Source organism: Oryctolagus cuniculus, chromosome 16, assembly GCF_964237555.1.
Source record: "Oryctolagus cuniculus chromosome 16, mOryCun1.1, whole genome shotgun sequence".
In the NCBI taxonomy this organism is placed as follows: Eukaryota; Metazoa; Chordata; class Mammalia; order Lagomorpha; family Leporidae; genus Oryctolagus; species Oryctolagus cuniculus.
This window is the reverse complement of record NC_091447.1, coordinates 67,411,138-67,541,119: the sequence shown is the minus strand read 5'-3', so window position 1 is coordinate 67,541,119 and position 129,982 is coordinate 67,411,138. Positions and strand designations below refer to the sequence as shown.

Below are 129,982 nucleotides of genomic sequence, written 5' to 3'. Positions count from 1 at the left end.
TCCACTTAGTTATTTCCCCATTCTTTTTATTAATGTGGACATCAGAAAAAAACTCTAGTAAATTGAGTCTTTGTATTTCCAATGCACTGATCCTTTTTTAAGTTTTCAATATTTTTACTTCTTCAAATATGACTTTGTATTTATTTCTGGGATTAAGTCCATGGCCTCCCATTCGGCATTATAAAATAGCACTGATGCCAGGCATTTTCACTTAGGCAACAAGGGTTTTAAAGTTTTCCTGGTAACTCTGCCTGTCAAAAAAAAAAGATAAAAGTTTCCCTGGTAATCATTTTTGCTGCGGTTTTGGATAGATGGTCTGGGTGAAGTTAAAAAAAAAAAATTACTTTGAATGCCATTACACCAACATATTTTATCAATAATTATTCACGTACATAATGAACTATAGCACATCTTGAAGTGTAAAAAAATTGTAACCTAATAGTATACCCTGTAAACAAGCACTGAGTCTCAGCCAATCACAGCAGTCAAGTTTCAGCGAATTTTGGCTGCCATCTGACTATGTCCCTTGGAGAGTACTTCAAAACACTGTGGGGCCGGAGCTGTGGCATAGCAGGTAAAGCCACCACCTGCAGTGTCGGCATCCCATATGGGTGCCGTTCCAGTCCCAGCTGCCCCACTTCCCTTCCAGCTCCCTGCTATGGCCTGGAAAAGCAGTAGAAGATGGCCCAAGAAGTTAAGTTAATGGGAGAAGGGAGGGGTTTGACATCCAAAATGTTCTTTTGCTGTTATGAAAAATTTTCTAAAATTGTGATTGTTGCATAGCACACCATATTTTTAAAAAAAAATTGAACTGTATAGTTTTAAATGAAGAGATTACAAATTATGAAAACATATTTACATAAAGCTCATCTAAAAAAGAAAAGTGAAAAGTATGGTTTATTTGAAAGGCAGAGTTACACAGAAGCACACACGGGAGGGTGGGGGGCTTCCATCCACTGCTTCACTTCCCAAATGTCTGCAACAGCCAGAGCTGCGCTGATCTGAAGCCAGGAGCCAGGAGATTCTTCCAGGTCTTCCACGTGGGTGCAGGGTCCCAAGCACTTGGGCCATCTTCTACTGCTTTCCCAGGCCGTAGCAGAGAGCTGGATCGTTAGTGGAGCAGCCAGGACTAGAACTGGTGCCCATATGGGATGCTGGCACTGCAGGTGACGGCTTTACCTGCTACACCACAGCGCTGGCCCCCTTAAATCCTTTTTTAAAAAGAAAATCTCTCTCCTTTTTTTTTTTTTTTTTTTTTTTTACAGGCAGAGTGGACAGTGAGAGAGAGAGACAGAGAGAAAGGTCTTCCTTTTGCCGTTGGTTCACCCTCCAATGGCCGCCACAGCCGGCACATCACGCCGATCCGAAGCCAGGAGCCAGGTGCTTCTCCTGGTCTCCCATGTGAGTGCAGGGCCCAAGGACCTGGGCCATCCTCCACTGCACTCCCAGGCCTCAGCAGAGAGCTGGACTGGAAGAGGAGCGACTGGGACAGAATCTGGCGCCCCAACCAGGACTAGAAAACAGTGTGCCAGCGCTGCAGGCAGAGGGTTAACCTATTGAGCCGCGGCACCGGCCTGCAATGCCATCTTATTAAGAAGTTCATATGGGCCGGCACCACAGCTCAATAGGCTAATCCTCCACCTAGCGGTGCCGGCACACCGGGTTCTAGTCCCGGTTGGGGCGCCGGATTCTGTCCCGGTTGCCCCTCTTCCAGACCAGCTCTCTGCTGTGGCCAAGGAGTACAGTGGAGGATGGCCCAAGTGCTTGTGCCCTGCACCCCATGGGAGACCAGAAGAAGCACCTGGCTCCTGGCTTCGGATCAGTGTGTTGCGCCGGCCGCAGCACGCCAGCCGCGCCGGCCATTGGAGGGTGAACCAACAGCAAAGGAAGACCTTTCTCTCTCTCTCTCTCACTGTCCACTCTGCCTGTAAAAAAAAAAAAAAAAAAAAAGTTCATATGGTGTGGCACAGCATGTTAAGCTGCCACCTGCAATGCCAGCATCCCATATGGTCCCTGGGTTGAGTCTCAGTTGCTCCACTTCTGATCCAGCTCCCTGCTTAAGTGCCTGGGAAAGTAGCAGAGGCCAGCCCAAGAGCTTGGGCTCCTGAACCCACATGGGAGACCTGGGTAAAGCTCTTGGCTACTAGCTTTGGCCTGGGACAGCTCTAACCATTGTTGCCATGATTTCTGCCTTTCAAATAAACAAATCTTTAAAAAGTTCATATAAATAACCAAATGCGTTTTAAGCCTCTATCAATACCTATTTTGCCATATTAACTTTTCAACTTTTGGTATACAAAATATTTATTACATAGCACAAGGAATTTATTTTTAAAAATAATTTCTGGGGGAGCTTGCTTTGAGGCACAGTAGGCTAAACTGCCCCCTGTAATACCAGCATCCCATACTGCAGTGCTGGCTTGAGTCCTAGCTACTCTGCTTCCCATCCAGCTTCTTGCTAATGCACCTGGCTAAGCAGCAGCAGATGGACCAAATACTTGTGCCCCTGCCACCCATGTGGGAGACCTGGCTGGAGTTTCAGGCTCCTGGCTCCTATATAAGTACAATAAACAAATAATGCTTTTTTTCTTTTGTTATACACTTAGTATATAAACTATGGATTTCCAATAGGACCCAATGATAGAAATTTCTTCCAAGTTATTTAAAATTTATACAATATTTATATCATTTGCAATAAATTTCATTATGCTATTAAGTTCCCTTATATTTCCTCTCCTGGCACCCAGGAGCTTGCTTTCAGAGCAATAACTAATCTGTAGCTACCATTATCATTCCTCTAACTGGCATTTGGCTTTTTCCTCCCCAATCATATTTCTGAATCATGCTTTTAGCCACCTGAGACCTGGGCCATTGGTTTCAGTTTCTGATTAATAAGAGGGGAGGGGACAGGTGCAAGATGTCTCAATTTCTCTGGGGCGCCTCCATCCATAGGATAACCCATGACTCCAAATCCTCGAGAGCCACAGGGTAATTACCTCATTTTCCCAGAATCCTGGTTGGTAAGCAGTGTCCTAGAGGGCAGTATTGAGACTGGCGGAAGATCTGAACCTTAGGATGAAGACTCTTGGTAACATTTGCAAAAGGCAACATAAAGAGGCCAAACATAAATGCCGAAAAGACAGCCTTCCCCGGCAGAAGAAACAACAGGTACCAAGTTAGAAAGCCAAGGTATCAAAGCGTTTCTCCAAGGGAGTTTGCTCCCCCAGTCTAGAATGGATGTCATCTTCTTGCCAACTGCATAATACATGGGGCAGTATATCCTCTTTCTGGGATCTACCAAGATCACTCCCAAATATGGTCATGGAAATGATATTTGGAGAGGCATATGAAATTAGGGGAATTACACTCATGGGTCTTAGAGGAGGTCGAGTGGCCTGACTAGGGGACCATAATGCAGGAAGCACCAAGCAGCAGGCTCCCTGGGCACGTTGTCATTATAGGGGGTATGGAGGCAGCACAGAAGCGAAAGCTTAGCAATTTCACAGGTGGATTCGAGTTTAATGTTAAGTAGGTCAGTGTGAGAGGAAGGTGACAAAAATGTGTAGCAGAGCCCAGGCCTATCACACTGGCACATCTGGTCACCTGAGCAGGAGCCTTAAGCTTGTTCCATGGGATGTCCACTGGAAGCTTTACATTTTTCACAAGGTAACCAGAGAATGAGTGTGTAAAAACTGGAACAGGAGCATCTAGTTGAACTTGGATGCTCACAACGTCAAGACCAAAGAAAGTCTGAGCCTCCCTTATAAGTAGCTTGCCTTTAGTTTCTGATAAATGTTCTCTATTTGAAAATTCTGGGATAACCACACAGAATTTAGGACAGTTAACTTGGAAGGGAATGCACATTCTCCTAAAAACACACTACAACCATCTGCTCTTGTCTAGTGCAACATTCAGGAACATGCTCATATTTGAAACCCACATATATGAGCAGTCCTCAAAAGATCCACGGTGGGGCCGGCATTGTGGTACAGCGAGTTAAGAGGTCCTGCACAATCCAGCCACAGTGGATTGTGTCCCAGCTGCTCCACTTTCCATCCAACTCCTTGCTAACACGCCTGGTAAAGCAATGGAAGATGGTCCAGGCACTTGGGCCCTTGCCACCCACATGGCAGTCCCAGAAGCTCCTGCATCCTGGCTTCAGCCTGGCCCAGCCCTGGCTGTTGCAGCCGTTTAGGGAGCAAACCAGCAGATGGAAGATTTGACTCTGTAACTCCCCCTTTCAAATAATTTTTTTAAAAAATCATGGAAAAGTGTATTATGAAAAAACTGCTTGAATTTCAAAAATTTTTTGCACCAAAAACTTGTCTTGCAATTCCATTTCCCACAAATGCTTTAAAGTGACCTTGCACACTATGCTACAGAAAAAACTTCACATGATAAAATAACACCAACTCCCATAAGAAAAACAGGGCCCATGTATGAGAATGAATCCTAAGGATTTCAGACCAAGGAGGGTGGAATACAGCCCAACTCCTTGGGTCCCTGCACCCACATGGGAGACCCAGAAGAAGCTCCTGGCTTCAGATCAGCCCAGCTGTAGCCATGTGGCCATTTAGGGAGTGAACCAGCAGAAGGAAGACCCCCCCCCCCAACCTCTCTTTCTCCCTCCATCCCTCTCTATGCCTCTGCATTTCAAATAATTTTTTTTAAATGAAATCTAGGAATGTTTCACAGAATTGATTATCTATAATCTGCACACTCTCTTCCCTAACCTACAAAAGGGCCACCCAGAAGACACTCCACACAAAGAAATAGTTAAGTGAAGAAAAGCTCTGTAGCTACTCTCCTTTTTACATCACTTACGACTGTAGGGGAGATCATTGAAATTAATTCCATTTCAGTCGGGATCATAAGAACCATTAAGAACTCCACTTCTGATCCAGCTCCCTGCTAATGTGCTTGGGAAAGCAGCTGAAGATGGCCCAAGTGCCTGGGCCCCTGACACCCATATGGGAGACCTGGAAGAAGCTCCTGACTCCTAGCTTTGATCTGGCCCAGCCCTGGGCATTGCAGCCAACTGGGGAGTTAATCAGCAGATGGAAGATCCCTGTTATTCTTTCAATTAAATAATTCTTTTTAAAAACTCAGGCTAATAGGTGTCACTGGGGACACCATCTTCAGAACAGATTGTTGTAGTTCTTGCAGGACCTTTTAGTACCCTACAGAGGAAAAGTGTTATAAAATGAGCAAATCTGATCTATGATTCTTGAGGGTTTCCCACTTTGCCATCTTTTTGGATGCACTCCTACCATGATACATCTGCCATGGCACCCTTCCCAGAGGTCAAACTGATGGGTATGTTTGATCTTAGACTTTCAGCCTCCCAAACTGTGTGGTCTAGATAAATTGTTTTTTTTTTTGTTTGTTTGTTTTTGTTACAGCAACAGAAAACAGATCGAGAAAGGCACAGATACCTGTTATGAGCCATAGTTTGCCAACCTGAGTGCTAGAATGTCACTTGATCTATGTAACGAGAAGTCACACATCTGGGGGCCAAAAACCCAACTTAAGTCATCACAGGAGACAATCATGATCTCCTGCCCAATATCCACTTAGGACTGTCAGAGGTCACATTTATCTTGAAGAATTATTGTGGATTCTCATAAGCTTACATGAACTTTCCCATTCTCTACAGAAAACACTTGTGGTCTTGACACTGCACAAAACATCAAAATGGTCTACTACATTATTTTATGGACTGGATCCCATGTGCTAGAAATATGATACTTCAAGACACACACACATTTAAAAAGTAATTCAAGAGCTGCCAACTCAAAATATCTTCTGGAGGTTCAGTGTTCAGTTCATGTCCAGACATCCCCTCCAACTTTCATTGCTAGTTGCCACACCTCACACTACCTGTTCCCAAAAGCAAGGCACAACTCTGTAGATCCCTTAGATTCTTGAACATACATATTTCAATGTGCCTGAACTCCTTTACCGATTTACAAGACTTTCAGCTTCAACTGTCTTACATCAAATTTCTATATCAAATTCAGACTGCAGTACCACCACCTCAAGTACTTAGCTAAAATGAGTAGACACGATGATACTCAGAGTATCCATGGGAAGGAGGATGTCAGAAGCCTCTAGTAAGCACCAATATAAGATCCACAGGACAGGTCTTCAGCGGGTTATGCACTCTTCTGTAGGAAACAACTCCACGTTTAAGAAACATCCTACAGGAGTATTTAGTCAAATGGTTGAAATACCTGCATCCCACAATGGAATGCATCTTGGTTTGATTCCAAGCTCTGGTTCCCAACTCCAACTTTTTCCAGCATAGACCCTGGGAGGCATTAGTGATAGATCAAGTAATTGGATGACTGCCACTCACACGAGACCTAGATCACAGTCCAAGCCCCCAGGCTGACCTAAACCTAGCCTCCACTATTGTGGGCATTTGGAGAGTGAACCAACAAACAGGAGCCCTCTCTCAAGTAAGGTGAAGAAGCAATTTGCAAATAGATTCACAGCAAAGACTGACCAACTACAAGACATCAAGTGACCAAGTGGCATGAGAATCCTACTATGAACTGCACATTAACTGGTACCAATTAAGCCTTAAATTTGGGGACCTGTGGCAGCAAATTATCATAAAATGGAAATTCATATAAGATATTGAGTCCAGGCAGTTCCTGTGAGTACAAGTAAATTGTATGAGCAGGGGCCGGCGCTCTGGCACAGCAGGTTAACGCCCTGGCCTGAAATGCCAGCATCCCATATGGGCACCAGTTCTAGTCCGGGCTGCTCCTCTTCCAATCCAGCTCTCTGCTGTGGCCTGGAAAACCAGAAGATGGCCCAAATCCCTGGGTCCCTGCACCCATGTAGGAGACTTGGAAGAAGCTCCTGGCTCCTGGCTTCAGATTGGCACAACTCCGGCCATTGTGGCCAATTGGGGAGTGAACCAGTGGATGGAAGACCTCTCTGTCTCTCCTCTCTCTGTAACCCTTTCAAATAAACAAAATAAATCTTAAAAAAAAATTTTTTTTGAGCAAATAGCAACGTCTGTTTCAACAGACTGCATGCACACTACTTCCTTTCCCTTCATCTTTGCCTCTGGCTTCATAGGATATTCCCTATCTCTATCTACCTGACAAAGCCTGGTTTACAGATGTGTCTATGTGACATGTGAATACCACCCACTAGAGCAAATAGTCCACTGACCAACAACCCAGAACTACTGTACTAACGGAGACTCTTCCCTGAAGCAAAACCTCAATCTGTATATTTGATGGTCCTTTGGGTCTGGAGTGAAAGATGGACAAAATACATACACTAATTCATGAATACTTGCCAACAGTTTTGCTGGATGGTCAAGGATATAGAAGGTATAAGACTAGTGACAAGGCAGTCCAGGAAGAGGTACCCATAAGGGTCTCAAAGAATGTGAGCTGTGAAGCCATTTTTGTCCCATGTGAATGGTCTCCAAAGATGACCCACTAGAAATCAGAGCACAGATAATCAGGAGGACCCAATGACACACGCAGTTATCAGTTACTTTCCCCAGCCACCCAGCACCAACTACAAGTGTCCAGGAATAAACAACGTTGTGATGAGAGGAATGAGAGCTAGCTGTGGCTCAACATAATGTTCTTACCAAGGCTGAGGCACCAAAAAGTATTACTGTGTGCCCAATCTGCTACAATCAGAAATCAACAGAGGCCAGTGCTGTGGCATAGTGGGTAAGGCTGCTGCCTGCAGTGCCCACATCCCATATGGCTGCTGGTTCTCCCGCGAAGTAGCTCATGGCTCCTGGCATCGGATAGGCACAGTTCCAGCCGTTGTGGCCATTTGGGGAGTAAACCAGTGGATGGAAAGACCCTTTGCTCTCTCTCGAATGAATAAATAAATCTTTAAAAAAAATGTATCACCAAGGCCGGTGCCGTGGCTCACTTAGTTAATCCTCCACCTGTGGCACCGGCATCTGGTCCCAGGTGCTCCTCTTCCAGTCCAGCTCTGCTGTGGCCCGGAAGGCAGTGCAGGATGGCCCAAGTGCTTGGGCCCCTGCACCTGCATGGGAGACCAGGAGGAAGCACCTGGCTCCTGGCTTCGGATCGGCTTAGCTCCGGCCGTAGTGGCCACTTGGGGGGTGAACCAACGGAAGGAAGACCTTTCTCTCTGTCTCTAACTCTGTCAAATAAAAAAAAAAAAAATCACCACTAATTATCCAAACGGCATCAACCTCTTCAGTGTTCAGGGACTCACCTAGTGGCAGGCTGATTATGTTAGACAACACCCATCATTAAGATGGCTAAGACTAATCCTACAAACTCACCTTCAATATCCACTACGAAATAAGCACCAGATTCCCCTAAGCAATGACATTTTACACCGGATATTGGAGCAACAATTCGAATGTACCTTCTTTTGCTGCATCTTGCTGTCACAGGGTAGCTCAAATAATTGGATTTCTGACACCTACATGGGAGTTCCTAGCTCCTGGCTTGAGTCCCAGCCATGTAGGTATCTGCAAAGTAAACGAGCAGATGGAAACTCACCCTAACATAAAAAATGGGCAACACACACTAAGCTCTTAAAGTACTATGGGATTTTACTCTAAAGCTGCCATAACATGGAATGTGATAACCTACTCTACATTTCCTAAATATCAAACATTCCCCTTCTTACTCCATGGTGACATTGCTATGTCTAGCTCAATGCATATTAACCTGTCCCTAGTAGACAGCCTAAACGAAATGGTCATTTTGTGTACTGTCAATATTCTCATAAAAGCAGTAAAGGATATGTAAGGACATACAGAAACAGAAAACATACAAATTAAATAATACTAAAAGAACAAAGTCTACCCACACACAATTCAAAAAATATACAGAATAATAAAATATATTTAAAGATTCTTATGGATCAAATACATATTTTTCTTTCCTAAAAACAAGTGCCTTTCACTTCAAACTAAAATCTCTTCCCCATGTGTCCAGAAAAATTTGTAAATGACCTTACATAAAGTTCACTTAGCAATTGTCAAACTGAACAAGATTACGGAAGGGAATTTACAATGGTCAGCCAAATTAAATATACATATGCTCTTTAACCTGAAGATCAATCTTAAAAGTTTATCTCCAAAAGTGTGAAACTATGTATAATCTGTAGAAAGATGGACTTTAAACATATATTTTAGTGCAAAGTTTTTTGAAGAATACATTTTTTAACTGTATTTTTTTTTAAGATTTATTTATTTGAGAGGTAAACAGTAAAAGGTGTTCCATCTGCTGGTTCACTCCCCAAATGGCCTCAACAGCTGGAGCTGAGTCTATTGAAGCTAGGAGCCAGAAGCTTCTTTCAGGTCTCCCAAATGGGTACACAGGCCAAGCGCTTGGGCCATCTTCCACTGCTTTGCCAACCCATAGCAGAGAGCTGGATTGAAAGAGGAGCAGCCAGGACTAGAATCAGTGCCCATATGGAATGCCGGCACTGCAGGCAGAGGACTAACCTACTGTGCCACAGCGCTGGCCCCAAAGAATACTTTTTCTACGAACTTTTTCAAGACTATTTTCTGAGACTATTTCCAGAAAGAAATATCCTACTTTAATCCTAAGAATTCTCAAACACATTTTCAAGTGTTCATTGTCTGGGCTTATGATGTATGTGGGCAAATTTTTTATGACTTATTTATTATAATTCTATTTGTGCTCCCCTGCTTATCCTTAAGAATGTTATAATGCTTTTGTGAGAATATCATTTAACAATACATAAATGGCCATTGTTTTGATTTAAAATCAAAACCAAACGGGGTATCATCTCACATTAAGATGGCTTTAGAAGGCCGGCGCTGCGGCTCACTAGGCTAATCCTCTGCCTTACGGCGCCGGCACACCGGGTTCGAGTCCCGGTCGGGGACCCGGATTCTGTCCCAGTTGCCCCTCTTCCAGGCCAGCTCTCTGCTGTGGCCCAGGAGTGCAGTGGAGGATGGCCCAAGTGCTTGGGCCCTGCACCCCATGGGAGACCAGGAGAAGTACCTGGCTCCTGCCATCGGATCAGCGCGGTGCACCAGCCGCGGCAGCCATTGGAGGGTGAACCAATGGCAAAGGAAGACCTTTCTCTCTGTCCCTCTCCCTCACTGTCCACTCTGTCAAAAAAAAAAAAAAAAAAAAAAATTTGGCTTTAGAGGGATCCACGCTGTGGCATAGGGGGTAAAGCCACAGCCTACAGTGCCAGCATCCCATATAGTCACTGGTTCAAGTTCCAGCTGCTCCACTTCCAATCCAGCTCTCTGCTACTTAGCCTGGGAAAGCAGAAGATAGCCCAAGTGTTTGGGCCCCTTTACCCACATGGGAGACCCGGAAGAAGCTCCTGATCAGTGCAGCTCCAGCCGTTGCAGTCATCTGGGGAGTGAACCAACGGATGGATGATCTCTCTCTCTAATTCTTTCCATTAAATAAATAAATCTGTCTCTCTGCCTCTACCTCTCTATAACTCTTTCAAATAAATAAACCTTAAAAAAAAAAAAAAAAAAAAAAAAAGAGGTGGCTTTAAAAAAAAGATTAAATGTGGGGCCAGTGTTTTGACACAGTGAGTTAAACAGCCAACTGCAACTCTGGCATCCCATTTCGGAGCATGATTCAAATTCTGACTGCTCCACTTCCAATGCAGCTCCCCTATGCACCTGGGAAAGTAACAGATGGCTCAAGTTCTTGGGTCCCTGCCATTCAACATAGGAGCCCAGATGGAACTCTGGATTCCTGGCTTCAGCCCACCTCAGCCTCAGCCAATTCAGCCATACAAGGAGTGAACCAGCAAATGGCGGATGTTTGTCACTCTGCCTTTCAAATAAAATTAAACATTTTGGCAAGGTTGGTAAACAATCTATGTACACTACTGGTGAGACTATAAATTTGTGCAGTCATTGTGGGGAAAAAATATGGATGCTCCATATAACTTATTAAAAAACTACCATGATCCAGCAAATCCACTCCCAGGCTTATATCTACAGAAATAAGAACACTAATCAAGAAGACATCTACTCTTTGACATTCACTGCAGTAGTATTCATATGGTAATAACTGGGTTTCCCTTGAAAGATGAATTTAGTGTGATTATGTAAAAACTCAACAATGAGCCTTGAATAAAGGAAATGCTGTCAACTGTAACAACATGGTCCAACCTGAGGATTTTAACTGCCATACAATCAGACAGAATGACAAACACGTGGTCTTTTTCAGATGTGTAATCTAAACTCAAAAAACCAAAAATGTAACAGTAGGCACTAGGGACTGGTGGTCAGAGGAAAAAGGGGAGATACTGGTCAAACATAAAAACTTAGTTACAAGATGAATATGTACTTGAGATGTTATCTACACGATGGTGATTTTAGTTAATGCCAACGTATATATAGCAGAAAGGATTTTCATGAAACCACAAATAACTGAGGTAATAAATGTACTATAGGGTTATAATAACCATTTTAGGCTGTTTATTAAGTCAAATCAGACTGTACTCCTTAATTATACAATTTTTCACTCATAATAAAGATTAAAAATAAAGAGCTATAATGGAAATCAGAGATTTAAGTAAAAAAATTTAAAATATCTGTAACATCCAAAATATACAGAACCTTCCATGTAGCCAGATCTATCAGCATGTAAGACTTCAGGACACAGAAAAGCAATTCCCATAATCTGGAAATAGAATTTCTTTGAGGTTGAGAAATAAGGTAAAAAATGAGTTTAACATTTCTCACTTTAATCATGATTTTTCTCTACTATGTAATCACAGGTGAACAGCAAACTATTTGGCAGAACTGTAACTTTTCCACATCTTACATCAACAATGTTGCTCTCCATCACCAACATCTCACATATTGAGATATAAGTAGAAAAAGCTTTGCATAATTCTGACACTATGTAGCTTCAGAGTAAGTTCTTACATGCTAGTGTATGAGAATTAATGATGACTCCATGTCTTCCTTAAACTCATGGTGCATTTTCAGTGTGTACATTCTCTCATGTATCTTAAGTAAACATGAACAGCTCAATGCCTTTACACACTGTTTATGCTCATAGTTTCTTGACATGGTAGATTCAAATGTGGATACTAAGGAATGAAGGACTTCTAAGATTTTCCTCATTCCTTACACTGAAAGGGTTCCTCTCCAGTGTGATTTCTTATGCTCACTAAGATCAGAATAACTAGTGAAAGTTTTCCCACATTCTGTGCAATCATAGGGCTTCTCTCCAGTGTGTGTTCGTAAATGTTTACTAAGGCCTGAACGCTCAGTGAAGGCTTTCCCACACACCTTACATACATAAGGCTTCTCTCCAGTGTGTGTTCGCATGTGAATACGAAGGTAAGAAGAACACAAAAATGCTTTCCCACATAATGTACACTCAAAGGGCTTCTCTCCAGTGTGAATTCGCATGTGAAGGCGAAGGTAAGAGGAACACGTAAATGCTTTCCCACACACTGTACACTCGAAGGGCTTCTCTCCATTGTGAGTTTTCAAATGTGCATTGAAATATGAGGAAGAAGCAAAAGCTTTTCCACACTGGTCACACTGAAAGGGTTTCTCTCCCCTGTGACTTCTCATGTGAGCAATAAGGCTTGAGGACGTAATGAAGGCTTTCCCACATTGCTTGCAATCATAGGAATTCTCCCCAGTGTGACTTCGTAGATGTACAGTAAGGCCTGAACGTGCAGCAAAGTCCTTCCCACATTCCTTACATTCATAGGGTTTCTCACCAGTGTGAATTCGAAAGTGTGTCTGAAGGCATGAGGAATTTCTGAAATACTTTGCACATACCATGCATTGAAAAGGCTTCTCACAAGTGTGAGTTTTTATATGTTCATTAAGTTGAGGAACGGTAGTGAAGGCTTTTGCACACTGCTTACATTCATTAGGCTTCTCTCCAGTATGTGTCCGTAAGTGTTGACTAAGGCCCGAGTGTGCAATAAATGCTTTCCCACAGTCCTTACACACATAAGGTTTCTCTCCAGTGTGAGACCGCATGTGAACACGAAGGTAGGAAGAACTTGTAAATGCTTTCTCACACATGTTACACTCAAAAGGTTTCTCTCCAGTATGAGTTCTCAAATGTGCAACAAGAGATGAAGAATGAGCCATGGCTTTCCCACATTGGTAACATTCAAAGGGTTTCTCTCCCGTGTGAATTCTTACATGTTCAGTAAGGCCTGAGGATGTACGGAAGGTTTTCCCACACTCCTTACATTCATAAGGCTTCTCCCCAGTGTGAGTGAGTACATGCTTCGTGAAGCCTGCACGCCCACTGAAAGCTTTCCCACAGTCCTTACACTGATAGGGTTTTATTCCAGTGTGAATTCGAAAGTGGGTCTTAAGGCATGAGGAGTTTCGGAAAGACTTTGTGCATACGTTACATACAAAGGGCTTCTCACCAGTATGAGTTTTTATATGTTCATTAAGTAAAGCAAAGCTAGTGAAGGCTTTATCACACTCCTTACATTCATAGGGCTTCTCTCCAGTATGCGTTCGTAAATGTATAGTAAGCCATGAGCGCCCAGTAAAGGCTTTCCCACATTCCTGGCATTCGTACGGTTTCTCTCCAGTGTGAGTTCGCATATGAACACGAAGGTAACAAGATCGGGTAAAAGCTTTCCCACATGTTGGACACACAAACGGCTTCTCCCCAGTATGTGTTCTTAAATGTGCAGTAAGATATGAAGAAGAGGCAAAGGCTTTTCCACATTCATAACATCCATAGGGTTTCTCCCCTGTGTGACTCCTTAAGTGCTCACTAAGTCGAGAGGATGTAATGAAGGCTTTCCCACATTCCTTGCACTCATACAACTTCTCCCCTGTGTTACTCTGCACATGTGTCATTACGCCTGAGGGCTCAGGGAAGGCTTTCCCGCATTCCTTCCATTCACTGGATTTCTTCCCAGCATCATTTTGCATGTGATTATTAAGGTAGAAAGGATACATGAACAATTTTCCACATTCCTCATATTCACTGGGTTTTTCTGTAGTCTGTGTTTGAGTAGGTACAGCCTGAGTTGTGGAGTCAGTAAATGCTTTCCCACTCTGCTCCAAATCAGAGGGTTTTTCTTCACTAGGAGTTGGCCCATGAGCCTGCAACTGTGACTGACTGATAAAGGGTTGGTCATAATCACTGCATTCATCAGATCTGTCTTGTATTCTCCTTCTCTGGCAAACATCTGAAGTCAGGCTGAAGGGTTTTTCACATTGAATCAACGTAGAAAGTTTGTCTCCAACAGAGCTCTTCCAGTGCGGAGGAAGGAAGTGTTTTCCATTCCGATTACACTCAGAACTGTTCCCTGTATTTTCGGTTCTCATAGGTATCTGAATGCCTGTGTCTTCACCGGAGACTGTGTCACACTGGTTAGAGTCACAGAGTTGCCCTTCATGGTGACTTCTTGCCTATTGATAAAGAGATGAGTGGTGTTTAAAGGATTTCTCAGACTCAGGGAAATGTGTACTAGTGAGAACACTGAAGCGCCCAAGCTTCCCTTTAGGTATAGGGTTTCTCTCCAGAGACACTGCTCTCTCCTGTATATAAGCTGCATCCCATAAACATCTCATTTGTATCAATTTCTATCATGGAAATCCCAACCATTAAATTCAGAAATTAAGATAAAACTTCATTCATCTTACCAGTTCTATGTCATTTGAGGTATCTGACCCAAAGATAGCAGGCAGATGTGCTGTTCCTTTGGTATTAAATTCCCATTCTGAGGTAAAAGAGAAAAACATACATGAGGGTTTGCCTAACAAAATGACAGACTATATAAGTTAAAAACTTTAAAGGCCATGTGTTACATATGTTATTTTGACTTGGGATCAAAACACAGCGATTTATTAACATTTCATCCAATGACAATTAAATATGATGGTAAAGAGAAATAATATTGTGAGGAACTGAAAGTAAGAAAGATCTAGACAAAGAAAACCATAAACTCAAAGATATCACTGGTGAGTTCATACAAAAATCTTGACAATAGAGTATGAAAAGTTGAAGATATCCCAAAACTGACAGTTTAAGGCCCTCAAGCTTCACGTTCAAAATGCTTTTTAATGGGTTTCTTCATTATACTTCCATACATACTGAACTTATAATAAAGGCTTATTTTTCACACTTACCCTGGAGAACACCTTGTTCCCCTTTTGTCAACTCCAATTCTTCCTCCAACCAAGATATCAGGCTAGGTTTGAATAGCTGACAGCCTGCACAAGGGGAAATATATATTAATGAGCATGGCGTCTGTGAAAAATGACAAACCTTTCCATGACACAGGAATTGTCCTTCTAACTAAGGAATTAAAATTATCTGTAGACAACTCAAATGTAAACATTCACTCTTTGGGTATCCAAAAAGATGAGCTACTTCTGACTCCTGAAATCTATACTCAGGGTTAAACACACACATTTAAAAACCTCAGCCTTTTAAAAGTAGGATAGAAAGTGCAGACAGATCTTCATTCTCACAAGAATGATTTCCATCTTTAGAGTAAATCTGATTCATGAGGAATTATTTGTTAAAACACAACTGAACCAGTACTGTGGCACAGGAGGTCAAGCTGCTTCTTGCAATGCCAGCATCCCATATCAGAGTGCCAATTTGAATCCCAGCTACTCTGCTTTAGACCCAGCTTCCTGCTAATGCACCTGGGAAGGCAGCAGAGGATGCCCCAAGTATTTCGGGCCCCCAGCTACCTCAATGGGAAACCTGGATGGAGTTCCATACTCTTGGCTTCAACATGACCCAGCCCTGGCTGTTGCAGTCATTTGGGAAGTAAACCATTAGATGGAAGACTTCTGTCTTCCTATCCCTCTGTCACTCTGCCTTTCAAAGAATCTTTTTTTTATTGACACAGGCAGAACTCGAGAATTCTGATTCAGTATGTCAAACATGGAGTCTCGTAAAATACATTTCTATGAGACAGGGTGATGCTACTGATTCTAGGACCATAGCTAGCTGACAACCACCACAGAAGACTAAATTCTATTAGGACAGGAATGATCTCTCTTATTTCCCAGTGTACTCAAAGTTGACATCAATCCTGAAACACAGTGAGTACAAAATATTTCTGTTCCCCAAAAGGCTACAAAGTACAAGGGCAGTCTTACCCACTGAGGCCACATTCTTGTAGTTCTCCAGCATTACATCTCTGTAAAGGTATCTCTGAGTTGGTTCCAGTAAAGTCCACTCCTCTTGAGTGAATTCCACAACGACATCGTCAAATGTCAACGAGTCCTAAATCACCAACATACATGCTCTCTTGAGACAAGTAGTATCTCCATCGACATTCATAGAATGAGGATGGGTAACAAATGCCTGTACCAAATTGAGTTCCCTTACTGTGTAGCCCAGGGTACAAAGGTCCTAGTGACTCTTCTCTGCATCCATACCCACTGTGTGGCATTACTGGCATTTCTCAGCCACGAACTTACTACACTACAAGCAGATGTGGAGCTCTTCTCATTCTATGTTTCTCTATTAGTCCTGAGCACAGTGCATACACTTGATAAACTGATGAATAAAGTACTTGACAAAGTTAGGACCGGCACTGCGGCTTACTGGGTAAAGCTGATGCCTGCAGTGCCAGCATCCCATATAGGCTGCTCCACTTCTGATCCAGCTCTCTGCTCTTGCCTAAAAAAACAGTAGAAGATGGCCCAAGTCCTTGGGCCCTTGCACTCGCATGGGAGACCCAAAAGAAGTTCCTGGCTCTTGGCTTCAGATGGGCTCAGCTCCGGCCATTGCAGCCAACTGGAGAGTGAACCAGTGGATGAAAGATCTCTCTCTCACTCTCTGTCTCTCCTTCTCTGTGTAACTCTGACTTTCAAAAAAATAAATAAAACTTAAAAAAAAGAGAGAGAAAGTATTTTTTTCATTTTCCCTATAATTTGTCAGAACACTCAGAAAAATAAGAAACAGTCTTTGGCATCATGTAATTACTAATTACGAAACTGGAATGAGGCTTTAATTAATTTATGAAGCTTTAGTGACAATTCTGCCAAGATGGAAATCCGTCTGCCTTTTAGAAGCAATGATATTAGTGGTGTTCATTCACAGCATGATACATGTGTTTTATACCTGGTAACAATTTCTTAGGCATTCAGCCACAGTCCTTTCTGCCTCTGTCTCTTCTTCATGTGGACAGATTGGGTCCCCAGAAAGTATATTTTCTAGAAAACAACGGCCAGAGAATGCAAAGATGACCATCATCCCACATTAACATGCCTGGAAGTCATCCATCCTACTTCAAAATTCCCATAAAAACCAACACACTCACAGAAACTCATACACACAAACACTAGGAATATACAATGGCAGAGCATTTCTATGTCACCTAGCACCACAGAGAAGGACTGAGTCAGGTACCTCTGAGTCAGGTCAAATCTCAGCTGACAGGAAAGGAAAAGTTAAGTCCTGAGACATGTGACCCAATTCATTTGCCCATGAAGACAGAATTCATGGATGAGCTTATGCAGCATCACTTCCCAATGCAGGCACAGTGGGTAGCTGATGTACAGAAAAGCCCTCCCTGGCTCACTTCAACACTTCAGAAATGTTGACTATTCAGCCCCAGACCTCTGAAATCTATACTGTGCACCAGTGAAGAACTAAAGCAGAATCTCTGAAAAAGAGCAGCAAAAAGGACTCACCATGAGACAAGTTTTTGATTATTTCCATTCTGTAAGGTTGATGGTACAAAATGCCTGAACACCCTCCTCTGGGATTCCAAATACACGTCAAGGTAGTTAATGTATCCAAGTGGACAGCAGCAATATCTATTCCTCTTTATGCAGGTTACTTGGATCCTGTTGGTATCAACCATTATTCAACAAGCATTACTTATCAGTCATGAAAACACCATACATCTGTACTATCTCTGTTAGTGCTAAATGTGAAAGTCACTCAAAACAGTACACTGTAATACATGTATTAGCATCACCAACTGAGGACTGGTACATATTGGAAATTATTCTGGGAACTTATATCTTACATAAACTAACTTAATTATCCTAACAACCCTTCACAGCAGACACCACAATCATTTCATGAAAAAAAGACACAGATTTGTAAAACACAAGTAAGTGACTGTCCAAATATCATCTACTTAGACATGGTAAACCATGACTTGAATGCAGGGAAGTTTGTCTCTACAGTCTTACTTTCTACGGTTGTCATTGCTGCCATTATGAAGGACACTGGAAATTAATACCTGGGGTACTTAAAATGTGATATTCTGGGGCTGGCATTGTGCATAGAGGGTTAAGCTACCACCTGCTAAGTTGGCAATCTCATATGGGTGCTGGTTCCAGTCCCAACTGTTCCACTTCTGATCCAGCTGTCTGCTAACGCAGAGAAAGCAAAGAAGATAGCCCAAGTCCGTGGATCCCTCCCTGTCACCTACATGAAAGACAAGGAAGGAGTTCCAGGTTTCTGGCTTTGACTTGGCCCACCCCTAACTGTTGTAGCCTGAAACATGGATGGAAAAATCTCTCCCCTTGTAATTATGCCTTTGGGAGAAAAATTATTTATTTGAAAGGCAGTGTTAGAGAGGTAGAGGCACAGAGAGAGAAAACCTCCATCTGCTGGTTCATTCCCCAAATGGCCGCAACGGCAGGGGCTGAGCCAATCTGAAGCCAGGAGCCTGGAGCTTCTTCTGGGTCTCCCACACAGTTGTAGGGGCCCAAAGACTTGGGCCATCTTCCACTGCTATAGAAGAGAGCTGGATTGGAAGTGGAACAGCTAGGACTCGAACCAGCAGCCATATGGGATGCCAGTACTGCAGGAGGCCGCTTTATCCACTATGCCACAGGATCGGCCCCTATGTTTTTTAAATAAATAAATATTTATATTTTTAGAAGTTTATTTCTTTTAAATATTTTATTTATTTATTTGAGAGGTAGAATTATAGACAGTGAGAGGAAGAGACAGAGAGAAAGGTCTTCCTTCCATTGGTTCACTCCCCCAGATGGCCGCAACGGCCAGAGCTGTGCCGATCCGAAGCCAGGTGCCAGGTGCTTCCTCTCGGTCTCCCACGTGGGTGCAGGAGTCCAAGGACTTGGGCCATCTTCTACTGCTTTCCCAGGCCATAGCAAAGAGCTGGATCAGAAGATGGGCAGCTGGAACTAGAACCGGCGCCCATATGGGATGCTGGCACCGCAGGCAGAGGGTTAACCTACTGCGCTGCAGCACCAGCCCCATAAATATTTTCTAAAATCAGATTAAAGAACATCAAAGTTAAAGAAAATCTGTGATCTCAAAGAAGGGTATTTGAAAATATATATTCATGGGGGCGTGGGGGGAATGAAAGTATGACCTTATGGCATTTAGGAGTCAGTTTCAAAACTGCAAATACTTGATTTATAAAACTAAGAGAGAAAAGGCTTTCAAAGACTATTAGAATAACAGAAAATTCCCTGTCTGGGAAAAGACATAAATATCCATGTTCCGACAAGTCCAATGTCTTCAATCAGATTCAATTTCAACAGAAATACAACAAGATATTACAATCAGTCAAACATTAAAGATGAAAAGAGGGGGCCGGCCATAAAAATAAAATGTATTTGAGGGGCTGGGGCTGGCACTGTGGTGCAGCAGGTTAATGCCCTGGCCTGAAGCACCAGCATCCCATATGGGCGCCGGTTCAAGTGCTGGCTGCTCCACTTCAGATCCAGCTCTCTGCTATGGCCTGGGAAAGCAGTAGAAGATGGCCCAAGTCCTTGGGCCCCTGCACCCTCGTGGGAGACCCAGTAGAAGCACCTGGCTCCTGGCTTCGGATAGGCGCAGCTCCAGCTGTTGCGGCCATCTGGGGAGTGAAAATAAATCTTTAAAAAAAAAAAAAAAAAAAAAAAAAAAAAGATGAAAAGGGGATCTGAAGGCAGCATAAGAAAAGAAGCAAATCCCATATGAAGGTATCCCAAAAAAAGCTATGAGTAGGGTTTTATTCATCAAAGACCTTACAGACCAGGAAAAAGTGAAAGGACATACACAAACTGTGAAGGGAAGAATCTGCCACATACGAATATCAAACATAGACAAAGGTGTCCTTCAAAAATGAAGGAGACCTACACAGAAAGTTCATCACCATCAGCCCCATCTTACAAAAAATATTAACATGAGTTTTTTAGGCTGAAAGAAAAGGATACAACAGTAACACAAGGACCAGTGCTGTGGCCTTGGGGGTTAAAGCTGCTGGCTGCCAACACCAGCATCTCCAGGCGCCAAGTTCAAGTCCCAGCAGCTCCGCTTCTGATCCAGCTTCCCACTACTACATCTGGGAAAGCAGAAGATGACCCTAGTGTTTGGACTCCTGCACCCACATAGGAAATCTCGATGAAGCTCCAGGCTCCTGGCTTCGACCTGGCCCAGCCCTGGCCACTTCACTCATTTAGAGTAAACCAGTGGATGGAAGATCTCTGTCTCTCCATCCACAGTTCTAGCTTTAACTTTTCTGTGATGGTTCAAGCAGCTGAGTCTCTGCCACCCACGTGAGAAACTGGGACTGAGTTTCCAACTCCTGGCTTTGGCCTGGCTAAGCCTAGCTGTTGTGGGAAACTGAGGACTGAACAAGCAGATAAAAGCTAGTCTGTCTGACTCTCTTTTTCTCTCTCTGCATCTCAAATAAATAAAAATACTTTAAAGGGAAGTTAAAATACACCTTGAGAAAAATAAAAATGGATATACAACATTCTTATAGGATGGAGAAAAAAAGCAGTTGAAAGAGGTAAATGTATAGCAATAAAAGCATACATCAAAAAACAAGACCACAATAAACAACCTAATGTTATACCTTAAGGAATTAGAAAAACATAGTAAGCCCAAGTCAGGAAAAGGAAGAAAACAATGAAGATCAGTGCAGAAATAATAAAACTGAATAGAAACACAGTTACAAAAGAGACTGAAACTAAAAGCCCTGCCTCCCTTTAAACAACAAAAAATCTGGCTAGACTATGATACAAAAGACTCAGAAATAAACTCAGAAATGAGAGAAGTTACAGCTGATACTACAAAACATAAAAGATCATAAGACACTACTACGAATAATCATATGCCAACGAACTAGAAAACCTACATATAAAGGACAAATCCCTGAACCTAGCACATAAACCTACAAGACTAAATTACAAAACAGAAACTCTGAACAGACCAATATTAAGTGAGAAGATTAAATGATGAATACAAATCTCTCACCAAAGAAAAGACCAGGACCTAATGTTTCCATGTCTGCATTCTACAAAACATATAACAATTAACAAATAGGAATCTAATACTTTTCCAAGATGTTGCGGAGTAGGGAATACTTACAAACTCATTTTCAAAGCCTGTTTATCATGCTAAAAAAGCCACACAATGATACTATGAAAAAAACAAAATTACAGGTCAATATCCCTGAAAAACACACAAGCAAAAATTTTCAGCAAAATGGGCCCATTATTGTAGCAAAGCAGGTTATACAGCTACCGGTAGTATATGGTATACCAGTAGTATATAGTACACCAGTATTCCATATGGGCAGCAGTTCGATTCCTGGCTGTTCCATTTCCAATGCTCCCTGCTCATGATCCTGGGAAAGCAGCAGAAAACAGCCCAAGTCCTAAGCCCCTGCACCCATATGGGAGACCCAGATGAAGCTCTTGGCTTTGGCCTGGCCCAGACCTGGCTGTTGCGGCCATTTGGGGAGTGAACCAGCAGATGAAAGACCCCTCTCCTCTGTTTCTAACTCTTCCTGTCAAATAAAATAAACCTTAAAAACAATACTAGCATATAATTCAATGATACATTAAAAAGATCACTATGAACTAGTAAAATTAATTACTGGGCTAGACCACAAAATACCCAGAATAGCCAAAAGCTGAGCAAATATAATAAAGCTAGAAACATCACATCATCTAATTTGGCTATCACAAAGCTATAGGAAGTAGAGCCGGCGCCGTGGCTCAATAGGCTAATCCTCCACCTTGCGGCGCCGGCACACCGGGTTCTAGTCCCGGTTGGGGCGCCGGATTCTGTCCCGGTTGCCCCTCTTCCAGGCCAGCTCTCTGCTATGGCCAGGGAGTGCAGGGGAGGATGGCCCAGGTGCTTGGGCCCTGCACCCCATGGGAGACCAGGAAAAGCACCTGGCTCCTGGCTCCTGCCAGGATCAGCGCGGTGCGCCGGCTGCAGCGGCGGCCATTGGAGGGTGAACCAACGGCAAAGGAAGACCTTTCTCTCTCTGTCTCTCTCTCACTGTCCACTCTGCCTGTCAAAAAAAAAAAAAAAAACAAAGCTATAGGAAGTAAAGTTGCATAGTAGTGGGATACAAACAGTGGAACAGAGAGCCCAAAAAACAAGTTCACGCATTTAAAGTCAACCAATTTGCAAACCATACATCTGATGAGGTATTAAATCCTAAATGAATTAGTACAGCCATTACAGAAAACAGTACCAAGGTCTCTCAGAAATGTAAAAATACAGGGGGATGGGGGCCGGCACTGTGGCGCAGTGGGTTAAACGCCCTGGCCTGAAGCGCCAGCATCCCATATGGGCGCCGGTTCAAGACCCGGCTGCTCCACTTCCTGTCCAGCTCTCTGCTATGGCCCGGGATAGCAGTAGAAGATGGCTCATGTCCTTCGACCCCTGCACCCACGTGGGAGACCAGGAAGAAGCTCCTGGCTCCTGGCTTCGGCTGTTGCGGCCATCTGGGGAGTGACCTCTCTCTCTCTCTCTCTCTGCCTCTCCTCTCTCTGTGTAACTCCTTCAAATAAATAAATAAATCTTTAAATAAAAAAAAAATACAGGGGGATGGCATAGCACAGTGGTATAAGCTATCACATGGGACACCCATCACCATATCAGTGGCTACTCTACTTCCAATGCAAGTCACAGCTGACAGGCCTGGGAAGCAGTGGATGATGGCTCAAATGCTTCAGTTCCTGCCAACATGGGAGGCCCTGATGGGGTCCCTTGCTCCTAGCTTCAGCCAGGCCCAGCCCCAGCTAATGCAGCTATTTGGGGAGTAAAACAGCAGACCAGTGTCACTCTGCCTTTCCAAATAAATAAACAAACCTTGAAAAAAAAAAAAAAAAAACTGCCAAATAATCCAGCAATCGTCCTATTGGGAATATTTTCAAATGATAAAAAATCAGAATGTTGAAGAGACATGTGTACCCCCATCTTCCTTATATTATTCACAACAGACAAGATATTTAAGTAGCTGAAGTGTCCTGAACAGTTCGATGGACAGATGTTGCAGTATACATACAAAGTGATACTATTCAGTTTTAAAAAAGAAAATCCTGCCTTTGATGACATGGACAAAACAGGAGGACATGGTGCTAACTGAAATGAGCTAGGCACAGAAAGACAAACACTGCATTATCTCATCACAAGTAGACTGTTAAAAACATGAATTCATAGGTAAGTTGATAAAGTCACTCATGTTAAATAGTTCATTCATTCCACAATATAAAGATATAACACATCATGCCGTATACCATAAACTAATGCTTACTATTCAACTAAAACAAAATAAACTAAAAACATCAATGAACTACCCAGTCCAAGGGACAATGTGAAATCAGAGTTTACCTAACTCTTTTTTTATCAACCAGGCAGATAGGATCCAAGAGAGGGGAGGGGTCTCTGTGGAGTATACAAGCAAACAGTTTCACCAGTGTGAACCATTACACCCGCAATACAGTCAGGGGAATACAAGGGAAACTTGTGGCAGGGGTCAGCCTTATCACGCTGCTACACCTAGTTACTTGGGCAGGGTGCTCACAACCTGTTTATGGGGATATATCAGGAAAATACAAATTCTTTTTAAGACTTACTGTATTTATTTCAAAGAGTTACAGAGAGGTAGAGACAGAGAGAAAGAGGTCTTCCATCAACTGGTTCACTCCCCAGATGGGCACAACAGCCGAGCTGTGCAGATCAGAAGCCAGGAGCTTTTTCCGGTCTCCCACGTGGGTGCAGGGGCCCAAGGAGATGGGACATCTTCTACTGCTATCTCAGACCATAGCAGAAAGCTGGATGGGGAGAGGAGCAGCTGGGACTCAAACCAGCACCCAGATGGAATGCTGGTGCTTCAGGCCAGGGCTTTAACTTGCAGTACCACAGTGCCAGCCCCCAAAAAATACAAATTTACAAGTCTTATATGATGCCTGAACATCATAAAAATATGAACTGGGAGAGCTGGCATTGTAGCACGGTAGGTAAAGCCACCACCTGTAACGCTGGCATCACACATGGGCATCAGTTTAAGACCCAGCTGCTCCAATTCCAATCCAGTTCCCTACTAATGCACCTGGTAAAGCAGAAGATGGCCCAAATGCTCAGGCCCCTGCACCCATGTTGAATTCTCAGACAAAGCTCCTGGCTCTGGCCTGCAGCCATTTGGGGACTGAACCATCAGATGGATCTCTCTCTCCTAACTTTGCCTTTCAAATAAGTCTTAAAACAAAAACAAAAAACTGGGGTGGACAACACTTGTCACCTGGATTATTTATATTTACTCAGATGTTAGAGTGGGAAAGAATGATGTACCACCACAGGTAAATCCTGATGAAGATAACAGCAAGAGGCCTATTCAGCCTGAGATGAAAGTTTGAACAGTCTGCAACCCAGTGAAGTACTTTGTCAGTAGCAGTTAACACAGCCTTGTCTACACTTAAGGAAACTGTTGGGGGGGGGGGAGGGAGGCCAGTGCTGTGGTGCAGCAGGTAAGGCCATTGCCTGCACTGCGGGCATCCCATAGGGGCACTGGTTCTAGACCCAGCTGCTCCACTTGCTATCCAGCCCTCTGCTGTGGCCTGGGAAGACAGTAGAAGATGGCTCAAGTCCTTGGGCCCAAGGACCCCCTGCACCCGCGTGAAGACCCGAAGAAGCTCCTGGCTCTGGATCAGTGCAGCTCTGGCTGTTGTGGCCAACTGGGGAGTGAACCAGCAGAGGTAAGATTTCTCTCTCTCTCTCTGCCTCTCCTTCTCTCTGTGTGTAACTCTTTCAAAATAAATAAATAAATCCTGGGGCTGGTGCTGTGGCGCAGCGGGTTAACGCCCTGGCCTGAAGCACCGGCATCCCATATGGGCGCTGGTTCTAGTCCCGCCTGCTCCTCTTCCGATCCAGCTCTCTGCTATGGCCTGGGAAAGCAGTGGAGGATGGCCCAGGTCCTTGGGCCCCTGCACCCACATGGGAGACCTGGAAGAAGCTCCTGGCTCCTGGCTTCGGATCAGCGCAGCTCCGGCCTTTGCAGCCATCTGGGGAGTGAACCAGCGGGTGGAACACCTCTCTCTCTGTCTCTACCTTTCTCTGTAACTCTGCCTGTCAAATAATAAATAAATCTTTAAAAAAAAAAAATAAATAAATAAATAAATAAATAAATCCTTAAAAAATATTTGTTTGGAAAATGTTAGTTACGTCAAATGATCTTTTTTCTTTTTTTTTTTTTTTTTTAACAGGCAGAGTGGACAGTGAGAGAGAGAGACAGAGAGAAAGGTCTTCCTTTGCCGTTGGTTCACCCTCCAATGGCCGCCGCGGCCAGTGCACCACGCTGATCCGATGGCAGGAGCCAGGAGCCAGGTGCTTTTCCTGGTCTCCCATGGGGTGCAGGGCCCAAGCACTTGGGCCATCCTCCACTGCACTCCCTGGCCACAGCAGAGAGCTGGCCTGGAAGAGGGGCAACCGGGACAGAATCCGGCGCCCCAACTGGGACTAGAACCCGGTGTGCCGGTGCCACTAGGCGGAGGATTAGCCTAGTGAGCCGCGGCGCCGGCCCACGTCAAATGATCTTTACCTCCTGGGACTATTCCTTATAGTTTGACCTATCTGTTTCTATTTGGCAGAAGGTATCCTAAATAACCCTTCCTTCCCTGGTCAGCATGTAAGCCAAGAGCCAGTCTGTTATCCATTCCACTTTGGAAGGCGATTCTGTGGGTGGTAGCTGAACAGATGTTTCCTACAGCCACCGAGTGTAATTTGAAAGGCTGCTAAATGATTTGACAGAGGTTGCTATCCTACTGCAAAGGCCAGTAGTGCCTAGGTCTATGACAAGTCCTATTAATACAGTAGTAAATGACGTCCATTATGCATGGTGGTAACGGATTGATGGGAAAATGGAAGTCCCAGTGGATAAAGAACTACAAACATCCCAACATATCTACTACACACATATAAGAAAAGGCAAGGAAGAAAATAGAAGGGACCTTCAAAATGTCACTGAAAAATGCTTACTAGGAAAATCCAATGAAGCAATTTCATGATTTTTTTCAAGGCCAGCACTATGGCACAGTGAGTGAAGGTGCCTCCTGCAACACTGGCATCCCATAAAGGCACCAGTTCAATTTCCAGCTGCTCCACTTCCAATCTAGCTCTCTGCTAATGTGCCTGGGAAAGCAGTGGAAGATAATCCAAGTGGTTGGGCCTCTGTACACATGTGGAAGACCCAGATGAAGCTTCTATTTCCTGGCTTCAGTCTGGCCTAGCCATGGCTGTTGCGGCCATTTGGGGAGTAAACCAGTGGATGGACGATCTCTCCTTCTAACTCTGTCTTGCAAATAAAATAAATGAATGTTTTTTAAAAAGATTATTTTCATCAAAATAAACATCTTTTAATTCAATTTTCCATAGCTGTTTTGAAATACCCCTGTATATGGTATTGTCTGTGAGCTTTAAACACAAAAGACCCCATAAAGGAGCCATTTTGCATTGCATGGGGTAGGTGTGGGGACTGTGTATTCTGTTTCATGAAGATGAGAAAAAGTGACTGAGGTTGTCATGGCCAAAGACGCATGACAGTGTGTTGTGATGGAAGACATGACAGGAAATGCTTCAGGAAGTGGGGAGTCCTCTCCTAATGGGCCGAGGTTAACTGATACGTGGAAGGCATCTCCTAGAGTCAGCAGCAGTTTCCATTCCTTTTAGTTCCCTGTGCCCTATTCCTCTTTAAGTATGGAAGTGTAGGGGTACGTATTCTAGCACAAAGCAAGGAGAATACTTCAATTTCAGGCTGAAGATCCATTGAACTCAGGGGGAAAAAAGCAAAGAAGTGCCCCTGTGTCCAACTTTGATTTAGGAAAGGCACTCCTGGGGCACTGCTTGGTGAAGGTTTCAGTCTAAGAAGAAAAGCTGTCTCCACCAGAAGAGAGAACTCATCCCCAACTGAGGTCTTTTTTGCAGCAATGCCATCTCCACTGTTGATATTCTGTGCTAGAAGGTGTCTGAGTGCACAATCTTGTCCAAGCAGATCTGAACCGATGTCAGCTTCCAGCTTATAAGCAATGAAAGCATCCAGACCCGTAATAAGCAGCTGCACATGACAGGGTTTCACTTTTGTGCTTCGGTAACACATATGTTCAAATGAGTTCCAACCCAAATCATCAACTGCCTAGCCTACAAGACAATCTATGGTTAATGAAGTCTCAGGAGAATATATACCTTTGATCTGGCTCCTTGCATTTATGTGATGGCTAAGACAGAAAACATATTAAAGGGGCCAACGCTGTGGTGTAGAAGATTAAACCTCTGTCTGCAGTGTTGACATCCCCCATGGGCGCTGGTTCAAGTCCTGCCTGCTCCGCTTCCAATCCAGCTCCCTGCTAATACTCCAGGTAAAGCAGCAGAGGATGGCCCAAGTCTCTGGGCCCCTGCACCCATGTGGGAGACCTGAAAGAAGCTCCTGGCTCTTGGCTCTGGCCTGGTCCAGTTCCAGCCATTGAAGCTATTGGGGAGTGAACCAGAGGATGAATACACCTCTCTTTTCTCTTCTCTGTATCTCTGCCTTTCAAATAAATAAATAAAAACAAAGAAAGTATATTAAAATATGGCAAGGTCTCACCAAGACCAAGAACTACAAGGGCTGATTTGTTGAAACAAAATTGCAAAGGAGTTGTTTGATGGAAACAGTATGTCTGCCAATTAGACTATTAACCACAGATTATCACAGATGATAAAGGTTCACTGGAACTAATTCCCACTATCAGTATTTATTTTGAAAGGGGAAAAAGCCTATCTTAGGATGCTGGCATCATAGCACAGCATGTTAAGATACTTGAGACACCAGCATTCTACTTGGTCACTGAGTTCAAATCCTGGCTGCTCCACTTCTGATCCAGATCCCTGCTAATGGGCCTGGGAAAGCAGCAGGAAATGGCCCAAGTCCTCAGGCCCCTACAGCCACAGGGGAGACCGATGAAACTCCAGGCTCCTGACTTTGGCCTGGCCCAACCCTGGCCACTAAAGCCATCTGGGGAGTGAACCAACAGATGGACAATCTCTCTCTCTTTCCTTTCCTCTCTCTCCTATCTGCCTTTCAAATAAACAAATCTTAAACTACAAAAACAAAAGAAAGCATTTCTCAGTTATCATCAGTGCACCTATAACCATAAGGAGAAAGGGTACTGCGCAGTCTTTAGAAAGGCACATGATGGGGCTGGTGCTGTGGTGTAGTGGGCAAAGCCACTGCCTACAGTGCTAGCAACCCACATGGGCGCCAGTTTGACACCTGGCTGATCCAGTTTCAATCCAGCTCTCTGCTATGGCCTGGGAAAGCAGTGGAAGACGGCCCAAGAGCCTGGGCCCCTTCACCCATGTGGGAGACCTGGAAGAAGCTCCTGGCTCCTGGTTCCTGGCTTCGGAGCAGCCCAGTTCTGGCCATTGCGGCCATCTGTGCAGTGAAACAGTGGATGGAACATATCTCTCTGTCTCTCTGTAACTATTCTTCCAAATAAACAAATAAATCTTAAAAAAAAGAAATGCACAGGGTGTGTTACGTTTATGTGGGGGGTGGAAGGGAGCACAGCAATGGAAGGCAGAAGATTCCCAGGGACTTTTCTTTTTTCACTTTCTGCCCAGGAGGAAACAATCATAAGCAATGGCTCAACAACTTACAATAATAAGGGAAGCCATGAACACTGGTTGTTCAAGGGACCCAATACTAGGATCACTGCCCGAGGTTTTGCTAACTGTGCTGTTTCTGCAATCTCTTCCTTTTATTAGGGACATATCGCTTAATAATGAAAAACAGCAACACTACACACAGTGTAGTCTGTACACTCCAAAACCTCTCGCTGGTGGTTTCTCAATCCCAAAGGGCTCCTGAAGTAGTCCAAGAGTCTGAGGAATGGGTGACTTTCTCCAGTACCCTAGCGTCTGTCAAAGGACTGAAAACTGGGGAAGCCATTCTTCTCCTGCTGGTGGAATACACTAGAAGCTCAGATTTAGATCTATACTGTCTTAGAAAGGGGCTCAACAGCTGTACCAAGGCAGTGGGGTACTCATGATCCAGAGCACAGGGCAGCTGGATATGGAGAATTTCAGGCTCGACAACTCCGAGACCCTCTGCTTCCAGGACAGCCCAGTAGGTGGCAGGTCATTTTAATTTTAACAATATTTGGCACCAAGTTCACTGGTATTTCTTCTATAAGAATCCTTGGGGCAACTAAAGACTAACGTAAGTGGTCCAGACACCTGAGGATTACAACAGGAAGCTGCTAAGACCATTAAAGTAAAGGAATTTGGGGTCAGCACTATGGCTTAGTGGGTAAAGCTATGTGCTGGTATCCCATCTGGGTAACAGCTCCAGTCCTGGCAGCTCTGCTTCTGATCCAGCTCCCTGCTAATGTGTCTGGGATAGCAGTGGAAGATCTTGGGCTCCTGCACCCACATGGCAGACCCAAAAGAAATTCCTAGCTCCAGCCGTTGCAGTCAGTTAGGGAATGAACTAGTGGGTGAAAGATCTCTCATCTCTCCCTCTAACTCTGCCTTTCAAATAAATAAATATTATTATTTCAAATAAATAATATTATTATCTTTCACCTGCTGATTCTCTCCCCAAATGACTGCAATGGCCAAAGCTGGGCTGATCCAAAGCCAGGAGCCTGGAGCTTCTTCCAAGTCTCCCGCAAGAGTACAGGTGTTCAAGGACTTGGGCCATCCTCTACTGCTTTTCCAAGCCATAGCAGAGAGCTGGATTGGAAGTGGAGCAGCCGGGACTCGAACTGGTGCCCATATGGGATGCCAGCACTGTAGATGACGGCTTTACCAGCTGCACCACAGTGCTGGCCCCAGTAAACAAATCTTTTAAAAAAAATAAAGTGAGGGAATTTTTGAAACCACAGTAAGGACAGATGATATTCACTTGTGACTAAAATTTATAAATAAGAAAAATGTTCCCACCAGGACCCAAAAAGGTTCAAAAATATTTTGACTTATTTGTCACTGATAAGTGTGTCAAATGAATGTTGACACAGGAGGATGTTAGCAAGTTAATGTCATACCTGCTGCTAGCAGTGCAGTAAGGTGCCTACACAAAGGACTGTTGGTGATGGCAAAGTTGAGGTTCCCCAGTGGGTAGCTTGGAAAAGGCGAACTGTGCCCCTTCAGAGGTGGAAGGACACTGGCTGAGAGGCTGCCGAAACAGAAATGAACAGAACATGTCAGGAAATACAGCGCCCAGCTGTCAGGTTGAAGCAGTCAGTAACTGTAATAATGCTGAGTACTGGTGACAGGGACCTTCATGAATGGAATTTATAGCATTAAGGCTGCAGTCATCCACTGTGAGAACTTTGCACTTACTTTCAAATTAAGAACCTCAGAACTGAAATATTAAATAGAAAACCAGTCGGGATAATCACGCTTTATTAGGTTTCAACAAAGTTTAATCCTTGAAGACCCTTGGGGCCAGTATTGTGGCATAATGGGGTGAGGGTGCCAGCTGAAATGCCAGCATCCCACACGGGTATCAGTTTGAGTCCCCATTGTTCCACTTCCAATCCAGCTCCCTGCCAATGGCCTGGAAAAAGCAGCAAAAGATGGCCAAGTGTTTGGGCCCCTGCTGCCCATGTGGGAGACTCAGAAAAAGCTACTGGCTTTGTTGTGGTCATCTGGGGAGTGAATCAGTAGGTGGAAGAGCTCACTCTGTCCCTCTCTTTCAATACATTTTTTAAAAATAATAATCCTTGAAGAGCCTGTATTAGTTTACTTTGGGCCATATTAATTATCAGAATTAGGCACACTTACAAGTATCAAGCCAGTTAACTGTAAAGGAAACAACATAGTACCCATTTAATCACTTTTTACCACCTGTTACCTAGGAGCTTAATATTAAAATGTCAACTAATCTATGGCAACTACATTATCTTTGCTCAACCTGGCATTTTAAAGTTCCTTATTTTCTCCCATTAGCTGGCAGGCTCTTAAAGAGGCAGACTCAGACTTTTCTCCTACTTTTTTATTTGTTAAGCTTCTACTCACCTTCTGCCTAGTTTCTGTCTCTGGCTGATCAGAGGAAGAGGAGAGCAAGGGCCACATGCCTCTTGGTAACTTGTCCCTGGATGGCTCCAGTCCACAGAACAGTCAGCTCCCGACCTCTCAGTTCCATATGTGAAATCTTTTAAAGGGGATTGTGATCAGTAGAAAGCTGACATCTTCCCTCTGTGAATGCTGAACTCCACAGAAGTGGAGAAGTTCCTGGTAGTCCCAAACAGCACAAATCGGCCTCTTTCTCACTCCCTGGTAATTCTCAACAACAAAAGGGCTGGGTTCTATGTCCAGGAGAGGAGTAGTGCCTCAATTTATATTTTTTTATTTAAAAAATTTATTTGAAAGGCAGAGCTACAGAAAGAGAGCATGACCTCGTATCTGCTAGATCACTGCTCAAATGGCCACAACACCAGGGCTGGTCCAAGCCAAAGCCAGGAGCCTGGAGCTTCTTCCAGGTCTCCCACATGGGTTCAGGGGCCCAAGCACCTGGGCCATCTTCACTGCCCTCCCAGTCACAATACCAGGGAGCTGGATCAGAAGCGGAGCAGCCAGGTCCCAAACCATCCCATATGGGGTGCTACACCAAAACACCAGCTCCTCAAATTTTCTTTTAAATTATTTATTTTCTAACAATTTAATCTAAAGCAAGAGATGCTTACTGCAGCACTGGACAGAGACACTTCAAAGAGTCCAAGTATATTAACTGGGAAATCTGTTAACACAGTGCATTGAGAAACATCCTCAGGTGTACAAATGGAAAGGAATCCCCGTGTTCCTTCCTCCCTCCTCCATTTTTTTTTTTTTTTTTTTTTTTAAAAACAATGAAGCATCAGCCAGTCCTCGAGATCAGGGAGTCAAAGAGCAAGAGCAGCAAAATGTAACAGAGAACTGACTGCTTCCAAGATAAATAAAATTCACCGGGAAGCTCCAGGTGGCGTGTTTATTACACTGGACCATTCCCAACATGAGGGTTATTAACAGTTGTCCTCCCTGGAATACTGCCTATTCTGATGACGAGCTGCTTTCTTTGCCAGCGATGCTTCTGCTGCTGCCACCACCATCTGTTCACTCACAAAATGCTTTACCCTTATTCATGACATTCAAACAACACTGTTTCTCTTCAAGGAGCCCTTTTCACTGCAAAGGAAGTGCAACAATGGGAATATGTCCAGGTAATCAATCAAGTCTTATCACAAACTCCACCACTCAGAAGTAGGTGACCGCAGGAAAGGTGTAATGGCTTACTACACACAGCCACACCCAGGAACTCTGAAGAGAAGGGATTCTGTCTCACAGGACAAGGTATCCACTTTGAATCATGGTCCTGCTCCCTCACAGAACAGATGAGTACAGGAACTGACAGGTGAAGGCAAAACTGGCTCTGGTGACAATTTTTTGCTTCAGATTCCAGCAAATTAGATCACTGCACTGTGGAAACCTTAACCCACAGTAAGGAATGCTCCCCAAAGGACACTACTATGTTTCCATCAGAAGATGAATTTGCCAGCAGGCCACTTTGGCCTTCATACACCACTAAACCAAAAGACTAAATAAGAGGTACTACTGGCTGGAGTGATTAATCCCAATTACCAAAGGAAAACTGTGGTGCTATTATAAAACCAGGACATGCAGTCATTTGCAACAAGATTGAGGAATTTGGAAAACATCATGCTGAGTGAATTAAGCCAGTCCCAAAGGGACAAATATCATATGTTCTCCCTGATCGGCAACAACTAACTGAGCACCAAAGGGGAAACTTGTTGAACTGAAATGGACACTATGAGAAACAGTGACTTGATCAGCTCTTGTCCTGACGGTTGATGTACAATGTAATACTTTATCCATTTTAGTATTTTTTTTTTGTTCTAGTACCATTGGTTGAACTCTGTAATTAACACACAATTATTCTTAGGTGTTAAATTTTAACTGAAAAGTGATCCCTGTTAGGAATTTGGAAAACATTATGCTGAGTGAAATAAGCCAATCCCAAAGGGACAAATACCACTTGTTCTCCTTGATAGGTGACAACTGAGCACCAAAAAGGAAACCTGTTAAAGTGAAATGAACACTATGAGAAACGGTGACTTGATCAGCCCTCACCCTGACTGTTGATGAGCAGCTTAATATGTTATCCCTCTTAGTATTTTTTTGTTTGTTTGTTCTACTTAATACTTTTGGTTGAATACTGTAATCAATACACAATTCTTCTTAAGTGCTGAAACTTAACTGAAAAGTGATCGTTGTTAAATATAAGAGTGGGAATGAGAGAGGGAAGAGATGTGCAATTCGGGACATGCTCAAGCTGACTTACCTCAAACAGTAGAGTTAGAAACATACCAGGGGATTCGAATTCAATCCCATCGAGGTGGCATGTACCAATGCCATCTCACTAGTCCCAGTAATCAATTTCTGTTCACAACTGATCATAATGATAGGACTAAGAACCAAAGGGATCACATAAATAAGACTAGTGTCTGCAAATACTAACTGATAGAATCAAAAAGGTAGAGAATGATCCAACATGGGAAGTGAGATACACAGCAGACCCATAGAATGGCAAATGTCATAAACAGCACTCTGGCCTCAGAATCAGCCCTTAAGGCATTCAAATCTGGCTGAAGAGCCCATGAGAGTATTTTAGGCATGGAAAGCCAAGACACTCTGGGGGAAGAAAAAAAAAACTAAATGAAAGATCTCCACGAGTGAGATCCCAGTGGAAAGAATGGGTCATCAAAGAAGGAGGTACCTTTCTCTGAAGGGAGGAAGGAGAGAACTTCCACTTAGACCATGGCCTTGTCTAAATATGATCAGTCTGTGAATGGAAGGGGAGAGGGAGTGGGAAAGGGGAGGGTTGTGGGTGGGAGGGACGGTATGGGGGGGAAAGCCATTGTAACCCATGAGTCGTACTTTGGAAATTTATATTCATTAAATAAAAGATAAAAAAATAAATAAATAAATAAATATGATCAGTCAGTGAACTCAGGGGGCTTCCATAGACTTGGCAGCTCATGACAAGAGCCTAGGGTGATTACTGATGCCATAAACAAGAGTGTCAATTTGTTAAGTCAACAACAGGAGTCACTGTGCACTTACTCCTCATGTAGGATCTTTGTCCTTAGTGTGCTGTACATTGAGATTTAATGCTATAACTAGTACTCAAACAGTATTTTTCACTTTATGTTTCTGTGTAGGAGCAAACTGTTGAAATCTTTACTTAATATATGCTAAACTGATCTTCTGTATATAAAGAGAATCGAAAATGAATCTTGATGTGAATGGAAGGGGAGAGGGAGTGGATAAGGGGAGGGTTGCAGGTTGGAGGGACGTTATGGGGGGGAAGCCACTGTAATCCATATTCTGTACTTTGGAAATTTATATTCATTAAATAATGAGGGAGCACACAGCCTCCTAGCACTTCTAGGCTGCACAAAAAGGTTCGTGGAAAATAAAAGTGCCAAAAGGCAGGATAATGGAAGACACAGGTCCCTGCAGAATGAATATTTGGGTCACTTTACACGAGAAACAACAGAGAGTAGCTAGGTTCTATTTAGGGTAAATCTTGAGATCTGAAGCTCTACAGAGAAAGAGAAAGGGGGATGGCACTATTGTCTAAAGGAAAAGGACCCCTTATCCTTCCCTCTTTTCCTCCAACCAAAGACAGAAATTCAACTTCAGACAACCAAAAGTAAAGAAATAATTAGCTATCAGTCTGAGAAATCAAAAAGAGGAACTTCAAACACTAAGAGCTGAGCAGGTCTAACAAACAACGCTGCTAGCAGATTACCAAGGGGGATTTAGACACAAACCACTCACTGGACACAGAAAAAATGTAATTAGACCTTAATTTAACATCTGGTAAAGTACACTAATTAATAAATGTGCACTTATTATTAAAAATACACTAATTAATAAATAATGGCTTATTTAATTCAGACTGAATGGTGTTCAATGGTGTAGTAAGTTAAGCCACCAACTGCAGTGCCAGCATCCCATATGGGTGCCAGTTCAAGACCTGGCTGCTCCACTTCTGATTCAGCTCTGTGCTATGGCCTGGGAAAGCAGTTGAAGATGGCCCAAGCACTTGGGCGGTTGCACCCACGTGGGAGATGCAGAAGAAGCTCCCAGCTTCGAATGGGCTCAGCTCTGGCTGTTGCGGCCATCTGGGGAGTGAACCAGCGAATGGAAGACCTCTCTTTCTCTCTCTCTGTTTAACTCTACCTTTCAAATAAGTAAATAAATCTTTAAAAAAAAAAAAAAAAAAAAAAGAACTGGGGCGCAAATAATAATTATACCAAGGATTCCACTAAACTTAAACATCAAGGATCATAAAACCTAGAAACAGGGCCAGCGCCGTGGCTCAACAGGCTAATCCTCCGCCTGTGGTGCCGGCACACCGGGTTCTAGTCCCGCTCAGGGCGCTGGATTCTGTCCCGGTTGCCCCTCTTCCAGGCCAGCTCTCTGCTGTGGCCAGGGAGTGCAGTGGAGGATGGCCCAAGTGCTTGGGCCCTGCACCCCATGGGAGACCAGGAAAAGCACCTGGCTCCTGCCATCGGATCAGCGCGGTGCACCGGCCGCAGCGTGCCAGCTGTGGCGGCCATTGGAGGGTGAACCAACGGCAAAAGGAAGACCTTTCTTTCTCTCTCTCTCTCTCTCTCTCTCACTGTCCACTCTGCCTGTAAAAAAAAAAAAAAAAAAAAAAAAGGCAGAATTAAATACACAAGAAAAAATAGCCACTGCTCACATTAATCGCCTTGCTTAAATTTCCCAGAGTACGGTGTCTGAAAACACTGCATATTGAGCATAAACACTAACGTAAGTATTAAACTAAGTCTTTTTTTTTTCCCACAGGCAGAGTGGACAGTGAGAGAGAGAGACAGAGAGAAAGGTCTTCCTTTGCCATTGGTTCACCCTCCAATGGCCCCCATGGCCGGCACACCGCGCTGATCCGAAAGCAGGAGCCAGGTGCTTCTCCTGGTCTCCCATGGGGTGCAGGGCCCAAGCACTTGGGCCATCCTCCACTGCACTCCCTGGCCACAGCAGAGAGCTGGCCTGGAAGAGGCGCAACCGGGACAGAATCCGGCACCCCGACCGGGACTAGAACCTGGTGTGCCAGCGCCACAAGGCGGAGGATTAGCCTATTAAGCCGCGGCGCCGGAAAAAGTAAGTCTTTTTGATGTGATAAAAAGGATCCCAAGGATTCCTGGTTAGAATAGTTAACATGGACCAAGGTAAATGAAAATAAAACCAAATTCATGGAATGGTGATTATTATCCACTGCATCTCCATTTAACAGCCTTATTTCATCTGTACTCACATCTGAAAATAAAGGGCACCCATAATGCACTATTACAGCTTTAATGTTCTTGTCCTACTCATCAAGGATCCCCTACCCGGTATTATTGAAATGACTTGGGGCTGGCACTGTGGCATAGCAGCTAAGACCACCGCCACCTGCAGCGCCAGCATCCCATATGGTCGCCAGTTCTAGTCCCAGCTGCTCCACTTCCAATCCAGCTCTCTGCTGTGGCCTGGGAAAGCAGTAGAAGATGGCCCAAGCCCTTGGGATCCTGCACCAGTGTGGGAAGACATGGAAGAACCTTGTGGCTTTGGATCAGTGCAGCTGCAGCTGTTGCAGCCAATTGGGGGAGTGAACTATCGGATGCAAGACCTCTCTCTGCCTCTCCTTCTCTGTAACTCTTTCATATAAAATAAATAAATCTTTAAAAAAATGACTGATTCTATTCAACGAACACCCAGTAAATGCTGCTCTTTTAAATCTGGTTGACATAGTTCAATGCCTTTGTCAAAAGCATCAGTTTGCCTTCATCTCCAAAGGAACACAATACACCTTGTCCAGTCTACCTAACAAATCATCACCCACAATCTCATGCAACCAAGATTTTAATGACATCCATCTACCTTCTACAAGAGCACGGATACGACAATACGTCAATAATATCCTTCTCCAGGGAGACTCAGTGACACAATCATGAAAGACGTAACAACTCCAACATCTTCTGGTACTTTTTGGGTTCTGGTGACAACACATTCCACCCTTATAAACCTTTCAAACTAGAATCAACAGGTACAGTTATCAGTACCTTCAACAACAAAAACTTGCTTCAAGATTGAGGCACTGAGCTTTTTCAATATATCCTGGAGTCTTTGACCATTATCGTGATCAGTAGTTCCCCCAGGGCTTCCAAACAAAAAATCCCCCCATATAGCCACTATTCACCACTGAAACAACAAATGATTGGCTACATATATAATTCCAATAAATATTAATTTTAAAATTTTAATTGTAAAATTTAAATTTTAAATTAATTTTAAAACAAACAAGTGTATTTTGGAGTAATGTGGAAAATCTTGTTTTTTATATGCCCACATATATATATGCATATTATTTCATACTTTCTTGTCTCAAGTAATAGTATTGTAGTTTTGAGAGGACAGTGTGTTATCTATGGCAGCTCCATTAGTGTTTCAAGCTCATAACCTCAAACTCCAATTTACTTCCTCTCAAATCACTCTTCAAAATGGGCTTTATTTTCCTAGAGAGAAAGAACAAATCAAAACGCAAAATATCTTAGTCCTAGAACAGAAGCCTGCATCCTTTCTCCCTAGAGGGCCCTGTTTTGAGCCTCTGGGGCGAGGCACGGGCTAGGAAGTTCAGAGGACGAGTACTGCGGGGTAGTCCTGTTTTCCCTTACTAGAATGTTCTGTGTTCACATTCGCTCACCACGGACACTACAGGAATCGCTGTTGTCCTTCTCCTCAAGCATAACGTGTCCAAAATAAACACTGGACCTGTCGAGAGAAAGTCAGACTTGCAAATGACACATCCGCTGGCAGAAACAGGAGGCAGAGGCCTTCTGGAACTTTCTCCCAGGGCTCACCAGGTCTCGAGGGCGGGAGGGCGCCGAGCGGAACTCCAACGACAGGAATTCTGTCCCTTCTCGGCCAAAAAAAAAAAAAAAAAAAAAAAGAAAGAAAATTTTAGTTTTATCTTGGAGGCTGCTGAGGCGGCGAGCCCCGAGTTTCAGACGACCCTGCGCAACCGCACCACGGGCCCCGAGAGGGCTCCTGAGGGGACGGCCGAGCGGCCTCTGGTGGCCGCGGCCCGGGCCACGCCTCTCCGACGAGGCCGCTCGGCGGCGCGGGCTGCACTCGCACGTCCACCACTCACTTCTACGAACGGCGCCCCTTCGCCCGCACTTACCAGAGCCCCGCCTGCCCACAGACGACCACTACAGAGAAAAGGAACTTTGCCGCGCGGGGCCAGCGCCGGAAGAGACTGGCGCGGACCGCTGACGTCACTTCCGCTGCCGGCCTCGGGGCGGGCGGGGCGGGGCTCGGCCACGTCGGGCCGCTTCCGGCCGCGAAATCGCTGGCTCGGGCGCGGGGTCCGAGGGGCCGCGGGGCCGGCTCGGCGCGGGCTTGGAGGCGGCGCGTCCCCGCAAAAGGGGCTGGAGGTGGAGCCGGAGCCCGTGAGCAGTTTTCTTGGTCAACGCTTTTCTGCCTACCGCAGCCCACCCTCCGTAAGCCCTACGCTTGTCTCCTGCTGACAAATGCCAACGCGTGAAACGGTCTCTCTTCCAGGCTCCCTTTCTGTTTATCTGAAAACACTGAAGTCCAGTAGTTGATTCTTTTGTGTTTTCGAGGTACTGATACTTTTGGTATCTTGCATTCTTTTCTTCTTCAAATCAGCATTTTCGGTTTTCGTTTATTATAAATTCAGGGCCATCGTATTACGTTGTAAAATACCACTGATCCCAGGCATTCTTCACTTAGGCAGGAAGGGGTCCCAGGTTTCTGTGGTTTTTAGGAAGTGGGCTTCGTGGAGTTAATAATGTTATTATGTACACCGATTTACAACATTTTATCAAGAATTGTTTATGTCTGTTATGGAATGTTTTTTAATCCATGAATTGATAACTATGCTGTTGATTTTTCATCTATTGCACTTCAATGTATTTAATTTTTATGTAGCCAAAGGAGTTTTTTTTCTTTTCTAAATAATTTCTGGGTTTTTAACAGCCTTAAGCATTTGGTTTAACAGGTAAGGTGCTGGTGTCCCATATCAGAGTAGCTGGGTTCAAATCCCTGCCCTGGGAGGCCACAAGTGACAGCTCAAGTAGTTGGGACCCTAACACTCGTGTGGGAGAGGTGGATTGAGTTGTCAGCTCCAGTTCTAGCTTTGTCCTGATACTTGTACTGGGGGCCATTTGAGGAGTCAGGCAGGGAATGGGAGCTCTCTCAATCTCAGGCTCTCCACCTCTCAAATTTAAAAAAAAAAAAAATGTAAAGCCATTTAACCTTATCTGATCATTACACACTATATACATATACTAACACACTGTACTCCCATAAATATGTGCAATAACTGTCAATTTTTTGAAATACTGTATAATATAAATAAGTTTAGAAAAACATTTATTTTATCCTCATAGAAGGTATTTTGGCATGTCACATGGGACAGTGGAGCCTATGTTTTTTCCTCTAGAAAACAGCCAAGTGTTGTAGTACCACCTTTTAAGGTTTTTTATTATTGTTGAAAGGCAGAGTGACAGAAGAGACAGAGTGATCATCCATCCGCGGTTCACTCCTGACAAACCTTCAACACCTGGGGCTGGGCCAGGCTGAAGCCAGGAGCCAGGAACTTTATCCAGGTCTTCCACATGAGGAGCAGGGACCCAGGCACTTGAGCCATAATCCACTGCCTCCCAGGTGTATATTAGCAGGAAACCTGATCAGATGCACAGGTGGGACGCCATCCCAGGCACCCTAACATGAGTGCAGGCAGGTGTCCTAAATGCCTGTATTTGTATACTTGTATCTGATTCCACACTCTGTGTGCCAGTAATATGTAGTTTCAAAAAGTGCATGGAAAATTAATTATTTTTAATTTCAATTATTTTTGAAATCCATGTGTAGTTATTTCCTTATTATATATTCCATGCATTATCTGAAGATCTGTTATATGCATGGATTTCAAAAATTTTCCCACCAAAAATAATTTATCTTTCATTTCCCTTTTCCACAAACTTGTTTTTAAAGGTTTTTTTATTTAGCTGAGTTACAGAAAGATGGAGACAGAGAGAGAGAGAGAGATCTTCCATTCGCTGGTTCACTCCCCCAGATGGCCACAATGTCCATGTTTGGACCAGGACGAAGCCAGGAGCCAAGAGCTGCCTCCGGGTCTCCCATGTAGGTGTAGGGACCCAAGCACTTGGGCCATTTTCTGCTGCTTTTCCAGGCCATTAGCAGGGATCTGGATCAGAAGTGGAGCAGCCAAGAGTTGAGCCAGCGCCCATATGGGATACTGGCATTGCAGGTGGTGGCTTTACCCACTCCACCACAATGCTGGCCCCTCCACAGAATTTTTGAGTACCCTCATTATGTTTACTTATGCCAGTTTTTTTAAAAAGATTTTATTTATTTACTTGAGAGGTAGAGTTACAGACAGTGAGAGGGAGATACAGAGAGAAAGGTCTTCTGTCCACTGGTTCACTCCACAAATGGCCACAATGGCTGGAGCTGCGCCGATCCAAAGCCAGGAGCCAGGAGCTTCTTCAGGGTCTCCCACACATGTGCAGGGGACCAAAGACTTGTGCCATCTTGTACTGCATTCCCAGGCCATAGCAGAGAGCTGGATCGGAAGTAGAGCAACTGAGACTAGAACCAGCGCCCATATGGGATGCCAGTACTGCAGGTGGCGGCTTTACCTGCTATGCCACAGCGCCAGCCCCACTTATGCCAATTTTAATATCAAACTCTTTATTGCAATGATTTTATATAAACTTTTAATACATAGTGGTAAAAATATAAGCTATTTATTGTATCTTACCATTCCAGGTGCTTCATAGACATTACATTTTACGCTCTCAGTATAACTACAATCACTATTTTTACTTTGCTTTTTGGACCAGCTTTATTCAGATATAATTCATGTCACACAATTTGCCCTTTTGAAACCACACAATTCAGTGTACATGTATCAAAACACCACATGGGGGAGGGGGAGGGTATTGTGGCAAAGTGGGATAAGCTACCACTTGAGATGCCCACATCCCATATCAGAGTGCCAGTTCAAGTCCTGGCTCCTCCGCATCTGATCAGCTTCCTGCTAATACACCTATTTTATAATCCCTTTCTCCAAAGACCAGCTATCAATCACTTGCTTCCCCATAACTGTGGTATTGCCTATTCTGGTTATTCTGATTAAATATACCCCTGCCCTTCCTAAGCCATCTTCTCCATCACCACCAGTAAGGCTTATCCACTGGAAGCATAATCCTTGGTATAGAAAGTGCTGCCTGTTGTAAAGTGGGATTGGCAAAGCAAACTATAAATAATAGAGGCTGGCCAGTGCCGCGGCTTAATAGGCTAATCCTCCACCTAGCAGTGCCAGCACACCGGGTTCTAGTCCCGGTCAGGGCACCGGATTCTTTCCCGGTTGCCCCTCTTCCAGGCCAGCTCTCTGCTGTGGCCAGGGAGTGCAGTGGAGGATGGCCCCAGTGCTTGGGCCCTGCACCCCATGGGAGACCAGAAGTACCTGGCTCCTGCCTTCGGATCAGCGCGGTGCACCGGCCGCAGCACGTCGGCTGTGGTGGCCATTGGAGGGTGAACCAACAGCAAAGGAAAATCTTTCTCTCTGTCTCTCTCTCTCTCACTATCCACTCTGCCTGTCAAAAAAAAAAAAAAAAAAAAATAGAGGCCAACCAGCAAATGCTCCAGGATCTAATCTCTCACATGACATAAACACAGCAAGACCTTGATCTCTCACATCAAGGCTAGGGATTACCAGCTAACATGGTTCTCAACAAACATTTAAACCTTGATTTCCTGCTGGCTGACCATGATAGTATTTGTAATTGTAGAGACTTTCTGTGGAAGGTACATGAACAACATGCCAAATGCCCTAAAGATAGGAATACGTTGCTATGATGAAGGGAGCTTTTCACATAGTTATACTCTCCAGTTCTACCTTCACTCAGGCCCTGAACATTTCCAAATATGTCATTGATATCATGGCATCTAACCATTGAACTAGGAGCCTGTCTATGCTCTGTGCTTTAAAATGTTACAATCATTGCTCTAAGAATATACCCATGCTATGCTTTCCTTAAATGCCGTAGACGTATGTTAAATCAGATCTCACGTTTTCCTACAAGTGTATTTTTTTAACAGCTTCACTGAGGTATAACTGACAAACAATGAACTACCTATGTTTCAATTGTAGAATGTGAGGTGGGTTTTGGGCCTAGATGTTAAAACACCGATTAGGCAGCCTACATACCATATTGGAGTGCCTTGGTTCAAGCCCTAGCTCCATTCCTGATTTTAGCTACTTATTGATGACACCCTGGAAAGGAGCAGGTAACAGACAGCTCAAGGACTTGCTACCCACGTGGAGAGACCTAGACTGAGTTATTGACTACTGGCTTCAGCCTTTCACAGCCCCATCTGTTGCAGACATTTGGGTAGTCAACCAATGGATGGAAATTCTCTCCACCTCCCCTCTTCTTCTCCCTCTCAAATAAAATAAATAAATAAAATATACAGTATGATATAGGTTTTGGCATTTGTAGACATCTATGACCTATTAGCACACTCAGGATAATAAACTCATCTGTATTCCCCAGTGTCCTCTTGTGAGGCAAGTGTGTTTTAGAAATTCCTTAAATTGGCCAGTGCTGTGGCTCACTTGGCTTTTCCACCTACAGCACCGGCACCCGGGGTTCTAGTCCTGGTTGGGGCACCGGGTACTATTCCCAGTTGCTCCTCTTCCAGTCCAGCTCTCTGCTATGGCCCGGGATGGCAGTGGAGGATGGCCCAAGTGCTTGGGCCCTGCACCCACATGGGAGACCAGGGGGAAGTACCTGGCTCCTGGCTTCGGTTCGGCGCAGTGCCAGCCATGCAGCCATTTGGGGGGGTGAGCCAACAGAAAGAAGACCTTTCTCTCTGTCTATAACTCTCTCTCTGTCTCTCTCTCACTGTCTAACTCTGCCTGACAAAAAATAAAAAAAGAAATCCCTTAAATTGCACCGGTTCCTAAACAACATGATTTTGTGAATAAAGGTGGCTCCAGTAGCCATAGCAGGATTCAGTGAAATTTTTGTGGACTAAATAAATGCAGCTTCACAACCAGATGATGTTTGAAAGCTGTTCATAATCCTGGAAATAAATCTGAGGAACATATACCTATTTGTAACATTATGTGTAGATGATAATCTCCAGAAAACATATAGCACATCTGATGGCATAGTTTACAAAAGTCCTGGGCAAGAAAACACATTTGCACTAAAGATGGAGAACTTACACATTGGAAAATCCCAGCAGATGTGCCTGTCATCCAAGCCCAGGGATCTGGACATCAGTAGGGACATCAGCGTAATATAGCTCATGCCCAGTGGGGCCAGAAGGGTAGATCCAAGGAGACTCCCCATTTCAGAGGTCTGCAAGAATCCAAATGTGGGCCTGGGATAGTTCAAGATTGGAGAAGGATCTTTTTAGGGAACCATTCATGGAGAAAGTAACTGTAGCGCCGTTTGAAAGAAAGTAACTGCGCAGTAGCGCAGCTTGAAAGAAAAGTAGAAAGGTAACCACTCTAGCTGGTAAGATTTGAAAACGGACAGCCTAACCACAAACTGTCATTGCCATGACTACGGGACTCTGGGAGGTCGGGAATGTGGGCGGGGCTAGCCTCTAGAAACTGTATATAAGGGGACCCTCAGACGCTGTAAACCAGAGGTTGCTCAGCCTCTCTCCCCAGTCCGTAGTGCCTAGTGCCCACGGGGAGAAGCTCCTGGTCCGTAGTGCCTAGTGCCCGCAGGAGTAGGCTTGAGCGATCTCTCCTCCTAGTCGCCTAGAGTATCAATAAAGTGTGTTTAGCTTGACATTCCTCAGTCTCCTTGACTCTTCCTTCACAGTAACCCGGCCAGTTCCCGAAGGGGGACATCCTGACAGATCTATCACTAACCTACAAATGTCTTCTATAATACAGGCTCTCAATTACTCAAATCTTCTCTATAATCTCAACCCGTACGCCAAATACATAATACAAAGAGTGCTGTTAAAATGTAATAGGGGCCGGCGCCATGGCCTCCGCCTTGTGGCGCCGGCACACCGGGTTCGAGTCCCGGTCGGGGCGCCGGATTCTGTCCCGGTTGCCCCTCTTCCAGGCCAGCTCTCTGCTGTGGCCAGGGAGTGCAGTGGAGGATGGCCCAAGTACTTGGGCCCTGCACCCCATGGGAGACCAGGATAAGCACCTGGCTCCTGCCATTGGATCAGCATGGTGTGCCGGCCGCAGCAGCCATTGGAGGGTGAACCAACGGCAAAGGAAGACCTTTCTCTCTGTCTCTCTCTCTCACTGTCCACTCTGCCTGTCAAAAAAAAAAAAAAATGTAATAGGGACAATTTAATTAACTTTAAACTTCTATAAACTGACATCTTTTTTTAAAAAAAGATTTTATTTATTTGAGAGGTAGTTACCGACAGAGATGGAGAGACAGACAGAAAGGTCTTCCATCTGTTAGTTCACTCCCCAGATGGTTGCAACACCCAAAGCTGGGCCAATCTGAAGCCACGGAGCCAAGCGCTTCCTCCGGGTCTCCCATGCATATGCAGGGGCTCATTTATTTGGGCCATAGCAAAGAGCTGGATTGGAAAAGGAACACCCAGGGCTAGAAGGAACACCCAGGGCTAGAAGCAACACCCATATGGGATTTGGGTGCCACAGGCGGAGGCTTAGCCCACCACACCACAGCGCCAGCCCCAAACTGATGTCTTAACATCTACACAATGGCCACTAGCTATATCTACAAAATGGCCACTAGCTATATCCAAGTAAAACTCTGGAGATTCAGGTATCCCCAAACCATATGCTCTAAAAGTTACACTGAAGATGAATCTTCTTTCAAACAGCCAGCCAATCCTAGGCCTGCTTGCCCTGCGCTGCCCCTTTCTTCCTGCAGAAAATGCAATAAAGGTGCTTGTCCATAAGTCTACGCCTTCTCTGTGCTTCATGATGGGCCCAGGTACTTCCCTTGAGTGACCCTTCATGGAGGGTTGTATTCTGCCCAGGGAATTTTAAGTGTAGTAGTACTCTTTATGGTTTCTCTTTTTCTGTATGTAGTCACCCCATTCTTCATCCAAGGTAACATGATCAGTACAAAATTATTCTATTATAGTTTGTAGTAAGTTCTGAAACTGGGAAATACAAGTTACAAGTTTGTTCTGTTCCAAATACTTCTTGTCATTCAAGGCCCCTTGCAATTCAATATGAACATGATTGGGTTTGCCATGTCTGCAAAAAAGATTTTAATTTTATAGAGATTAAGTTGAATCTGTAGATATTTTTGGCTAATAATAACATATTAATAATGCTGGGGCCAGTGCTGTAGTGTGGTAAGCTGTGCTGGCATTCCATATGGGTGCCACTTCCAGTCCTGGCTGCCCCACTTCCAATCCAGCTCTCTGCCTTGGCCTGGGAAAGCAGTGGAAGATGGCCCAAGTGCCTTGGCCCCTACACCCATGTGAGAGACTCAGAGGAAGCTCCTGGCTCCTGGCTTTGGATCAGCTCAACTCTGGCTATTGCAGCCATTTGGGGAGTGAACTGGCAGATGGAAGACCTCTCTCTCTCTGTCTCTGCCTGTATTTGTAACTCTGTGTTCCAAATAAATAATAAAAAATCATAAAAAATGCTAAGTCTTTTTACCCATGAGCTTCCCTCTCCTTCCATCCCATTATTATTTTTTAAGTAAATGTGATTTAGTAAATCTCGATATTCTAGTAAAAGAAACCAAAATGTTTTACAATGACTAAAGATGGTTTGGATGAGAAAATTATTTCTTGACTTAAATAGAAAGCACATGGAACTTTCTAGTTACATAAGGACACTGTGGCTATATCCCTCTCTCAAATTCATCCAAGCATGTTTGACATTTTATTCCCTGACTACAAGTTCAACCCTAGTTTCCAAACTAACCCATCCCTTTATTAAAGGCCTGTTTACAGAAGTTCCTGTTGGGGCTGGCGCCATGGCGCAATAGGTTAATGCTCCACCTGAGGTGCCGGCATCCCATGTAGACACCGGTTCTAGTCCTAGCTGCTCCTCTTCCAATCCAGCTCTCTGCTGTGGCCTGGGAAAACAGTGGAGGATGGCCCAAGTCCTTGGGTCCCTGCACCCACATGGGAGACCAGGAAGAAGCACCTGGCTCCTGGCTTTGGATCAGTGTAGCTTTGGCTGTTGCAGCCATTTGGGGAGTGAACCAATGGATGGAAGACCTTTCTCTCTGTCTCTCCCTCTATCAGTAACTCTACCTCTCAAATAAATAAATAAAATCTTTTAAAAAAAAGTTCCTGTTATCTGGGAAGTTGTGTACAGCTATCAAGGAACAATTACAAGGCATATTAAAAGGCAAAAATCAGTTTGAAGAGGCAGAATCAAATGTGACATGAATGTTCAAACTATCAGGCAGAGAATTTAAAAATATGTTAAGGGTTCAGCATAAAATACAATAGATAGGCAGGTAAGCCAAGTGTTGGAAATTTTTAGAACCAAAAATACAGATGAAAAAACAGTGTACAGGAATGAAGTATGCCTTTGATAGGCTTATTATAAGATTGAAAACAACTGAATCAAGAGTTTCCAATATTCAGTACATATCAATAAACCTCCATTTGAAGAACTATCTTTCTGTTGTGATTACATGTTTGAAAAGGGCTGCAGACTCAGTAATGGCTCTCCCATATTTCTCCAATTCATATGATTTCTATCCAGTGTGGCTTTGCATGATTATTAAGGCTTTTTGACAATCTTAGCATTTTTTCATTTTTCTTACCATATTCATATGCTAGGGCTGCCATAACAAAATACCACAGAATAGGTGGCTTAAGCAACAGAAATTTATTTGCTCACATTTCTGGAGACTAAAGCCGAAGATCAAGGTTCCAGGAGGGTTACTTTCCTCTGCCTTAATGGCAGGATCTAATCCAGTCCTCTTTGTATACAGGCATCCTGTTTCTCTACCATGTCCTTTTTCAATAGAGACACCAGTTAAGAGCTCTACCCTCACAGACTCATTTTACTTAAATAATTCTGACAGAATTTCTCTCTATAATTTCATGTTTTCAAAATGATTTGGGATACATGAAGGCTTTCCTGCACTGAATGCACCCAAAGAGTTTCTCACGAGTGAGTTCTTTCATGTCTTCGAAGTGAACGAGGATGACTGTAAGCTTTTGCACATTGTTGACATTTATAGGGTTTTTCTTCAGTATGAGTTCTTTGGTGAATTCTGAAGGAACTGGAACAAATGAAAGATTTGCCACACTCCTTACATTCATAGGGTTTCTCTCCAGTGTGAGTTCTTTCGTGAATCTGAAATGAACTGGAATGACTGAAGGCTTTCCCACACTGTTTACATTCATAGGGTTTTTCTCCAGTGTGGATTCGCATGTGAATTTTAAGGTGGGTAGAATAGGTAAAAGCCTTCCCACATTCCTTACATGAGTAGGACTTTTGGGCACTGTGTATTCGCATATGATTATTAAGACACGAGGGATACCCAAACACTTTCCCACATATTTTACACTCACATGCCTTCTCTTCAGTGTGAGTTCTCAAATGTCCACTGAGATTTGAAGAAATGGCAAAGGCTTTCCCACATTTGACACATATGAAAGGCTTCTCTCCAGTGTGAGTTCTTATATGTTGAATAAGGCGTGAAGATGTAAGGAAGGCTTTCCCACACTCCTTACATTCATAGGGTTTGTCTCCACTGTGAGATCGTATATGTATACTAAGACCTGAGTGTTGGGTGAAGGCTTTCCCACACTCCTTGCACACATAAGGTTTCTCTCTGGTATGAGTTCTCCCATGTATCTGAAAGGAATTGGAATAATTAAAGGCTTTCCCACATTCTTTACATTCATAGGGTTTCTCACCAGTGTGGATCCGCATATGAATATTAAGGTATGCAGGATATCTATAGCCTTTTCCACATTCCTTACATCTATAAGGCTTTTTTGCATTGAGGGTCTCTATAAGCACAGCAAGGCTTGTGGAATCTATAAAACCTCCTCCATGGTCCTTCCATTCATAGAATTTCTCTCCATTGTGAATTCTCCTTTGTGCCTGAAGGTATGACTGATTAACAAAGGATCTCCTATAGTCACTGTATTCAAAGGACTTCTCTTGTGTGCTAGTTCTCCAGTACGTAGTATTTGGTGTCATGCAGAAGATTTCTCTGCTCTGATTAAAATCAGAAAGCTTTTCATCACTAGAGGCTTTCTTTTGCAGAATATGGAAGTCCCTTCCATACTGATTACAGTCATAAGTGTTCTCTGTACTTTGCATTTTCATGTGAGTCTTAAGAAGTGAGCGTTCATGGAAGATATCTCCAGGTTGCTTCCAATCATACAGTACCCTTCCATTGTGGCTCACTGTCTGTTGATGAAAAGATTAATGATTATTAAAGGATTTTTTTGAAAAATATTAATAGAATCCATCTGAAAATGTTAATGTATTATTTTTGTAATTTTTATTACATTATACAGTTCCTGCTCTGTGGACTTCTTTCAAGTGGTATGATTGAACACTTATTTCAGAATGCTATCCCATCTATTCTAATCTTAAAAATATCTCTAGTTACAAGAAATTATTTCAAAAACTAAATGCCTAGTTACATACTTGGAAATGGGCACTCCAGCAACAAGTCTTGCTGGAGGTTTGGGGCATCCCCAAATTCGTCATATTCAGAGTACCTCTCCAGAGACATCATTCCCTCTTATGTGGATGAGATAACTCTCATATAAGTCTTATTTTTGCTGATTTTTCTATTATAATTTATGATTTTCTTTGATGGTAAAAAATTAAAAATATATTTTCTTATTCTTACTATTTGTATCCCATTGGATATGTTCTGCCTCAAAAAATCCTGCTCAAGTGATGACCAGTTGGCTTCAAGTTGCATTTCCCATCCTGTAGTAAAACAGAAAAACAAATATAAGGGTTTGAAGAAAGAAATAGAAGACTGAAGGAGTTAAAAGCTATAAGGCAGTGACCATATAAATAGGATCAAGTGTCTGCTAATAATAGTAGATAGAATTAAAAAGGAGAGAATGTTCCAACATGAGAAGCAGACTCAGAGAATGGCAATCACTTTAAGTAACTTTCTGACCTCAGAATCAGCCCTTAAGGCTTCATGAGATCATGAAACGCTCTCACGCCCCTGAGAGCATTTCAGGCATGGAAAGCCAAGATACTGGGGCAAGAAATGTTCTACATGAAGGATCTTTGTGAATGAGATCCCAATGGAAAGAAGTGGACATCAAAGAAGGATGTACTTTTCTCTAAAGGGAGGAGAGAACTTCCACTTTGGTTACGGCCTTGTCCAAATACTGACGGAATTTGTGGACTCAAAAGGCTTCCACAGCCTAGGCAGCTTATGTCAAGAGCCTCAGGTGATCACTGACGTCATATATGAGTGTTAATTATTATATTAACAACAGGAGTCACTGTGCACTAACTCCCCATGCAGGACCTCTGTCCTCAATGAGTTGTATTATGAGAGTTAACTGTAAAACTAGTTCTCAAATTGTGTGTGTGTGTGCATGCACAAATTGTTGAAATCTTTACTTAGTATAGAGGTGGTCTTCTGTTTATAAAGCTAATTGAAAATGAATCTTAATGGAGAATGGGACTGGAAAGAGGAGAGGGAGGAGGAGGAGAGGTGGGAGCATGGCTGGGAGGGCAGGTATTGTGGGAAGAATAACTATATTCCTGAAGTTGTATTTATGAAATTTGTATTCCTTAAAAAATAAATTTAAAAAACTATAAGGCACAATTGTATATGTTTTCAAATTAAACACAGTAAGGCAAAGATGTATGGCCATGTCAAAAATTTGGTAAAGGTAAGGACACTGGATCAAAATTTCAGTTCATGACAAACTGATTCTATGAAAATTACAGCAGATGACAAACAGAAAAAGAATATTATGAAAAGAAGAAGTATCCACAAAGAGAGTACAACTGAAAACAATAAACTTAGAGACAAGTTCAAATATAAGTAACATAAAAGTATTGGAAGTTGAAGATTTCCTAACCTTTGAGAAAAATGCCCTCAATCTTCTGAAAGCAAGTACATCTTCAAAAGATTCCTCATAGTTGCAAATATATCAGCTTCTCATTAGGGTTATTTTTCATGAATACTCACCTTGGAGCATATCTCTTTGCACTGTCTTCAACTCTTCTTGTTCCAACCAAGAGATCAAATCAGGTTTGATGAGCTGACATCCTATACACAGGGAAGTATACATTACTGGAAAAGCATCAAGCAAGAGATGACAAGGCTTCCTGTATTCAGGAACTATATTCTAGTGAAAGGAGTAAAATTATTTCCAAAGGGCTAAAAATGAAAAATCAACTGTGTACCAGGAAAGGTTGGTTGTCTATGTCCCCTAAAACCCAAATTCAGTCTTATATACATACATACAAATCACTAAAACTTTATTTTTATTCATATTGGAAATAAAGTACAAAAAAAGAGAGACTTCGTTCCCTAGGGAAATGACAACACTAGTGATTTTTAAACATTATTGTGCATCAGAGTCATCTAGAAGACTTGTTGACTCACAGAAGACTGGGCTTCAACTCCAGGTTTCTGATTTAGTACATCAAGATAGAGACAAAATGTACATTTCTGGGGCTGATGCTGTGGTGTAGCAGGTAAAGCCACCACATGCAGTGCCGGCATCCCATATGAGCACTGCTTTGAGTTCTGGCTGCTCTACTTCTGATCCAGCTCTCTGCTATGGCCTGGGAAAGCAGTAGGAGATGGACCAAGTCCTTGGGCCCTTGCACCCACATGGAAGATCTGGAAGAAGCTCCAGGCTCCTGGCTTCGGATTGGCCCAACTCCAGCTGTTGCAGCCAATTGGATAGTGAACCAGTGGATGGAAGACCCCCCCCCCTTTCCTCTTATCTGTCTCTCTGTAACTCTACCTTTCAAATAAAATAAATCTTTTTTAAAAATGTGCATTTCTAAGAGACTGGCAGTGTTATTGATCTTGGATATTTTGAAAGCCAATACAGTAAACTAACACCTATTTAGGTCAGAGACTATGTCTTCTGCTATTTTCTGCTCTATTCAGAGTTGACACCACTGATCTTGCAGTACAGTTGAGTTCATAACATAGATTAACTGTACAACAGGTTACAAGGAAAGAGGGCAGTCTTACCTACTGTGGCCAGGTTCTTGTAGTTCTCTAGCATCACATCACTGTACAGGTTTCTCTGAGTCGGGTCCAGTAAAGTCCATTCTTCCTGAGTGAAGTCTACAGCCACATCATCAAAGCTCATGGACTCCTAAACCATCACACACATGCTAGTGTGAGCCATAGTGATGCCAGCTCCACCAGTGTTCAGGGGAGAATGAAGACAGAGAATGCTAACACAGGGCTTCAAGGTCTCCAATTCTTTACACCAGGATTCAACTGCTCTAGCAACTCCTCTGTTTAAACTCATTCATTATCTTGTTGAGCCATATGGCACTTTCTGGATAAGAATTTACCTTAGTGTGACCAGATTAATATTTATTTCCCAGGCTGGCGCCATGGCTCAATAGGCTAATCCTCTGCCTTGTGGCGCTGGCACACCGGGTTCTAGTCCCGGTCAGGGCGCCGGATTCTGTCCCGGTTGCCCCTCTTCCAGGCCAGCTCTCTGCTATGGCCCAGGAGTGCAGTGGAGGATGGCCCAAGTCCTTGGGCCCTGCACCCGCATGGGAGACCAGGAAAAGCACCTGGCTCCTGCCTTCGGATCAGCGCGATGCGCCGGCCGCAGCGCGCCGGCCGCAGCGGCCATTGGAAGGTGAACCAACGACAAAAGGAAGACCTTTCTCTCTGTCTCTCTCTCTCACACTGTCCACTCTGCCTGTCAAAAAATAAAAAAATATATATATTTATTTACCTTTGAGTTTACTGTTCAGCATGTCTCAGATACTTGACCAATGCTGCTAAAAAAATAAATTCTTTGGGGAGAAAAATGTCACCTGCCACACCATGTGTCAGAGCAAGCAGCAAAATAAGAAACATGCAGTTGGCGTCACGAGGATCAAAATTAATTACTAAGTACTAAAACACTGGGATGACTTTTCAAGTTAACAGTTCACCTATAGTTGAGGCTTAATTCTCTGAGGAAATTCAACTAGGGATTCAGTCCTTGAGTGAGGTTTTATTTGCTTTAAGGAGGTCAGGAAATAAATTTGTCTAGAAGGAAATATGTCTACCTAGTGGATTTAAATATGTCCTTTAGGATAAGAATATACTTTCTTCTGGGGCTGGCACAGTGTACAGCAGGTTAAAGCCCCAGCCTGCAGTGCCAGCATCCCATATGGGCACCTGGTTTGTGTCCTGGCTGCTCCACTTCTGATCCAGTTCCCGCTATGGCCTGGGAAAGCAGTGGAAGATGGCCCAAGTCCTTGGGCCCCTACACCCGCGTGGGAGACCTGGAAGAAGCTCTTGGCTTCAGATCAGCTCAGCTCTGGCCATTGTGGTCATCTGGAGAGTGAACCATTGGATGGAAGACTTACTTACTTTCTCTCTCTCTCTCTCTCTTCTCTCTCTCTAACTCTGTATTTCAAATAATAAAAAAAAGAATATACTTTCTTCATACCTGATAGAAATCTGTCAGGGAGCCAGCCCCCATCCTTTCTGCCACTGTCTTTTCTTCCTCAAGAGAGACTGTGTCCCTGGAAAGGAGACCTCATGGAGAAGAAAGAGCATAAGAACCTACAACTGATAATTCCCATAGTCACATTTGTAGATGTCATTCCTCCCTAGTGTGAAATCACCGGTGATGCAGAATCATGAAGACATATACACATGCACACGGATGCCATACAATGCCAGCACAGTCCTATTTCACACAGAGCTAGAGAAAGGCATGGTGAGCTGTGCTGCCCAACAGAAAAAGTGCAGTCGTTTAATTTTAAGGATCAGGAAACTTGTACCCAGAGAAATGTGATGTTATCATGGCGATAAAACACGTAAAGGACACCATGCAGTATTTTTCTCAAAGCACACGTAGCAATGGGTTGAATTACAAAAGAGCTCGGTCTGGTTCACTTCAACCCCTCCTAAATGAACAGCAGTGTGATTATCCATGCCCAAACCACTTGATCCTATATTGGTTACAGGGAACCTAGAGTAGCATCTAACAAAAACGGCATCAGCAGGACTTACCACAGGATGCACCAATAGCTGTCATTCTGTAAAGTGAAAATGTGCTTAAACACTCCTTTCACTGATGCCAACACCATTTCAGGGCAGCTTGTGAATCTGGGTGGACAGTGGCAATCTCCATTCCTCTTTATACAGGGTTATTGGGATTCCTGTTAACATCAAATCATTCATCAACACGTGTTGCTTAATTATGAGTCATCAAACACTGGTATGCTCTCTGTAGACAACAAATGTGAAAGCCACTAAAAACCATATATTCTATAACAGGAACATCGGTCACACGGAAGGCCATTTACTGGGGATGCTGTGTCAGAAATTGCACTTGTGGCCAGCGCCGTGGCTCACTAGGCTAATCCTCCGCCTTGCGGTGCCGGCACACCGGGTTCTAGTCGCAGTCAGGGAGCCGGATTCTGTCCCGGTTGCCCCTCTTCCAGGCCAGCTCTCTGCTGTGGCCAGGGAGTGCAGTGGAGGACGGCCCAAGTGCTTGGGCCCTGCACCCCATGGGAGACCAGGAGAAGCACCTGGCTCCTGCCATCGGATCAGCACGGTGCGCCAGCCGCGGCGGCCATTGGAGGGTGAACCAACGGCAAAGGAAGACCTTTCTCTCTGTCTCTCACTGTCCACTCTGTCTGTCAAAAAAAAAATTGCACTTGGAGCTTTATAATGTACAAGGTCAATTATCACAACCAGCGTTCATACTAGATATCTCGATTTAATACTGAAAAGACCTAAAGTCAGACATTATTAGTAATAGATTAAAATCCTCTGATTCAGAAGTGGTGAACTAAGACAAAAGGCAGATAAGGTTTTTGAAAAAAAAATGTTGGAAAATTTTAAACAGTGGACAGTCTGAACCAGGTCTTGGTTAGAAACACTGAAATCGATCAGATCTGCACTCTCGCTTCATAGTGGCAGAGGGGTAAAGACAAACCAAATTGTGTTCAATACTGATCTACTTTAGGAGTCTTCTCAGAGAACCAGTTTCTTGTAATTTTTATCAGTTCTGTTCTTTTTATCAAAGTTTGCTTTTTAGCTGTTTTCATTTTGTTCCTATGCTTATATCAGGATTTCCTGTTATTTTTTACCCTGTTATATTATAAAAAAATAACTTTTTGATTAAAAAAAGACAATCCAGGGTGGGCATTTCACCTAGCATTTAAGACACTGGTGGAGGGACCAGCACTTCGGTGTAGCAGGTGAAGCCACCACCTGCAATGCTGGCATCCCATATGGGTTCCAATTCGAATCCTGGCTGCTCCATTTCCAATCTATCTCTCTGCTCATGCACCTGGGAAAGCAGAAGAGGATGACCGAAGTGCTTGGGCCCCTGCACCCAAATGGGAGACCCAGAGGAAGCTCTAGGCTCCTAGTTTCAGACCAGCCAGGCTCTGGCGATTGAGGCCATTTGGGGAGTGAACCAGTGGATGGAAGATCGAGCTCTCCCTCTCTCTGTAGCTCTGCTTTTCAAATAAATCAATCTTAAAAAAAAAAAAAGACACCAGTTGAGATACTCATGCCCCATACTGGAATGCCTAGGTTCAACTCAATGCCCAGCTCTGGATCCTGATTCCAGCTTCTTTTTTTCTTTTTTTCTTTTAATTTTTGACAGGCAGAGTGGACAGTGAGAGAGAGAGAGAGAGGGGGAGGGAGGGAGAGAGAGAGAGAGAGGTCTTCCTTTTGCTGTTGGTTCACTCTCCAATGGCTGCCACGGCCGGCGTGCTGTGGCCCGCACACCACGCTGATCCGAAGCCAGGAGCCAGGTGCTTCCCCTGGTCTCCCATGCAGGTGCAGGGCTCAAGCACTTGGGCCATCCTCCACTGCACTCCCTGGCCACAGCAGAGAGCTGGCCTGGAAGAGGGGCAACCGGAACAGAATCCGGTGCCCCAACCGGGACTAGAACCTGGGGTGCCGGCGCCGCAGGCGGAGGATTAACCTAGTGAGCCGCGCCGCCGGCCTGATTCTAGCTTCTTGTCAGTGCAGACCCTGGCAGGCAAAAGTAGCTGATCCCTGTTACCCATGCAGGAGACTTTAGAGTTCCTGACTCCAAGCTTTGGCCTGGCCCAGGTCTGAACCAGTGGGTGAGGGCTCTGTTAGCCTCTCAAATATATTTTAAAAAATAAGTGACAATTGTTAATCAATCAAAAAATAGTTAATAAATAGTTAATAAAACTGGCCCAATTGCTAGTTACAAAAAAGTATTTGAATGATGACAGTCACAGTTCATTATCAATGAGCCAAATTTACTCTCATAAAAACCCTATATAGGGGCCGGCGCCGCGGCTCACTAGGCTAATCCTCCGCCTTGCGGCACCGGCACACCTAGTCCTAGTCCCGGACCTAGTCCCGGTCGGGGCGCCGGATTCTGTCCGGGTTGCCCCTCTTCCAGGCCAGCCCTCTGCTGTGGCCAGGGAGTGCAGTGGAGGATGGCCCAGGTGCTTGGGCCCTGCACCCCATGGGAGACCAGGAAAAGCACCTGGCTCCTGGCTCCTGCCATCGGATCAGCGCGGTGCGCCGGCCGCCATTGGAGGGTGAACCAACGGCAAAGGAAGACCTTTCTCTCTGTCTCTCTCTCTCACTGTCCACTCTGCCTGTAAAAAAAAAAAAAAAAAAAAAAAAAAAAAAAAAAAAAAAAAACACCTACATAGGCCACATTTCACAAATTATACTATAACTCTGAAAACATGTGTCTGGATTCCTAGTATACAGGGCCTAGTAGCAGGGTCTTGAATCGGGGATAGACTCACAAATGTGTTCAGTTTGGTGGTATCTGCATAAACTGTGAGTTTTTAAAAGTTAGATATAATCAATGTACATTCAAGTGCAAACATCCGAAGTTCACTGGAGGTTTTTTAAGAAACTATTTATTTGAAAGGCAGAGTGACAGAGAGAGAAGAATAGACAGAGAAAGAGAGGAGAGAGAACTTCCATCTGTTGATTCACTTCCCAAATGCCTGCCAACAGCCAGGGCTGGGCCAGGTTGAAACAAGAAGCCAGGAATTCCATCTGGGACACCTATGTGAGTGGCAGGGGGTGAAGTACTTAGGCCATCATCTGCTGGGGCATTAGCAAGCTGGATCACAAATAAAGTAGCAAGGATTCCAAGCAGCACTATGATATGGGACGCAAGCATTCCAAGTAACAGGCTAACCTACCTGTGCCAGAAGAGTTTTGCCAATTGGATATATTCTTGTAATAACCAGTCTAAATGAGGTAAAGAACTTAATCATCTCCCCAGAAGTTCCTCTATCCCTTTATAGTCCATTCCTTTACCATCAACCTCAAACACCTGTTGATTCCTTTTGGCTATCAGATACAATATTCTGCATAAAAACATTAGACATATTGCCCATCATTTTCAAATGTATACACTCATTTTTTTCTCTACTGATAAAAGAAGCTATATGGAAGAAATATGTTAAGACTTCTCACTGAATCATATACTTGTCTGTGAAACATCACTTTGTACATCTATAAAGAATATTATCGGGGAGTGCATTTGGCTCAGGATGCCTGCATCCCATATTGGAATGCCTGGGTTCAATGTTCACCTCCAGCTCCTGATTCTGGTTTCCTGCTAATGCAGACACTGGGAGGCAGCAGTGGATGGCTCACGGAGTTGGGTTCCTGTCAACCATGGGAAGAACTGGCAAGGGTCCCAGTTCCCAGCTCTTGGATTTGGTCTCGGCCCAATCACGGCCATTGTGGGCATTTAGGGAGTAACCAATGGATGACAGAACCCTCTCTCTGCCTCTTAAAACAACATTTAAAATTAAAACTAGAGGCCAGTGCTGTGGTGTAGTGAGTTAAGTTGCTGGCATTCCATATGGGCACTAGTTCTAGTCCCAGCTGTTCCACTTCCAATCCAGCTCCCTGTTAATGCGCCTGGAAAAACAGTAGAAGATAGCCCAAGTTCTTGGGCCCACGTGCCCACATGGGAGAGCTGAAAGAAGCTCCTAGCTCCTGGCTTTGCATCTGCCCAGTTTCTGCCAAAACAGCCATTGGGGGAGTGAACAAATGGAGGGAGGATTTCTCTCTCTCTCTCTCTCTCTCTCTCTAGCTCTGCCTTTCAAATAAATAAATATTTTAAAAATTAAAATAAAGAATATTTTAGGGTATATATAGTTCAGATTATAGCATTTTTGGATAAACAAAATGCTTTTTTTTAAAGATTTATTTATTTATTTGAAAGGTAGAGGCAGAGAGAAAGGTCTTCTACCCGCTGGTTCACTCTCCAATTGGCTGCAATGGCTGGAGCTGGGCCGATCCAAAGCCAGGAGCTTCTTCTAGGTCTCTCATGTGGGTACATGGGCCCAAGAAATTGGGCCATCTTCCATTGCTATCCCAGGCCATGGCAGAGAGCTAGATCAGAAGTGGAGCAGCCAGGACTCAAACCAGAGCCCATATGGGATGCCAGCACTGCAGGAAATAGCTTTACCCACTATGCCATAGCGCTGGTCCTCAAAATCTTTTATTTATTTTTTTTATTTTTCCTTATTTATTTGAAAGAGTTAGAGAGAGAGAGAGAGACAGAAGTTTTCCATCCACTGGTTCACTCTCCAAATGGCACAATAGCCGAAGCTGAGCTGATCTGAAGCCAAGAGCTTCTTCCAGGTCTCCCACATGGGAGCAGGGGCCCAAGGACTTAGGCCATCCTCCACTTCTTTCCCAGGTGCATTAGCAGGGAGCTGGATCAATAGTGGAGCAGCAAGAACTTAAACCAGCACCAATATGGGATGCCAGTGCTGCGGACTGGGGCTTTAAACCGCTGTGCCACAGTGCTGGCCCCTAAACAAAATCTTTTATCATAATTAACTCTATCTCTAGTAATGCTTTAGAACAACATGGGTAATATGGGGATCTGGCTTTTCTTTGGAGAGTTTCTGAATATCATGGTGCAACAATTTTATCTCCTTTGGATGCCAATGCTCCCCACTATTTGGCACAGAGCCTGTACCTCCATTAAGACACCCAAAGACTGTTGTCTGAAAAACAAGATTCTTCTCAGATTATATAATCAGGTACAACTAGATTACAAGTAAGTAACTGTTCATAACACAATATAAATCTGAGTTTTCATGAAATATATTACTGAAGGAACCAAGGGTTCGAAGAATACAGTCCTCTACTGGGCATTCGTCCACCAGCCATCACTTGTGTGCACATGGTGGACCAGTTTCCATGGTCTCGTGATGCAGACACTTGGTATTCTCACTCCTATGCCTGTACTGGTATCCCCTGTCCCCGTCCCATAGCCAGGGCTTGTAGGCATTCCAGAGTGCTTCTTAGTGCTTACGCAGTGACTGCTGACCAGCTCTGGCCCAGGCAACCCAGTGAACTTCACCATCTCACTCTCCAACAAGGTGTAAAGTCCATTTTGTGGGGAAAGGGACTCCCTACCTGATTACTTTCCTTAGGTACTCTGTCAAATACATGATGAAGTTAGAGTGTTCTCTATTTGTCTGCTGTCTTCTGACTGGAACCACACTTATACAGCAATGAGACAGTGATCTCCAAAGTTTGGAAAAACTAGATTTTGATATTGCTTTGGCCAAGCCTGTAATTTTAAGAACTAAGCTTCTTGTCAATGGAAGACAGTCAGTGGCCTCATTTTTATCAAGGTATTACCTATGGTTACTTGTGATGACGCGCCCATTATAACACACTGGTCTTAGAACTCCACAGAATGATACACTTAAAAGTATTTCTGTAATAATGACTACAAGGCTAGCGGTAAGTGAGTTTCTTTTGAATGTACTTGCATGGAAAATGACTAGCTCAGACCTTCTTACTTGCAAGACAACTTGATGTCTGAGAAAGGTTATGATAGCCCTTAAACATATTTCTTTCTTATCTCCACAGGCTGAAATTGTTAAAAGACAAAGTTAAATTTAACAGACTACGACAAAGTCACAGTCTCACATAGTTTTTCAGGTGAAAACTAGTGTATTAACCAATGTGTTAATGAGGAAGTAATATTCCTTATGGGGTCTGTAAGGCTCAGTCCAACACAACCAAGGAAATCACACTAGGAGAGGCATAGTGACGGATAGATTCTACAGGGAAGAATGGGATGCTACACAGCAGTCCTGCTGGAAAAGCAGCAAGGTGGGCTTTACCTCAAGGACACAAGGAACCAAGAGAAATGACCTACTAGGGTCTTTATTGGGAGTCAGAGTACTCAAGCAAAAGCCAGCAGGGGGGTTCATTAACACATCTGAGTGTCACTTTATCACAGACTTGGTACGGACCAAATGGGAATGTGCGACAGCAATCAGTGCTATTCCACTGATATACATACATAAGTCTCCAGAGTAGGGTGCTTACAGCCAGTTTGTAGAGACATTGAGACAACAGTAAAATATGAACTGTTGAAAATCTACAACACGATCCATTCTGCAATGATTCAACATTTTTAAAAACAGCAATAGGGGGCCGGCGCCGCGGCTCACTAGGCTAATCCTCCACCTAGCGGCGCCGGCACACCGGGTTCTAGTCCCAGTCGGGGCGCCGGATTCTGTCCTGGTTGCCCCTCTTCCAGGCCAGCCCTCTGCTGTGGCCAGGGAGTGCAGTGGAGGATGGCCCAGGTGCTTGGGCCCTGCACCCCATGGGAGACCAGGAAAAGCACCTGGCTCCTGGCTCCTGCCATCGGATCAGCGCGCTGCGCCGGCCGCAGCGCGCCGGCCGCGGCGGCCATTGGAGGGTGAACCAACGGCAAAAGGAAGACCTTTCTCTCTGTCTCTCTCTCTCACTGTCCACTCTGCCTGTCAAAAAAATAAAAAATTTAAAAATTAAAAAAAAAAAAACAGCAATAGGGATTGATAACACTCGTTACCTGGGTTGTGGCAGTTTTAAAGTTAAGTAGGGGGGGTGGGCAGCATTGTGGTATAGTGAGTAAAGCCACCACCTGTGATGCTGGCATCCCCTGTGGGCATGGTTGGAGATCCAGCTGCTCCACTTCCAATCCAGCTCCCTACTAATGGCCTGGGAAAGCAGCATAGGATTGTCCAAGTACTTGGGCCCCTGTACCCATGTGGGAAACCTGGAGGAAGCTCTGAACTCCTGGCATTCACATGGCCCAGCCGCAGCTGTCCACTGAGACCATTTGGGGAGTGAACCAGAGGATGGAAGATACTCTTCCTACCTCTCCCTGTAACTCTTTCAAATAAAGAAATAAATCTTAAAAAAAAAAAAAAAGTAGGACAGACTTTGTCACTGAAGGTAAATTTTCATTAAGGTAACAATTAGAAAAAGTCCTCTCAAGCATACAATGAGGATTTGGAATCCAGTCAATCACAAGGCAACCTACTTTGCCAAGTTATCTCTGAATGGATGATATTATTCATGCTATATCTTAATCTATTCCTCATACTTTGTCCTATTAACTGTATAGAGTTAAGAATGTACAAACAACAGAAGTTGCCATAAAAGGCAAAACACCCTCCTTCCCTGGTGAATGAGGAACCCATCTATTATCTATCCATTTAGATGAAAGATTCATAGGGTCACTACATAAAGGACAGTGTTTCATGCAGCTATTGGATATGATTTCCAAGGGCTACTGCAATGGGTTGGCAGTTATGAATTGATTTTGTCTGAAAAAGCCTGCTGCACCAGTGCTAGTGGCTCCTGTGTTTACGGCAAGTCACATTAACACAGAAATAGTCTCCCATATCAGCAATTTACCTTTTCATAGCGTCAATTACCCACAGTTCATCACTAACTGAAAATACTAAAAGTGATTACAGGACAATAAGATACCTTGAGACACAGATTTACATAACTTTTATTACAGTATAAAAACTTATTTATTGCTGTTAATCTCTGACTATGCCTACTTTATAAACTTATCATAGATATTGCACATATAGTTTGGCATATATTCAGCTTCAGGCATCCACGAGGACGGGGGTGGAGTGGTTCTCAGAAAGTATCCCCTGCATTCAAAGGGGGAGCAACTGTACTGTCCATCTGCCCAGCAACTCCTAGTTGAAAGATGGAGTATGTAGTAAACAAAGAACTACAGGAATCCTCCAGTGTAACTAATACACCTCGCATGTATCACAGCATCTACACACAATAGGGATTTAGGGCAATGAGTACCATGAAAATAAAAAAAATTAGACAATCCTACATTTAATGTGAGGTGAATCCATTTTTCCTCCATTTTATTTTACTAATAAAAACATTTATATACAAATATTCAGAATGTCAACATAACAATTGCAACATCTTTCTTGCAATTACAAAGTGGTGTTCAATTAACAGAACAACAATTATTTTATATAAGCTGCAACAGAGACAACTAATGATGAAAACTCCTGTCCCCATATATAACTGATGTGTGCTGTGCATGAACCCGAACTTGCTTTAAATTTCCACACCAATTTACAACCCTATACTGTAGTCGCTATGGACAGGGCTATCTAAAGCCACATTTGGTAGTATGTTAGCTATACAAAAAAGGACACTGCACAGTTTGAAAACAAATCTTTCACAGCCTTACATTTCAATTTTTTTCTTTAAAACGAGTTGTGTGTGGCAGTAGGGGGGCAGTCAAGCGCTCTATAGACAAGAAAAAAACTGTTTTAGAACCAACTATTCATCATCATCTTCATCTTCCTTGTCTTCTTCCTCTTCCTTCTTTTTCTTGCTCCTTTCAGATTTAGCAACTCCCTCTTTTTTCCTGCATCAGGGTTTTCCTTCAGCTTGGTATGCAGTAATATCTTTTTCATATTTTTCCTTCAGTTTGGCAGTCTTCTCTTCATCAGGCTGCTTGTCATCTGTGGCAGTGTTATTCCACATCTCTCCAAGCTTCACTGTAACATCACCAATGGGTAGGTGGGATATACTCTTTTGAGTTTTGGGGTGATTCTCAGAACAGAACAAGAAAAAGGCTGGAGGTGGCCTCTTTGGTGCCCTGGGGTCCTTGAACTTCTTTTTTGTTTCCTTTTTAGGAGGGGTAGAGGTTTTCATTTCTCTTTCACAATGAGCCTTGCCTGCCTTTTCCATGTCTTCATTTCTCTTCTCTCAGCAGACACTGTCTTCCCACTCTCCAAGCACTTCTTAGAAAACTGGGGGACAGCACTGTGGCGTAGCAGGTAAAGCTGCCTTCTGCAGTGCTGGCATCCCATATGGGTGCTCATTCAAGTCTCGGCTGCTCCATTTCTGATCCAGCTTTTGGCCTGTGGCCTGGAAAAGCAGCAGAAGATAGTCCCAGTCCTTGCATCCCTTGCAGGCCAGGGCTTTAACCCGCTGCGCCACAGCATCGGCCCCTTAACTGGGTTTTTCAAAAATATATTTGAGGGTCCGATGCTGTGGCACAATGGGTTAACACCCTGGCCTGAAGCGCCAGCATCCCATGTGGGCGCCGGTTCTAGTCCTGGCTGCTCCTCTTCCCATCCATCTCTCTGCTATGGTCTGGGAGAACAGTAGAAGATGGCCCAAATCCTTTGGCCCCTGCATCCATGTGGGAGACCCAGAAGAAGCTCCTGGCTCCTGACTTTGGATCAGCGTAGTTCTGGCCATTGCAACCATCTGGGAAGTAAACCAGCGGATGGAAGACCTCTCTCTTTGCCTCTCCTCTCTCTGTGCAACTCTTTCAAATAAATGAATAAATATTTTAAAAATAAAATAAATAAAATAAAAATAAGATGTATTTCAGGGGTTGCGGCTGGCACTGTGGTGCAGCAGGTTAATGCCCTGGCCTGAAGCACCAGCATCCCATATGGGCGCCAGTTCGAGTCCCAGCTGCTCCACTTCTGATCCAGTTCTCTGCTATGGCCTGGGAAAGCAGTAGAAGATGGCCCAAGTCCTTGGGCCTCTGCACCCACATGGGAGACCTGGAGGAAGCTCCTGGCTTTGGATCAGTGCAGCTCCGGCCATTGCTGCCAATTGGGGAGTGAACCAGCAGATGGAAGACACTCTCTCTCTCTCTCTGCCTCTCCTCTCTCTGTGTAACTATGACTTTCAAATAAATAAATAAATAAATCTTTTAAAAAATTTTATTTGAAGGGCTAGCATTGTGGCATAGCAGGTTAAGCTTCTGCCTGCAACACTGGCATCCCATATGGGTGCCAATTCGAGACCCGGCTGCTTTACTTCCGATCCAGCTCCCTGCTAATGTGCCTGGGAAAGCAGCAGAAGATGGCCCAAGTGCTTGGGCCTGAGTAACCACATGGGAAATATGGAAGACGATCCAGGGTCCTGGCTTCAGCCTGTCCCAGCCCTGGCCATTGTGACCATCTGAGGAATGAACCAGGAAGAACCAGGAAGGTCAGTCTCTCTCTGTGTCTCTCTCTATCTATCTATCTATCTTTATCTCTATCTCTCCTCCTCTCTCTGTAACTCTGCTTTTCAAATAAAAAAATCTTTAAAAATAACTTTCCACACAAAAACATTACAATATATCTAGGCATAAATAGAAGGCACAAGCAAAATTACAAAGAAAAAAAATTAAAACTCATAAAACCCACCCACAATACAACCTAAGCCAAAATACTATCCTTCTGAGTATTATTATTCACTGTGAAAGTGGATAGAATATTTTTCTTTTTGAAAACAAGTGCCTTTAGTTAAAACTAAAATCTATTTGTTTTTCTATGTAAGTTTTTTTTTAAGATTTATTTATTTATTTGAAAGGCCGAGTTAAAGAGAGGCAAAGGCAGAGAGAGAAACAGAAGTCTTTCATCCACTGGTTCACTCCCCCAAATGGCCACACGGCTAGAGCTGGGCTGATCTGAAGCAAGGAGCTTCTTTCAGGTCTCCTGCTTGGGGGCAGGAGCCCAAGGACTTGCGCCATCTTCCACTGCTTTCCTAGGCACATTATTAGCAGGGAGCTGGATCAGAAGTGGAGCAGCCGGGACTCAAACGGGAATCTATATGGGATGCTGGCACTGCAGGCAGAAACTGTATCTGCTAAGCCACAGTGCCGGCGCCCCTTTTTCTACATAAGTTTTCAACAAGCAGAAACTGCCAAATGGTGTAATATCTGAAAAATGGAAAATTTTTAATGTGCAACAAAATTAAATGTACATTTGACCTGTAGGTATCCAACCTTAAATGCTTACACTGAAAATGCACCTCTATGGGACCAGCGCTGTGGCACAGTGGGTTAAAGCTGCAGCCTGCAGTGCCAGCTTCCTATATGGTTGTTGGTTTGAGTCCCGGCTGCTCCACTTCCAATCCAGCTCCCTGCTAAAGTGCCTGGGAAAGCAGTGGAAGATGGCCCAAGTCCTTGGACCCTTGCATCCATGTGGAAGACCCAGAAGAAGCTCCAGGCTCCTGGCTTCAAACTGGCTCAGCTCCAGCCGTTGGGGCCATTTAGGGAGTGAACCAGCAGATAGAAGACCTCTCTCTCTGTCTCTACCTCTCTCTCTAACTCTCTTTCAAATAAATAAATCTTTTAAAAAATTAAAAAAAAAAAAAGAAAATGCTCCTCCACAAATACAAATAAACAAACAAGTTTATTCACGGATTCATGGATGCTCAGATAGAGCGGAAAGGTGGCTGGGGAACAAGATGTTCTGAATATCCAATATATCCAATATGCCAAAATATCAGTAAATTACTCTCTTATTCAAAAGGGAAAGTCCTTCTAAAAAACAGAACACTGTGAGCACCATTGCCTGAAGCAAATATCAAACACAGCATCACTAACAAAGGGATGACACAAATCTATGTCTTCCTAATGGAATGCAGTTGCGAATACGTATCACCTCCAGTATACTTTGCAAATCATCTCTCAAAGTCTCTACACTAGATGCTGGAAAAGGAAGCTCACAGGCCTGCTTTTTCATAAAAATGGATTTAGGGGCTGGTGCTGCGGCCCAACAATCCTGTTCATGGTAGATTGCACGATTCTTGTACAAGCCTCCATTCTTTCTACCCGGAGCCCCGGTTTCTAAGCTCAGTGGGGCAGACAGACCTGGGGACCTCGGGGGAAGGAAACAGCTGAGCACTGGGACAGCCACAAACTTCCACAGTCACAGCCAGACAGGCACACCCTAGCCACCCCTGAAACGCGCGCTCGAAACAACACGAGTCAACAGCCCGGGGCCGAATTCTCACACGGAACGTCCGCTCCTGTCACTCTCGGAAGAGAACACTTGCGGCGCTCACCGGGTCACCGCGCAGGCAGGCAGGACGCCAGGGCCGGCGTCAGAGGCCGGGAGAAAAGCGCACAGAGGTTCTCTGGAGGCTTCGGAAGAGGGGAGCAGCGTGGACGCCAGCCTCCCGACCCGGCTCCCCGGACCGCGGGGCGCCGGCGACGGCCCGGGACGCCCGCGTCCCTCAGCAGCCCCCGCCTCGGCCGCCAAGCCACGCCCCCACCAGGCCACGCCCCCACGAACCCCGCCCCCCTGCCCTGCTGGGAGAGCGACAACCTCGGGGCGCCGATCCCTGAGCGGGGCGGCAGGAGGCGGGGCAGGCGACGTCACTTCCCCTCACAGCCAGGGGTGGGCGGGGCCCAGCTCTGAGGGGCGGGCTCAGCCCTGGGGTCCGACCGCAGGTGCCTGGGACCCTTTCAAGTAGGGAAATTCCAGTGCCCTCGCCGGCGGCTGCGGTGGGCCCTGGGGTGGGCTCAGAGCGCTGACGGACTAAGGCCGAAAGAGGCCCTGAGGCCAAAGCTGAGTTAGAACCTGACTTGTAAAGGCGGAGCCCACCTGTGGGGGCGGGGCTAGGTGTGCTACCAATCCGATCAAATGGACCAGCAGGGCAGATCTGAGATTAGGCAATTTTGTTTTGTTGTTCTTAGTATTTATTTATCTGGAAGGCGGAGCGACAGAGAGAAATCTCTCTTCTGGTTCACTCCCCAGATGCCTGTAAGTTCCAGGGCTGGGCCACCCTGAAGTCAGGAGCCTGGGACTGCATCTGGGTCTCCCACGTCGGGGGTGCCTGGTGACTTAGGCCAGGTTGCAGGTGGAGAAGGAATTCACCGAGCAGTCAGCGTGAACTGAGGTGTTTTTGGTTTTTAAAATTTATTCATTATTTATTTGAAAGGCAGAGTTACAGAGAGAGGAAAAGACAGAGAGAGAGAAAGGTCTTCCATCCACTGGTTCACTTCCCAAATGGCCGCAAGGACAGGAGCTGGGTCCATCCAAACCCAGGAGCCAAGAGCTTCTTCTGGATCTCCTACATGGGTGCAGGGGCCCAAGCACTTGGGCCATCTTCTACTGCTTTCCCAGGCCATTAGCAAGGAGCTGGATTGGAAGTGGTACAGCCAGAACACGAACCAGGGCCCTGTCACAGGTGGCAGCTTAACCCCTTGTGCCACAACACTGGCCCCAGAGTTAGGTTTATTAAATACACTGCAAAGGAGATCATGGCAAGCAGGACAACCAGAGGCTGATTGATGCTGCAACACAGACTGTATACCGAGGTGTATACTTGTAATGGCAGCATCTTCTTAGGATGAGTTTTCCCATGACCCACGAAGTACCTCCCCCTTTCATGATTTTGCATTTCTGGGTGGAGCTGAGGAGCCTGCACTGCCCTTAGCTTAGGGATTCTGCCAAGTACCCCCAGGTGACCCTCCACAGGTGGCAGGGGCCTAAGTACCTGGAAGCTGAATCGGAAGTGGAGTAGCTGGGACTTGAACTGGCACTCCAATATTGGATGTGGGCTACTCAAGAAATGGCTTAACCCAATACCCACACAACACTCTTCCCATGTTTTCTTTCTTTCAAATAAAATCTTTAGAATGGCTTCTATTTATAAGTAGCTATAAAAAGTTTTTTACTTGTTCTCTTTGGATGTGAACTTGACCAGTTCCGGTGGTCCCAAGTGGCTGCTGTTAACAGCAGTGACCTTTAGGGGTAGATGCTGTGGCTTGCAGCACCAGCATCCCGTATGGATACCAGTTCGAGTCCCGGTTGCTCCACTTCCAATCCAGTTCCCTGCTAATGCAGCAGAGCCTGGCCCAAGTACTTGGGTCCCTGCCACCATGTGGGAGACCAGGATGGGGTTCCTGGCTCCTGGCTTTGGCCTGGCCCAGCCCCAGCTTTTGCAGCCACAGACCTCATTAGGGTCAGGTGGCAAAAGGCTATGGCAGCAAAGGCAGCAACTCTGAAATCCCAGACCCTGTCAGCATCATTACCCATGAGCAGCTGTGGTCTCCTGGGAGGGGGTGCCCCTCACCATGAAATCCAGCTTCACTCTCAACCCCAGTTTCCTGCAAGTGTGCACCCTGGTATGTAGCAGGTAATGGCTCAGGTAGTTGAGTTTTGCCCACACACAGGAGACCTGGACCAAGTTCCTGGCTCTGAGCTGCTGCCTTGCTAGCTCTGGCAGTTGTGGACATCTGAGGAGTGAACCATGAGATTGGGGCTCTTCCCCACCACCTACTCTGCCCCCTCCCAGTAAATAATTTAAAAGAAAAAAAAACATAAACTCTTTTGACTACAAAAAAAAAAATTGTACACCAAAAGTTGAAAACAGAAAAAGCTGCATTAGAAAGTTGATAATGGGGCCCAGCGCTGTGGCATACAGGGTTAAACTGACGCCTGTGACGCTGGTATCCCTTACAGACCCCAGATCGAGTCCCGGCTGCTTCACTTCCGATGCAGCTCCCTGCTAATGCACCTGGGAAAGCAGCGGAGGATGGCCCAAATGCTTGGGCCCCTGCCATCCACATGGGAGACCCCGATGAAGCTCCTAGCTTTGGCTCAGTCCAGCTCCAGCCATTGGGGCCATTTGGAGAGTGAACCAGAGAATGTAAGATCTCTCTATCTCTCCCTCCTCTCTGTAACTTTGCTTTTCAAATAAGTAAAATACAACTTTAAGAAGAAAGTTTATAATGTACTTATTAGGTCCTGATAAAATGTGCTATTAAGAATTTAAATAAAAATTTACTTCTCAATTACCAGCCACTGAAAACTACAACAAACATGACTACTAGAGAAACTCTTTAATCATTCCTAAGTAAAGAATGCCATCCAGCAGTGGTATTTAAAAAATATATATTTATTTGAAAAAAAAAAATACCCCTACAGAGAGGTAGAGAGGTCTTCCATCCCCTGGCTCACTCCCCAGATGGCTGCAATGGCTGGAGCTATGCTGATCTGAAGCCAGGAGCCAGGAGCTTCTTCCAAGTTTCCCACGCTGGTGAAGGAGCCCAAGGACTTGGGCCATCTTCCACTGCTTTCCCAGGCCACAGCAGAGAGCTGGACCGGAAGTGGAGCAGCTGGGACTCGACCCGGCGCCCAATAGGCCACAGCACCAGCCGGCAGCGACATTTTACAACATTGGATGGCAGGCCCTGGATCACTGGAGATTCCCACAAAGCCCAGAAATAGTTGGGTTTAAAAAAAAAGTTTATGAGCTACAAAAAATATCAACACCCTGAAAACGCACAGGAATCCACGGTTAGAATTTAGCGTTCTATCCCGAGAGATACGTGAAATAGAGGTCTACAAACAAGGCTGACAGGGAGGAGGTGACCTGCCATTTATTTCATAGCTCGGCCTGCCCTTTGCCGTGGGACATTGTCAAGGGCGCCGGGCACGCGAGCGGAGGAAAGCACCCAGCGTGCGGCGAGTCCCCACCCACAGCCTTCGGGGTTCAGGGACAGGCGCCGTCCACTTCAACCGCGCCGAGTCCCCTCAGGGACCCCCAGCGCTCCGCGCCCAGGGCAACCGGAAGCTCCGCGGAGTCCCGCCCCGCAGCCCGGAGGCGGAAGTGGCGTCACAATCCGGCCGCGTCCCCCGTCCCGGGTTCGGGAAATCTCCAAAGCTGCTGCGTTTTCGTTCCTCCTCGGGTTGGTTCCTTCTTGGAGTCGCTCGCGTGAAGGGGAGGCCCTGAGTGTGGAAGGAAGGCGACGAAGGACGCGGGTGGCTTCCTCAGGGAGGCCCGGGCCTTCCGGAGCCGCGAGTCCTCCCGGGGCCGCGGGGCCCGAGCGGCCGCTCCGCGCGTGGGTGCCCCGGACGGGCCCGGGCCGGAAGCGTCGCGACAGCGCGGCCTGGGGACGTTTCCGTCCTCTGAGGTCGGGCCTTGGGAAATCTCCGGGGACCGCCCGTGCCCCGCGCTCCAGGAGGGATCCGGGATCCGGCGCGTTCCGGTGAGCTCCGAGCGAGAGTGGGTTCGCAGCGGGCCTCCCCGTGCTCGTAGTCGGCGTGGCGGCACGTCACGCTGAAGCAGGAGGATGAAGGTGCTTTCGGAGACGCCCGGTAGAGAGGTGTCTCGATGGGAGGGTTACACGCTCGTGGGCGACAGCTCGTCCTGCGGAAGGGAAAGTCGAACGCTCGATGTGCCTCGGCCCGGGCGTCTCACAGAGCTGACGGTCCGGGGCCGCCTCACTAACGCGAGGCTTGAAACAAGTCGAATTGACTGTTAACAGAGTGATAGTCTATCTTTTTCCCCACCTTCTTTCAAAAAATTTTAAATCTACCTAGGACAATGAATGCCCATTGTAATAGACTCCTCTGTGTTCAGCATGTGCCATGTTTTTTCTCTCTTCAGATAAGCAAACATATTTTATGGTTAAAATTATATGAGAGTGCATTGAAAATAAATTAGACATGATGCCTCCACGTTAGCTGCAGGTGTGATGTCTCCGTTGTTAGGTATTTGCTAATGCAACTCAAAGGTGAAAGACATTGGACTATTATTTCAATCAAGAAAGTGAAAGACTGTCACGTAATATCAACCCTTTTTAGTAGAAGCCAGAATTCTCCACATTGTTCCAAATTTGGCTTTTGTGCGGTTGAGGACATTTGGATAGGGAACCTGAGGATGGAGGATCTGTCTCTCCCTCCCTTCTGTCACTCTGCAGTTGAAATAAGTAATTAAATCTTTTTTTAAAAAAAAATCCATTCAAGGTTTTGTTAACAGAGTTAGAGAGAGAGATAGATCTTCACCTGCTGGTTCACTCCCTCAGTGACCACAGTGGAGGCCAGGAGCCTGGAACTCTGTCCAGGTCTCCCATGTGGGTGCAGGGACCCAAGCACTCTGGCCATCTTCTGCTTTCCCAGGCACATTAGCAGGGTGCTGGATCAGAAGTGGAGCAGCTGGGACTTGAATGCATGTTCAAATGGGATGCCAGCGTTGCAAGCAACAGCTTAACCCACTGTGCCATAATTTTGATGTTGCATTTATTAATGTCTTTTAGTCTGTTGAATCTAGGTTAGTTCCTATTGTTCCTGCATTATATTGACTTAAAGATTTATTTAAAGAGGAGGGAGATCTTCCACCTGCTGATCCACTCCACTAGTGACCACAGTGGCCTCGGCCAGAGCCATCTGGGTCTCCCACATGGATGTCACAGGCCCAAATAATTTGGCCATCTTCCACTGCTTTCCCAGGCACACTAGCCTGGAGCTGGATCCGAAGCTGGGCAGCTGGGACTCAGACTGGTACTCTGATAAGGGGTGCCAGTATTGCAGCAGATGATGGTGTGAAATGCTAGGGTTCCTGTCACTCACTTGGGAGACCAGAATGGAGTTCCTGGCTCCTGGCTTCAGCCAGACCCAGCTCGGGCTGTTAAGGACATTTGGATAGTGAACCTGAGGATGGAAGATCTGTCTCTCCCTCCCTTCTGTCACTCTGCATTTGAAATAAGTAATAAAATCTTTTTAAGAAAAAAAGAATGTTTTAAAAAAATGAAACTTTATTATATAAACCTAATAAAGGTATGATTTTCTGTTTGTTGTAAAAAACATATTCTTTTTTGCATTTAAAAAAAAAACTTATTGGTGGCTGGCGCCGTGGCTCAACAGGCTAATCCTCTGCCTTGCGGCACTGGCACACCGGGTTCTAGTCCCGGTCGGGGCGCCGGATTCTGTCCTGGTTGCCCCTCTTCCAGGCCAGCTCTCTGCTATGGCCCGGGAGTGCAGTGGAGGATGGCCCAAGTGCTTGGGCCCCTGCACCCCATGGGAGACCAGGAGAAGCACCTGGCTCCTGCCTTCAGATCAGTGCAGTGCGCCGGCCACAGCGCGCCTGCCGCGGCGGCCATTGGAGGGTGAACCAACGGCAAAAAAAAAGGAAGACCTTCCTTTCTGTCTCTCTCTCACTGTCCACTCTGCCTGTCAAAAAAAAAAAAAAAAAAAAAAAAAAACAACTTATTTATTTGAAATGCAGAGAGACAGAGAAAAGCATCTTCCATCTGCTTGTTCACTCCCGAAATGACTGCAATGGCCCAGACTGGGCCAGGCTGAAACCAGGACCTCAGGCTTATATTGGTCTCCTACATAGGTGGCAAGGGCCCAAGTATTTGAGCCATTTTCTGCTGCTTTCCCCAGGTACATAAGCAGAGAGCTACATCAGAAGCAGATCAGGGGCAGGCGCTGTGGTACAGTGGGTAAAGCTGCCGCCTGCAGTGCCAGCATCCCATATGGGCACCAATTAGAGACCTGGCTATTCCACTTCCGATCCAGCTCTTTGCTATGGCCTGGGAAAGCAGTAGAAGATGGCCCAAGTCCTTGGGCCCCTGCACCCACGTGGGAGACCCAGAAGAGGCTCCTGGCTCCTGGCTTCGGATCAGTACAGGCTCCAGCTGTTGCAGCCATCTGGGGATTGAACCAATGGATGGAAGACCTCTCTCTCTCTCTCTCTCTCTCTCTCTCTCTGCCTCTGCAACTCTGCCTTTCTTTAAAAAAGAAAGAAAGAAAAAAGCAGATTAGCCAGTTCTCAGTGTGCTGTATGTGATTCTAGCATTGCAGGCAGCGGCTTAATCCACTGAGCTATTATGCCAGCCCCATGACTTTCTGTTTAATAATTTCATTTTGCCTGTGCTTAAAACTAATTAATAATCTAAAAATATTTGACTTTGACTCCTATAGGTTTGGCTAATATGTTCTCTTCAGCTCCTATTTCAGTGAACTTTCAGATGCATTTTGTTTTCACCTCCAAGGAGACACAATATACCTTTTCCAGAGTACCATGGGATACCTCTCCATCTTTGTTGTCACATATAATATTACAGACAAGATCTTAATTTACCCACCTTTCTCTAGGGATAGAGGTATAACATTACATTACATTGCAAAGACTTTTTTAAAAATTATTTTTAAGGTTTATTTATTTAAAAAGCAGAGAGAAAGGGAGAAACAGAGAAATATTCCATATGCTGGTTCACCCCCCAAATGCCCACAAGCGCCATCTTGTTTTGCTCTTTTTCAGAGATTCTGTTTTAGGTGCTCCCTGCACAGAAATATATTTCAGTGGTGTAGGCCTGAGCACCCACCTCCTAGCTCATGTTAGGGACTTAGAAGTGGACCAGAGTTGCAGCATTGTGGCGTTGGTTCATGTCCCAGCTGCTCCTCTTCTGATCCAGTTCTCTGCTTATGGCCTGGGAAGGCGGTGGAAGATGGCCCAAGTGCTTGGGCTCCTGCCACCCACATGGGAGACCCAGATGGAGCTCCTGGCTCCTGGCTTCACAGCAGCCCAGCTCTGACTGTTGCAGCCATTTGGGGAGTGAACCATCAGATAAACCTCTCTCTCTGTCTCTCCTTCTCTCTCTAATTCTGCCTCTCAAATAAATAAATATTTTTTTTAAAAAAAAGAAGTAGTGAATCAGAGAATACTATTGCTATGTGTATACCAGGAAAAGTTGTATTATCTCCTTCATGAGATTATCACCATGGGCAAATAAGAGAGTCATATTTATTTAGACAGAAGTTTCCTTACCTTTAAAATGAAGCTGTCATAATTTTCCTGATGGGTAACATGGTTCAGAATCTCTTTTTCTGGGTGTAGATGAGATGGGACTATCCTAGCATTTAGTTTATGTGAGTTTTCATAAACATGCAAGATTACATGGGCATTTCATACTAGGAGTTTTAGGCATCTGAGTGTGTAAATCATGGTCAGCTCTGGATTCTAACGCTTTCTTTCCTACCTGTAAAGTTATTGTAGGAACCCAGTCTGCCTGTAAAGTTATTGTAGGAACCCAGTCTGCCTTCCTGAAGAAAAGATAGAGGTATCAAGGATGTTGACTGACTGTTCGACTGATTGTTACCAGGTATGCAGAAACTGTGTTTCTACAACATGACATGCTTGCCTTCACCAAGTAAATACATTGTCTTCTAGGTAGACATGTTTCCACAGCTTTTTTTTAAAAAAAAGATTTATTTATTTGAAAGGCGGAGTTATAGAGAGGCAGAGAGAGAGAGAGAGCTTCCATCCATCTGCTGGGTCACTCCCCAAATGGCTGCAACAGCCAGAGCTAGGCCAATCTGAAGCCAAGAGCCAGGAGCTTCCTCCGGGTCTCCCACGCGGGTGCAGGGGCCCAAGGACTTGGGCCATCTTCTACTGCTTTCCCAGGCCAAAGCAGAGAGCTGGATTGGAATCGGAAGTGGAACAGCCAGGTCTCTAATTGGTGCCCATATGGGATGCTGGCAGTGCAGGTGCCAGCTTTTTTAACAGTTTTGTTTTTGTTTTTGTTTTTTAAGGCAGAAAGACAGATACAGAGAAGATAGACAGAGATCCTTCCATCTGCTGGTTCACTCCCCAAATGCCAGGGCTGGGCCAGGCTGAAGCCAGGAGCCTGGTACTCATCCCAGGTCTCCCACATGGGAAGTGGGGACCCAGGTACTTAAGCCATCACCTGATGCCTCCCAGGGTGCACATGAGAATGAAATTGAAATGGAGAGTAGAGCTGGGACTTGAACCCTGGGCACTCCAACATGGGATGGAATGATCCTAAGCAGGTCTGCTATGCCAAAAGCCCACCTTTCCACAGTTTCTTATAGCAAATAAAGCCTTACTAATGGACTGAGTCCACAGTTGAATTTCCCCAGCTTCTCATTTGGTAAAGTTATATGTTGAAAATTATCCCAGATTTCAGTAATGACTGATTAATCATGGCGTGTTTGCTATGTTGCTCAGTATTGTGACAGATATTAAGTGTCCCTTTCTCAAAGAGTATTCATTCATCAAACCTATATAGTATCCTAGGGAATGTTCTTTAATAGAAGGAAATAGGAGAAGAGCGCTTAGGGTGGTTGTGGTGAGATTAGTTCATGGAGCAGAAGGACCATGGAAGTCACTTGACTGGAGGGAGTGGGTGTGGGTAGAGGGAAGCCCACTGAATCCTGGAGTAGACAGTGGAAGCCCTAAGGACCTGGTATAGGTACTGATCTCATTTCCTCATTCTCTGTGTTGGTGGAGATGTTATGTTACTCAAGCTGTCATGTGTGTGATGATTTAGGACTTGGTGACCTTTGATGATGTGGCTTTGGACTTCACCAAAGATGAGTGGCTTTTATTGAATCAAACTCAGAGAAACCTCTACAAAGATGTGATGCTGGAGAACTACAAGAACCTGGCCTCAATAGGTAAGACTGCCACCAATCCTTGTAGCCTCTTAGGCTGTATTGTAGGGTTAGTGATCTGAATTCTGAATACAATGGGAAATAACAGTGACATAGTCCCTGCCCTAATACATTTTAATATATTCCTCAAAATATGGTTCAAGATTAAAAACACATCCACCACTATCATAGAAATGTACATTCTTGGGGCCAGCAATTTGGTATAGTGGGATAAGTTGCTGCCTACGATGCCAGCATCCCATGTGGCCGCTGGTTCAAGTCCTGGCTAGTCCATGTCCGATCCAGCTCCCAGCTAATGCACCTCGGAAAGCAGCAGAAGATGACCCAAGTGTTTGAGCCCCTGCACCCACGTGGAGATGCGGATGAAGCTCCTAGCTATTGGCTTTAGTCAGCCCAGCCCCAGCTGTTGTGGCCATCTGAGAAATGAACCAGTGGATGGAAGATCTCTGTCTCTCCTTCTCTCTGTAACTCTGCCTTTCAAAAAAATAAATAAAACTTTAAAATAAAGTACATTTTTAAATTCCATGTTTGACATGTTGAATTATTGAATTTCTAATTTACTTTATATTTATATTATTTTTAATATTTTATTTTTATATAAATTATTCTAATTATTCTAATTTATAAATTATTCAATTTCTAATTGAATTAGAAATCATACTGGATCCATGTCTTGTGTTTTAACAAGTCCTCCAGATGAAGCTAATACCCCGTAATGATGAAGAATGTTGTTGTTGTTTTTTCCCCCATAAATATGAAGGTCACTGTTTCACTTTATTTCCTCAGTGATTGAAGGTGCTACTGGTTTGCAAATGTGTCCATAAATATTGATTTGGGTTTAGGGGCCAGAGGGGTTTTTTTGTGTATGTGTATAGGGGGTGCAATAAGAGGTGATATTTCCATGCTGAGCTCTTTTGAAATAATTTCATTGTTTTCAGTATTAAGTGAAATGCCTGTTTTATATGAAAATTTATCATCTCTTGCATGAACTTCTTCCATTAATGTTTCTTTTCTCTGTGTTCAGGATGTCAGCTCATCAAACCTAGTCTGATTTCTTGGTTGGAACAAGAAGAATATTTGAGTACAGTGCCAAGAGGAGTTCTAGGTGAGTAAAACAGGACAGCCCTGACCAAGGAGAAGTCCGGTGTTTGGAAGTATAGAGAGAAAACTTTTTAAGATGTACTTTATCTTTTGAGTACATTTATCTCAGAAGTTAGGCTGTCTTCAGCTTCCCATAACGTGTTACTTTTCTGTGTAATCAGACTTTCTGTCGATCTTGCAAAAGGACCCTTCCTGTTTCTTCGTGAAGTTTGTCACTTAGTTATAAGGTCTTTGTCCAGAACTTTGCCCCCTTGCATCCCTGATAACCTTCCTATTCACAGTCAGCTTTAATTTTCAAGGAATCCGTTTGTAATAAACTTTGTTTAAAAATGTGATGCTCATCTCCGTAATACTGCCAGATTGTAGACCTAGCCAGAGTTCTCAAAGTCTACATTTTTTTAAAGCAGGCTTAATTTGAAAATAAACACAAATGAAAAATATTTTTTTTCAACTCCTGCAGTCTGCCATTTATTTTTTCATACTCTAATCTGTTTTCCTCTTTATCTTCAGAATGGGAAATGCAACTCAAAACCAAAGGGTCAACACTTCAGCAGAATTTTTTCAGGGGACAAACCTCTAATGGGAAACACATGGTAAGATTAACAAAGGCTATTTAGTATTTTCTACATTCAGCAAAGATTGTAGATTCCATTTTAGAAAATCAGTCTAAATGAGAGAAATTTGAGAGAAGTACCATTCACACAGAAGAGAACAGTGTGTCTGAAAGATTCCAAGACTATCATGAATCTTGCTTCAGAATTTGCAGAAGTAAAAAATCTCATGTATATAACTAGACTTTGAGGTTTTAAAACAATTTTGGCTGGCGCCGTGGCTCACTAGGCTAATCTTCCGCCTTGCAGCGCCAGCACACCGGGTTCTAGTCCCGGTCGGGGCACTGGATTCTGTCCCGGTTGCCCCTCTTCCAGGCCAGCTCTCTGCTGTGGCCCGGGAGTGCAGTGGAGGATGGCCCAAGTGCTTGGGCCCTGCACCCCATGGGAGACCAGGAGAAGCACCTGGCTCCTGCCATCAGATCAGTGTGGTGCGCCGGCGACAGCGCGCTGGCCGCGGCGGCCATTGGAGGGTGAACCAACGGCAAAGGAAGACCTTTCTCTCTCTCTCTCACTGTCCACTCTGCCTGTCAAAAAAAAAATTTTTTTTATAAAAATCTTAGTGTTTGTTTTTTTAAAAAAAGATTTATTTGAAAGTCAATTACACAGGGAGAGAATCTCCCATGTAGGTGGCAGGGGCCCAAGCACTTGAACCATCTTCCACTGCTTTCCCAGGCACATTAACAGGGAGCAGGATTGGAAGCGGAACAGCCAGGTCTTGAACTGATGCCTATATAAGATGCCAGTGTCACAGGTGGCGGCTTTACTGGCTGTGTCACAATGCCAGCCCCAAAATCTTAGTCTTTTAATGTGGGGCAGATGGCACAAGAATCTGATAGTATTTTTTCTGCCATTCAATTAGAAAGATAACATGACAGGAACTGTATTAATTTAATAAAAATGGTGAAAATCATAGCATTAAGATTATGTTAATCAGCATTCATCTATTCATCCACAGAGAACAAGCAACCGTGTTGGTGAACTCTGTGAGTGTAGCCAGTGTGGAGATGTTTGTAGTGAACACTCGTGTTTAAAGACACAGACGAGAACTCAGAATACAGGGAAACGTCGTGAGTGTGATCAGCATGGAAAAGATTTCCTTACTCTGCATGCAGAAGCCTCTGTTGGAGAGCAGCTTTCTGAATTTGAGTGTGGAAAAACCCTCAGCATGACTCCAAACATTGTAAATGAGAGAACACGCATGGGAGAAAAACCTTTTGAGTGTGGTGACTATGAGAAAGCCTTTGTTAATCAGTCGTACCTCCAAGCTTTTATGAGGACTTACAATGGAGAAAAACTCTATGAATGGAACGAATATGGAAGCAGTTTTATTTTCCCCACAAATCTTCCTATGCATATAGAAACTCTTAATGCAAAAAATCCCTACAAATGTAAGGAATGTGGAAAAGGTTTTAGATATCCTGCTTATCTTAGTAAGCACATCCGAACCCACACTGGAGAGAAACCCTATAAATGTACAGAATGTGGAAAAGCTTTTGCTCAGTTTTGGGGTCTTTCTCAACATGTACGAATTCATAGTGAAGAAAAACCCTATGAATGTAAAGAATGTGGGAAAACCTTCAGTGTTTCTTCATACCTAACTAAACATGCAAGAATTCATACTGGAGAGAAACCCTTTGAATGCAAGGAATGTAGAAAGTGCTTTGGAAATTCTTCATACCTTAAGAAGCACATTCAAGTTCACACTGGAATAAAACCCTATAAATGTAAAGAATGTGGAAAAGCCTTCACTCAGTCCTCAGGCCTTACCAAGCATGTACGAAGTCACAGCGGAGAGAAGCCCTATGAATGCAAGGAATGTGGGAAAGCCTTCACTACTTCCACTTGCCTGATTGCACATGTCAGGACTCACACTGGAGAGAGGCCTTTTGTTTGTAAGCAATGTGGGAAGGCCTTCGCTAGGTCCTTTTGTCTCATTGAACATATCAGAACTCACGCTGGAGAAAAACCCTATAAATGTGAAGAATGTGGGAAAGCCTACACTGCATCGTCAGACCTGACTAGGCACCTAAGGGTTCACACAGGAGAGAATCCCTATAAATGCAAGGAGTGTGGGAAAGCCTTCGCTCACTACTCAAACCTTTCTGTGCATCAAAGAACTCACACTGGAGAGAAGCCTTATGAATGTAAGATATGTGGGAAGGTATTTACATATTCCTCAAGTCGTAACAGTCACATACGAACTCACAAAGCCCAGTAACCATAGACGTTTAAGAAATAGGTGAATGTTAAAAGCTTCCACAAACCTTAATATTCGTGTGCTATTCTACACTGGCGAAAAACTATAAATGCAAGCAATGTGACAGATCCTTCATTTATTTCAGTTCACTTGAAATACGTGAAAGATGTCACAGAGGAGAGAAACCTACTGAATATAAGGTGTGTGACAGAACTAACTCCAGTTTTAGTGAATTTAAGATAATTTATAAAATACTTTATAGCTGATGTGTACTTGCAATAAATTTTCAAGAAGACATTCCTCTGTTAGTGGTTTAATACCTGCTTAAGGTAGTGGTCTTCACACTATTTTATTGGCTTTCTTTTGAATATGAAAGTAATTTGTGGGTTGTTGATATTTTGTCATTCAGAACACCTTATTCCCTGGCATCCTTTCTTTCCTTTGATAACAGCATTCATGAGTAAGTACCCTGAAAGGAATAAAGTTCTCTGTTTTTCACATTTGTAGTATAATTTTAGGGTGAGCCTTTAAGGTTAGATGTCTGTATCAAAGCATAAATAGATTTAATTTTGCTGTACATCAAATTTTTGCCTTTCCCACTTGTTAACACTTTGTTAATCAACTTTCTAAAAACTTGGTTAAAGATTGTTTTGTAGAGAAAGGACAAGTTTTAGTCTCAACTACAGGGCATCTGTTTAAAAAAGGAAAATCATCCTGTTTACTTTCATCCTAAGTAATATTTCTAAAATGATTAACAGATTTAGGCATTAATTACATTTACAAAGTCCCTTCATATTTTTCAATTTTCTTGTATAGAAACAAGTCCTACATCTTACATACACTCAAGGGGAGGTAATCAATACCAGAAGGTTGTGATTGTTAGAGTCATATTACAGTCTGTTGGCCACAGCGTACTTGTAGCCGATTGAAGGGGTGGAAATTTCCTGAGTTCCTGTAGACCTGAACTGGTCTGCAATCATCAGTGAAGCATACAGCAGTGCTCAAAGGTAGAGGGTGCTTTAGTTGGTGCTGTGGTGTGCAAAGGGATTTTGGGATTATGCTATATGCAGGAAACCTTGAATGCTTGGGTGTTCATGTTAGGAGAGGGGTGACAAACTAATGAGGCACATACAGGTGTGGCGGGTGCATGGGCAATTTGATACTGTAATTGCAAGGCCTGGGACCCTCAGTGTCCACATCTAGAGGGTTGAGGGCAACACGCCTTGGACATAGCCCTTTTATGGGTAGGTACATAGTGTGTGGGGCTGGCATGCTATTTGGATCCTGGGATGCACTGCCTGTGTCATAAGGAACATTGGAAACAACCCATCAAAAGGTTGGCACATGTGTACCCAGCGGGAGCTCTTTGAAAGCCTTAAACAGCCTTGTTAGGAAGGTGACGGGAATCTGACGCCTGGACCAGATGTTCAGAACTTCTTATAGACTGTGTTCTGGGCATGTAACATGGGCAGAGCCAAAAGATGCCTTTAACCATATGTTGCTGATAAACATTTAGAACCAGATCCAGCTTGTTCACTCCCCAACTGGCCACAACAGCTGGAGCTGCGCCAATCTGAAGCCAGGAGCCAGGAGCTTCTTCCGGGTCTCCATGTGGGGCCCAAGGACTTGGGCCATCTTCCACTGCTTTCTCAGGTCATAGCAGAGAGCTGGATTGGAAGTGGAGCAGCCGGGTCTCAAACTGGCACCCATATGGGATGCTGGAGCTTCAGGCCAGGGTGTTAACCCACTGCGCCACAGTGCCGGCCCTAGTCACATTCTCAATTAGCATATTCTCACTAAATCATATATTTAAATTCAAGAAAAATGAATGTAAAGTAACAATGGGGGGGGGTGCCGTGGCTCACTTGGTTAATCCTCCGTTTGCTGCGCCCACATCCCATATGGGTGCCGAGTTCTAGTCCCAGCTGCTCCTATTCCAGTCCAGCTCTCTGCTGTGGCCCTAGAAGGCAGTGCAGGATGGCCCAAGTGCTTGGGCCCCTGTACCTGCATGGGAGACCAGGAGGAAGCACCTGGCTCCTGGCTTCGGATCCCGCAGTGACGGCCACAGTGGCCATTGGAGAGTGAACCAATGGAAGGAAGACCTTTCTCTCTCTCTCACTGTCTAACTCTGTCAAATAAATAAATAAAAATTTTTTAAAAAGTAACAATGGGAAGGAGATGGAAGTGAATGCAAGCTTACATGAATGGATACATGTATATAAGCCAGCACCTGCATGAAGCTTTTTGTTACAATTAAGGATCTGACACAGCTTACTTATGCAAGAAGGAGGTTTATTTATGCCTGTGGTTTTAGATTTCAGTTCAAGATCAGCCATGCCCATTGGTTTGGCCCTCTGGTGAGACTGGTGGATGCCAATGGCAGAGAACCTGCTGAGGGAGGATCATGAAGAAAAATCCTTGGCAAGCTAGGAAGTAGAGAGAGTGGCTAGGCCATGTGGCTTTTATAGCCAACCTCTGGCAAGAAACTGCCCTTCCAAGTGCATGCCACCAATGACCTAAGGGCCTCCCACTGTGCCCGCCTCCTAGACACTATAATTGAATAAGGTTTTTTTTTTTTTGATTATTTATTTTATTTGAAAGGCAGAGTTAGAGAGGCTGAGAGAGAGAGGTCTTCCATCCGCTGGCTCACTCCCCAGATGGCCACAACGGCCAGAGCTGGGCCAATCCGAAGTCAGGAGCCAGGAGCTACCTACGGGTCTTCCATGTGGTTGCAGGAGCCCAAGCACTTAGGCCATCTTTCCCAGGACAGAGCAGAGAGCTGGATTGGAAGTGGAGCAGCCAGGATTCGAACGGGCACCCATATGGGATGTCGGCACTGCAGGCGGCGGCCTCACCCACTACGCCACAGCGCCGGCCCCAATTGAATAAGTTTTTATGCCCTTACTGCCATCAACTTATGTCTGAGATTTAACCACCTGTATGAGTTAGGGAGACACTCCTGTGTTCAAAACTAGCAACACATGTGGAAAAAACAGAAAATATGCAAGACCACTACTGTCCCTGTTTTTTATTGAATCTCAGGGTCTGCAGTTGGTAAACCTGTTGCTATGGCCTGGGTGTTGTCCCCTCCAAAACTTTTGTTGAAATGTAATCTCCAAAGTCATAGGTTAATGCTGTTTGGAAGTGGGAGCTTTGGGAGGAGAGCAGCATTCAATGGGGGTCACAATGTTGGGGGCTACCATGCCTACATTATTTTTAAAATAATTTTTTTTTTACATTTTATTTATTTGAGAGAGTTACAGAGAAAGGGAGTGACAGAATTCATCCATCTGCTGGTTCACTCCTCAAATGGCTGCAACTGCCCCAAGTGGGCCAGGCCAAACTCAGGAACCAGGAGCCTCCCCTGGGGTCTCCCACGTGGGTGAAGAAGGCCAAGCACTTGGCCCATCTTCCACTCCTATCCCAGGCCACAAGCAGAGAGCTGGATTGGAAGAGGAGCAGTTGGGACTGGAACCGCGCCCACATGGAATGACAGGGCCGCAGTCTGAGGCTTAACCCACTATGCCACAGCGCCAGCCCCCTGTTGAGTAAATTCATAATGAAAATACACAATAATAATAAAAAAAGTAACACTGCAGACGCAAAGGAATCCAATTGTAGAGTTCACTATAGTGTTCAAATAAAAAGAAATAGGGGTAATAAACGCCCAAGAATTGATTGAATGGAAACTAAAGGCCAGTTCATGGATTGGCAGATTCATCAACATCACGCAGTCACCACAGAAACCCAAAGAACTGGGAAGGGCACATGTATCCAAAATCAATAAGAGGACCTAAAGCAGCATTGGATTGAGACGAGCCATAGATCGGGGTGGGAAGAGAAGTCGTTTCACGGATTGACAGATTACTCAACTCTGAACACCGTGTAGTGCTCCAGCGGGGGAAGCAGGCAGAAGCTCTTTAGAGGAGCCGGGTACAGCGCGAAACCCCATCCTCGGCCGCCCCTTCGCTCCAATAGGGCCCAACCCCACCTCCAGCCCCTCCCGCACAAGACGCCCGCCCACTGCTGCGGCGCTGCGGCGACCCCACCACGCCTCCGCGCCCACGCGGGACCATCGGCACGGCTCAGCCGCGCGCCGCTGCGGCCCCGCCCGGCCCGGGACTGCGAGGCGGAAGTGACGTCGCCGTCCGGCCGCGCTCCGCACACGCAGGCTGCGCGCGACCCGGGTCGTCGCCTTCCTGGTTGTGGGGTCGGTCCTGGGGGTGGTAGTGAGTCCTGACGGAAAAGGTCCTTAAAGGACAGCGTGGCCCGAGCCACCGAGGAGCCTCCCCGGAGGGGCCTGGCCCGCGGGCCCGCGCGTCCTGTCAGCCGCTGCCCGAGAGGCCGCTCGGCGCGGGGAGCCGGCTCGCGAGAGCCCTGAGGACGCGTCCGTGGGGCGCCTGCAGCCGCCGTGCTTCCCTCGGCACTGGCCTCCGGCGAACCTTCCCGCTTTTGTTTTTTTCCAGAAGGAAAAGAATTTCCGCTGTGCGAATCATGTTGACTCCGGCCCCAGCGTCCTCCTACCTCACGGACCTGGCCGTTGCGGGGTGTTCCGGTGAGCACTGGGAGAAAGTTGGCCCAAGAGGGCCTTTTCTTATGCAGACGAGTGTTCCTTGGCCGGTTCATTGTGTCTCACACGTACTTTCCATTGCAGAGTGAGACCCTGCAGTGCCGCGCGGTTGCATGTTTCTGCGTGGAAATAGAAACGTTGGTAGACCCTTTTCTTCCTAACAAAGGCAGGAATGAGCAGGTCTTCGCTAGGTGAACTTCTGGGCTTGCACAGCCCCCCGGAGTGTCACAGCCAGGGCCGCCCGGGAGGAAGGACGCAGGCTTTATGGTACTAGGACTAGAGTAATCGGCTTTACCATTGAAAGGATGGGAAAGTCTTAAGCGACTTCCTGGCCATTTGGACATCCGATACAGTGGGTGTGCACCTTGTAGTAAATGCACTTATTTTTAGTGTTTTGCTTATTTGCTCTTCCCAAAAAAGAGATATAAATATTGTGGTAAAATCTGAGTAGAGAAGACACATGACTTCTAATGACTTGGTATTGTATCTCTAAAAGATAAGGACACTGTCTCAATAAATCCACAATGTTATTCAGCTGAGAAAATAACACTAGTATCATTTAAAACCAATTCTGTATGAAATTTGTAAAGCAAATTCTCCATATTGTCCCAAAATAGGCTTTTGAGTGTTTCTGGATCTAAGATCCACTCAAGTTTCTGCAGTACATCTGTTACATCGTTAACTCTCTTTGAACTTACATTAGCCCATGTTTCTCCATTATATTGGCTTTTTAAACAAAAGATTTATTTATTTGAAAGGCAGAGTAACAGAAAAAATAGATCTATCCACGGGTTCACTGCCCAAATGCCTGCAATGCCCAGGCCAGCCCAGGCCAAAGCCAGGAGTCAAAAACTCCATCAGGGCCTCCCACATGGGTGGCAGGAACTCGAGTATCTGGCCATCATCCTGTACCTCACAGCTGCATGAGCAGGAAGTTGGACTGGAAGTCTGGAGTAGCAAGGATTCAAACCAGACACTCCAATGTGTGATGTCACCATCCCAAATGGTAACTTACCTACTGCACCAAATGCTCACCCTGAAACAACTTTTTTTTAAACTTGTTTAAAAATTACTCCACAGGAAAGTAGAAATTTTATTTTTAACTATAATGCACCTGTTTTCCAAAGGAATCAGTCTGTGGGGCTGGCTCTGTATTGCAGTGAGTTATACCACCAAAACCTAGCTGCTCGGCTTCTGATCTTCCTTGTAATCTACTTGGGAAGACAGCACGAGATGGCCCAAGGACTGGGGCCCTGCCATGCATGTAGGAAGCCAGGATGGTGTTTCTGGTTCCTGGCTTCAGCCTGGACTGGTGACCCTGACTGGTGCAACCATTTGGGGAATGAACCAGCAGATAGAAGATCTCTCTTGCTGTCACTATCCCTTTCAAATAAATAATACATAATTTTTTTAAAAAAGGGAATCAGTCTCTTGTGAGTTTCATCATGAAACTCATAAAATTGTATATATATATCAGAGCTAAAGTGATTTTATTTTGTATTTTGAATTTTTTATAGTACTCCCAATTTTTGTGTTACTTTATAAATTTTTTTTTAAGATTTTATTTATTTATTTGAAAGGCAGAGTTACTGAGAGAGGGAGAGACAGAGAGAAAGGTCTTCCATCCACTGGGTCACTCCCCAAATGGCAACAACAGCTGGAGCTGGGCCAATCTGAAGCCAGGAGCTTCTTCTGAGTCTCCCACATGGGTGCAGGGGCCCAAGGAATTGGGCCATCTTCTATTGCTTTCCCAGGCCATAGCAGAGAGCTGGATAGGAAGAGGAGCAGCCAGGACTCGAACTGGCACCCATATGGGATGCCAGCACTGCAGACGGAGGTTTAACCCACAAACAAAGATGTAGCATCAGCTCCCAGTATTCCCAATTTTTTAATTAAAATGTTATTTCTGTGTGCCTACTATTTGTGCTTAGTTATACTGTTGCATTTTTGTGTTAAATGGCAGCTGATTCAAAATGTACAATGACCATTCAGTTCCTATAAAAAGTTAGGCTGTCTCCAAGAAACAGGGAGAGAAGGACCATCAAATCGCACAGTGATAAAACAATGAAATTTACAATGTACCAGTGAAGGCAGGTTTAAGTGAATTGTAGCAAGTGTGTTCTATGGAGTTAGGAATGCATTAATAAGGGGGTAGGCATTGTGGCAGTGTTTCTTTTAGGTCAGCTACTTCTCAGTGACAGGTATGTGGTGAGACCAGGTAATTGCAGGGGTATATTCCCACTGTTGTACTTTTTTGCACTGAAGGGGTTCCATATTAGAAACATTGTTGTGTGAATGCTGTGACTGTGGAGAAAGCAATTGTGGGGAGCAATCCGGACTAGACTGAGTTACTGGAATTAAGACTTATTCTGTGCATCTGCTCTCCCACAATATGGCGCTGGGAGAGGAGAAAACAGCTTCTACGCAGCTGCCTCCAGTTCAACCAATAAACTGTAGGACCTACTCCTGATTGGAGGAGAGCAGCGTACTCGGCGTGTGGGCAGCCAAGTTGGGATTGGCAGAAGAGGACTATAAGGGAGGAGAGAGACGGCATGCACCAGGAACATCTATGGGGAACATCTAAGGGAACCCGTGCAGCCCCCGAGAGAACCGGCCGGCGGTGTGCCGCTCCCCTGCGGAAGTGGGGAATGTGGCCAGGGGGAACTGCCCTTCCACGGAGGTGGAAGGGATAGTAGCCAACCCGGGAAGAACCAGCAGCAAACCCGGGGAGGGCCGAGCAGACGAAAGAACAGCGCAGGGTCCTGTGTCGTTCCTCCACGAAGAGGGGGAGCGACATAATGGTGCCGTGACTCGGATAGGAAACTTAGGACGGATATGAAACTTAGGAGGGAAGAAACGGGAAGAAGCAGGAAAATACCAGAGAGGGAGACTAGCAAACAGCCTAGGGAAAAGCCGGACGAAAAGGGTGCCGGAAGAAGCTATTGAAAGCCTAGGCATAGACTCGGATACGGACTACGGGGGGAAGCTGGGAGAAATCTCTAAGGTCGAAAGCGAAAGTGAAAGCTAGAACAAACAGACTCGGACGCGGACTGTGGGGAGAGGCCAGGAGAAATGAGGGAGGAGTATCGTTGGAGGAAAGCTTGGGGAAACATACCGGGTAGAGAAAAATGTTAGGGAAATTGAAGCCGTGGGGGGCAGGCCGAGGCGGATACGAAAGCCACTTTGGGATTCTCAAGTTAGCCCGGGAATAGGGGGCGAAAAGTTGAAACCAGAAGCTGAGACGCAAGCCAGATTGGGATCCGTCTGATTAGCCCGGGGAGCAAAGGACGGGAAGCCAAACCGTGGGGCGGAGACGTACGCTGGGTTGAATTCGCCAGGCTAGCCCGGGGAACTTAGATTGAATCCTAGTGGCGGACACGTAAGCTACGCTGTGTTACTCGCGGAAGCCGCCGCGTGCAGAGAGAGCACGGGGCGTGAGTAGATAGGGAACGGGGCTGGCGTAGGCCGTGGTTCAGACGCGAAAGGGTTAAGCGTCGAGACCGCGGAGCGCGCGAAGCCGAGCCGCGCAAAGCCGAGCCGCGCAGATGAGGCGCGGGCTGAAGCTGCGCGGAGCCGTGAAGCTGCCGGTAGCGCGAGGCGCCGGGAAGCTGCAGGGATAAGAGAAACAGAAGTTTTAGAAGTAAAGTGAGAGAAATAGGAATGCTGGAAGATAGAAGTGGAATGGGAGAAATAGGAATGCCCGGAGATAGAGAAATAGAGAAATAGAAAGGCCTCCCCTCAACATGGCAACGAGAAAGTTTGGATTCGGTCTGCCTGATTAAGTGAGGCGATGAGCACGATGAGCACCTGCGGGCAGCTAGCAGCTTATGCGCCGCAGGTCACCGAAAACAGGCACGAATTAACATCAGTAAGGCTTCCCCACAATACAACAATATTAAGCTTGGATTCGGTCTGCCTGATTTAAGGCGGTAAGCGCCAGCAAGCAGCTCGACCAGAGTATGAGCTGCAGGTCACCGAAGATAGGCACAAACCAACACTAATAAGTCTCCCCCACAATACGGCAATGAGAAGGCTTGGATTCGGTTTGCCTGATAGGTTTTGTAAACACCTGCAGGCAGTTCTAGCAGAGCAGAGCATGCGCTGCAGGGCACCGAACACAGGCACGCATCAGCGCCTAAAAACCTCCTCACAATGGTGAAGAGAGGACCCGGATTCGGTTTTCCTGATTGATAGGACTTGTAAGAGCCTGTGGCAACTCTAGCAAGTAGAGCAGAGTGTGTGCCGCGGGACACCGAAGACAGGCGCGTATCAACGCCAAAAATAAAAAGAAAGGGGGATCTGTGGGGAGCAATCCGGACTAGACTGAGTTACTGGAATTAAGACTTATTCTGTGCATCTGCTCTCCCACAATATGGCGCTGGGAGAGGAGAAAACAGCTTCTACGCAGCTGCCTCCAGTTCAACCAATAAACTGTAGGACCTACTCCTGATTGGAGGAGAGCAGCGTACTCGGCGTGTGGGCAGCCGAGTTGGGATTGGCAGAAGAGGACTATAAGGGAGGAGAGAGACGGCATGCACCAGGAACATCTATGGGGAACATCTAAGGGAACCCGTGCAGCCCCCGAGAGAACCGGCCGGCGGTGTGCCGCTCCCCTGCGGAAGTGGGGAATGTGGCCAGGGGGAACTGCCCTTCCACGGAGGTGGAAGGGATAGTAGCCAACCCGGGAAGAACCAGCAGCAAACCCGGGGAGGGCCGAGCAGATGAAAGAACAGCGCAGGGTCCTGTGTCGTTCCTCCACGAAGAGGGGGAGCGACAGCAATGTATGAGAACAAGGATGGTGGTGCCAAAAGAACCAAAATAGGAGAATGGCCTTGTGCTAGTCACTCGATTTCTGCCTCCTCTGGGTTCTGATCATTTCCCACTGAACTCAGGGAATTCATATCAAAGACTCTATCAGCTCCGAGTCTAGGCACATAAATAATAATCACCATTTTTAAGGATGCTGATTGTAAGAAATTGGGCAGATCTGCCTGGTGCTAAATCTACATCAATAAAGTAAGAAATGACTGGCTTCCTCCTGAGCTGTCCTTGAAACAGAGGTTCCACAAACCCTGAGCCAGTGACCCCTACCCAACTGCCCAAGTTTCCTGATGAGTCACAGTTACTCAGTACATGTGGCACTGCTGTAGAGGCCTTCCTAATGCAGTGTGAAAATAAACCTGGGCTACAGAGAAGGAGAGGCAGGAGAGAGAGCGAGCAAGAGAGCACACACACTTCCATTTGCTGGTTCACTCTCCAAATGGCCTGTCATAAGTCTGCCTTTCAAATAAATCTTTTTTAAAAAAATTCCACATCTTCAGATTAGCTTCTATTTACCCAATTACCAGAAACACCATAGAATATATTTTGAAAACTCATTGTTTACTCCATTTTATTTTACTTATTTTTGTGTGTCTGAACACACCAGAAGTTAATTTAGCTTGTTTCTTGGTAGTATTTAAAAACTGTAAAGACTGGCCGGCACCGCAGCTGACTAGGCTGATCCTCCGCCTGCATCGCCGGCACCCCGAGTTCTAGTCCTGATGGGGCGCCGGATTCTGTCCCGGTTGCTCCTCTTTCAGTCCAGCTCTCTGCTGTGGTCCGGGAAGGCAGTGGAGGATGGCCCAAGTGCTTGGGCCCTGCACCCACATGGGAGACTAGGAGGAAGCACCTTGCTCCTGGCTTGGGATCGGCGCAGCACACCAGCTATAGCAGCCATTTGGGGGTGAACCAACGGAAGGAAGACCTTTCTGTCTCTCTCTCTCTCACTGTCTAACTCTGCCTGTCAAAAAAAAAAAAAAAAACAACAACCTGTAAAGATTTTTCTGAAGTTGTATAAATAACTTATGGTGAGAAGTACTGTGCTCAAAGTTTACATTTAGTGTTTTAATACTTTCTTACTTTGAAAATCCTGTAATTCCATTGAATGATCAAATCTACCAAAGAGCATTTTTTAAGAAAAGGGAAAATTTTCTGAAATAATGGACCAGGTCAATACTAGGAAAAGATGGTTCTCTGAGAAGATCCATAATCAGACAGTATCTCTGCCATTGTTGGCGGGGCTGGGGGTTGGGGGAGGGCAGAGCTGTTTGAGTTGTGTTTTCAACTAGGACTTTGTTGAGGTTGTCCAGTACTTGCAATGTATTCAGTGTTTCTTGGAAAAATATTTTCAGGTTTTGTAATATTTTTGGGTCATTGGTAGAATAACAATGGTTATTTCCCTTTTCTGCTATAATCTTATTTCAAAACTGATTCAGAATATTTGTGCTTTCAGGGTGTATATGTACAGTCCCTGTTTTCTGTCTTTATTTTGCATAGTACTTAGGAATGATATTTGAAGATTGTGACTTCTTGCAAAGGAAAGTTGGGTCTTTAAGCCTCTGATATTTTCTGTATAATTCGCTGCCCTCTGCTCAGTAGCTGGCAGAAGGACAGAACTTCTTAATTATTTGTTAATAAAGGAAAAAGCCAGAACTAAGAAGTCCAAAGTCAGCACAAAACTACTGGTTGCCTAAGCTTTACCAAATGCAGTACAAGATTATCAGTAGAAATTTGATTACTCATAATGTTCAGGAGTACTCTAGACGAGTGCTGACCAGTAGAAATATAATGTATAGGCTAAATCTAAAAACTTTTACAATCCAAAGCAAGCTGAGAAGAAATAAGATTACTATGTTTTACTATTCTCTCAGTATCACCTTCAGCATCATAGATGGCAGCCACTGAATTGGCCCATGGCCAGTCCCATTGATGCTCATCTTTACAGAATCTTCTTTTGGTGCTACCTGCGCTATATAGACTCCAGTGATCTGAACCTGAGTACTCACCCTCCCTACTAATCCATTTTGGGGGTACAGAAGTAGGTTAGAGAACACTGTTCTAAGTCAGCCCCTGCTGAGTGTGCTTTGAGAAAAGTCGGTGTATAATTTCTTCCATGAGATTTATCACCATGAACAAATGGTCAACATTTCTTTGGGAGTTTCTTTATCTGTAAAATGAAACTTTAGTTTTGATAGGAAGCATGGCTCACCATCCTGTTTTTGGCTTTAGGTGACCCAGGAGTATTCTGGCATTGTATAGCAGTAGTATATGAATTTTCATGAGTATGCAGGCTTATATGGAAATTTCATACTAGGATGGATTGATGTCTAGGCAGGCAAGTGTGGACTTATGAGCAGCTCCAGGTTCTCATGCTTTCTCTCTTTTTCCAGGAGCCCTTCTTTCTAAGGACCAAATATGCCTTCCTGAAGAAAATATAAAGTCAGAAGGGGTGTTGGCTGACTGTCTGACAACTTGTTACCAGGTACACAGAAACTGTATCTTTCAACAGAATGACATACTTGTGTCCACTAGGTAGACAATCTCCAGTTTGGTTTAACTTGCTCATTCTCTAGTGAACATGAATGGCGATGTTACTGCTGGTACTTGTTGCTTAGGCTGATTTGTGTGTGATCATTTAGGACTTGGTGACCTTTGATGATGTGGTTTTGGACTTCACCCAAGATGAGTGGATTCTATTGGATCAAACTCAGAGAAACCTCTATAGAGATGTCATGCTGGAGAACTACAAGAACTTGGCCTCAGTAGGTAAGACTGCCATTATTCCTTGTGGCCTGTTAGGGAAGGATTGTATGTTAGATGCTTACTGTGTTGCAGGATCAGTGATCTCACTCTCAATTCAGTGCGAAGTAGAAGAGGTATAGTTCCTCCCTTACTCAACTGTTATCCATGGAGATGTGTTCCAGACCCTCCCAGTGGATGCCCTAAAGATGGGTATACCCATGCTGAGTCCTGTGTATTGTTTCACTAATGCTCTGAGGTGCAACAGAAAAACTAGCATGAATTTCTTTCTTTTCTTTCATAATTTCATGAAGTTCTGTTCATATTGTAGATATCTGTGACTTCAACATACAATTTGTTTTCTTTATTAAGTCAAGAATTTTCATGGAAAGGAAGGATTTATATCTTTTCTTTGGCTTATGTGAATTTCTAGCCTCACTACTCTTGTGCTTTGGGGCCATTATTCAGTAAAATAAATGGGACTTGAACCCTGGCACCACAACACTGTGAGTCTGTCTGATAGATGAGACAGCTGCTGAATGACTAAGGAACAAGTAGTTGTATAAGTTACATCAATAAGTTTGTGAGAAATGGAATTAAAAGTATGAGTTTATTTTGGTGCAGAAAATTTTTTTAGATCATGCATAGTCTTTTCCATTGTACACATTTTTCATGCATTATGAAAATAACTTTTTTGTTCCAAATGAAACTCATATTTTAAAAAGTTTTTTATTTATTTGAAAGTCAAAGAGACACACACAGACAGGAAGAGATCTTCTGTTCAGTGGGTCACTCTCCAAATACCTACAACAGCTGGGGCTGGGCCAGACTGAAACTAGGAGCTAAGAACTTAACCTGGCTCTTACACATGGGTGGCAGGGACCAACTGCTTGAGGTATCACCTGCTACCTCCACAGGCACACATTAGTAGGAAGCTGAAGTCAGTAGATCCAGGACTTGAACCCAGGCACTCCAATATGGGGTGTAGACGTCCCAAGCAGCATTTTAATTGCTATACCAAATACCTACCACAAACTCATGCTTTAATTCCATTTTTCCACCAACTTTTTGAAGTATCTTTGTACAGTGAGAATATGCTGGACAAAGGGTTGGTTCATGGGACAGAGCAGGATGTGCAAGCTTTCATCATGCTCCTCAAATGGTGTGGACTTTGAAACTTACAAATTGATGGTTTGGAACTTTGTATTTAACACATCTGGCTGGATTTGATGGCAGTTAACTGAAACCAAGGCAAGTAAAACCATGGATAAGGGGAAACTAAGTTTTAATCTGATGTTCTGGATTTCAAAATGTGGCCCAAGATCACCTCATCACCACCACCTTGTTAGCAATGAAAATATCAGTCTCCTCCTTTGTCAGTGTACTGAGTCAGAAGCACATGTTGGATCTGTGTCATGTATATTTTAACATGTCGTCCAGATGACTCTCATGCACTTTAATGTGTGGGGATCACTAAACTGCCTTAAGAAACAGTTAATGTCTTTGCTTCACTTACTTTATTTTCTGTTTGATTTACAGTGTTCATGCTAATATGTTGTTAATGTGTACATAAGCATTAATTTGTGGTTCTGCTGTCAGAGATAAACTTTTTGAAGCCCAGATAGTTGATTATTTGCATGCTTAGCCCTTTCAAAGTAATTTCTCTGCTTTCAGTAGGAACATAGTCCCTAATTTATACTATGTTTTAAGATTTCTTGTGTATGTGTCTGCCACTAATGTATCTTCCCTTGTACAGGATGCCAGCTCATCAAACCTGACTTGATCTCTTGGTTGGAACAAGAAGAGGTTTTGAAGACAGTAGATAGAGGAATTCTCCAAGGTGAGTATTGATGAGGAACAAGGAAATGTTCAGAGTGTTTGGAAATATAATGAAGAAGCCTTCTAAGATATACTTTCTCTCAAAAAAAAAAAAAAAAAAAGGTACAGCCACTTATCAGAAGGAAGATACCTTCAAATTCTCATATTTATGAGATCTTATGATCTCACAAAATGACCTAATCTTTTTTAAGCTTATTGTTTTGTTTTATGCTCTTTGTCTACATCTTTGCCACTTTTCACTCCTGATCATATTCTTCTGTTCACCTTCAGTTTTAATTTTCAAAGAATCAGTGTGTAATAAACCTAAAATTTTGATCTACATCCTTACCATTGCCAATTTGTGACCTAGCTAAAATGCTCAATCTTTGCTCCTATTTTTAAAACTAGGTTTAATTTGAAAACAAATAAAGAAGCCATATCATTTTTAACTTCAGAAATCTATCATTTCTTTCTCCAAACCTTTTTTGTTTTTCTGTTTATATTCAGAATGGGAAATGGAAATTATCACCCAAGAGTCAAGACTTCATCAGGACTTCTTGGGGAAACAAACCTCCAGTGAGTTAGAAATGGTAAGATAAATGAATATCTGATGTTTTCCACACTTAGAGAAGAAGGCAAATTCCATTATAGAAAATGAGCCCAAATGAGGGACTCATGACAGAAGTAGCATTCACCCAGCAGGGAGCAATAAAGATTCTCTGAATATAATGAAATTTTTGATGCCTCAGACCTATTGTGAAACCTGTTTACACAACTACACATTTTTTTATAACTAGACTTAGAGGTTTTAAAATACTTTATGAAGTCTAAACAATCTTTTCAAGATTAGAGCAGATGGCACAGGAATCTGGCAGTTTTATCCCATCATTCAGTTAGAAAGAAAACAATATGGCAGAAACTGTATGAATACAGTGAAAATGTTAAAAATTATGATTGTCATCTAAATAATGTACTTTAATCATCATTCCACTATCAGAAGTAGCAAATGTATTGATCAATTATAAAATTACTAAGATAGCATTGGGAATTCCCTTATAGAAAATCAAAGAAGCCGGCACCGTGGCTCAATAGGCTAATCCTCCACCTAGCGGCACCGGCACACCGGGTTCTAGTCCCGGTCGGGGCGCCGGATTCTTTCCTGGTTGCCCCTCTTCCAGGCCAGCTCTCTGCTGTGGCCAGGGAGTGCAGTGGAGGATGGCCCAAGTGCTTGGGCCCTGCACCCCATGGGAGACCAGGATAAGTACCTGGCTCCTGCCTTCGGATCAGTGCGCCAGCCGCAGCACGCTGGCTGCGGCGGCCATTGGAGGGTGAACCAATGGCAAAGGAAGACCTTTCTCTCTGTCTCTCTCTCTTACTATCCACTCTGCCTGTCAAAAAAAAAAAAAAAGAAAGAAAGAAAGAAAGAAAGAAAATCAAAGAAGATTTTGGAGAGAAGTACTGTTTGCTCCAATGAAAGTAATGTCTTTAGAGATAACTCTGAATATAATGAGTTTAGTATATCCTAATTCTACAAGTACACATTATACAAGGGCACTTCAGAAGGTTTATGGGAAAGTCACATTATCTTTTAATTGCATTTTTACATGAAACTTTTGAGACCCCTTCGGATGTAACTGGGTACTGAAATTCTTAAAACAATTCTATGAAATTGAATCATTCCAAGATTAGAGCAGATGGCATAGCATACTTGGAGTAGCATTCCTTCATTCAGCTTGAAGGGATCAACAGCTGGAACTGTATGCACATAATGAAAATAGCAAATGTCCTAATAATGACGTTCCTCATCAGATGGGTGGTGTCTATTAGTTTAAACATCTTTTAACCATCATTCATCCCTTAACAGGCAAGAAGCCACTGCAGAAGGCAACTCTACAGCCATAGGCAACGAGGAGATATCTTCAGTGAACACTCATATTTTAAAACATATATGAGAACTCAAAATACAAAAACAACCTGTGACTGTAGTGAGTATAGAAAACACTTCCCAACTCTGCAGAAGAAAGCTTGTAGTGCACAGAAACTTTCTGTGTTGAATCAGTGTGAAAGAGCTCTCAGCCTGAGTCTAAATGTTGTTTATCAGAGAACACGCATGCTAGACCCATCTTTTGAAGGCAATAACTATGGGAAAGTCTTCCTTAATCAGTCATACTTTCAGGGACACATGAAAAATCAGAATGGAGAAAAAGTCTATGAATGCAATCAGTGTGTGGGAGCTTCCACTCACTCCACAAGCAATGCTGTGCCAGTTCAAATGCCTCCCGTTAAAAAATCCTATGAATGTAAGACTTGTGGGAAACTCTTTAGAAATTCTTCATGCCTTAATAATCACATTCGAACCCACACTGGAGAGAAACCCTATGAATGTAAAGAATGTGGAAAAGCCTTCACTACATCTTCAAGTTTAACTGAACATTTCAGAATTCATACTGGAGAGAAACCCTATAAATGTAAAGAATGTGGAAAAGCCTTCACTAAACGCTCAGGCCTCACTACACATGTACTAACACACACTGGAGAGAAGCCCTATGAATGTCGGGAATGTGGGAAAGCCTTCACTTCATCCTCATGCCTTACTCTGCATGTAAGGACTCACACTGGAGAGAGACCCTATATATGTAAGGAGTGTGGGAAAGCCTTCCATGCTTCCTCATACCTACGTAAACATGTAAGAATTCACACAGGAGAGAAACCCTATGAATGTAAGGAGTGTGGGAAAGCCTACAAAAGGTGTTATCTGCTAACTGAACATTTGAAAACACACACAACAGAGAAGCCCTTTCAGTGTAAGCTGTGTGGAAAATTCTTTAGAAGTTCTGCATGCCGTAATAAACACATTCGAATTCACACTGGAATAAAACCCTATAAATGTCAGTACTGTGCGAAAGCCTTCACTGTTTCTTCAAGCCTAACTGAGCATATAAGAACTCACACGGGAGAGAGGCCCTATGAGTGTAAAGAATGTGGGAAATCATTCACTACATCCTCGAGCCTTATTGTACATAAAAGAACTCACACTGGAGAAAAACCCTATGAATGTAAGGAATGTGGGAAATCATATAAAAGATGTTATCTGCTAACTGAACATTTGAAAACTCACACAGGGGAGAAGCCATTTCAGTGTAAAGTATGTGGAAAATACTTTCGAAGTTCTTTATGCCTTAGTAAGCACATTCGTGTTCACACTGGAGTAAAACCCTACAAATGTAAAGACTGTGGGAAAGCTTTCACTGTTTCTTCAAGCTTGTCTCAGCATGTAAGAACTCACACTGGAGAGAAGCCCTATGAATGTAAGGAATGTGGGAAATCCTTCACTACATCCTCAAACCTTTATCATCATGAAAGAATTCACACAAGGGAGAAACCCTATAAATGTCAGGAATGTGGGAAAGCCTACAATAGATTTTATCTACTAACTGAACATTTAATAACTCATGCAGAAGAGAAAGCTTTTGAATGGAAGGAATGCTAAAAATCTTTTAGGAATTCCTTCTGCCTTAATGAAACTTGAAATTGTTCTGGTAAGAAACCTTAGTGTAAAGAATTGAGATCTCACTTGTGCCAGTTCAAAGATGAAAGAAGGCACTCTCTCAGGATTTCCCATGGATTTAAGGAAATGTTGGAGAACCACTGGAATCTGATCTCAGATTCTAGAACTCACCTGAGAGCTATACAGTGTAAGAAACACAAAATCATTCTGTTTTGGGGGACTTATTACGTATCTTAGGTCTTGCAATGGTGAGAAATACTGCTGATGTAACATAGGTGGAAAAGTTGTAGTTCTGTTAAAAACTTTGATGTTTACTTGTAGTCACAGTGGAGAAAAATTTTATAAAGGCAATAAAGGTTAGAAAGTCATTAATCTTCATCCTTCAGTAAATATGATTCACACAAGAGCAACTGAATGTTTGGAATATAAGGATGTGTCCTAAAATCTTTTTATGTTGATAGAAATATCGCTTTCTAGGTGGTTTTGTGGGTTTATTTTGAATATCTGTGATGTGTCTCCTTTAGAGCAACACCACTCCAGTCAGTTGTTCCAACTTCAGTTTGCAATCCTGCCAAAATTGAGCTGTCAGGACTCAAACTTACTCCTACTGGAGATTTGTGGTTGCTTTGTCATTTTCTTAAATGTTTCCCACCTATGATGGCTCACACATTGTTATTCTCAGTGTTGTTAAAAACCCTTAAACCTCTGTGAAAGTAATTGTGCAGGAGAGGGTGAGCCAAGAAAGGATAGGTTAATAGCTGGTAGCATGAAACTGATTTCATGACCATAAGCTGAACCATGATCCCAGAACCTGGCAAGAATGGGAATTACTGTAACATCACACAGTGAAGGAAGGGAGTACAGGAAGGTATCTGGCCTCTTGATCCACCATCCAGCTTGGTGGAGCAGTCATCATATGCCTGAATCAAGCAACAGCTGGGACTGGCAATAAGACTTAGGTTTGTCTTTCCATGAAGTATATGAACATGGCTGGTCATCATGGTCCCTTGTGCTGGAATCCATCATTGGAAGTTTCTGAATGTTATCCTTGGACATATACACAGTGAACAGCAGGACCAGGTTTTAATCTAAGTGAGAACAAATGTATATCCTTCTGACACTTAAGCAGTCTTAGAGTGTGTCATCCATGATCATTGAGGCTGCTGCCGCCTGATGAGTATTGGGCATCAGTGCATCCCAAGACCTTGGCACTGAAGATGACTTTACCAAGTCACCAGCACCTCTGCTATAGCAAGGCCCACGGATTGGTGCTCCTTAGGCACAGATTTTACAAAACATTTTTGTGCCTGTTCCTTTGATATTTGGGGTTCTATTATGTGTCTAGTCTTGCTGTCACCTTAGCCCATGATCTGGGAATGCTATCAGCAAAACAGCTTTATACCCAATGCCTATAGGAAAAACTAATGGGATATTATTATCTGTAATTACTATGAAATTGATTTATTTTAAATTTGGTACCCCTAGGAGGCAACTGTTGCATCTCAATCAACCTATTAATGCTGAAAGGCCCACTGTCTTCCCAAGGCCTTCTGCTAATCCGTTATGACTTTCCAGGTTGATTTTTTTTTTTTTTTTTTTTTGACAGAGTGGACAGTGAGAGAGAGAGAGAGAAAGGTCTTCCTTTGCTGTTGGTTCACCCTCCAATGGCCGCTGTGGCCGGTGCATTGCGCTGATCCAAAGGCAGGAGCCAGGTGCTTCTCCTGGTCTCCCATGGGGTGCAGGGCCCAAGCACTTGGGCCATCCTCCACTGCACTCATGGGCCACAGCAGAGAGCTGGCCTGGAAGAGGGGCAACCGGAACAGAATCTGGCGCCCTGACCAGGACTAAAACCCGGTGTGCCGGCGCCGCAGGCGGAGGATTAGCCTATTGAGCCGCAGCGCCGGCCCCAGGTTGATCTTACTCCATCCATCCCTTTGGTTTCAGTGAAAACCAGTACACTACATGTGTTTTGTTTTATTTTAAGATTGATTCATTTGAAAAGTTACACAGAGAAGGAGAGGTGGGGGTGGGGGTGCGTGTCTCATCTGCTGCCTCACTCCCCAATTGGCCGCAACGGCCGGAGCTGTGCCAATCCGAAGCCAGGAGCCAAGAGGTTCTTCCAGGTCTGCCACATGGGTGCAGGGGCCTAAGGACTTGGACCATCTTCTACTGCTTTCCCAGACTACAGCAGAGAGCTGGATAGGCAGTGGAGCAGCCGGGACACGAACCAGCACCCATGTGGGATTGCTGGCACTGCAGCTGGCAGCTTCACCCACTACACCACAGTGCTGGCCCTTAAAGCATTATTGTTGCCCTTTATTGCCCTTCAGATGTTTTCCAGAGCAATGTCGTACATATATATCAGAAAACTTACATTGCTTATAGTTCTAACAATATTTTTTATTTTTTATGGTTTTTGGTTTTTTTTTTTTTTTTTTTGGACAGGTAGAGTTATAGACAGTGAGAGACAGTTGTGTGCTATTTAGGGCAGTGTGTGCCCTGCTGTTTGAAAAGCTCAACTCTCATCATCTCAGAGTTCCTTAGTGTGATGTCAAGCCATCAGAGGACCAATGAGTCACACCTTCTGTTTTCTCAATATTAGAATATGTTGCCATCCTGTGATTCTTGCTGGCTAAGGAGAGACTGTTTCTCTTAAGCCTATGAGTATTTCAGATGCTAGCCAAGCAATCCAAAGTACACATCCCCAGTCACTTTCATAATCTAACATACTATGCCAATATCTCTTATGCCCTAAACCAGCCCAGGGCAAGGCACTAAACAAACCGGGAAATCCACTGTGTTCTTGAACCCATCAGAATTATTCAAACTTGTGGGTTCTAAACATTTTCTGACCTGTCTTGCTTTTCAGGTGGAAATTCCAATACATGCAGTGGCCTATGCTTACCTCTTGCTCATACTTTTGCCTCCTAACCACTTCTGTTGCTACCTATGCAGGCCATAGTGTGCTGTGCTGTGTTCTATCCTTTTCCAACTTTTTGTTACGTGGTTGAAACCTCTGTGTAGTCAGCCACCTTTATGAAATCACATATAGGCTAGAATCAGCCATTGCTTTGCTTCACAGATTTTTATTGCCTATGTACACGTCCCACAACAAGGTATTGCCTTCTTTTGTTAAGTTGTGAACTGCCTATGAAAGCTGCCATTTTGACTTGACGCCTGCAATTTGATTCTTACCCTTTCCCTCTGTACATGGTGCATGTTATTAGGTAGTAATAATGTCTAAACTGGTTGTGAAATGATGGCTCACTCAGGTTCCAATTGCCATTTCCCTGATGATACAATAGGTTTTCACTTATTTTGGCTTCTTGTCTTCCTTTTTTTTTTTAGAAAACTCCTATTCACATCGTTTCCTAATTTTTCTAATACTAGGTGTTTTAAAAATATTTTAAGGCTCTTGCAAGGTATTGTGGTATGCGTCATCTTTGAAAAGATTATTTATTTGAAAAGCAGAATGAGAGGTTTTATATCTGCTGCTGGTTCACTCCCCAAATGGCCACAACAGCCAAGGCTGGGCCAGGCCAAAGTCATGAGCCTCAAACTCCATCCGGGTCTCCCCTATGAGCAGTAGGGGCTCAAATACTTGAGCCATGATCCACTGCTTTACCAGGCGCATTTGCAGGGAGCTGGATCCTAAGAGGAGCAGTTGAGACTCGAACTTGTGCCCCAATATGGGATGCTGGCATCACAAGCTGCAGCTTAACCCACTGTGCCACAATACCAGTCACTGCGTCATTTTTTAATTAAAAGGTTGGAAGGGTGTATATCTTATGTGTTTTCATTTTTATAGTGCTATCTTAAGGACTTAAAAGGCTTTAATTTTGGCATACTCACATTTATGTAGCCATTCTATCTTGTTTCAGGAATTTACTTTAAGGTCTACAATATGTTGTTACCTTGCCTGCTTTTTGTAGTTTCATTTTCAAATGTATGATTCTAGATTTCAAAATTTACTATAGAATTTTCATAGGCTAATGAAACAAAATTGAGAGTCCAGAAATTAGTCCTCACCAAAATGCCCAACTGATTTCCTATAATGGTGCTAGGAAAATATAATAAGAAAGAAAAGAATATTTTCAATAAATGGTGCTGGGCAGTGGGATATCCAAATGCAAAAGAATGATGTTGGGTACTTAACTTATACCACAGACAATATTGATCAGAGATCTAAGTGTTGGGCCTAAAACTATCAAATTTCTAGAAGGAAACAGGAAAAGTCATAAGAAGGGATTTGTCCATGTAGGTGAGATACCAAAAGCATCTTGTAACCAAAGAAGAAATACATAGATTATGGGGCCGGCGCCGTAGCACACTAGGTTAATCTGCCTGTGGCACCGGCATCCCATATGGACGCTGGTTCTAGTCCCAGTTGCTCCTCCTCCAGTCCAGCTCTCTGCTGTGGCCCAGGAAGGCAATGGAGGATGGCCCAAGTGCTTGGGACCCTGCACCCACATGGGAAACTGGCAGGAAGCTCTTGGCTCCTGGCTTCAGATCAGCGCAGCTCTGGCTGTTGCTGCCATTTGTGGAGTGAACCAACGGAAGGAAGACTTTTCTCTCTGTCTCTCTCATTCTAACTCTGCCTGTCAAATAAATAAATAAAAACCTTTTTTAAAAAAGAAATACATAGATTAGACTTCATAAAAATTATAAACTTTTGTAATTCAAAGAATCTAGCATGGATTTAAAAATCTTTTGCACCAAAATAAATATTAATCTTTTATTCTACTCTTGCATGAACTTTTGAAGTACCCTCAATATGAAGGCAACTTAGAACACAACAATCATAAATTATCCCTGCCAGCGCCATGGCTCACTTGGCTAATCTTCCGCCTGTGGCGTTGGCACCCCGGGTACTAGTCCTGGTTGCTCCTCTTCCAGTCCAGCTCTCTGCTGTGGCCCAGGAAGGCAGTGGAGGATGGCCCAAATGCTTGGGCCCTGCACCCGCTTGGGAGACCAGGAGGAAGCACCTGGCTCCTGATCGGCGCAGCCCGCCAGCCGTAGTGGCCATTTGGGAAGTGAACCAACGGAAGGAAGACTCTCTGTCCCTGTCTCTGTCTCTGTCTAACTCTGCCTGTCAATAAATAAATAAGTAAAAATTTTAAAAAATAAAAAATTATCCCATTTTTAAAGGGAAAATGGAATTACAAAAGGAACTTCTCCAAAGAATAAACATAGATAGCCATAATGACAGAAAAAGGAATTCAGTCTCACAAATCACTAAGGAAAATTAAAGTGAAAATCATAATGTCACTTTATACCTCTAAGATTACTAAAATGAAAAAGATGAAACTAAGTGTTAAGGATATGGAGAAATTTGGCTGGAGCCACGGCTCACTAGGCTAATCCTCCACCTTGCAGCACCGGCACACCAGGTTCTAATCCCGGTCGGGACGCCGGATTCTGTCCCGGTTGCCCCTCTTCCCAGCCAGCTCTCTGCTGTGGCCAGGGAGTGCAGTGGAGGATGGCCCAAGTACTTAGGCCCTGCACCCCATGGGAGACCAGGATAAGTACCTGGCTCCCACAGTGCGCCGGCCGCAGCACGCCGGCCGCGGCGGCCATTGGAGGGTGAACCAACAGCAAAGGAAGACCTTTCTCTCTGTCTCTCTCTCTCTCTCACTGTCCACTCTGCCTGTCAAAAAAAAAAAGAAAGAAAGAAAAAAGAAAAAACAACAGAGGATATGGAGAAATTGGATCCCTCATGCATTTCTGGTGTGAATGTTACACTGTGCTACTCCAGAAAACTGTCTGGCATTTCTTCAAAATGTTCACCATATAGTTATTAAATGAGAAATTCCATTCATTGGTGTATACCCAAGAGGTCTATATACACAAAACGATAAATGTAAATTTTTCTAGTACCATTACTCATAACACCCCCAAAGTGGGATTAAACCAAATGCACATTAACCTATGAACAAATAAGTAAAATGTAGTATACCAGAAAATGGAATGTCATCCAGCAAGAAAATAGAGTGGTAAGAATGAGCTACATCACATATGAACCTTAAAAAACATTGTGTGGAAATAGCTATTCATGGGGCTGGTGCTGTGGCATAGTGGGTAAAGCCACTGCCTGCAGTGCCAGCATCCCATGTGGGCACTGGTTCGAGTCCCGGCTGCTCCACTCCCGGTCCAGCTCTCTGCTATGGCCTGGGAAAGCAGCACAGGATGGCCCAAGTCTTTCAGTCCCTGAACCCTTATGAGAGACCCTAAAGAAGCTCCTGGCTCCTGGCTTCAGAAAAGCGCAGCTCTGGCCATTGCAGCCATCTGGGGAGTGAACCAGAGGATGGAAGACCTCTCTTTCTCTCTCTCTCTGCTTATGCCTCTCTGTAAATCTGCCTTTCAAATAAATAAATAAATCTTAAAAATAAATAAATAAAAAGAGACCAAGTTCTCTTTAAAAAAAGTTATTCCAAAAGTCAAGGAGAAAATGATAGTTCCAGTCTAATGATGACCATACAAAATTTAATGACTATGATCTACATAGTGAAGTAATAGGAAACAAACATTACTTTCCATATTTTTACTCTTAAATATGAGAATGATATCAAATTCTTGGACTCAAAGGTATATGATGTTGATATTGGCAAAGAAGTATCTAGACTGACAGATCTATGGGAATTAAGTTTTTAAAGGTAGAATATCAAATCATTAGGTCAGGAAAGTTATTCAGAAAGTGGTATTACAATAATTAGCCATTTTTCTGGAGGAAAAATATTAGATATACTAGTCAATTCCAAGTGCCAAAATACATTTCATTAAAATACACAAATTGTTTTAAAGTCATAAATTTCAAAAGAAAATCTGGAAATCTGTATCTAATATAGTGTGGGGCCTACGTTGTGGTGTAGTAGGTAAAGCTGCTTGCAGTGCTGGCTGGCATTCCATATAGGTGCCAGCTGGAGTCCTAGCTGCTCCACTTCTGATCCAGCTCGCTGCTAATGTGCCTGGGAAAGCAGTGGAAGATGGCCCAAGTTCTTGAGCCCCTTCATCCACTTGGGAGAGCTGCAAGAAGCTCCTGGCTCCTGGCTTCAGCCTGGCCTTACCCCAGCCATTGCATCCATTTGGGGAGTGAACCAGCAGATGGAAAGTCTCTATTTCTCCCTTTCTCCCTCTAACTCTGCCTTTCAAATAAATAAAAATAAATCTAACAATATATAAAAATACATAATATTTTATATAAAAATATATATAGTTTGAGAGTTTAAGCAAAGCACATTCAGAAATTTTTACAAAAACATTCTCCTGGGGGCTGGTGCTGTGGCACAGTAGGCTAGGCCTCTGGCTGTGGCACCAGCATCCTATATGAGCACCAGTTCAAGTCCCAGCTGCTCCTCTTCCTATTCAGCTCTCTGCTGTAGCCTGGGAAAGCAGCAGAAGATAGCCTGAGTGCTTCAGCCCCTGCGTCTGCCTGGGAGACCTGGAAGAAGCTCCTGGCTTTGGATCGGCTCAGCTCTGGCTGTTGTGGCCATTTGGAGAGTGAACCAGAAGATGGACAACCTTTCTCTCTGTCTCTGTAACTCTACCTCATGAATGATGAATGAATGAATGAATGAATATTAAAAACAGGGGTCAGTGCTTGGATTGGCTCAGCTCTGGCTGTTGTGGCTATTTGGAGAGTGAACCAGCAGATGGATGACCTTTCTCTCTGTCTCTGCATCTCTCTGTAACTCAAATTAATTAATTAATTAATTAATAAAAAAAAAAAACGGGTCAGTGCTGTGGCGTAGTGGGTAAAGCCACCACCTGCAGTGCCGGTGTCCCATATGGGCACTGGTTTGAGACATGGCTGCTCCATTTCCAATCCAGTGCTCTGCTATGGCTTGGGAAAGCAGTAGAAGATGGCCCAAGTGCTTGGACCCCTGCATCCACATGGGAGACCCGGGAGAAGCTCTTGGCTCCTGGCTTCAGATCAGCGCAGCTCCGGCCGTTGTGGCCAATTAGAGAGTGAACCAGTGGATGGAAGACCTCTCTTTCTGCCTCTCCTTCTCTCTCTGTGTAACTCTGACTTTCAAATAAATAATTAAATTTTTTAAAAATATTAAAAACAAAAAACATTCTCCTTTGGCCATGTAGAAATCACATATTTTAGACATCAAAATCTGAAATATTAACATAGCAAAATTGTAATTTCTAGAAGCATAAAGACATTTGATAATGTACATGAAGATTTCTTCATAAAATGTGTTCGAAAATCAGGGGTTTTTGTTTTTTTTAAAGAGTTTATTTATTTATTTATTTTTGACAGGCAGAGTGGACAGTGAGAGAGAGAGACAGAGAGAAAGGTCTTCCTTTGCCATTGGTTCACCCTCCAATGGCCGCCGCGGCCAGTGCGCTGCAGCCAATGCACCGCGCTGATCCGATGGCAAGAGCCAGGAGCCAGGTGCTTCTCCTGGTCTCCCATGGGGTGCAGGGCCCAAGCACCTGGGCCATCCTCCACTGCACTCCCTGGCCACAGCAGAGAGCTGGCCTGGAAGAGGGGCAACCAGGACAGAATCCGGCGCCCCAACCGGGACTAGAACCCGGTGTGCCGGCGCCACTAGGTGGAGGATTAGCCTAGTGAGCCGCGGCGCCGGCCGAAAATCAGGGTTTTAAAATAACTTCCCAGTTGTTCCATTCCTGGTCCAGCTCTCTATTAATAACCTGGAAAAAGCAGCAGAAGATGCCCCAAGTGTTTGGTCCCCTGCCATCCACATGGGAGACCCAGATGGAGCTCCTGGCTCCTGGTTCAGGCCTAACCCAGCCCTGGCCATTGTGACAAACTGGGGAGTGAACCAGCAGATGGAAGATCTCTCTGTGTGTCTCTTCCTCTTTCCTAACTCTTGACTTTCAAATAAATGAGTAAATCTTTTTTAAAAAATTTAAATAACTTTATGAACTCCACCAAAGTTACCAACTGAAAACTACAGCATCTGGAATTGTTGGAGAAACTTTAGAATCCCTACTGAATAAGAGAAGAATGCCTGATATAAGTGCTATTTTATAACATGGTATGGGAGGCCCTGGACTATTTGGTAAGGGCAGAAGAAGCAAAAAAGGAAAAACAATTATGTATTCTGAAGAATTAAGATACAAGATTTCTTAAAATGCACATCAAGGGGCTGGTGTTTAGTGCAGCATTTGAGAGGCACTTGGGACACCTGTTGCTCGGGACACTAGCAACCTATATGGGAGTGCTTGGGTTCAACTTCCTGCTCCACTGTCCCTCCCAACTTCCTGATAATGCACCTGCCAGAAAACGGTGGTGAAGGCACCTGCCATCCAAGAGAGAGATCCAGACTGGATTTCTGACCCAGCCCTGGTTGGTGCAGGCATTTGAACCAGTGGGTGAGAGAGACATTCAGTGCCTTTCAAATAAAAATATAACACCCCCACCCCGCCACACACATACAGAGAGAATTAAAATGCCATGGAATCACCTGTTAGAATTCAGCAAGATGTCATAATAAAGGAAATAAAGAGTTCAAGATTGGATTGAGTGAATGGAGACATTGTTTCAAGGACTAGCAGACTTACCAACCTGGGAGACTTACTGTGGAGAATTTTAGGAACGTGAGCATCCCACAGGATGGGGTGCCATTCCCATCCTTGCTTTCAGGTTCATCTGGCCCTCCAAATTGACTTCTGGGCTTGGGCCCATTTCCAGCCCCACCCTCTGGCCTAAACCTTGCCTAAGACAACATTCTAATGTCACCCTTGTCCTCTGGCTCTGTTTCTGCCTCCAGCCCACCTCACGGCCACTCCCCATCAGAGGCCAATACCATCGCGAAGAGTGGGGGAACTGGGAAACGCTGCAAGGGCGGTGCCTCTGGGTGTTTTCACCCACTGTGCTCCTCCCTTCAATAACCTACAAAGAACCAAGCTCCTTTGTTTCCTGGAGAGAATTCCCCCACTTCAGAAGGCACACTGACTCCATTCCCAGCATCCTGCCGCGTCACAGACCTGAGAAATCCAGCACTGCCTGGGTAAGCACTGGGAGAGAGTTGTTCCCAGAGGGCTCTTCCTCCATGAGTGTTTTATCTGAGAACTTGCCCCTTTTTCTCCCTTTGCACGCCATGCATACCTCCAGTCTACATATTCCTCTTTTGCAAAAATTTTTATTTTATTTGAAAGAGAGAGATGCAGACAGACATCTCCCATTTGCTAGTTCATTCCCCAAATGCCTGCAACAGCCAGGACTGAGCCACACTGAAACCAGGAACCTGGAACTATTCCAGTCTCCTATCTAGACAGCAAGGGCCCAAGTACTTGAGTTATGCCAGCTGCCTCCTTGGGTGTGCATTAGCAGGAAGCTGGAATTGGGAATGGAGCCAAGACTGGAACCCAGGCAATCTGCTTTGTACTGCTTTTGGCATCCCAAGCACATTAACGGCCATACCCCACATCTACATATTTCTCAATGTGAATATACACACTTGTAGAGTGCAAGTCTTTTTTAAGTGAAAAGAATACTCAGATATTCTCTTGAAATGAAATTCCCAGCTTGTACCTTCACCACAGAGGCTACAGGAAGAGAGAATGGAGGCTTTATTCCACTAGTACTAGAATAATTGAATAAGTAGTTTCTCAGACTACTGCTAGTAGTTGCCAACAGAAAAGGGCGTACATTTCCTCCCAAGCACTACAGGTCTGTGCTAGCAGTCTCAAATGTGTGCTTGCTAGAGGTTTCCATACACTAACATCCTATTTACCACATTTTGCGCACCATTATGTCTGGTGGACAACTTGGACTAAGTGCCTGAAAAGCTTGTACTCAGGGCGGTGTGTCCCGGCTGCTCCACTTCCTCTTCTTTTTTAAAGATTTATCTTATTTATTTAAAAGACAGAGTTACAGAGAGGCAGAGAGAGAGAGAGAGAGAGAGAGAGAGAGAGAGGGGTCTTCCATCCGCTGGTTCACTTCCCATATGGTTGCAATGTCTGGAGCTGTGCCAATCCGAAGCCAGGAGCCAGGAGCTTCTTCTGGGTCTTCCACGTGGGTGCAGGGGCCCAAGGACTTAGGCCATCTTCCACTGCTTTCCCAGGCCATAGCAGAGAGCTGGATTGGAAGAGGAAAACCCAGGACTCGAACCGGCACCCCAATGGGATGCCGGCTCTTCAGGCCAGGGGTTAACCCGCTGTGCCACAGCACTGGCCTTGGCTGCTCCACTTCTGACCTAGCTCCCTGCCAATGTGCCTGGGAAAACAGCAGAGGATGGCCCAACTCCTTGGGCCTCTGCACCCACGTGGGATACCCGGAAGAAGCTCCTGGCTCCTAGCTCCAGACTGGCCCAGCACTGGCCATTGAAGCCATTTGGGGAGTGAACCAGTAGCTCACTTGGTTAATCCTCCACCTGCGGCACCGGCATCCCATATGGGTGGCGGGTTCTAGTCCCAGTTGCTCCTCTTCCAGTCCAGCTCTCTGCTGTGGCCCAGGAGGGCAGTGGAAGATGGCCCAAGTGCTTGGGCCCTGCACCCGCATGGGAGACCAGGAAGAAGCACCTGGCTCCTGGCTTTGGATCAGCACAGCACCGGCCGTAGCAGCCATTTGTGGAGTGAACCAACAGAAGGAAGACCTTTCTCTCTCTCTCTCTCACTATCTGTAACTCTACCTGTCAAATAAATTTTAAAAATATATTTATTTTTATTTATTTAAAAGTCAGAGTTACACAAAGGAGAGGCAGAGAAAAAGCAAGAGGGAGAGAGAGGTCTTCCATCTGCTAGTTTACTCCCCAACTGGCCACACCAGCCGGAGCTGCACCGATCCGAAGCCAGGAGCTTTTTCCGGGTCTCCCATGCAGGTGCAGGGGCCCATGGACTTGGGCCATCTTCCACTGCCTTCCTGGGCCTCAGGAGAGAGCGGGATCGGAAGTGGAGCAGCTGGGACTAGAACCAGCACCCACATGGGATGCCGGCACTGCAGGCAGCAATTTAACCAGCTATGCCACCACGCTGGCCCCGGATGGAAAATTGATCTCCCTCTCTCTCTCTCTGTGTATCTCTGCCTTTCAAATAAATAGTCTTGGGGCATAGGAGAAAAGCGTGTACTACAAGCTATAGGCTAAACTGTAACACTGCCGTTCCAACACAATAACTAAATCTTAAAAAAAAAAAAAAATAGAGAAGCCCTCACTGTGTCTGCTTGAGCCTTCATCTTGGACTTCCTGCCTTCCAGTCCACCCTGAAGAACTATGAGAAATAAATTTCTGTTTTTTATAAAGTACTTAGTCTTATATAATTTGCTATAATAGCACAGGTATACTAAGATACTGCCATTGTTCTTCACACACCAACCCTATAGTAGTATATTGCAAACCTCTTCATGTATTTTGGGCTCTGACGTTTGGTATATATATATATACCTTTATAGTTGGTGTATCTTCTTAGGAATTGAACTTTTTATCAGAATGTATTGTCCTTCACTATCTATTCTATTAGTTTTTTGGTTAAACTCTATTTTGTCTGATATTAGAATATCTAGCCTAGCTCTCTTTAGGTTATTGCTTGCAATAGAATATGTTTTCCATCTTTTCACTTTCAACCTTTTTTTTTTTTGTAAGAGAGAACATACAGTTGTATTAAATATCTTAATCCATTTTCCAAGTTAGGCCTTTTGTTTGGGGAACTTAATTTATTGATCTTTTAAGTAATTACCAACAACAATGGACTTCTTTTGCCGTTACTTATTTTCTGAAGGTCCTGTAGCTTTATATCCCTCATTCTCTCCATTACTGTCTTCTTTTGTATTTAGTTGATTTTTTTAGTGATGTTATTTTCATTTTGTGTGTATTCCATAAATACTTAATGGTTACCATGGAGAGATTAAATATAGTATCCTAACACCCACTCCACAGTTCACTTTGCCAGTCCCTGTTCTTCCCCCATGCCAATCAATAAAATACAGGTAAAACTCTACTGTATTTTAAAGGAAATTAAACTTTATAAAGTAAAGCCACCATAGAAAACTGAGGGTTAGGTGTCTTCCTTGAGTAAAACACACAAAATAATCATCTCATTTTTACATAATTTATTTCTATTTCTCCTCCATATGAGTTTCTTTGTATATAATATGTGAACATTTCTCCAAATGTATAATTTATCCTTTCTGGAAGAACAGTATTTTCTGAATCTTACAGTATATGTGATGGGACAAGGACAAACCTCTTAGATTTATTTCAGTCTCCTGACTACCTGACTGGAAGCAGACGCCAGCCCCTGCTCCATGGGGACACATCCTCTGGTCATCTTCTTCAATCAGCTCATCCCCACTCCTTGCATTCTTGAGACTGCTCCCCTGTTATCTCCTCCAGCCAGCTCAATTACTACACCCTCCCTACATGACAGACAGTTTGAAAAGCCTGCACAAACCAGCTCAGCTCCACCTAGCACCCGCCCCCTCACAACCCTCAGCTGCCTTATGCTCTATAAACCTAGCCTGCAAGAGAATTCTTGCTCTCTGCCACATGTTTACCCCATGTGCATGCCAGTAGTGAACCACCTCTCCAAGTTTATTTCCTGGAATAAACTTGTTTTGGCTGTGAGTTTGTATTTGTCTCCTCTTTGTTCTACCCTTCTTTCCTTATAGTATGTAATTAAACAGTCCCATGTTTTTACTTTCATAGAGATTTTTTGCATTTTGTTTTAACATGTAAAGTAAGATTTATAAAACGGGTAACATTTCATGCATTCTCTACAATCTCTCTAGGGTGAATTATTATCTTTACTAAGGGATGAAAGAATGTATGTTTGTGTATACACACTCACACACACATATATGAAGGCATCTCCATATTTCTAAAATTCATGTTTCTGGCTTCTGTGAGATTAACATTTTAACATATGAAGCAAAACTAAAGCTTACCTTTTTAAGGTTTCTCTCCACTGTGTCTGTGGCTTATTCTGTGCATTCTGCAGGGTTAACATTCCTTAAATTCATAGGCCTCTTACTCTTGAAGCTGTGAGAAATTTCTGAAGGCTGTTCCAGGCTTCTTACATATATCTGGTATCTGATGGGACAAGGACATAAGCTTCAGCCATTTTAGGTTCTTGTTACTCCTGCCTTATTTCAAGAGACCAGTTCAGTCTCACACCCTATTCTCCCCCTACCTCCTGCATTCTTCCCCAGGTTTGGAAGCCAGCACGCCAAACTTGAAGAACCTGTGTGGGGAAACTCACCTCTGCCTACTGTCTTCCACCCCCACTCCTACCCATCTAAGATATAAACAGGCCCAGCTTGCCAGGGTCTGGGCCCTCTGCCATGTGTTCTGTCTGTGTACACATTGGCAGTTGACTGACCTCTGTGAGTTTATTTTCTTTGATAAAATTCAGATTGCCTGCGAGTTCAGATCCTGTCTCCTCTCTGTTCTGAGCCCTTTTTCTTACATTTGGTGCCCCGTGTGAGGAGGCACCAATCTGCCCCTTTTTCTTACAGTATCTCTCCACTGTGAGTTCTTAAATAATGAGTTCTTCAAACGTATTAGGAGAAATTCTAACTTTTCATGTAGGCTTTATATTTGTGGTATTCCAAACCGCCATGCATTCTCATGTGGATATCATGGCCTAAGCACAAAGTAAACATTTCAGTACAATTCTTAAATACAGGAGGGTTTTTCTAAAGTGTGAGTTATTATGTGCTATTAAATCAGATAAAATATTTTAAAGCTGTATCTCATTGGTACCCTCAATTGGCTTTTATAGTAATTTCAGACTTCTGAAACAAAAAAGGCTTTTTTATATATTTTACAACCAGCAGCTTTTTTAAAAAAAAGATCTTTATTTGTTTATTTGACAGGTAGAGTTACAGACTGAGAAAGAGAGAGAAAGGTCTTCCTTCCATTGGTTCGCTCCCCAGTTGGCCACCAAGGCCAGAGCTGGGCCAGGATCCAAAGCCAGGAGCCAGAAGCACCCTCCAGTTCTCCCATGCAGGTGCAGGGGCCCAAGGTCTTGAGCCATCTTCTACTGCCTTCCCAGGCCACAGCAGAGAGCTGGATCAGAAGTGGAGCAGCCAAGTCTTGAACCGGCACCCACATGGGATGCTGGCACTGCAGGCAGCGGCTTCACCGACTATGCCACAGCGCTGGTCCCATCTCCTATAGTCTTTAATCAGATTTTGGACCATGATGATTGAGATCTCTTTTGTTAAGGAAGAATGAAAATTGAACAAAGGGTTCTCATATTCTCTAGTTCTCATATTCTTTAGTTATATGTGGATTTTCCAGATGAGTTTAGATTTGAATACAGAGGTCTTAATAACATTTCACATTTTTAGATTTTTAGTTAGTGACAAAGATCGAAGTTTTTTCCACATACCTTTTTTTTTTTTTTTTTGACAGGCAGAGTGGACAGTGAGAGAGAGAGACAGAGAGAAAGGTCTTCCTTTTGCCATTGGTTCACCCTCCAACGGCCACCGCGGCTGGCGCGCTGCGGCCAGCACACCGCGTTGATCCGATGGCAGGAGCCAGGTACTTATCCTGGTCTCCCATGGGGTGCAGGGCCCAAAGACTTGGGCCATCCTCCACTGCACTCCCTGGCCACAGCAGAGAGCTGGCCTGGAAGAGGGGCAACCGGAACAGAATCCGGCGCCCCGACCGGGACTAGAACCTGGTGTGCCAGCGCCGCAAGGCGGAGGATTAGCCTAGTGAGCCACGACGCCAGCCCACATACCTTTTTTTTTTTTTTATAAGAATTACTTTATTTATTTGAAAGACAGAGTTATGGAAAGAAGTAGAGCCAGAGAGAGAGAGACCTTCTTTTCCACTGGTTCACTCCCCAAATGACCGCAACAGCCGGAGCTGTGCTGATCTGAAGCCAGGAACCAGGAGCTTCTTCCAGGTCTCCCACGCAGGTGCAGGGGCCCAAGGAGTTGGGCCATCTTCTACTGCTTTCCCAGGACATAGCAGAGAGCTGGATCAGAAGAGGAGCAGCTGGGTCTCAAACCAGCACCCATATGGGATCCGGCTCTGCAGGCTGGGGCTTTAACCCACTGTGCCACAGCGCCGGTCCCTCCACATTTCCTACACACATGGTTTACTCCAGTGTGAGTCTGCATGTGAACATTAAGGAACATCTGAAGGCTTCTCCACATTCTTTACATTCCTAGGGTTTTTCTTCAGTGTGAGTTCTCAATTGCATGTTAGTATCTGCGGACCCTGCAAATGCTTTCCCACATTCCTTGGATTCACAGGCCTTTACTCCAGTGTGAGTTCCTAAATGTGTACTAAGGCCTGATAACTGAGTGAAAGCGTTCCCGGCCGGTGCCGTGGCTCACTTGGTTAATCCTCCGCCTGTGGCGCCAGCATCCCATATGGGTGCTGGGTTCTGTCCCAGTTGCTCCTCTTCCAGTCCAGCTCTCTGCTGTGGCCCAGGAAGGCAGTGGAGGATGGCCCAAGTGCTTGGGCCCCTGCACTCACATGGGAGACCAGGAGGAAGCACCTGGCTCCTGGCTTCGGATCAGCGCGGTGTGCCGGCCGTGGCGGCCATTTGGGGAGTGAACCAATGGAAGCAAGACCTTTCTCTCTCTCTCTCTCTCTCTGTCTCTCACTATCTGTAACTCTACCTTTCAAATAAATAAATAAATAAATCTAAAAAAATAAAGCATACCCACATTCCTTTAATTCATATGACTTCTCTCCCCTGTGAGTCCTTACATGTTGACTGAGCAGTGATGAGTTATTCAAGGCCTGTCCACATTCCTTACAGAGTTTTTCTCCAGTATGTGTTCACATGTGTAAAACAAGCCCTAAGGAACGAGTAAAAGCCTTCCTACACTCCTCACATAAATACGGCTTCTCCCCACTGTGAATATTTACATGTTTTGTGAGACATGAGATATGAGAAAAGTTTTGCCACATGCCTGACATTCAGTGTGAATGCGTATGTGGTAAAATAAATCCTGTGCATTGAGTAAAGGCTTTCCCACGTTCCATACATCCGTACAGCTTCTTCCCACCATGAATTCTTATAGGATCGGTAGGAGAGGAGGAATGGGTAAAGGCTTCCGCACACTCTACATTCATGAGGTTTTTCTCCACTGGGAGTTCCTGTGTGTAACTTAAGTCTTGTGGACTGAGTAAGGCTTTCCCGCATTCTTTACAGACTCTGGGATTCTCTCCACTGTGAATTCTTACACATCCTATAAGGTGTGAGGAATTCCTGAAGGCTTTCCCACATTCCTTATGTAGTGTTCTTCTTCAATGTGACATCTCATATGAACGCCACAGGATGATGACTAAGAAAGTTCTCCAGGGTCCAGTGCTGTGGTGTAGGGGAAAAAGCCTCCACGTTTGGCACATGAGCATCGATTCATATCCTGGGTGCTCCACTTCCAGTCCAACTCCCTGAGAAAGGCCCAAGTGCTTGGGTTCCTGCCATCCACGTAGGAGACCCGAATAAAGCTCCTAGCTCCTGGCTTCAATCTGGCCCAGGCTGGCAGTTGCAGCCATCAGAGGAATGAACCAGTGGGTGGAAGATCTCTCTCTCTCTTCTCTCCCCCTCTCTTTATAACTCTTTCAAATACATAAATAAATCTTTTTTAAAAATGTTCTCCAACAATCTTTGTGTTCATACAGTTTCTCTTTGGTATGAATTTTTTTCTGGCCAATACTACTTGGAAACTGGCTGAAGGCTTTCTCATGCTGAGCACAAGAAGTTTTCTCCCCAACATGGTTTTTTTGTTGTTGTGCAGAGTATGGATAAAGCTCTCTCTTGGGCCGGCGCCGCGGCTCACTAGGCTAATCCTCCGCCTAGCGGCGCCGGCACACCGGGTTCTAGTCCCGGTTGGGGCGCCGGATTCTGTCCCGGTTGCCCCTCTTCCAGGCCAGCTCTCTGCTGTGGCCAGGGAGTGCAGTGGAGGATGGCCCAGGTGCTTGGGCCCTGCACCCCATGGGAGACCAGGAAAAGCACCTGGCTCCTGGCTCCTGCCATCGGATCAGCGCGGTGCGCCGGCCGCAGCGCGCCGGCCGCGCCGGCCATTGGAGGGTGAACCAACGGCAAAGGAAGACCTTTCTCTCTGTCTCTCTCTCTCACTGTCCACTCTGCCTGTCAAAAAAAAAAAAATTCTCTCTTAAATTTTTTTCCACCCTGATTATCCTTAGGTGTTTCTTTTCCAACACACAATAAACAGGTGTTCACTAAAAACTTTCCCACCATGGTTACAGCCATAAAGTTTCTTGTCAGCATTGCTTCTCTCCTGTTATGATGTGAATGATGATAAAGGTTTTCTTCCCTTGACACAAGGGTTTGCGTTTAAAAAAAAAAAAAAAAGACTTCCTCAAATTCACTACAATATTAGAATATCTACCCCCTCAAAACATTTATACATTGGAAATACCACCTCTTATTTTAAATAAAATAATCTAACTATGCAGCCAGAGTTTGCACTATATGGGTATACTCTGTATTTACACAGAGCTTCTTGGAGTTTGATAATTATTTAGTCTCCTATTTATCAAAACCTCAGTTGGGGCAGATACTGTGTTACAGTAGGTTAAGCCACCACTTGGGCTGATGGTATCTCATATCCAAGTGCCTGGTTTGAGTCCCAACTACCCCAAACCTCTGATCCAGTTTCCTAATAATGTGCCTGGGAGGCAGTGGATGATGGCCCAAATTTTGGGTTCCTGGCACCTACATGGGAGAGCTGGAGTTTCTGGTCTGTTCCTTCCACCTTGCCCAGCCCTGGCTGTTGTGGGCATTTGGGGAGAAAACTAACACCTGGAAGATATCCCTCCTCTCTCTCTCTTCCTCCTCCCCTCTCTGTCTCCTTCTCTCACTCTCATTCTCTTTCAAATAAAATAAATAAATAAATCTTTTCCAAAACAACTGAGGGGACAGTGCTTGGTAGGCACTAAGACACCAAATGGGGTATCTGCATCCTATTTCAGCGTGGTTAGCTTCAAGCCCTAACTCTAATCTTTTTCTTTTTTAAATTTAAAGCAGATGTTTCATGTCAACATCAGAGTTTAAGATTTATTTTTATTTATTTGAAAGACAGAGTTACAGTGAGAGGTAGAGCCAGAGAGAGAGGTCTTCCATTGTTGGTTCACTCTCCAAATGGCCTCAATGGCTACAGCTGAGCTGATCCAAAGCCAGGAGCCAGGAGCTTCTTCTGGGTCTCCCACAGGGGTAGCAGGAGCCCAAGGACATAGGCCATCCTCTACTGCTTTCCCAAGCCATAGCAGAGAGCTGGGACTTGGACCGGTGCCCATATGGGATGCCAGCACTATAGGCCAGGGCTGTAACCTGCTGCGCCACAGTACCGGCTCCATAACTCCAATCTTTCTATTCTAGCTTCCTGCTTATGTAACCCTGGGAGGCAGCAGGTGCTGACTCAAATGGCTGGTTTGCTGCCACTCACATGGGAGACCTGGATTGCATTCACAGCTCCTGGCTTCAGCCTGGCCCAGTCCTGGCTGTTGCTAGCATTTGGGGAGTGAACCATGGCTTGCTTGCTCACTCTCTCATCCTCCCCCCTCCCTCCCTCAACTCTTCTTCCCCCATCTCTGTCTACCTTTCAACAAATGAAGAAAATTTCTAAAAATTGAATAAGTCACATATATGTGGATATTTATTTGTGAGATCACTAATAAGAAACAGATTTGAATTAAGTTTACAGTACCCTCCAGATACATTTTATTCAGAGAACCTCTTTACAAACTTTACTTTTTTAGGGTAAATATCATTTGCCTCACATAATTCTCATGAACTTTGTGCTTCTGGCCCTAATGTGAAAGATTTCATGACTTGGAATTCTTACCAGTTGTATTTAATTTGATCTTTTCTTTCTTTTTTTTTTTTTTTTTTTTTTTTTTTTTTTTTTTGACAGGCAGAGTGGACAGTGAGAGAGAGAGAGGGAAAGGTCTTCCTTTTCCATTGGTTCAACCCCCAAATGGCCACCACAGCCGGCGCACCGCGCTGATCCAAAGCCAGGAGCCAGGTGCTTCCTCCTGGTCTCCCATGCGGGTGCAGGGCCCAAGCACTTGGGCCATCCTCCACTGCACTCCGGGACCACAGCAGAGAGCTGGCCTGGAAGAGGAGCAACCGGGACAGAATCCGGCTCTCTGACCAGGACTAGAACCCGGTGTGCCAGCGCCACAGGTGGAGCATTAGCCTATTGAGCCGTGGCGCTGGCCTAATTTGATGTTTTCTCCACAGAAATATCTTGAAGCCACAGGGAAACTGGTTTTGAGGTATAAATCAAATTATGAAACAGTTATAAAAAATATTGGTTTGGAGAAAAATTCTGGGATAAGCATTTTTTAAAGCATTTGGCCCTGGAACAGCATCATGAAATAGGACAGAGCGGGGAACTCTAAGGATCCTCCCCATCACAAGAAAACTAAGAAGTTAAAAAAAGTTATCAAAATCAATTGTTGGAATCCACTTGGAAACTTCAAATAACCAGGAGGACAATCCAGGGAGAAAGAGTGGCTGCATTTGACTGCATGTGGAATTTCCCACCTGCATGCCTCTCACCAGCTACAACTGTGTGAATGGCAGGACACACTTCTTGTGCAAGCTGGTAATGCCAAAAGGAGAAATATTTCCCGCGAAGAGACACCCTTGTGTATTCTGACCTGCCTGGATGCCTCCTCAAGTCCCACTGCAAGGGCGTGCTTTTATCTCACCCAGCTCTGAGAGCACCCAGGACTGAGGCCACATCCAAAGCAGCTCCTGCCGAATGTATTTAAAGGCAAAGTGTTACCTGTAGCGGTCTGAGGAGAGGGAAAATGGCTCTGACAAACAACAGGCACAATGCAAATCCCTCACAGGAACAGGCTGGAAATGCTGACATGGGGGGGGGGTGGATATGGGCTTTTCTAAACCTCTAGAATCTGCTATGGCATCAAGAAGGCCATAAGCATACCCGAGGTGGAGGTATGCTCAGAGAATCCTGAAAGGACCTTAAACTTTCACCTCTGGCTGGCCGGCCTTCAGGATCCACATAAGCAGGGAAGGAAGGCTAAGGAAGAGTTATAAACAGTCAGGCCAAGTAAGTAGGAATAGCCCAGCCCAGTCAACCAGCAACATCTAGAAGAGTATTTTGCTTTTTCTTTCTTGACTCCAGGCATTTAAGGACAGCCTATGAACACAGACACTAAGGGCCACACTAAAAAGAATTCAAACTCCACAGAAATAACATAAAAGTCACTATACAAGCATCAGCCACCCGCCACACACAGCAAGTAATGCCATGGAGAGGGGAGAATCAGGTTTCCAAACTGCCATATTATAGTATGTAAAATTTGTTTTCAGCAAAATATTATGAGCTACAAAGAGGAACCAAATTTTAAAAAAAAAGTTAAAACAAACTATCCCTGGAAGCCAAGGCAGTGGAATTACTAAAGATTTCAGATAAATTTTCTTGGGGCCAGTGTTGTGGCATAGCAGGTTAACCCAGGCCTTTAATGCCAACATCCCATATGGGTGCTGGTCTAAGTCTCATCTGCTCCACTTCTGATCCAGCTCCCTGCTAATGCATCTGGGAAAGCAGCAGAACATGGCCCAGGAGCTTATGCCCCTGAACCCCCAGGGGAGACCCAGCAAAAGCCTCTGACTCTTGGCTTCAGCCTGGCTCAGCCTTGGTTGTTGCAGCCATTTGGGGAGTAAACCAGCAGATGGAAAATCTCTTCTCTCTCTCTCTCTCTCTGTAACTCTACCTTTCAAATAAATAATCTTAAAATAATAATAAGTAAATTTTCTTAAACATGATGAAAGAGCTAACAGAATGCATGGACAAAAAAACTAAAATCATAAGAATGATATCTCAACAAACAGATTACCAAGATTGATATTATTAAAAAGAGACAAATAAAAATTCTGGAGCTGGAAAGTAAAATATCTAAAGTATGTGACAAAGGCTTAAGGATAGACATATATGAATAAAATAGAAGAATCCAGAAATAAGTCCACCCATCTAGGATCAGATGATTCTTGACATGGTGCCATGACTATTCAATAGGGAAAGAATAATCTATTCAACAAATCATTCTGACCAACTGGATATCCACATGCAAAGAAAAAAAAGTAGTTGCCAGGGCTGGTGCTGTGGAGTATATGGGCGCCAGTTCAAGTCCCCGCTGCTCCACCTCCGATCTAGCTCTCTGCTATGGCCGGGGAAAGCAGTGGGAGGTGGCCCAAATCCTTGGGCCCTTGCACTTGTGTGCAAGGCCTGGTAGAAGCTCCTGGCTTCAGATCAGCTCAGCTCCAGCCATTGTGGCCATTTGGGGAGTGAACCAGTGGATGGAAGACTCTGTGTGTGCATGTGTGTCTGCCTCTTTGTTAACTCTGCCTTTCAAAGAAATAAATCTTTAAAAAAGGCATGCAAATATGCATACAAATATGTCTGCAGCAGGACTATTCACAATCGCCAAAAAGTAGAATAAAAACCTATTGTCTTATCAACAAATAACTAGGTAACATGGAATTGAATATTACTAAGCCACAAAAATGAATCAAGTACTGATACATACTAAAACATGAATGAACCTTGAAAATGTTATGCTAAGTGGAAGATGGCAGAAAGAAAAAGTCACATTTTATATGATCCCACTTATACAACACATATAGAATAGCTAAACCTTAGAAACAGAAAGCTGGGCTGGCACCGTGGCTCACTTGGTTAATCCTCCACCTGCAGCATCAGTAGACCATATGGGCGCTGGATTCTGTCCTGATTGCTCCTCCTTCAGTCCAGCTCTCTGCTGTGGCCCAGGAGGGCAGTGGAGGATGGCCCATGTGCTTGGGCCCTGCACCTGCATGGGAGACCAGGAGGAAGCACCTGGCTCCTGGCTTTGGATCAGTGCAGCACCGGCCATAGCGGCCATTTGGGGAGTGAACCAACGGAAGGAAGACCTTTCCCTCTGTCTCTCTCTCTCACTGTCTATCACTCTACCTGTCAAATAAAAAAAAGAAAAAGAAACAGAAAACAGATTAGTGATTGTGGGGTTTTGGGGTAAAGGCGAATGGGGAGTAACTTCTTTATGGGTACAGGATTTCCCTTTGGGGTGACAAAGAGCTGGAGATCCAAGATGGCTGAACAGGGTATAGTTACACTCACTTAAGCTGCTCTGGGGTATGAAAAGAACAAAGGAATGACCACGTTTCCAGGGGTCTAACTGATGGAAATCTTCAGCAAAGTGAAAAAAAAAAAAAGACGCCATGGGACCAGAGGAGAGGACGGACACACTACAGCCAGCTGCCAGCTGTGAGCCACCATCTTACTGTGTACCCCACTACTCACAGTGACAGCTGACAGAGAATTCTGCAATCACTCACTGACTTTTACTTCAGCCTGGTTGGATGACTGGGGTCTGCGCCACTGCCAGGCCTGGAGCAGGGAAGCACCTTGCTTCCTTCCCTCCCCGTTTCCTGCAGAGTGCCATACACAGCAGCTGAAAGTCACACAGTGTGCCTCTGCTCTCAGGGCAACACGAGGAGCAAAGGACAGATCCCCAGCACCCTGCAACTGTGGGAGTTTCGGGGCATTTAGCCCCAGAGCTATGCTGAGGCATTCTATGTGAGCAAGGGGGTTAGCCTTAGCTTCCGGGGGCTAACACTAGAACAGCCCATAAAAAAAATAAAAAATCTCCCACCCTGGGAGATGTGGGTAATGACCCCACTATACCATGCTACACCAGGACTGTAAGAATTCATTCTAAATTTCTCGGCACCACTGGAATCTGCCCAGTGGACACGGGAAAGAACCTACCTACATTCCACCTCTCTGGACTCACACCCTCTAAAATAAAATCTGTATACCTTGTCGTCACCCTGTAGGCCTGGAGCGGGGTCCAGTTCACATCCCCTGGTCCCAGGACTACAGCTGTTGGTACTATGAGCCACGGCTCCAACAGGACTCTCCTAGCAGGACCTGAGAAAGGGTCCATCCATATCACACAATCCTAGAGTCAGAGAAATTGGTGCCACAAGCCCCTTGCATCACTCAGGCTTGCCAGTAGGACAAGGCGGCAGCCAGCCCTGTCCCCCTCAGCACCAAGAATAAGGCCCCAGCTATCACATTCTCCAGGGAGATTGACGTTAAATTCTCCGTGGACCAAAGATACATACTCAAGGAAACCCTTATTCATCTCAAAGCCTATCCCTATGAACCGCAGCAGACTTGTCCACTGTGTCACTTATAGACACAGCTGACATTGATTAAGGCAAAAGAAATCACTTGAGACCACAGTTCTGGGCTCACCTAGAACCAAAGTCAAAGCAACAAACTAGCTAAACCATACACACTTTTACAATAAAACCTGCTCCAGGCTGGCGCCGTGGCTCACTAGGCTAATCCTCCGCCTTGCAGCACCAGCACACTGGGTTCTAGTCCCGGTCAGGGCACCAGATTCTGTCCTGGTTGCCCCTCTTCCAGGCCAGCTCTCTGCTGTGGCCAGGGAGTGCAGTGGAGGATAGCCCAAGTGCTTGGGCCCTGCACCCGCATGGGAGACCAGGAGAAGCACCTGGCTCCTGCTTTCAGATCAGCGTAATGCGCCAGCCACGGCAGCCATTGGAGGGTGAACCAACGGCAAAGGAAGACCTTTCCCTCTGTCTCTCTCTCTCACTGTCCACTCTGCCTGTAAAAAAAAAAAAAAAAAAAAAAAGACCGGCACCATGGCTCACTAGGCTAATCCTCCACCTGCACACCGGGTTCTAGGCCCAGTCAGGGCGCCAGATTCTGTCCCGGTTGCCCCTCTTCCAGGCCAGCTCTCTGCTGTGCCCCGGGAAGGCAGTGGAGGATGGCCCAGGTCCTTGGGCCCTGCACCGCATGGGAGACCAGGAGAAGCACCTGCCTCCTGGCTCCGGTTCAGGGCGGTGCGCCAGCCACAGCCTGCCGGCTGCAGCGGCCATTGGGGGGGTGAACCAACGGACAAGAAAGACCTTTCCCTCTGTCTCTCTCTCTCACTGTCCACTCTGCCTGTCAAAAAAAAAAAAAAAAAAGTAAACATCATGAAAATACATGACACCACAAATTCACTGACAGAGCAGGTAAAACCATTATCCAATCAACAAAACGACAGGTCTTAGTTCTTATCTATCAATACTGCTGGAGTCTAGCTCCAGCCGGTCCAGGGGTTCCTAATGGTGTGAGAGGTGTCAGTGCAGGAAGAATGAGAGACACACTCACAGCAAGGCTGATGGCATGGCCCTGGCTCTCAAGCACCAGACTTTATTTTTATAGCATAAGTCACATAATGATTCTTTCTTCTTACAGTAACAAATCTGTTTTCCATTTTCTTAGAACCATTGACTTTGTATTTTATGTTACCTCTAGATTCTATGTCTACATCTAGTTACAATTTCTTTGATTTTCAAGGGCATGTTCAGAACATGAGTTATAATCACAGACAGGTGTGAGACAATGTGCTGCCCACACAAACCAAAGCCTGGAGTACTGCTGAGCTACGCAGAAATTGGTTACACAAACTAGAATATCATCTTCCTAATCTAATCTTTACTAGAAACCACAACATTCAAAACAAACCCTTTTTAAAATGTCTCCCCTCCTTTGCAGTTATTTTGTAACTATTTCTTTATTATACTTATCTAAACATTTACTTAGATCTATTTCACAGTTTTGACATCCTAACCATTGTTGCATTTGTTATACATGTTGAATTAGAGCTTTAATAACATTTCTCTTTGTTCTAGTGGGAAGTATACACCAGGGAGCCTGCTGCCTTTTAATCCTTTTCCACAAACAGCTCAACCTTGAGTAAAGCATCAACCCCTTCTCCTACACTAACATTTGGCTTGATTAAAATTCTACAAAGCAATGGACATTTTGGGGATTTTGAAACTAAGCACTTTTCCCTAAAATTAGAAATACAGCAATCATCAGGGCTGGCTCTGTGGCTCAGCAGGTTAAAGCCCTGGCCTGCAGTTCCGGCATCCCATATGGGCACCGGTTCTAGTCCCGGTTACTCCTCTTCCAGTCCAGCTCTCTGCTGTGGCCCGGGAGGGCAGTGGAGGATGGCCCACCGGTTCTAGTCCCGGTTACTCCTCTTCCAGTCCAGCTCTCTGCTGTGGCCCGGGAGGGCAGTGGAGGATGGCCCAAGTGCTTGGGCCCCTGAACCCACATGGGAGACCAGGAAGAAGCACCTGGCTCCTGGCTTTGGATCGGCGCAGTGCCGGCTGTGGCAGCCATTTGGGGAGTGAACCAACGGAAGGAAGACCTTTCTCTCTGTCTCTCTCTCTCTCACTGTCTATAACTCTACCTGTCTCTGTGGCTCTGCCTCTCAAATAAATAAATATTTAAAAAAAAGGGACAAGGAAAGTGAAGGGCTGAAAAAATATACATCAGGCAAATGGAAACCAAAAATGAACAGGCATAGCTACCCTGATATCAGATAAAAGACTTTTATGAACTATAAAAAAGAGATAAAGAAGGGCATTATATTTTTATTTTTTTAAGATGTATTTATTTGTTTGAGAGGTAGAGCTACAGTCAGAGAGAGGGAAAGACAGAGAGAAAGGTCTTCCATTCGCTGGTTCACTCCCCAAATGGCTGCAACAGCTGGAGCTGGACCTATCCAAAGCCAGCTTCTTCCAGTTCTCCCACACTGCTGCAGGGCCCCAAACACTCAGGCCATCTTTTATTTCTTCCCCAGGCCACAGCAGAGAGCTGTATTGGAAGAGGAGCAGCTGGAACATGAACCAGTACCCATATGGGATGCTGGCATAGCAGGAAGAGGCTTAGCCTACTATGCCACAGCACCAGCCCCAGGGCATATTTTGATAAAAGGTTCAATTCTGCAAGAAGACTTAACAATCATAAATATATATGCATCTAACACAAGACGAATCAAATAAATACAGAAAACACTATTAGGCCTAAAGGGAGAGACTGAATCCAATACAATAATAATGAGTGACTTCAACACTCCACTCTTATCAAAGGACAGATCATCCAGACAAAAAGTCAATAAAGATACATCAAAGTTGAAGCATACTATCGAGTAAATGAACCTAACAGAAATTTACAGGACATTTCACCAAACAGCTAGAGTATACACTCACCTGCACATGGAACATTTTCTAGGATAGGCCACAAATCAAGTCTTAGCAAATTTAAAAAGACTGAAATCATACCATGTATCTTCTCAGACCATAAAGCAATAAACCAGGAATCAACAACAATAAGAACAATAGAATACTCATAAATACTTGGAAATTAAACATGCTACTAAATGATCAATGGATCACTTAAAAAATTAAAAAGAAAGTCAAAAAATTTCTTGAAATACAGGAAAATGAAAACATAACATATCAAAACCTGTGGAATACAGCAAAAGCAGTATTAAGAGGGAAATTTATAGCATTAAGTGCTTACATTTTAAAAACAGAAATGGGGGCCGGTGCTGTGGCGCAGCGAGTTAATGCCCTGGCCTGAAGCGCTGGCATCCCATATGGGTGCCGGTTCAAGACCTGGCTGCTCCACTTCCAATTCAGCTCTCTGCTATGGCCTGCGACAGCAGTAGTAGATGGCCCAAGTCCTTGGGCCCCTGCACCCATGTGGGAGACCTGGAAGAAGCTCCTGGCTTCGGATGGGCGTAATTCTGGCTGTTGCGGCCAATTGGGGAGTGAACCATTGGATGGAAGACCTCTCTCTCTCTCTCTGCCTCTCCTCTCTCTGTGTAACTCTTTCAAGTAAAATAATAATAAATAGATCTTTAAAAAAAGAACAGAAATGGCTCAAATTAAAAATGATGCACTTTGGGCCGGCGCCGCGGCTCAATAGGCTAATCCTCCGCCTAGCGGCGCCGGCACACCGGGTTCTAGTCCCGGTCGGGGCGCCGGATTCTGTCCCGGTTGCCCCTCTTCCAGGCCAGCCCTCTGCTGTGGCCAGGGAGTGCAGTGGAGGATGGCCCAGGTGCTTGGGCCCTGCACCCCATGGGAGACCAGGAAAAGCACCTGGCTCCTGGCTCCTGCCATCGGATCAGCGCGGTGCGCCGGCCGCAGCGCGCCGGCCGCGCCGGCCATTGGAGGGTGAACCAACGGCAAAGGAAGACCTTTCTCTCTGTCTCTCTCTCTCTCTGTCCACTCTGCCTGTCAAAAAAAATAAAAAAAAATAAAAAAAAAATAAAAAAAAAATGATGCACTTTGAAGATTCAGAAAAACAAGAACAAACCAAATGCTAAATCAGCATGAGATAAGAAATAATAAGGATCAGAGCAGAAATAAATGAAATTGAAACTAAGAAAAAATACAAAAAAATAAATAAAACAAAAAGTTGTTTTTTTGAAAAGAGAAAACAGATAAACCTCTAGTCAGACTAACAAACAAAAATTCAAGTAAATAAAATTAGAGAGGAAAAAGGAGACATTGGGGCCGGCACTGTGGCAAAGCAGGTTAAACCCCCAGCCTGCAGCTCCAGTATTCCATAGGCACCAGCTCCAGTCTTGGCTGCTCCACTTCCCATCCAGCTCTCTGCTATGGCCTGGGAAAGCAGCAGAAGGTAGCCCATGTCCTTTGGCCCCAACACCTACATGGGAAACTCAGAATTAGTTCCTGGCTCCTGGCTTCATTTGGGCACAGCTCTGGCCATTGTGGCCATCTGGAGAGTGAACCAGCAGATGGAAGACCTCTTTCTCTCTCTCTGCCTCTCTGTAACACTGCCTTTCAAATAAATAATCTTGATAAAAATAAAAATAAAAGAATAAAAAGACACTGGTGTAGGGGATGACTTCTTGGATGAGACCCCCAAAGCACAGGCAGCAAAAGCAAAACTGAACAAACAGGACTATATAAACTCAGCAGCTTTTGCACAGCAAACAAAATGATCAATACAGTAAACAGACATCCAACAGACTGGGAAAAATATTTCCAAACCACTTATCTGGCAAAGGATTAATATCTCAAGTGTATCAGCCATTTAAAAAACTCAACAGCAGAGCCGGCGCCGTGGCTCAATAGGCTAATCCTCCACCTTGCGGCGCCGGCACACCGGGTTCTAGTCCCGGTTGGGGCGCCGGATTCTGTCCCGGTTGCCCCTCTTCCAGGCCAGCTCTCTGCTATGGCCAGGGAGTGCAGTGGAGGATGGCCCAGGTGCTTGGGCCCTGCACCCCATGGGAGACCAGGAAAAAGCACCTGGATCCTGGCTCCTGCCTTCGGATCAGCACGGTGCGCCGGCTGCAGCGGCGGCCATTGGAGGGTGAACCAACGGCAAAAGGAAGACCTTTCTCTCTCTGTCTCTCTCTGTCCACTCTGCCTGTCAAAAATTCAAAAAAAAAAAAAAAAAAAAAAAAAAAAAAAAAAAAAAAACTCAACAGCAATCCTGTTGAGACAGGAGCAAAGGACTTCAAAAGACAGTTCTCAAGCAGAAGTATAAATGGCCAGCCAATACTTGAAAAATGCTCAACGTCATGAGCCATCAAGAAAATGCAAACCAAAACCACACAGAGATACCACCTCACCCTAAAATCCCTAACACAGAGTAACAAATGCAGAGGAGGATGGGACAAAGGGGAGCACTGACACACTGTTTGTGGGAATGTAAATTAGTGCAGCCACTGTGAAAAACAGTGCAGGGGCCAGCGCTGTGGCACAGCAGGTAAAGCCACCGCCTGCAGCACCAGCATCCCATATGGGCGCTGGTTTGAGACCTGGCTGCTCCACTTCCAATCCAGCTCTCTGCTATGGCCTGGGAAAGCAACAGAAGATGGCCCAAGGCCTTGGGCCCCTGAACCCACGTGGGAGACCTGGAAGAGGATCCTGGCTCCTGACTTTGGATCGGTGCAGCTCCAGCTGTTGCGGCCAATTGGGGAATCAACCAGTGGATGGAGGACCTCTCTCTCTTTGCCTCTCCTTCTCTCTCTGTGTAACTCTTTCAAATAAATAAAAACACAGAAAAACAGTGGAGAGTTCTTAAAAAAAAAAAAAAACAACTGGAAACAGACTTGCCATATGATCCAGCAATTCCACTACTGGGAATATACCAAAAAGGCTTGAACACAATGTATCAAAAGATTTACCTGCACCACCATGTTTATAGCAGCACTGTTCACAATAGCCAAAATTCCGAAACAACTGAGGTATACATCATCTGATGAATGGATAAAGAAAATGCGGTATATATACATAATGGAATATTATTCATCTATAAAAAGGAATGAAATTCTACCATTTGCAGCAAAATGGATGCAACTGGAAAACTTCATGTTGAATGAAATAAGCCAACCCCAGAAGATAAATATCACATGTTCGCCCTGATTTGTAAAAGAAAGAAATATGTATATCTGAGAGACCTGAGCCTGGATCAAGGTGCAACTATTTTAAAATAGGACTCCATCTTGTAACTTGGGCCTGACCAGGCCCTGAACCCTGAGCCAGGAACTCCTAAAAATAAATAAATGAACTCCCCTTGCAATAAACTCTCCTAGCAACAGCCAATTAGCAGATAACAGAGAAATACCTAGAGTTCCTGGTGTCTTTTCAGGGCAGTTAAGGTGATTGATAACTTCCAAGACCCTGCGGTTTGGCACTACACCCTAGCAGCTCGGACCCTATATTTCAGCCAATCAATTTAAAAGACATCAGCCCTAAAGCCATCTAACCACCTTTACTATGTCCATTCCTGCCACGGGATGCACTAATCAGTTCTAAGAGATGTCCTTTGAATTTCCCACGGGATGAGATGATTTGCTAAATGGTACCATAATGTATAGAATGTCTCTGAAAACCCTATAAAAACCCTGTTTGTTAACTGAAGGGTCGGGGCAAAGGAAGACCTTTCTCTCTGTCTCTCTCTCACTGTTCACTCTGTCTGTCAAAAAAAAAAAAAAAAAAAAAGAGTCCAGGCCCAGACCTGTAATAAAACACTCGTGTGCTTTACAGCGTTATTGGCTCCTTGGTGGTCTTTGGGGACAACTGAACTGGGCATAACGTATCAGCATTGCTGAAAATATAGTCTTGTGAAACTTTGTTTTCTATCTGTCAAACCAATGGATAAGAATGTTACACTGGGGCCAGTGCTATGGCGTAGCGGGTAAAGCTGCCACCTGCAGCGCTGGCATCCCACATGGGCACCAAATCGAGTCTCGGCTGCTCCACTTCTGATCCAGCTCTCTGCTATGACCTGAGAAAGCAGTAAAGGATGGCCCAAGTCCTTGGGGCCTGCACCCTTGTGGGAGACCTAGAAGAACCTCCTGGCTCCTAGCTTCAGATCGCCACAGCTCTGGCCGTTGTGGCCAACTGGGGAGTGAACCAATGGATGGAAGACCTCTCTCTTGCCTCTCCTCTCTCTGTGTAACTCTGACTTTCAAATAAATAAATCAATCTTTTTTAAAAAATATTTTTAAAAATTTATTTTATTTGTGAGGTAGAGTTACAGACAGAGAGAGGGAGCAAGAGAGAGAAGGTCTTCCATTCACTGTTCAGCTCCCAGATGGCCACTATGGCCAGAGCTGAGCAGATCTGAAACCAGGAGCCAGGAGCTTCTTTGGGGTCTCCCATGCAGGTGCAGGGCCCCAAGCACATGGGCCATTTTCTAATGCTTTTCCAGGCCATAGCAGAGAGCTGGATGGGAAGTGGAGCAGCCAGGTCTCAAAGCAGCACCCATACAGGATGCTGGTGCTGCAGGCAGTGGCTTCACCTGCTATGCCACAGCGCCGGCAGTAGCAGCCATTTGGGGGGTGAACCAACGGAAGGAAGATCTCTCTCTCTCTCTCTCTCTAACTCTGCCTGTCCAAAAAAAAAAAAAAAAAGTGAACCAGCAGATGGAAGACCTTTCTGTCTGTCTCTCTCTCTCTAACTCCACCTCTCAAATAAATAAATAATTTTTTTGACAGGCAGAGTGGACAGTGATAGAGAGAGAGACAGAGAGAAAGGTCTTCCTTCTGTTGGTTCACCCTCCAATGGCCGCTGCGGCTGGCATGCTGCAGCCGGCACACAGTGCTGATTCGATGGCAGGAGCCAGGTGCTTCTCTTGATCTCCCATGGGGTGCAGGGTCCAAGCACTTGGACCATCCTCCACTGCACTCCCGGGCCACAGCAGAGAGCTGGCCTGGAAGGGGGGCAACCGGGACAGAATCCGGCACCCTGAGCGGGACTAGAACCCGGTGTGCCAGCGCCACAGGCAAAGGATTAGCCTATTGAGCCACAGCGCCAGCCAATAAATAATTTTTTAAAAAAGAGCTATATGTCAACAAATTTGAATATCTACAAGAAACGGATAGATTCCTGGACATATACAATCTACCAAAATTGATTCATGAAGACATAGAAAAACTAAACAGACCAATAACCAAGACAGAAATTGAATCAGTAATAAAGACTCTCCCAACAAACAAAAGCCCAAGACCAGATGGCTTCACTGCTGAATTCTATCAGACATTTAAAGAACTAATTCCAATGCTTCTCAAGCTATTCAAAGCAACTGAATGAGAGGTAATCCTCCTAAACTTCTTCTACGAGGCCAGCATCATCTTAATCCCTAAACCAGAAAGACACAACTGAGAAAGAGAACTGGGGCCGACGCTGTGGTGCAGCAGGTTAACACCCTGGCCTGAAGCTCCAGCATCCCATATGGGTGCCGGTTCTAGTCCCGGCTGCTCCTCTTCTGATCCAGCTCTCTGCTGTGGCCTGGGAAAGCAGTGGAAGATGGCCCAAGTGCTTGGGCCCCTGCACCCACTTGGGAGACCCGGGGGAAGCTCCTGGCTCCTTGCTTTGAATTGGCGCAACTCTCCGGCTGTTGCAGCCATCTGGGGAGTGAACCAGTGGATGGAAAACCTCTCTCACTGTCTCTACCTCTCTCTGTAACTCCTTCAAATAAATAAAATAAATTTTAAAAAACAAAAAGAAAGGGAACTATAGGCCAATATCCCTGATGAACACAGATGCAAAAATCCTTAAAAAATATAAGATAATCAAGTCCAACATCACATCAGACAGATTATTCTGATGATCTTTATCCCAGGTATGCAGGGATGGCTCAACATTCTCAAATCAATAAATGTGATACACCACATAACAAACTGCAGAACAGAAACTATATGCTTATTTTAATTGATGCAGAGAAAGCATCTGATAAAATACAATACCCTTTCATGAAGAAAACCTTAAGCAAATTGGGTATAGGAGGAATATTCCTCAACATAATTAAGGCAGCTTATGACACACCCACAGCCGGCATCTTACTGAATGGGGAAAAGATGGAAGCATTCCCATTAAGATCCAGAACCAGGGGCTAACGCCATGGCTCACTTGATTAATCCTCGCTGACATCCCACACGGGCACTGGGTTCTAGTCCCGGCTGCTCCTCTTCTGATCCAGCTCTCTGCTGTGGCCCAGGAGGGCAGTGGAGGATGGCCCAAGTGCTTGGGCCCCCACACCCGCATGGGAGACTGGGAAGAAGCACCTGGCTCCTGGCTTCAGATCGGCACAGCACCGGCCATAGCAGCCATTTGGGGAGTGAACCAACAGAAGGAAGACTTTCTCCCTGTCTCTCTCTCTCTCTCACTGTCTATAACTCTACCTGTCAAATAAATAATTTAAAAAAATTTTTTTTAACTTTTATTTAATGAGTAAGATCCAGAACCAGACAAAGATGCTCACTCTCACTATTGCTATTCTATAGTCCTAGAAGTTTTAGCCAGAGCCATTAGGCAAGAAAAATAAATCAAAGGGATACAAATTGGGAAAGGAGGAAGTCAAACTATCCCTATTTGCAAATGACATGATTCTAAATATAGGGAATCCAAAAAACTCCACTGAGAGACTACTGCAACTCATAAAAGAGTTTGGTAAAGTGACAGGATACAAAATTAACATAAAAAACCAATAGCCTTGCCCCTCCTCCAGCGGCACTCTGGGACCATGGCCGACCCTGGCGTGAGGCAGATCAAGATGAAGAACGGCGTGGTGAAGCGATTGGTCAAAGAAAAAG

At 44.7% G+C, this 129,982-nt stretch overlaps 4 protein-coding genes, 1 long non-coding RNA gene and 1 pseudogene across 21 annotated transcripts; 3 read left to right on the top strand and 3 right to left on the bottom strand.

The window, feature by feature from the left end:
- Window positions 1–11,432: 11,432 nt before the first annotated feature.
- On the bottom strand, window positions 11,433–38,559 carry LOC108175881 (zinc finger protein 26-like). 11 transcript variants are annotated; one of them, XM_070059160.1, is made up of 10 exons: window positions 38,452–38,559; window positions 38,129–38,184; window positions 37,972–38,039; window positions 30,245–30,375; window positions 17,645–17,800; window positions 17,073–17,164; window positions 16,103–16,229; window positions 15,116–15,199; window positions 14,630–14,706; window positions 11,433–14,395 (listed from the first exon to the last, which is right to left on the bottom strand). In XM_070059160.1, exons 5-10 carry the CDS (start codon window positions 17,670–17,672, stop codon window positions 12,113–12,115), a joined length of 2,691 nt encoding a protein of 896 aa, XP_069915261.1. In that variant the 5' UTR covers window positions 17,673–17,800; window positions 30,245–30,375; window positions 37,972–38,039; window positions 38,129–38,184; window positions 38,452–38,559; the 3' UTR covers window positions 11,433–12,112. The 11 variants fall into 11 exon arrangements, with proteins under 11 accessions (XP_069915261.1, XP_069915257.1, XP_069915260.1 ...); XM_070059156.1 differs by having other exon boundaries at window positions 37,972–38,184; XM_070059159.1 differs by lacking the exon at window positions 37,972–38,039 and having other exon boundaries at window positions 38,040–38,184.
- A 23-nt stretch (window positions 38,560–38,582) lies between these two features.
- On the top strand, window positions 38,583–51,282 carry LOC127488502 (uncharacterized). Its single transcript, XR_007916238.2, has 2 exons — window positions 38,583–38,893; window positions 51,041–51,282. It is a non-coding gene; the product is annotated as an uncharacterized lncRNA (long non-coding RNA).
- Window positions 47,124–110,095, bottom strand: LOC108175883 (zinc finger protein 426-like). Of its 4 annotated transcripts, none has more exons than XM_070059193.1 (7): window positions 109,960–110,095; window positions 53,477–53,625; window positions 52,908–52,996; window positions 51,476–51,602; window positions 50,453–50,533; window positions 49,136–49,218; window positions 47,124–48,684 (listed from the first exon to the last, which is right to left on the bottom strand). In XM_070059193.1, exons 2-7 carry the CDS (start codon window positions 53,499–53,501, stop codon window positions 47,425–47,427), a joined length of 1,665 nt encoding a protein of 554 aa, XP_069915294.1. In that variant the 5' UTR covers window positions 53,502–53,625; window positions 109,960–110,095; the 3' UTR covers window positions 47,124–47,424. The 4 variants fall into 4 exon arrangements, with proteins under 4 accessions (XP_069915294.1, XP_069915293.1, XP_069915295.1 ...); XM_070059192.1 differs by lacking the exon at window positions 109,960–110,095 and adding an exon at window positions 65,594–65,804; XM_070059194.1 differs by lacking the exon at window positions 109,960–110,095 and adding an exon at window positions 65,543–65,779.
- On the top strand, window positions 69,013–78,945 carry LOC138845716 (zinc finger protein 426-like). 4 transcript variants are annotated; one of them, XM_070059196.1, is made up of 6 exons: window positions 69,013–69,527; window positions 73,343–73,427; window positions 74,616–74,742; window positions 75,764–75,844; window positions 76,351–76,433; window positions 77,407–78,945. In XM_070059196.1, exons 2-6 carry the CDS (start codon window positions 73,395–73,397, stop codon window positions 78,667–78,669), a joined length of 1,587 nt encoding a protein of 528 aa, XP_069915297.1. In that variant the 5' UTR covers window positions 69,013–69,527; window positions 73,343–73,394; the 3' UTR covers window positions 78,670–78,945. The 4 variants fall into 4 exon arrangements, with proteins under 4 accessions (XP_069915297.1, XP_069915300.1, XP_069915298.1 ...); XM_070059197.1 differs by having other exon boundaries at window positions 69,388–69,527; window positions 73,313–73,427; XM_070059199.1 differs by lacking the exon at window positions 73,343–73,427 and having other exon boundaries at window positions 69,267–69,527.
- Window positions 82,792–96,472, top strand: LOC100348192 (zinc finger protein 426). Its single transcript, XM_070059180.1, is given in 7 exon segments — window positions 82,792–83,203; window positions 90,430–90,521; window positions 90,679–90,805; window positions 92,535–92,618; window positions 93,104–93,186; window positions 94,461–95,972; window positions 95,974–96,472. Coding segments are annotated over 7 exon segments (2,016 nt in total). The 5' UTR covers window positions 82,792–83,142; the 3' UTR covers window positions 96,031–96,472.
- LOC138845884 (zinc finger protein 846-like) lies at window positions 109,993–126,082 on the bottom strand (annotated as a pseudogene).
- Window positions 126,083–129,982: the final 3,900 nt, after the last annotated feature.

Coding starts and splice junctions, on each gene's coding strand:
- LOC138845716 (XM_070059196.1), top strand. CDS start 73,395: ATGTTGACTGACTGTTCGACTGATTGTTACCAG. Junction 75,845..76,350: donor AGTGCCAAGAGGAGTTCTAG/GTGAGTAAAACA, acceptor CTTTATCTTCAG/AATGGGAAATGCAACTCAAA. Junction 76,434..77,406: donor CCTCTAATGGGAAACACATG/GTAAGATTAACA, acceptor ATTCATCCACAG/AGAACAAGCAACCGTGTTGG.
- LOC108175883 (XM_070059193.1), bottom strand. CDS start 53,501: ATGACAGCTATTGGTGCATCCTGTG. Junction 51,603..52,907: donor CCCTGACAGATTTCTATCAG/GTATGAAGAAAG, acceptor GTGATGGTTTAG/GAGTCCATGAGCTTTGATGA. Junction 48,685..49,135: donor TATCCAATGGGATACAAATA/GTAAGAATAAGA, acceptor TTTCATCAACAG/ACAGTGAGCCACAATGGAAG.
- LOC108175881 (XM_070059156.1), bottom strand. CDS start 17,672: ATGGAAATAATCAAAAACTTGTCTCATG. Junction 16,230..17,072: donor GCCTAAGAAATTGTTACCAG/GTATAAAACACA, acceptor TTGGTGATTTAG/GACTCGTTGACATTTGACGA. Junction 14,707..15,115: donor GGAACAAGGTGTTCTCCAGG/GTAAGTGTGAAA, acceptor CTTTTACCTCAG/AATGGGAATTTAATACCAAA.